The sequence below is a fragment of the Moschus berezovskii genome, chromosome 11 (genome assembly GCF_049115385.1).
Source record: "Moschus berezovskii isolate FMDL1 chromosome 11, NW_MosBer_1.0, whole genome shotgun sequence".
In the NCBI taxonomy this organism is placed as follows: Eukaryota; Metazoa; Chordata; class Mammalia; order Artiodactyla; family Moschidae; genus Moschus; species Moschus berezovskii.
Window position 1 is genome coordinate 57,552,682 of NC_142470.1, and position 144,179 is coordinate 57,696,860.

At 42.7% G+C, this 144,179-nt stretch overlaps 1 protein-coding gene, 1 non-coding gene and 1 pseudogene across 2 annotated transcripts; all 3 read left to right on the forward strand.

Annotated features, from left to right (window-relative positions):
• The first annotated feature begins 16,791 nt into the window (after positions 1–16,791).
• On the forward strand, positions 16,792–100,177 carry KCMF1 (potassium channel modulatory factor 1). Its single transcript, XM_088841326.1, has 7 exons — positions 16,792–16,942; positions 62,588–62,755; positions 69,388–69,527; positions 85,271–85,372; positions 90,814–90,988; positions 93,671–93,953; positions 98,086–100,177. Exons 1-7 carry the CDS (start codon positions 16,927–16,929, stop codon positions 98,345–98,347), a joined length of 1,146 nt encoding a protein of 381 aa, XP_088697452.1. The 5' UTR covers positions 16,792–16,926; the 3' UTR covers positions 98,348–100,177.
• On the forward strand, positions 66,835–67,364 carry LOC129539935 (ubiquitin-ribosomal protein eS31 fusion protein pseudogene; annotated as a pseudogene).
• TRNAE-CUC (transfer RNA glutamic acid (anticodon CUC)) lies at positions 91,160–91,232 on the forward strand. Its single transcript has one exon. It is a non-coding gene; the product is annotated as a tRNA-Glu (tRNA).
• Positions 100,178–144,179: the final 44,002 nt, after the last annotated feature.

Below are 144,179 nucleotides of genomic sequence, written 5' to 3' on the forward strand. Positions count from 1 at the left end.
CCCCATAGACTGTAGCCCCTCAGGCTCCTCTGTGCATGGGATTTCTCAGGCAAGAATACTCAAGTGGATTGCCATTTTCTTTTCCAGGAGATCTTCCCAAACACGGACTCAAACCTTCAAACCTGTGTCTCCTGCATTGGCAGGTGGATTATTACCACTGAGCTAGCGGGGAAGCCCGACTCTTTAGTTACAGTTCATCTATCCAGACTTTCCATTCTTTCTTCCTTAAATGAAATTCCCCTTTTACAATTTTTATCAACTACAACCTCTGCAAGAGCCTTTGTTTTAGGCAAAATGACAAGCATCTGTTAATAAGATCATTATACACGGGAGAAAAAAAGGTTAGGTTGTGTTTGTTTTTTGTTTTTTTTTCTCTTCTTGGGATGAAAAAATAATCATAGATATTTGTCAAGCACTTCAGGAGTACACTTGTTTGTTTGTATACTTGTTATTCTTTGTTCAATTTGGTTTTTGTAGGTTTCAGTCACTGAGACTTGGGGGTTTGTTACTGCAGTGTAACTGACCTTATCCTGATTGATCTAAGAGTACAGACAAAGGACATCAGGACAGGTTTCACAGAGGTGCTTGGTAAGATGAAGCCAAGGAGCAGCAGAAAACAGAGAAAGGGACATTTTGGAGGTGGGTGGGGCGTAGAGTCACAAGAGCTACACAAGCCACTGAGGTGTGATGTGGTTGTTGTACAGGACACAGAAAGGGAGTAGGGAGAGAGAGGCTGCAGGGAAACGTAGCGGCCAGATGGCAACAAATTTTAAAAATACACTAAGAAGTTGCAGAAAATGAGGCTCCAACAGAGGTTTCATTGAGTAAAACCTTAGTAGGATTGTTCAGTTCAGTTCAGTAGCTCAGTCGTGTCTGACTCTCCGCGACCCCATGAATCACAGCACGCCAGGCCTCCCTGTCCATCACCAACTCCCGGAGTTCACTCAAACTCATGTCCACAGAGTCGGTGATGCCATCCAGCCATCTCATTCTCGGTCGTCCCCTTCTCCTCCCGCCCCCAACCTTTCCCAGCATCAGAGTCTTTTCCAGTGAGTCAACTCGTCGCATGAGGTGGCCAAAGTATTGCAGTTTCAGCTTCAGCATCAGTCCTTCCAATGAACACCCAGGATTGTTCTCCTTTAGAATGGACTGGCTGGATCTCCTTGCAGTCCAAGGGACTCTCAAGAGTCTTCTCCAACACCACAGTTCAAAAGCATCGATTCTTCGGCGATCAGCTTTCTTCACAGTCCAACTCTCACATCCATACATGACCACGGGAAAAACCATAGCCTTGACTAGACAGACCTTTGTTGGCAAAGTAATGTCTCTGCTTTTTAATAGTAGGATTGTATATATTAGGAAAAGAACTAGCTGCAGAACAGAAAGAGAACAGAAGGGGAGGAAGAGCAAAGACCAGTTAGGAGGTGACTACCAGTTGAAAGTAAAGATCCACCCGCAATGCAGGAGACACAGGTTTGATCTGTGGGTCTGGAAGATCCCCTGGAGCAGGAAATGGCTGCCCACTCCAGTATTCTTGCCCGAGAAATTCCATGGACAGAAGACTGGAGGGCTATCCTCCATAGGATCGCAGAGAGTCAGACACGACTGAAGTGATTTAGCACAGCACAAGTTGAGAGTAAAGTGATGAAGGCCTAGATTAGAGACTGACAACATTTTAAGCTTTGTTCACCATGCAGTCCCTGTCAGCACTACTCAGCTCGTGGTAGCGCGAAAACTGCCAGAGACAATATGTAGCAAATACACATGGCCACGGGTTTCCTAGGTGGCGCTAGTGGTAAAGGATCCAGCTGCCAATGCAGGAAACAGAAGAGAAGCATGTTTGATCCCCAGGCTGGAATGGTCCCCTGGAGGAGGAAATGGCAAGCCACTCCAGTATTCTTGCCTGGAAAGTCCCATGGACAGAGGAGCTGGTGGGCTACAGTTCAATGGGGCCTCAGAGCACTGATGCTAAAGCTGAAACTCCAATACTTTGGCCACCTTACACGACAAGTTGACTCACTGGAAAAGAGTCTGATGCTGGGAGGGATTGGGGGCAGAAGGAAACCGGGGACCACAGAGAATGAGATGGCTGGATGGCATCATCGACTCGATGGACATGAGTTTGAGTAAACTCCGGGAGTTGGTGATGGACAGGGAGGCCTGGCGTGCTGTGATTCACGGGGTCGCAAAGAGTCGGACACGACTGAGCGACTGAACTGAACTGAACTGAAGCGTGCAGGCGCACGTGCGCGCACACACATACACACACACACACACACACACGGCCATGTTCCAATAAATCTTCATTTACAATAAATCTTTATTTACAAAAAAGGAAGTGAAGTGAAAGTCACTCAGTCATGTCCGACTCTTTGCGACAGTCCATGGAATTCTCCAGGCCAGAATACTGGAGTGGGTAGCCTTTCCCTTCTCCAGGGGATCTTCCCAACCCAGGGATTGAACCCAGGTCTCCCGCATTGCAGGCAGATTCTTTACCAGCTGAGCCACCACAGAAGCAAAAAAAAAAAGGAGTTGGGGCCATATTTGGCCCGTGGGCCACTGTTTGCCTAGGCTTGACCTAAAGTAGTAAGAGGACAGCTAGCATTGAGACCCACCAGGTAGCAGGCAGTTTTCAAACATTATTGCTGATTCTCCCAACCTTGCAGAGAGGGGTTATTGGCTCCATTATTAAATGGAGAAGGAATCTGAGGCTGAGAGATGCCCGAGGCTGGTATATGGCAAAATCAGGATTCAAGGTCAGGTTCAACTCTAGAGTCCAGGTTCTCATCCCATGCCACCTAGAGGCAGACAAGAAAGCAAGGGTAGGGGATAAACAGGACTTACCGTTTCTTTGTGCCTGAGAGACTTCATTCACTCCATCATCCATTCATCCCTTCAATAGGTATTTTGCTTTATGCTGTTTGTGAGAGTTCCCTGGACTGCAAAGAGATCAAACCAGTCAATCCTAAAAGAAATCAGCCCTGAATATTCACTGGAAAGACTGATGCTGAAGCTGAAATTCCAATACTTTGGCCACCTGATGCCAAGAGCCAATGCATTGGGAGAGACACTGATGCTGGGAAAGATTGAGGGCAGGAGGAGAAGGGGACAACATAGGATGAGATGGTTGGATAACGTCACCAATTCAATGGACGTGAATTTGAGCAAACTCTGGGAGATAGTGGAGGACAGAGAAGCTTGGTGGGCTGCAGTCCACGGGGTCACAAAGAGTTGGACACGGCTTAGTGACTGAAAAACAACAACAAAAAATTTGTGAAGTACTCGGGATTCCATGATGAATGGGAGGTGATTTCTGTCCTTGAGTATCCAAGAGCCTAGCATTTGAATCTATAACTAGATGTGAGTATGAAGAAAGGGAAGTGTGATTTATCAATAAGATCAAGGAGGTAAAATATTTAAGTCACTTTCATCCCGGGCTGCTTCTTTCCTCTAAGCATCCAGAGAGTACTCCAATTCTTAGGGATCAGAAACACCCAATATTTTTATATTCTAGCATGAACATGTAGGTGGTTTACCATGAAACTGTCGAACCTTATGCTTCAGGGTCCCTGGCTCCCTAAGACCCTGTGTCTAATTTTGTATTTTTTTCTTAAGAGTCACCCCTCAGAAACAGGTAGGCCTCAGGCTCTAAAATCTGGATCTGCCTTTGAGTGAATGTTTCTCAGAGCCAGGTCTATGAAACACTGTTTTTAGGAATTACCAGCAGCTAAGGATCCTGGTTTCAGCTCTCAGGGTTTCTCTCAAGGCAATTAAGAACCCGGGGGCTGCCCTCAATGTCACAGGTGTAGCCAGTTCAAAGTCATTCCTATTACTTTCATTCTTCACTTAACATCAGCTGGTTCGAGGCTTCCCTAGTGACTCAGTGGTAAAGAATCTGCCTGCCAGTGCAGGAGACACAGGTTCAGTCCCTGATCTAGGAAGATCGCCCTGGAGGAGGAAATGGCAGCCCACTCCAGTATTCTTGCCTGGAGAACCCCATGGACAGAGGAGCCTGGTGGGGTACAGTTCATGCAGTCACAAAGAGTCAGACATGACTTAGCAACTGAACAACAACAACAAAGCTGGTCCTTCTCCCTTTGCCTTTTAAATCAACCCGGGGGCGCTGGGAGGTGGGGTGGGCAGCAAGCAGTGGTTTCTGCTGGCTCATCGTTTTGGAATTCAAGACACCCAGGAATTAAAAAATCCTCCCATCAACCTCTCAGTGGGCCACTGGGGCGGGAAAGTACACAGGCAATCCTAACGGTGCTGGGGGTGGGGCTGAGGCTGTGCACGAACTGAGAGCTACTGAAGCCAGGCTGCTGGCCGTCACAGGGCTTGCCAGGCCAGGGATATTTGTCCAGCTCATCCACAGGTCCAGAGGAAATCAAACTCTGAAGAACCGGCTATTTTACACTCATCTGAGTCGTTGTTGTTGTTGTTCAGTTGCCCAGTCATGTCCGACTCTTTGTGACCCCTGGACTTGAGCATGCCAGGCCTCCCTGTCCCTCATCTGAGTCACAAGTGACTCAAAACTAGAATGTTATTAACGTGAGAACAGGAGGCCTAATTGCAAAATAATTGGCTCTGATCATTTGCTCAGAGTCCTCTCCCCTTACCAGGCCAGTCCACAAAGCCTTCCTAATTACAGGTGGGAACTGAGTGAGTGAAAATGATGCTGAGACTCTTCAAGGGCAGGTACGATGCTTGTGTTGCTGTTACCTCTCCAGCAGCTGGTACAGCCCCTGACCCATGGGAGGTGCTCCATAAAGACTCGTATCAAAGAAAGTGGATGAACTGTTATCAGAATATACACCCATTTCTCCTAAGATGAACTGGCTGTCCTTTGAACAATTCTCTCGAAATGAACAGCTCTGACCAATCAGAGCATCTTTGTCTTTGGACAGTGTGGGAGACACACTATAATTTCTAACCTTGTGGTCACCCCTCTTCTGGATTCCGCGCAAGCCTTTTGTTATGACTCATTGCCTGCTGAGCACTCACCTTTTTAACTGTTACATTCCAGAGCTCTTTTCCAGAGCTTGTTTTAACTCCTTGATGGGTGTGGGGGGAGACAGGTGACACTCCTGAGAGGCCCCGCCAGCGGCGGCAGGGGCTGACTCATCCATTTGGTGTGGTTTGCACTCACTTTGCTTTCAAATGGCCACATTTTCTGACTTTCCTTAGAGCTACTCATTCTCTTTAAGTCCCATTCTTTCCAAGATCTTCCTAGGTTGAGTTCGTGAGGTTTTTAGTTAGCATATGATTTTTTGGCAAAGTTGAAGCAGGAAAGGTTCTCATGAAGTGGTCTATGGGGATAAACCATGATGTGACAGGAGCAAGTGTGGACCTGGGGATCAGGACACCTGGGCTCGTTTTGGACATATCAGTCATTTCACAAATTAGCACCCAAAACTCTCCGTGGTGGCCAAGTGCAGGGCAGTGCTCACTCCCTCCAAGGGTGGCAAGCTGGTAAAAGGGAATAGTTTCATTGTAATCATGGAGAATTACAAAATGAATTGGGAGCATTTTGTGGGGCTAGTCTCCAACTGTGCATGATGGCTAGGATCCTCGTGGGTGTTCTTTCAAATGCAGATCCTTGGTCCCTGCTGCTGCTGCTGCTAAGTCATTTCAGTCGTGTCCAACTCTGTGTGACCCCATAGACGGAAGCCCATCAGGCTTCCCCGTCCCTGGGATTCTCCAGGCAAGAACAGTGGAGTGGGTTGCCATTTCCTTCTCCAATGTGTAAAAGTGAAAAGTGAAAGTGAAGTCGTTCAGTCGTGTCCGACCCTTAGCGACCCCACGGACTGCAGCCTACCAGGCTCCTCCATCCATGGGATTTTCTAGGCAAGAGTACTGGAATGGCTTGCCATTGCCTTCTCCGACCACTCAGAAATTCTGATCCTGAGCAAGTGTTCACCGCCCCCACTACACACACACACACACACACACGGTGATTTTACACACACACACACACACGAAGGTGATTTTACTGAAAGTGGCCCTAGCACGCCTGAAGGAAGGGGACAGGAAATGGCTCACAAGGGCAGGGTGCAGCTTGTGAGATCTGGGTTCCTCCACCAGGAATTGAACCGGTGGCCTCAGCAGTGAAATTGACGAATCCTAATCAGTAGGGCATCAGGAACTTCCTCTTTGGCTGATTTTTAAAGGAGGAAGAAGTAGAAACTTACTCGGCACAGAGGCACAAAATGGTGTGATGTTACCTTTACCTTTGATTTTGAGAAAATGAACGCCAAGAGACACAGCTCTACCTAAACTGATTTTAGTTCACCTGGGCTCCTCTCTCCCATTTAGGCACAGACAGGAACACACACACACACACACACATCCTACCCACTAAGCCTCTAAACACACTGGAGTCTCCCCATTCCCCAAACCATAAGAACTGCCCCTTTCACTCCAGAACCCGCCACTTACCACCTTCTAGTTCCCATTTCTTTCTTTTTAAAATTTTTATTTATCTGACTGTGCCAGGTCTTAATTGCAGCATGTAAATTCTTAGTTGTGGCTTGTGGGATCTCGTTTCCTGACCTGGGATCGAACCAAGGCCCCTTGCATTGGGAGTACAGAGTCTTAGCCACTGGACCACCAGGGAAGTCCCTCCCATTTATTTTAGTGAGAACCTTCCTTAAACATAAAAGAAAAAAAAAACAAAAGGGCAGGAGGCAAAAGGGCCCTTCTAATTCCAAAACCAGTACATGTTCACTTTAGAAAATTTCAAAACTCAGTGAAAAAGGCCCTTCTTAACCACATCATCGGAGAAGGCAATGGCAAGCCACTCCAGTACTCTTGCCTAGAAAATCCCATGGATGGAGGAGCCTGGTAGGCTGCAGTCTGTGGGGTCGCTGAGGGTCGGACACGACTGAGCGACTTCACTTTCACTTTTCACTTTCACATATTGGAGGAGGAAATGGCAACCCACTCCAGTGTTCTTGCCTGGAGAATCCCAGGGACGGGGGAGCCTGGTGGGCTTCCGTCTATGGGGTCACACAGAGTCGGACACGACTGAAGTGACTTAGCAGCAGCAGCAGCAACCACATCATAAGCTCTCAAGACACTCTGAACACTTACCACAATGGCGATTCAATTTTTTCACTAGAATGTAAAGGCCTTGAGAATAAGGACATGATTTTCTTTTTCATCCTTGTATCCTCAATAGACACAGAAGAATCCCAATAAAGATGTACAAACTGAACAAATAACATAAATCATTTATATTATCCATCCAGTCTTTATGTATTTGTTTTACTAGAAAACAAAAATGACATCGCGCTATACATACATCATTTAGAAGAGGATCAGTGTATGTTTGAAGTCTGATTTTCTTATTGAAAACATACCACAAATATATTTCTAGCTGCTTTGAGTTTGGATAAACCATAATTTATTTAGGTCGTCTTCAATCTTAAATATTAAAAAGAACATTGTGATAAACGTCCTTGTATCTAAAATCTTTGCATGTTATCAATCATGATTTAAAGAGACCAAGTGGGTCCAAGTGGGATTGCTGTGCCAAAGACTGGGCAAAACTCTCCAGCTCTTTGAAATCCTGTTTTGGAATGGTTGTAATAATTTATGTGAATTTCTATTAATAAAATGACTTAAAAAAAAACCTGTGGTGGGGGGAGGACCTTATATCAGATAAAGTGGTCAGGAAAGGATTCCCTAAGGAGATGACTTTAGGTTAATGCTGTTCTGAGAAGAAAGAGGTACAGACATTCCAGGGAGAGGAAAGAAAGGAAACTACTCTGCAGACAGATTGAGGACAACCTAAATAAATTATGGTTTATCCAAACTCAAAGCAGCTAGAAATATACTTGTGGTATGCTTTCAATCTGTCTAACAGGAATTATATAGTGGAGGCAGACCCTGTCAGGACTTATTCCTTGGTAGGAATTTGAGTGATTTTAAGAGATGAGAGCATTGAAGGTAAACCATTTGAAGGGCTCTAAGCTGTGGAATGAAATTAAAAGACGCTTCCTCCTTGGAAGATAAGTTATGATCAACTTCAGTTCAGTTCAGTCACTCAGTCATGTCCAACTCTTTGCAACCCCATGAATCACAGCACGCCAGGCCTCCCTGTCCATCACCAACTCCCGGAGTTCACTCAAAGACAGCATATTAAAAAGCAGAGACATTACTTTTTCAACAAAGGTCCATCTAGTCAAAGCTATGGTTTTTCCGATAGCCATGTATGGATGTAAGAGTTGGACTACAAAGAAAGCTGAGCACAGAAGAATTGATGCTTTTGAACTGTGATGTTGGAGAAGACTCTTGCGAATCCTTGGACTGCAAGGAGACACAATCAGTCAATCCTAAAGGAAATCAGTTCTGAATATTCATTGGAAGGACTGATACTGAAGCTGAAACTCCAATACTTTGGCCAACTGATGCGAAGAACTGACTCAATGGAAAAGACCCTGATGCTGGGAAAGATTGAGGGCAGAAGAAGAGCATGACAGAGGATGAGATGGCTGGATGGCATCACCGATTCAATGGACATGGGTTTGAGTGAACTCCAGGAGTTGGTGATGGACAGGGAAGTCTGGAGTGCTGCAGTCCATGGGGTTGCAAAGAGTCGGACACACCTGAGTGACTGAACTGAACTGAAGCTGTGGAATGGCTTCCCCAGTAGCTCAGCAGTAAAGAATCCGCCTGCCAATGCAGGAGACATGGGTTCAATCCCTGGGTTGGGAGGATTCCCTGGAGGAGGAAATGGCAACCTACTCCAATATTCTTGCCTGGGAAGTCCCATGGTCAAAGGAACCTGGTGGGCTACAGTCCATGGGGGTCTCAAAGAGTCAAACCCATGACTTAGTGACCACAGCAACAATAAGCAGTAATATATGATCCATCTGTGACTCTGAACTATAGCTCTAGTAAGAAAATACATCATAACAAAATTGGGACTTCCCTGGTGGTCCAAGGTTAAGACTCCATGTTTTCAATGCAGGGAGTGTGGACTCTATCCCTGGTCAGAAAACTAAGATTCTCATATGACGTGTGGCCAAAAATATATAACAATGTTTAGGCTTTCCAAGTCACTCAGTGTTAAAGAATCTGCCTGCCAATGGAGACCAGGGTTCGATCTCTGGGTGGGAAAGAGTCCCTGGAAGAAGAAATGACAACCCACTCCATTATTCTTGCCTGGGAAATCCCATGTACAGAGAAGCCCAGTCCATGGGGTTGCAAAAGAGTTGGACATGACTTAGCATCTAAACAACAATATAACAGTGTTTACCTCTGGCTGGTAAGTTTCTAAGTGATCTTTTTTTCTCTTTACACTTTTCTGTATCGGCCAGAATTTCTCCACTGTGTATGTATTACTTTTATAGTTTTAGAAATTTAGTCAAAAAAGGAAAGAATACTAACTAGAAGTGCAGATGGTAAAGAATCTGCTTATGGTGCAGGACACCCAGGTTCGATCCCTGGGTTGTGAAGATCCTCTTGGAGAAGGAAATGGCAACCCACTCCAGTATTCTTGCCAGAAGAATTCCATGGACACAGGAGCCCCTGGGCTACAGTCCATGGGGTCGCAAAGAGTTGGCTTGAGCGACTAACACACACACAAAGTGGTACAAAGGAGAGAATGGGGTATGAATTTGTGATCAGGAGACAAGGTTCACTCCGAGGCTCAAGGAGGGAGGGTAGCAGTCTGGAATGGTTTGGTTGCCATGGGAATGAAAAGGGATGAATATGACCAATGTTTAAGGGGTAGAATCCACTGGTGACTTATTGGTCATGGGAGATAATTCAAAGTCTAGATGATGGCTGGATTTCATCTTGGGTGACTGACTAGGTTGATGGTGACTCTGCTTAATCCAACAAGGGATCCAGGAAGAGCAGAGACATGGGAGGGAAGATGAGAATAGTGTCACGGGAAATGAGACTGGCCCGCAGCATCAAAAGCCAAGCAATCAGATGAATCAGGTTATAAAGCTGAGGAAGAGGAGTTGCAGTTATTTTAAGAAGCTTAACTATGAAGAGAAAGAAACAATTGGGTGGTAACCAGAGGGAGTGCTGAGTTGGTATGTTTCTCAGCCAAGGGAAGCAGACTAACCAAGGCTGAGTACTTTAAAGTATAAATGTCAAGGAAATAACTGAAGGAGCCTGATCTGAGATGGGGTGAAGTGGGATCCTAAGCAGAGGTGGGATTGAACTGGAAAAAGGACCTCTGTTCTTCTGGGATGGGAGTGAGAGCATGAGGCAATAGGATCGATATGTACAGATTCCTTTAGGGGTTCACAATGGGAAGGGGAAGAAGTTCTTATTTTGTGAACTGCACTCCCCCTGTGAATTGGGTGAGGTTACCTACTGGGGTTATGGATAGGTAAGTAGTTGACACCAGCTGGTGAAGGTCTAAAGAAATCTGAGAATGACAGAGGGTGCTGATCAAGTAAGAAGTGCTCAAAGGTACTGAGGTCAAACTGCAGCTGAATCCACTAGATTTTTCTAACAGATCCCCCCTCCATTGCACAACCCCTGGCTCCAACTCCATATCTTTCTAGCATATTTTACATTGTGTTCTGCATGCCAATCAAACATAGGTGGTGATGGTGTGTGGAATCGTTGTGCAATTGATTCAGGGTTGGGAGTTTACCGTCTAAAGAGTTGAAGGTCATGAATGAGAAGAGTTTTAGTTGACAACAGGGAACGCACTGGTCAAGAAGAGAATGGGGAGTTTCCCTGGTGTTCCAGTGGTTAAGAATCTGCCTTGCAATGCAAGGGACGGGTTCGATCCCTGGTCCAGGAAAATTCCACATACCGTGGCTTAACTAAGCCTGTGCAACACAACTGTTGAGCCAGCACTTCCAGTGCCTGTGCGCCACAACAAGAGAAGCCACCACAATAAACCCAGGGACCACAACTAGAGTAGCCCCGCTTACCTCAGCTAGAGAAAGCATATGCACAGCAACAAAGACTTACCACAGCCAAAAACTAAATAAACACATCTTTTGAAAAAAAAAAAAAAAGAGAATGGAGTTAAAAAAGTCAAGTGGAAATATCAAAAGATTGAGGGCCTGAAGAAGTAAAAGAATAGCTTTAATTCCAGGCTAAGAAAACCATGTGAGAAGGAAATGGCAACCCACTCCAGTACACTTGCCTGGAAAATTCCATGGACGGAGAAGCCTGGTGGGCTACAGTCCATGGGGTTGCAAAGAGTCGGACACAACTGAGCAACTTCACTTTCACACTTAAGAAAACAGAAAAGTAGGCAGTCACAATAAAACAGGAAGTTGTATACTAGAGTCTGGGTGTGGTCCGGAGAGAGGAATGGGTGGCTGAAGAGCAGGTGCATGTGGTTAGATTGTTAGAAACTCAGGCATTGCAATGCTGTGCTTGAAAATACTCAGGGTGGCAGAGTCTGAAATGAAAACTGGAAAGCTGGAGGCCTCTATGACTCTTGCCTAGTGACTGTGAGGTCAGTGGAGAGCACAAAGCAGGGACGTACCAGATAGCACCAGCCTTTCTGCTCCTTTCCAGGCCTCTGGGAAGGCAGCAGAAAACTGTTGGCAGCAGGATCTCTAAAACACATGGGGGTTCAAATCTTGACTAGGTATGTGGCCAAGTCAATTAACTTCTCTGTGCCTCACTGGTCTTAGAAGTAAAATGGAGATATAATAGCACTGACAAGTAAAGTGCTTATCATAATGCCTGCCACGTGTACCAGAGCACTACTTGAATGTCAACATCATTATCATTTCCTACTTGAACAACAAAGGGGTTGTAACAGTCTCCAAGGCACAGACTCTCAAACTTTTTGGTCTCAGAATCCCTTTATGCTCTTAAAAATTACTGAAGACTCCAAATAACTGAAAAAATGCCAAACATGTATTATATCTACTGTATTTTAATTAAAACTGAGTAAAAATTTGATCATAACCCATTTCCTAGTATTTTTAAGAAAAATAATTTTTGAAAGTGAAAAGTATTTTATATCTTTGCAAGCAATATCTTTAATGGCTGGCTTAATTGAAGACAGCTGGATTCTCTTAGCTGCTTCTGTCTTCTGTTGAGCTGTGCTGTTTCAAGTATTAATATATAAGAAAACCCAAGCAACTCATGGACCCTTTGAAAAGGTTTTGAAGACCCCAGACCACACTTTGAGAATGGTTACTTTAAGCTTTTATCCAACTTCATTTTAAAAATTTTGGCTGGGCTGGGTCTTTGTTTCAGATAGCGGGCTTAGCTGCCCCGGGGGCTTGTGTGATCTTTGGGATTCTTAACCACTGGACCACCAGATAAGTTCCTTTCTTCCTGCTTTAATATTCATTCATTCACCCATTCAACACTACTGGAGCCCAGCAACAGAAAGAAATCGTGTGACTGCCTGTCTTGGAGGAGATTAGCTAAGAAATAGATGAAAACTAAAAATTAGGCATAGCATAAGTGAGCATAGGGGAAGAACTTGCTGGAGTGGTGGGTCTGAGAGGCAAGGGAAGGCTTAAGAGAGTACAAACACTTTGAATTTAGGCTTGAATTTCTTGTGTTCGTTTAAGCAGAGGGAACAGCACATGCACAGGACCAGAGGCAGGAAGCAAAACAGTACAACAAAGCACAGGTTTAGTTAGGTACAATTTACACAGAAGTAGAATGCAATAATCTTTTATGTTTATAGACCTGTAAGTTGTGACAAAGGTATACAGAAAACACTAATAAAACCAAGACAATATGCCCATCACCTCAGTAAGTTCTATGTAGCCAATGCCCAACTCTCACCTTCTCAGCTGCAGGTAACTATTAATCTTATTTGTGTTTTTAGTTTGTTTTTTGGCCGTGTCACACAGCTTGTAGGATCTGTTTTCTGACCAGGGACTGGACCTGGGCCATGGCAGTGAAAGGCTGGAATCCTAGCCACTAGGCCACCAGGATATTCCCTAAATTTTTACTTTATAAAATTAATTATACACTCACAAGAAGTTGCACAGAGAGCCCATATACCCTTACCCCAGCTCCATCCAATGGTAACATCTTACAAAACTACAGAACATATCAAACCAGGAAACTGACGTTAGTGCAATTAACTACAGACCTTATTCTGGTTTCACCAGTTTACGTGCATTAGCTTGCTTTAAGGAACATAACTGGGCTTCCCTGGTGGCTCAGACAGTTAAGAATCTACCTGCAATGCAGAAGACCTAGGTTCAATCCCTGGGTCAGGAAGATCCCCTGAGAAGGGAATAGCTACTCACTCCAGTGTTCTTCCCTGGGAAATCCCATGGAGAAAGGAACCTGGAGGGCTTCGGCCCACAGGGTCGCAGAGTCAGACATGACTGAGCGACTAAACACCAGGACGTGATACAGGTGTGCTTATCTGCCACAGTGCCTGTAACTTAATTTCAATAAATAATTTCACCATTTTTCTTATTATAAAGGGAAATTTGGCTGACCACCCCGACTTGTAAGGTTACTATAATGTTTGAACATGCCTGTCATGTTTTGATGTATGCACACTGCTTCCCTGGTGGCTCAGATGGTAAAGAATCTACCTGCAATGCAAGAGACCTAGGTGGGATGGCTGGATCAGGAAGATCCCTTGAGAAGTGAATGGTTACTCACTCCAGTATTCTTGTCTAGAGAACTCTATGGACAGAGGAGCCTGGTGGGCTAGTCCATGGGGTCGCAAAGAGTCGGACACAACTGAGTGAGTAACACTTTCACTTTCAAGTAACATGTGAGGAAGGATATGCTAAGTCACTTCAGTCTTGTCTGACTCTCTGAGAGAGGTGAGAGGTGGTTTCTTTACCACTAGTTGGAGAAGGCAATGGCAAGCCACTCCAGTACTCTTGCCTAGACAATCCCATGGATGGAGGAGCCTGGTAGGCTGCAGTCCGTGGGGTCGCTAAGTTGCACGACTGAGCAACTTCACTTTCACTTTTCACACATTGGAGAAGGAAATGGCAACCCACTCCAGTGTTCTTGCCTGGAGAATCCCAGGGATGGGGGAGCCTGGTGGGCTTTCGTCTATGGGGTCACACAGAGTCGGACACGACTGAAGTGACTTAGCAGCAGCAGCAGCAGCAGTACCTCCTGGGAAGCCCCTAATACGGATTTAGACATGGAAGGAGAACTCAAGGACGTGCAGGGAAAGGACTGGAGGAGACATTTCTGAAGAACATCATTTGGTGAACAATTTGTTATGAATGTTTACATTAATCCTTTGGCAAATGGAGTCTCCTATACGGCAGGAGAGCAAGTAGGTTGTTTTAATTGAAGGGCTGAGTCTAGCTGAACTGAGGAAATGTTTCATCCAGTCATGAAAACCCTGAATAATCATAATATTCCTGCTTACTGTTAACAAAGATAAAAAATTATATTATTTTAATCAGATTCTTCATTTTCTTACTCTTTCCTGATTGAAAACAGTAACTATCAAACATCTGATATCGCTTTCAGGTTTAGACAGTCATCTGTATGCACTCCTTAATAGGATCAGCTAACAATTTCCTAAACCGAAACAAACTTTCACTCCTTCCTGGAGTTCAGTTGTATTTCTGTTAGCTCTCCTACCTGCTCCAGCATTTTACCTGACTATATTATTGATAATGCCTTAATCTCTACCACTTATCACAGGACTATGGGGTGTTGCTGTCTTTCATAGTCCAAGGGTACTAAGAGTTTGGTACCTTAGATCACACACACAATACCCTAAAATGCATAGGAAGTCACTGGCATGAGACAATCATCAGTTGATCTTAGTTATCCTTGATGGAAGCCCTATTTTTTTTTTCTTTTCCGCGCCACAGGGCATGTGGGAAATTAGTTCCCCAACCAGGGATCGAACCATAGTCCCCTGGCTTGGAAGCACGGAGTCTTAACCACTAGACTACCAGGAAAGTTCCTGGAAACCCTATTCTTTCTATCCTCCCAAACCCTGTTATGGCCTTGATGAACCTCTTCAAGCTGTGCGGGACTGGACTTAGGCAAAAGCTCCATATATGCGCTGGAAATATTTCTGGTGACAAAGTCCTCATTTAAAGCCCTGTTTGTTTAAACCTTAGTTTGGGCTGATCATTAATTACCACCAAACACACACAAGCCCTTAGGTAGAGCTGAGTGACCTAATATTTATTTCCTTGACTTTAAGACGAGGTTTTTATATCTTTGAAATCAAGATGCCTCTTAAATCAGATTTAAGAAATACTGTAACAAGCTGCTTTTACTGTGTCCCCTGCTAGTTTATATACACTTTAGCTCTTAATTCACCAAATACTTGCTGTTACTATTATTATTATCATCTATAATCACGCCCATTTTAAAGATGAGAAAGGCACAAGAAGACTCTCATTTTCTCCAGGTAACGCAGCTAGTAATGGTGGAAAGGAATAATAATAATCCCAAAGCAAGAAGTACTTTAGAATCCAATTTAGGTAGACTTAGCTAAAGGACACAGTTCTGGTTTTTGCACACACACACACAAAGGAATTTCAAATATAAAAGGGTAAATTAAAATAAGTCAAAAACCAAACAAAAGACAAGGAAACGGGAACTCAGCAAGGTCAATGAGCTTGTCCAAGGTTATACAGAGGATATCAGATCCAGAATCCATGGCAGATCTGTCCTGATTCCAAAGTGTCCTGATTCCACCAAACCACGCTGCCAACTGACACGTGGTAAGGGGATGCATAAACATTTGATGAATAACCTGAAAACAAAGTTGACAAGGATGATGGTAAAAAATATAAAAGATAGATTAAAAACGGAAAACTAGTTCAGGAACTGGAAAAGGGGGGGGAAAAAAAGAATCACACACACCCCAATAGTTTTCAGAGCGGAGCACTCAGGCTGAGCCAAGATGTTGGAACAAACTTTGCGCGGGGGCCGCCGAATAACCGGGCAGGCGGGCGCGGAGTCTTCCACCGGGATGGTTCCCAAGGAGCCAGCCGGCCGTGGGGCACAGCAGCCAAGTCCAGCCGCCTCCCGCGCCCACGCCCTCCCGACCGCGAGTCACCGGGCCGGGCAACGCGAGACAACGCCCGGAGGTCAGCCGCCTTTCCTGCCGGGCCGCTGGCTTAAAAAGAAACACAAACACGTGTCCCCGGCCGGTGCGCAGCCTCCCGTCGGGGTTGAGGGCAGCAGGGCGCTTCCCGCGGTCGGCCCGGCGGCCAAGCGCCCGAAGGCGGGAGCCTCCCGCGGTCCCAGCTCGCTGCCGGGAAGCACCTGCCGTCGCGGTCGGCCCGGCCCAACGGCGGAGCGCCTAGGGCCCGGTTCCGAGTAGGCCCCAGGCGGGGCTGGGGGCCGCGCGGGCCGGCCGTACCGGCGAGCGCCGGCGCCCGGGCGTTTCCTCTTCCTCCCTACGCGAGGCGCGGCGGCGGCCAGGCGAAGGCCGGGCTCGGGCGCCCGACCGCGGCCTGCCGCCGAGCGCGGCCAAACGCCGCGGCCCGAGTCGCCGCCACCGCCGCCTCCGCGGCGCCCCCGCCGCGCCCTCCGGCCGCGGGGCTCCGGGCAGCTGGGCCCGGCGCGGGCAGCGAGAGGCGGGGCCGGCGTGCGGGCGGCGGAAGGAGGCGGAGGAGGAAGAGGAGGAGGAGGCGGCGGCCGGGAGCCGGGGAAGAGGGGCGGGGGGTGGGCCGGGGGAGGGGAGGAGCGGGGTTTGCGGAGCGCGGCGCCGCAGCCGGGAGCCGGCGGGCCCGAGAGTGACCGAGTCACGGCGGGCGCCGGCGGAGCCGCGGCGTCGGACCCGCCTCCTGGAGGAGCTCAGCCCCGGCCAGGCCCGGCCCCATTCCCGCCCCGCGCCGCCTCCCCGCCGCCGCCGCCGCCGCGGGAGCGCTCCCCTGCCCACCCCGCCCCCGCGGCCGAGCCCGGGAGTCGAGTGGGAGTCGGCCGGCCGGCGCGGGCAGCGCCGGGACCCCACAGGGGACACTGCAGCCGGAGCCCGGGAGGGGCCGCGCCGCCACCGTCTGAACTAGGATGTCCCGACATGAAGGTGAGCGGAGCCCCCGCCCCCACCCCCACCGCCCGGGCCTCGGCCTACCCCGCCCGGGCCGGGCGCCGCGGAGGGCGGCCGGGAAGCGGCGGAGACTTCGGCCGGGCCCGAGAGCGAGCAAGCGAGGGCGGAGAGCCGCGGCACCGCCGCCGCCACGGCCGCGGCCCTGAGCTGGGCCTGGTGCCGGAGGCGGGGCGGCCGGGCCGGCCGGAGGGTTTGCACTGTCATGGGGCGGGGGAGGGGGAGGGGAGGCGGCGGGGCCCGTTACCGGCGGGAGCCCGGTCCTCGGGACTGATACCGGACGCTGCGGCCCGGCCGGCCGGCCCCGGAGCCGCGGGGCCCCGGCGCGGCCTAGAGCTCCCGCCCTCCCGGAAGGGCCCGGCGCGGCCGCCCGGCGGGGCCGCGGACGGCGGCAGGAGTCCGACCCGGGACTCGGCGGGTGAGTCCGGTCGCCGGGAGACGACGGGGAGTGCCCCTGCCTGCGGGCGACCGCGGGGCGGGCGGGAAGCCTCTGCGGCCGGGGAACGGGAAGCCCCCGTCGCCTGGAGCCCGCCCCGGCCTCGCGGCTAGGCCTCTGCGCGTCCCTGGGCTCGGGTAACCCAAGTTCCCGGGGCGGATCCGGCCCGGCCGGGCGAGCAAACTCACTGCTCGGTCACTGGGTCGGAAGGGGACTCGCTCCGGCGGGCGGCGGGCCGCTTGCCCGGCATGCACGGTCTCCTGAACCAGGTTTTAGTAAATGACCATGGTGAGGTCTGGTAGTGGTTAGTGGGTGTTTGGGACTTTGTTTTGTGATTTTTAAAACATGGGGGTACAGTTGCAAATCAGCAGACTGTTCTAGTCCGATCCCAGGGCACAAAGAGAAAAATGTTTAGGGCCGAGGTCTAGGCGTTGAGCTGATAAAAAAATAAGTTAACTTTAATTTGCTGCCATATGGTTTAGAAAGGGGGGAGGGGGTTGTGTTTTCTTTGTTTCACTACCACAGGTCTTTAAATAAAAAGTCTTAAGAGACTTGGCGGAAAGTTTATCCTGGTAAGGTTAATGCAAGATTGTAGAAGTGGCTTGAAGACATTTTGTTCTCTTGATGTTAAAATCCTATATAGGTGATGTAGGAGTGGAGAAAGTTTAGTGAGTCAGATTCGTGTGTGTGCACCACAACGTTGCAAAGGTATTCTTAGGGAAATATAGGCCTTAGAATTTCAAGATTGAAAGACTCAGATTGATCAAAAGTATATTTAGAGCAAGTTTCAGGATTTGCATTACTAATTACAATGTAATTTGAGATTGACTCCAAGAATATATTGTGTCCAAGGATTCTGTATTCTAAAATCACAAAGCCAATGGGAAATATACTGTATTTTCTTCACTTACTGTGTACTAGTGTTGGACAGTTTGAAATAAGGTACATAGTCTCATAGAAATATTTAGAAGCTATGCCTACTCACCCTCCCCCGGTTTTTTTTTTTTTACTTAATGGAAACATTCCTGTCTTGTAATTTAAAATGCGTTGTAATTAAAGTGATAATCAAATTTTAATTTGGGATATAAAGTTTATCTTAGACTGAAGTCGTGTGTACATTGACCACCTTCAGGACAAAATGAAAGTGAGCAATGGCTCTCTTACTCATAAAAACTGGGAGAGTTAAAGTTACAGAACCATAGCAATGAAAGAAGGGTGTTTGAGACCCATTCTCCTTGCTTCAAGAAAATATCTGGATAATTGCAGACTGAGTTTTGTAATTGAATGGTATCCTGGGAAAATTCCTTTACCCTCAGTAATCCTTTAGAAAAGTTAAAACCCCACAGTGTGAACATTCTTGAATATAACACAAATTCTGTACTTTAAGCCTGTTTTCCTCTGTTTGGTTCTGTGGAAAGACATGTGGTCATGAAACTTAATTTACCTTTTAGTTACTTGAATATTACTGAACCCTCAGCACAGGAATATCACACCTTTTCTGTAACTTAGAGCATGCCAGATGTTTCTGAAAAAAAGAGCATTCCTACCATACATCAGTTGAAGATTTATAGTACAATATTTGTCAAACAATTACTTTTTAAGGGTCTAGCTAATGGCCTAACGCAGGAATGACAGTCTCCTTAAGAATCACATTTAATTCATTAGATATATGGTGTGTGGAATTTTAGTTGGGGCTGCCAGTTATTTTCATTGGTTAGAATTTAACCTATCAACAAATGTAGAGATTGACACCTGGGTAGTGTAGTTCTTTTCATACCCTTTCTTCTTTGGGCCAACTAATCCATTTCTTTAGTGGTAGGATTTTTGAGCTCTTTTAATCATCTGTCCACCTCCAAATTCTCTGTAGTTCCCTTTTCCTTTCAGTAGTATGACCTGGAACTGGCTGTAGTAGTCTGGGAAGAAATCTGAACTGTGCTACCCACTTGTGTGCTTCCGTTTCAGTGCATTCTGTATGCCAGTGCTTTGTTTTGTCTTTGGGCCCACCCTAATGAGTTGCACTATATTGTATGTAACGGTGTAACTTTGGACAACAGAACCCCAAGGTGGACATCTGTCAAGCTTATGTCTATACCGTGCAAAGCAGTGGACTACTTCAGAGAAACGAGGTGCAACTGGAAGCACAGAGAAATGTTCTAGGCATGTTCTAGGGGTCAGCGCACTTTTTTTCTGTGAAGGGCTAGGGAGTAAATATCATAGGCTTGGCAAGCCTATGACCCCGCTGCCGTTTTAGTGTAAAAGCAGACAACATGTAATGAAAGAGCACAGCCGCGTTCCGATGAAAACTTTCTTTACGGGACTGACACTGAATTTCATACAATTTTTATGATTCTTCGTTTTTACCATTTAAAAATGTAAAAACCATTCTTAGCTTGAGGGCTGCACAAACACTGGAGGTGGCCGCATTTGGCCCATTTTGGCCTGCAGGCTATCATTTGCCTACTTTTGCTCTGGACTTTAGTTTTAGAGTTGATTGAACTGAAATTGTGGAGAGTCCAGAAAGGGCCCACTCTGCTTAGTATTCCATCAGTTCCTTTGGGGTATGGGGAGTGAGTCCATGGTCTGAGCTGGTTCTGTACCTGTTTCCAGCAGCACTTACAGATTGTGATCAAAGTTATTGTTCCTGTGGCAGGAGAAACAGACTCCCCACCCACCTTTCCAGACACTGGAGTTGTGGTACTCTACATTGTCTCCTGCTCGCCAATCTTGACTTTCACAACCAGAATTCCAGAGCCTTTTAAAATCCACTTTGTAATGCTCTTGTCACATCAACAAACATTTTACAATGTCAGTTCCTAGTCACTTTATGTTCAAGCTATCAGCACCATCTAGTTCCATGTTGTACACATGAAACCCATCATTTTCTATTTCATTGGTAAAAGTTTTTTTTTCCTAATGTTTCACTACATGCTTTCTTCTTAAATACATTTAGAGTATAAATATGTTATTCAGAGCTTAAAATCCATTTAATAGCTTTGCAAATGTTTTTAAAAATGTATCAAATTACTCGGTGTTTATTAGCTAAAATGAAATTGTAAATGTTTTTGCATGAGTTGGAGCCTAATTGATTACCTAGTTAGGGATATCTTTTATTACCTTAAATCATTCACCCTTTTTTTCATTTGCTACAATGTATAAGGCCCTGGGCTAGGTACCAAGAATGAGTGAAGCAGAGACAGCTCCTCACCTTAAGTCTGGTGGGGAAGACGGAAGACACATGTGTGCACAGCTTCTGCAGCACCGTGTGAGACATGCCATAAGGAAGGGATAAACAAATTGATGACAATATAATTACCAACTTTTTATTACTAATTTTGCCCAGTTTCAGAGGGAATCTGTTGTGATTTCTAACTCCTTTTTCTTGAGTGCCTCCTAGCTTTTTTGTGGGCTACTCTTCATTTTGGATAAAATCATTTGAGCTTTCAAGTAGAGTTCTTATTTGAACTAATCTCTGCTTGATTTATATTTCCCCTAAGTTTTTGAAGATTTCCATATGTAAGCAATGATGGTGAATAAATGGACTGGTGATCCTAACATATTATTTTCAAAAGCATCTGAGACTGTTTATTTTCAAAATGTTAAGTATAACAGTAGGTAGGTCATTACTCTGGTTCTTGAAAGGTGTACCAGTTTTTGAAGTTGTGTCACTTTTTTGTTACGTTTCTATCCTCTACGAGTGCTATCTAATGCTATAAATGAGCATGCAGACAGTCCCAGCGGGAATTGCAATAATTTTGTTTTCAGAATTTGGGGACTGGAAAGTCAGGATTGGCAATTAGCATGGGATTTTTGACGTGGTGACTTTTGCCTTCCTGTGGCAAAGTAAATTCACTCCCACTGAAAAGTTCTTTGCTATCATGTCGGACAACTTACCTCAGTAATTGATCTGTTAAAAAGATTATGACATTCTTACTTGACTTTAAATTTCAGTGAGTCATTTATTACATTTACTTAGACTTTCAATAAAGGATAGAACATAAATATTTTAATTTCTGGAGTCTTTGATTCCATGATTTTGTATAAAGTTGATTTTGAAGTCCATTTTCCTCATCTGTTGACATCCATGTGTAAGTTAAAATATAGCAAAATATAGCTTTCTTTTTTTATATTAGAAACTTAGTTTGAAAGGAATTTCTGTTAGTCCTAGAATTTTAAGAGTTTATTAACAGCAGTCTTGTTTAAAGATTGAAAACTTTTTCACAGTGAAAATTAGGAAGCTTCTGATGTGAAGTGACCAAATTCCTTCACATTAGGTTTGCAACATTTCAAAAAAGAAATCCATGTCTTTATGAGTCTTAACTTAATTTTCAAAACATCAGCTTTATAACATCTAACATATATATTTGCTGAGGTTTGGATTTTTTTAGAGTGAAGGTTCCCAAAATTGCTTTTAGTGAAGATTAAGGTATCATTTAGGATATATTATCCTAAAAATAGTATGTTTTTAATTTCATTATAAGTACTGCTGTGGGGCTTCTTTCATGAATACAGAAACATTGCCTACCCTTCATATTCATAAAATTTAAAAGTAGTGCCATTCGTAATTAAAATCTTTGTTGATGAAAGTTTAGTTTCACATTAATTTTAGCATTGTGCTAGGAGCCATGATGTGTTTCATTTCCTTAAAATGGTATGGTATACTTTTTAGCCACTGACAGATAGTTCGTGGGGTTGCAAAGAGTCGGACACGACTGAGCAACTAACACACACACACATACTTTTTAGCCACTAAAGTTATTCATTAAAACCGAGGAAAGAACCTGTAAGAGATCTATAGATCAGAGCATTTTTTAAACTGTGGTAATTTTTATATATTATCTGTGTCCTGATTGATGATGGAGATGTTGGATAAGGCAGACGGTTTCCAGAGGAACACATTACCTGTGTTCCATGGGAAGGAAGTGAGTGTTATGCGTGAAAAGAGGGTTTGGGCAAGGGCGAGGACAAGAGGCGAGGAGGGTGATGGCAGGGTGGCCATGAATCTTAGGAATGATCTGAAGCCACAGGAAGTCAGAAACAGAAAACTCTCACGCCTGATGAAATGTCTTAAGAACTGGGTACCAGGAGGTGAAAACAGGGTCCTGTGAAACTAGCAAGAGATGAATTGCTTGTTAGGCACCTTCCTAGGTGCCATCCTTGCTGCTTTTCTAACTGTCCTCCCACATGTTTGTGAATCCATGTTTTTAACTGTCTCTCTGAATAGTACCAAAGCAGAGTGTGGGTCTATCTTGTTCACGTACATGGTCTATTTATCTCTTCAGGGCCGTGGTACCAACCAGCAGTCCAGCAGACTTGGCCAGTAGCCACGAGAGAGGTATCAGGGAGAAAGTATGGATGGATTCTTGCAAATCCATCACTACTGTGAGAAAAATCCAACTGAAGTCAGTCACAGGAGTGGGTCAGTCGAGTCACCTTCAGCTTGGAGGGACAGACATTAAGTGGGTGAAGCCTCTTGACATCATGACTAATTAGGTTTGCACATTTTCTTCTGCTGGAATGTGTGTGTGTGTTTTCCTTCTCTTGCCAGTAGTCAGTGCCACTGTCAGAACTTCAGACTTCTCTGTAGTCAGAGGATCTTCATTCAGAGAGCCACTTTAGAGTGCTAACTTGATGAGTTGACTGTTAGAACAGTTGCAGGTATATTAGACTGTAATTTTTGTTTTGACTTCACCTTTGTTCCATAAGACTCTGTCACCCTCCCCGCCCCCCAGCAAAGTTCAGTCCTTCCAACAGCACTCGTGCATCATTCTACAGGCATTTTCTTTATGCTTAATTGTTCACTTGTCTGGCTGCCCCACATAGGTATAGTGTTATACTTACACCTTTGTATGCTATCACCTAGCATAGTGTCTGGCCTTTGGGAGGCCCAGTGAACATTTGCTAATGACTGTTAGAGATGTTTAATACTTGTCTTAAAAAATGGTAAGACTCAAAAGTGCATTCCTGCTTTTATATGGGGGAACTGGTTAGGAGGAAAGGAGATTGTAGGAAAGAGAACTTGGAACTTTCATAAAAAAGAGGGGATGAGTAAACTCTGTACATAGAATGAAAATAACTTAGAGTAGCTGACTCCTTGGGGAATGGCCTGGGACTGGACACCAAGATGCTGTTGTGTTCTCCCTCTGGCTCTGGTTTCAGATTAACTGGCTGTGAAGATCTGCATGTTAATTGCACTGCGTGTGAGTTTCCTGCTTCATTCAGTCTTTGACTCAGAGAATATTTATGGCTACCTACTCAAGTACCACTCCAAGTCATCTCCAGAGCTGGCCACAAGTTGTTGACCCTTGCTGCAGAATGATAATATTCAGTGTGTTAGAAACACATGTTGGGGAATTAAATTCTTTCCTGTTGCATAGGTTGGGGCTCTTTTCCAGTGTGCTCAAATTAGTCCTTGAAGTTTATATTTTATGATAGGGTAATTAAATCATGTAAGTGTTTTAATGTTTTGGCAATATTTGCACCCTCCTTTTATTTTAAACATTATTTTCATTCAAGCTTCACAATCACTTCTAATTCTGCCCAGCAGTACATTTCTTTCTCTAACAATATTATCCTTAAACTTAAGGTGTCAACACACATCTGCACACGTAAATATTTTTTGATACTTAGCAAAGAGAGCTCAAGGTATTAAACTTTTTGTATTCCATATAGTGTTTTTTGTTGGGTTTTTGTGTGTGTGTGTGTGGCATCCTTATGGTTATATAGCAACTGTTGGGGTGAGTAACTGGACCCTACTTCCTTCTGGTATTCTTCCTCAACCAGCATTCTCCTTTGGTGTCCTCTGTGATTGTAGAGTTTTGACAGTGAGTGCAAGGAAATGAGACACTTTCTAAATCAGGAGTTAAAGACACTGAAGTGAAATGGGCAGGGATTATATAAAGGAGTTGTTAGAAATGTGTCCCTTCTCTATGAGAATGAAATACATGCTGGGAGGTGGGAGGTGGTGGGAACCAGGTAGTTTTCATAGAGATCATGTTCATTCTTAGTAACACTGCTAGCAATTCTGATACAGTTAATTGCAATTTGAAATTAACTTCATGTGTTTGTATAGCTACAGATATGAATATACATAGTAGTCACTGAGGGCTTCCCTGGTGGCCCAGTGGTTAAGAATCCACCTGCCAGTGGAGGAGATATGGGTTCGATCCCTGGGTGGGGGAGATCCCCTGGACAGGGAAATGGCAACCCCCTCCAGTATTCTTGCTGGGAAATCCCACAGACAGAGGAACCTGGTGGGCTACAGTCCTTGGGGAGTCACAAAAGAGTCAGACACAACTTAGCGACTAAACACACATGGACACTAGTCAGTGAGGTGGAACCAATCTTCCTTCCCCTGGGAAAAATGGTGATTAGAACCTCAGGTTACAGTGGATGAGCACCTGGCCTGAGGTGATCCTGTATTAGGCCAGGATCAAAGAGCTTCACTCCATGTCAGACATACTGCATATCTGTATGCTTATTCGTTGCTCCCTATCATTTTCTGCAAGCTTTTTAGAAACTACCCAAGGGGAAAAAGAGATAGCAAATCTTGCAGAATTGGGCTGTATGATCACAGTGTCTAATAGAAATCTAGTTTCAAGTCACATATAATTTGAAATTCTCTGGGAGCTACAGTAACAAAACTGAGAAGGTGAAATTAATTTTAATAATTTAATGCTTTAACTCAATATATACAAAATAACAGTTCAGCATGTAACCAATATACAAATTGTTTATGAGATATTTTTATATTCTTTTATCATTCAGTTCAATTTGTGACCCCATGAATCACAGCACGCCAGGCCTCCCTGTCCATCACCAGCTCCCAGAGTTCACTTAAACTTATGTCCATCGAGTCAGTGATGCCATCCAGCCATCTCATTCTCTGTTGTCCCCTTCTCCTCCTACCCCCAATCCTTCCCAGCATCAGAGTCTTTTCCAGTGAGTCAACTCTTCGCATGAGGTGGCCAAAGTATTGGAGTTTCAGCTTTAGCATCAGTCCTTCCAATGAACACCCAGGATTGATCTCCTTCAGAATGGACTGGTTGGATCTCCTTGCAGTCCAAGGCACTCTCAAGAGTCTTCTCCAGCACCACAGTTCAAAAGTATCAATTCTTCGGCGCTCAGCTTTTTTCTTTATAACACTATAAAAATCTAGGATATATTCCACACTGAAACTTTTTAATTCAGATGCTAGATTTTCATAAAAAAAAGATTACATGGTCTTAGCTGAGAAACATTTCAGACTTCCAGACACATTGGAAGTCTGCTAATTCATATTTTGATTGCAATACTGTTTCTTTTTGTAAGTCCATGTTAATGCAGTATTGCCATCTACTTAATTGTCCATTCGTGAACATTCTTGATTTCTGTTTCCTGAATTTCTCTCCTAAGAAGTTAGATTTTACCCTATTTTTTGACCTTAAAATTCTTAACCAACTTTAGCTACATAAAACTATCAGAGTAGAAATCCACTTTATAAACAGCTACAAATGTATATAAATTCTAATTCCTTTGAGGGCTGTTCAGGTTGATGAAGTGTAAGTAATGGCTTTGGTGTGGTTTTAATGTGAGTTTGGGGGGTTATTTTGAAGTCCCTGGAGTTAACAAATGTAGAATTTGCAAAAATTGTTGCTAGTCTGTTTCAAGTTTTATTATGGTGAAGTCATCATTTGAAGAAAGTGACCCCTAGGCTTGGTCATTTATTGTACATGTATTTTGTTGGGCTTCCTGGTGGTTTAGATGGTAAAGAATCCACCTGCAATGCAGGAGACGCAGGTTTAATTCCTGGTTCAGGAAGATCTCCTGGAGAAGAGAATGGCTACCCACTTTGGTATTCTTGCCTGGGAAATCCCATGGACGGAGGAGGCTAGTGGGCTGTAGTCCATGGGGTGGCAAAAGAGTCAAACACAACTGAGTGACTAACACTTACACTATGTAGATTATATACCCAGTATCCATCTCCAACGAAGAAGGCAATGGCAAGCCACTCCAGTACTCTTGCCTGGAAAATCCCATGGACGGAGGAGCCTGGTAGGCTTCAGTCCATGGGGTCGCTACGAGTCAGACATGACTGAGCGACTTCACTTTCACTTTTCACTTTCACACATTGGAGAAGGAAATGGCAACCCACTCCAGTGTTCTTGCCTGGAGAATCCCAGGGACGGGGGAGCCTGGTGGGCTGCCGTCAGTGGGGTCACACAGAGTCGGACACGACTGAAGTGACTTAGCAGCAGCAGCAGCATCCATCTCCAAAAGGCTCCTGGCATCTAGCAGTAGAAAGACAGGTGGCTACGATTCTTCTTTACTTTTAAGGAAATCGATTATGGAGCCAATGGAGAAGATAATCCTTAGCCCACTATCAAGGTTAGCCACCCACTGGGGTCATCTCTCTTTTACCTATTTGGCTTATTGTTTTAGCCGGTTACAGCTAGATTTGTAAGTGAAAATAAGAGTGTTTGGAAGGCATTCTGTTAAAAATTAAAGACCTAATGTTTTTCTGTTTTGATTTTACTGGAGCAGCAGTTCTCCTGAGCTCTCAGTTTTATGTTTTAGTTTTTCCTTCAGTCCCCTTCCAGCCAGATCACTGAAACATCAGGAATCTGTGGCTCTTCCCGCCCCAGCAACAGTGTAAATGCTAGTACTATTGTTTTGGGGTCTTCCTTAATGGCTCAGCAGTAAAGAATCTGCCTGCATTATAGGAGATGCAGGAGACACAGGTTCAGTTCCTGGGTCAGGAAGATCCTCTGGAGGAGGAAATGAAAACCCACTCCAGTATTCTTGCCTGGAGAATTCCATGGACAGAGGAGCCTGGTGGGCTGCAGTCCATAGGGTCGCAAAGAGTCGGACAGGACTGAGCAGCTGAGCACTCACACCCTATTGTTTTTGGGGCACTGTCATCCAGTGCTTCTCAATGTGTGGTTCAGGAGCAGCCTATCAGCATTACCTGGGAACTTGCTTGAAATGCAGATTCTTAGACTCTACCGTAGACCTACTGATCACAACTTCTGGGGGTGGGGCCCAGTGGCCTGTGTTTTAACAGACTTCTACCTGGACCTGGTAATGTAATAAAAGGCATTGTTTGCATGAGGTGGTTATTGCTGGTAACAGGCACACAATGGTTGTGAGACCACTTTTCATGGTATGATACTAACCAAATGGAAATGGAGCTGATGACCTTGGCCTCATTCTCCTTGAATGTCATGCTGTTGTCACCTGAGAAGGTAGAAGAGGAGCATGACTCCCCACTCCAGACTAGTTCTTTTTATTTACTCAACACATATTTATATATTGAATGTGTACTTGGGGCCATGCATTATTCTGGCCACAAGGAAACCTTAGTGAACAAAATAGAGAAACTTCTTGTTCCTCTGACACTCACACTCCGTTATAAGGATTATGCCAAGGGTGTATGGCCTGTGACTTGGCCCACTGCCTGTCTTGGTAAATAAAGTTTTATTGCAGCACAGCCACATCTCCTCATTTCCATATTCTCAAAGTTGCTTTGTGTTACAGTGCACAGATGAGGCGTTATGACAGAGAAAGTTGAACATATTTACTCTCTGGCTCTTGACATTGTGAATCCCTGAAAAAGGCCATAAAAGAATAAATAGGTAATAGCGTGTTAGAAAGTGACAACTGTTACAAGAACCCATACTGCAGACTGGGACTAGAGAATGGGGGCCTACTTTAGATAATGATGGTCAGGGAGGGCTTTTCTGAAGATGGAACTTTGAAAGGAAGAACTTGAATTAAGTGAAGGATGTGAAAAGGAGGATACAGCAAGTCCAGAGCCCTGAGACTTGGAGTGTTCTGGCAACAGCAGTGAACGCCCTGTGGATGGAGGACCGTGGTTGAGGGGAAAGAGGTAGGAAATGAAATTGGTGTAACTAGTCCAGATCAGCACACTCTGTATTGTGGCCTGCAGTGAGGATGTTTGATTTTGTGTGCTGGGAGAAATACGCTATAGAAGCCCTCCTGTAGAGGTATCTTTTTGGCTACATGTGGCAGAGACTGGAAGCTAAATACCTGATGTGGCACATTCCAGCATCTCAAGAAACACTGCTTTATGAACTTTCCCCAGCACTCAGGGATGGCCACCAAGTAGGAGAATGGCAGGGAGTAGACTGCAGAGCTGAGAAAACAAGAGCATGTTAGAGAGAGGTCTATGGGACAGTACTGAGAAGACCAGGGTTTCTAGAACAGATGCCCATTTGTAAGTCCTGAGTTCTGAGTCAGTGAGAGAAATCTGTTTTCTATAAAAGAAGGATGCAACTGCTGCTTTGGCCTCTTTCCAGGGGTCTCTGTGGAGATGAAATACCAGGGCATGTAGGGATGTTTTCTAAGTTGGATGAAGCACTGCATAAATATAAGATGATGGTTTTTTTTAATGGGAGATTAGAAATGAAGATTGGAGCAAGGTAGATAGGGAAGGATTTGATTGCGACCCTAAGGTCAGTCTTTTCTTTTTTCCATAGAGATTACTGGATGGAAAAGGGGTCAAAGTTTGAAGCAAAGAAAGAGCGTGATGAGTAAGTTTCAAGAAGATTAGTATGGTAGTGTGTGTGGAGTAGGTTGGTGCTTGTGGCAGGAACAATTCAGAGACTGTTGGGTGGCATGAGCTTAAAGTTGAAAGGACATGAATTAGTCAATGATGGTAGGAACAAAAAGAAAAAAAAAAGCAACACAATTTGAGATAAAGTCTCATTGCAAGAGAACAAGGACTAAAGTATAATTTCAGGATGACCAGTCAACATGCTGGAAGAATAGCAGGTTCTTAATATTAGTTAGGGAAGATAGGAAGGGAGAGGTGGGGAAAAGAGTAATTTTTAGCTTTTGACATTTTGGATTTAAGGTGATGGTAGGCCATTAGGTAGGCTTCCCTGGTGGTTCATATGGTAAAGAATCTGCCTGCAATGCAGGAGACCCTGGTTCAATCCCTGGGTCAGGAAGATGCCCTGAGAAGCTAAGGCCATTAGGGAGAAATCAGGAGTTGAGAAACACAGCACTGGGGCTCAGAAGAGAGAAATCTTGGTTAGAAAAAAGAATCTTATAGCCCCCTACATTGAAGTCTGAAGAGAGGCTCAGACAAGGTTGTTATGACCCCCTCAACCTCCCCTTAAGGTTTAATTGCACTTGTCATGCAAGTATTGACTTACTCCTTTAGATCTAGGCTTTTTTGACTAGGGATGAGAGGTAGAGTAGAAGAGGAGGCGGGAAGCGGAGAAACAGCTATTAAGCAAACATCTGCTGTAGTAATAGTAATATTTATGGAGTGCTTACCATCTGCAAGGCTCTGTGCTCAGCGTTTCACAGGTACCAACTCATTTAATTCTCACAGCAGTTCTATAAGGTGTATATTATTATCATCCCGGTGTCATGAGTGAGGAAATTGAAGCACTGAGAAGCTCTTCATCATACAGTCTGTAAAGGAGCTGGAATTCAGTCCAGGCCTGGTTTCTCGGCATTGTTGTTGTGCAGTCGCTCAGTCATGTCCGACTCTTTGCAGCCTCATGGACTGCAACATGCCAGGTTTCCCTGCCCTTCACCATCCCCGAGTTTACTCAAACTCACGTCCGTTGAGTTAGAGACACCGTCTAACCATCTCATCCTCTTCTCCTGCTCTCAGTCTTTCCCAGCATCAAGGTCTTCTAAGCTGTACTCTGTACCAGGCATTTTATGGACTGGTTCCTACAGCAGGGATCTCAGTTATGAGGCTTAGTAAAATTTCGAAACGATCCAGCAAGATATGTTACCATATTCTGCAGATTTGGAATTTGAGTCCAAGTAATTCTAAAGGAGGGGCTTCCCTGGTGGCTCAGATGTTAAAGCGTCTGCCTCCAATGCGGGAGACCCGGGTTCGATCCCTGGGTCGGGAAGATCCCCTGGAGAAGGAAACGGTAACAGTATTCTTGCCTGGAGAATCCCATGGATGGAGAAGCCTGGTAGGCTACAGTCCACGGGGTCGCAAAGAGTCGGACACGACTGAGCGACCGAATGGAATGGAATGGAATTCTAAAGGAGATCAGTCCTGGGTGTTCATTGGAAGGACTGTTGCTAAAGCTGAAGCTCCAATACTTCGGCCACCTCATGCGAAGAGTTGACTCACTGGAAAAGACTCTGATGCTGGGAGGGATTGGAGGCAGGAGGAGAAGGGGATGACAGAGAATGAGATGGCTGGATGGCATCACCGACTCTGTGGACATGAGTTTGAGTGAACTCCGGGAGTTGGTGATGGACAGGGAGGCCTGGCGTGCTGTGATTCATGGGGTCGCAAAGAGTCGGACATGACTGAGCGACCGAACTGAACTGAACTGAAGAGAGGTTGACTGGAGAAGGCAATGGCAACCCACTCCAGTCCTCTTGCTTGGAAAACCCCATGGACAGAGGAGCCTGGTAGGCTGCAGTCCATGGGGTCGCTAAGAGTTGGACACGACTGAGCGACTTCACTTTCACTTTTCACTTTCATGCATTGGAGAAGGAAATGGCAACCCACCTCAGTGTTCTTGCCTGGAGAATCCCAGGGACAGGGGAGCCTGGTGGGCTGCTGTCTATGGGGTCACACAGAGTCGGAAACGACTGAAGTAACTTAGCAGCAGCAGCAAGAGAGATTGACACAACTGAAGCAACTTAGCATGCACACATGCAAGAAAGGTTAGGTTATTTGTCGTAGGTCAGACACATCTGAACAACTGAGTGCACACACATGCCAGACAGTAAGTGGTAAAGCCAGCACTTGAACTGAATTCTGTCATATCTAAACATCTGTGATCATTTTATTTCATTCAGGTCAGTACACTTTCTATACAGGACGAGATAGCAAGTATGACTTTGCAGGCCACATGCTCTCGACTGCAGCTACTCTGCCGTCCTGATTTGAAAGCAGCCTTAAGACTAAACGTAAACAGATAAGCTTGGCTATGATCCAATAAATCTTTATTTGTGGATATTGAGATTTGAATTTCATGTATTTTTCAGACATCACTGAATATCCCTTTTAAAATTTTCTTCTCTAAACATTTTTAAATGCAAAAACTGTTCTTAGTTCACAGATTAGACAAAAACAGGTGGTAAGTCTGGTTTAGCCCATGGGCCATGGTTTTCTGACTTCTACTTTCATCCATTCATTTAATAAATATGCACTGAATACCTTCTCTATGTGGAGATATTGTGTTGGGACTTGGGACAAAATACAAAGGGAATTCCAATTCCAGCCTTCTAAGATGAGACGTGTAATTTGAATACAAAATGTGAACTATAATCGTATAGTTCATCATAGTATGAACTATAATAAATTTATACTTGCAAGGTACAGTGAAGGAATCAATATGGGAGGCTGCTCAGTTTCATGGACGAATTCATGAACACATCCCAAAAGGAGTTATGTGTTTGAGTTGTCTCTGATGTTGGGGAGAGTGTCCCATGGACAGAGAGATGAGCAGAAAGGATTTTCCTTTGAGGGGAAACCATAAGAAATTTAACATTATTGGAGCAAAACTGGAGGGGCTGATGCCAGAAAATGAACCTTATCAATAGGGTAGATAAATGGGAGTGAGTTTTTAAGAAATTTCAAGCCAGTATGATTTTTGTGTTCTAGAAAGAGATGCTCTGAAGGATGGATTTGCAGAGGGCAGGGTGGGGAGATGAACAGGTAAGTTACCACTAGATAATTGTTATAGTGAGTGCAAATTGGGTCACAAAGAGTTAGACACGACTGAGCGACTGAGCACGCAGGTACACGCATGCTAGTAGGAGACCTCTATTTGGTGAACAGTGAGGCACGGGGATTTTGGAATAGTGAGATGTCTAGGAAAACTCGGGGTTTGGGCTTGATTAGTTGGGCAGTGCTGTTTATCAGAATGCATATCTAGGACAAAGAAGTGTGCTTTAAGGGTCAAGCTTGGAAGCAGGGAAAAGTGAAGTGACTTCCATTTTTAGCATGTTTTATTTGTGGTACCTGTGGGATATCCAGGTAGAGATACCCAAGGACAGTTGAGCATGTGGATCAGGAATTCAGGTGGAAGAAGTCTGGCTAAGATAAATCCACAGTAGTAGAGTTGATTGCTCAGGGATGGTTAGAACCTATAGGTTACAATGGGGAGACTGATCATTAAATTTAAGGAGCAGGAGAGTGGCTGAAGGGAGTACCTGGAGAGTAGAAGAGAATCACTGAAACTTAGGAAGGTGATTTTTCTGGAAGGAGGATGTGGTCAGTATTGCTGCAGAAAGGTCAAGAAGATAAGGAGTGAGTGTTCTTTGGCTGTGGCTATTGGAGTGAGGAGGGTTGTAGAATTTAATAAGCATAGGCTAGAACCCAGATCCAGAGACAGCAGTGGCACCCCACTCCAGTACTCTTGCCTGAAAAATCCCAGGGACGGAGGAGCCTGGTGGGCTGCAGTCCGTGGGGTTCCGAAGAGTCGGACACGACTGTGCAACTTCACTTTCACTTTTCACTTTCATGCATTGGAGAAGGAAATGGCAACCCACTCCAGTGTTCTTGCCTGGAGAATCCCAGGGACAGGGGAGCCTGGTGGGCTGCCATCTGTAGGGTCGCACAGTCGGACATGACTGAAGTGACTTAGCAGCAGCAGCAGCAGCAGAACCCAGATTGCAGTGTATTCAATTCCAAATGAACATGAGAAACTGGGAACACTGTTACAGATTTAGCTGTGAGGGAGAGGAGAGATGTGTGCCGCTCAAGGGCACATACTACAGACTGATGCTGGAGACTGGGGAAGTCCTTCCCTCAGTAAGCAATGTGCCAGGACTGGTGGTGAAACTGGAGACAAAGTCATGAAAGTAAGAGGAAGTTCTTATTGTAGACCTTACATTTTAATGGGGATGGGGTAGAGAAAAGAAACATAATTTAATTTTGGTTAATGATAATATTCTGAAGAAAATAAAGCTGACTGGAGGATTAAGGATTGACTGTGATGGGAGGTGAATGGATGATCTCTGTGTGTTTATTTTTAAAAGAGTGGTCAAGAAAGCCTTCCACAAGAGGTAACACCTCTTAAGCAGAGACTTCAGGTATAAAACCTCGGGGGTCAGAATAAAGCAGGTTATGTGAGGAACAGCGTGGCTGGAGCTAACTCAGCGAGGAGGAGGAGGGCAAATGAGGTACAGGTGGGGCTTTGTAGGAGATGGTGAGGCACTGGGGTTTAGTCCTCTGAACTTAAAGCTAACAAGATACATGCCAGCCACTGTGTGAGAGGAGGGCCATTTACTGAGATGCAGAGGGGAGGTGCAGTTTTGGAGGCAGAAGTCAAGAGTTCTTTTTCAGACATATTAGGTAAGAGATGTCTGTTAGATGTTCAAGTGGAGACGTGTGATGAATAAACTGGAGCTGGTTGAACGAGTGTGAACAGACACATGCTCAGCAGTATCATTCGGGATCTTAAAATCAAGACTTGATGTCATTCTGCTGCCCTTTCCAGTTTACTGTGGCTTGAGTCCCCAAACCTTTTATTATGTAAATGTCTGTGTGGGGGCCTGTGAACCTTATTTTCCTCCCCAAAGTGCCACGAGAGAGGGAGCACAGAGGTGGCAAGCCCAGCCAATCTCCTGCACCAGTGTTGCAGTGGTACCGGTCCAGGCCAGGAGAGCTCAGTGTGGGAATTAGGCCAGTTTGGCAGCTGGATAATGAATTAATTTATTTTAGTCTTTTTCTCTCCAATAAAATCAAGAGAAGATAGAATAATAGACCTTTTGGTCCAGAAGGAAATCAACCTCCTTTTTTTTTCTTTTCCAAATAAAATTGCAGTCTAGAAAGGCTGAGTCATACTACTTGAGATCACAGGGCTAAAATTCAGATCTCATGACTCTTATTCCAGACTCCTTTTGTACTGTCTACACTACCGAAATGAAATTACTCCAAACTGTAGGATCGGAGGGTTTATTAGTTTATAGATACTTTGAGGCTAGATTTCTTCATTCTGTTTACTCAAGTTTTTTCTGAGATGCTGAATAGTAAATTTATCAATGGGACTTTGGAGCCAGACTGCTGGTGTTCAAACCCCAGCCTGGTTTCTTACTTTACAAACTGTGGCCGTGGGAAAGTTGTTTACCTCTGTGTGTATCATTTCATGACGAAGGCATAATGCTGCTAAGGTGGTTGTATTTGATGGTTATTATATATAAGATGCTTACGATAGTGCCAGGCATATGGCAAGCATTCATTGAGCCATCTTGATCATTTTCATCTTGGACATACAGAACTTTTAAGTTCTATGCATATAATTTGAGTGTTAATGTTATACAGAATATATGAGAAGATACAGGAAGTAAGGTAAGATAAAGTATATAAGGTAAACAGTCTCCCTGCCCTCAAGAATTTGCATTATAATGGAGGAAGAAGTCTTACAATCCAGGAGGCAATATCTATTTAAAATGATTGGACAGTGAAAGCTATGAATGGTCTCTTATCTTCTAATATTCTGTGAATCTGAGTATTCAGAGGAAGGCAGAGGGACTAAGGAGAAGAGGTCTGAGCAAGTTTTGTGGGTAAGGGATTTGTCTGGATAGAGTAGAAGCAGACATTCTAGACCAATGGGATGGGCAGAAATGAGTATTTAATAAGGCCAAGGTAGGTAAACACAGGGAAGAATTTTTCAACAGTAAGCAGTTTTGCTAGAGAAAGGACATGAGAGATAATAGTGATTAGGATACATTGAGGATATATACCAAAACCAAGCATATCAAACTTACCACTTTTTTGCTTGGGCTTCTAAATTGGTATATCAAAATGTCACCATAGGCACTATCTTTCACTCAAGTGTGTAAGGACTGTCATTGTCAATGTGGACAGGATATTTGATCTACTAGATGATGATGTCAGAGGAGTGCTTCACTGATGGAGTAGCTCACAGTGTCAATCCATAGGTTAGTGGCAACCTAGAGTAGAGAGGGGCTTCCCTGGTGGCTCAGGTGGTTAAGAATCTGCCTGCAGTGCAGGAGATCCCCTGGAGAGGGGAATGGCTACCCACTCTAGTATCCTTGCCTGGAGAATTCCATAAACAGAGGATCCTGGTGGGCTACCATCCATGGGGTCACAAAGAGTCGGACACGACTGAGCAACTACCACTTTGAATTTTTCAGAGTAAAGAGAGGACTAGGAGGTGATTTCTGTTATCTCTTTTCTGTTTTGAGTTTTTGTGTTTGTTTTTTTTTTTAACTCATTGGTCATGTATTCCCCTGTTCTATTTCCCAGTTTCAACACATCAACATTTTGCCATTTTTATATCAGTTTCCTATTCACTTCCTTTAGGAGGGTTTGAACATTTTTAAAGCAAATCTGAGACCTGTGTTTTATTTTACCCACAGATATTTCCGTATTTATCCCTAGTTGCTAGAGGTGCACTGTACAGGCACACAGGTGCCACCACATCATTGTCACTCCTCAAAGAGTTAGTAATTCTTTTATATAATACCCGATCCTTCAGTTTTCCCAGTTGACTCAGAAATGAGTTAGTTTGTTAAAACAGTATCCAAAAAAGGTCTACATAGTTATATTTGGTTGTTATGTCCTTCAAAATCTCTTTATAACAGGCTTCCCCCCTTTAAAAAGGCTGTTTATTTGTTGAAGAAACTGAATCATTTCTTTATGGTATTTCCTACATTCTGGTTTGCATTTTTATGATGTCATGTTAGCATATTTTTTCATTCCCCATCTTTCTTTTAAGTGGTAATCAGTTGTAGAGGGTAGATTCAAATGTTTGCTTCATAGAATATTTTATAGTTGTTGATTATTTTATAATACTTTTTGCTCTATCCTATTAAAAGGACCATAATGACTGGTTATCTCGGTGGGTTCAAATGTCACATGTCCCTCCATTCGTAGTTACTGATGTAAGCTGGTTTACATAGTGGTTGCAGGGTGTTGATTTTTCCATTTTTATTTTTCCTATGATTATTCATTGTAATTTATAAAGAACTCTGATTCACATACTTTCAAGAAATCACTATAGGACTTCCTTGTTGGTCCAGTGGCTAAGACTCCACATTCCCAATACAGGGGGCCCAGATTCAATCTCTGGTTGGGAACCTAGAACCTCCATGTCACAACTAAGACCTGGTCCAGACAAATAAATTAAAATACACAATTTTTTAAAAAGTAAATAAAAGCCATCAGTGGTTAAAGTTGTTTAAAAATCACTGTAATGCCTCATAAAGGAGAAATAAAATGAAGTAATTTATAATGTTTTTCAAGATGTAAATTCTCAGAATTACAGGAGATAAAGAAGAGGTCAGATACTTGACTCATGACTCACTGAAATGTGCGTGCGTGTGTTAGTCATTCAGTTATGTCCAACTCTTTGCAATCCTATGGACTTTTAGCCCGCCGCCAGGCTCCTCTGTCCATGGAATTCTCCAGGCAGGAATACTGTAGTGGGTGGCCATTCCCTTCTGCAGCGAACTCACTGAATACCTAGCTTCAAATGCTGATCCATAGTAGACATGTTGTGTTAGAGATTCACGTTCAACAATGTTGCCGTCAGTGTTTCTTTTGAACAACTCTTGGTGTCAAGTTTTAAACAGTTTACCCTAACAGTTGTATTACTGGTGATTTCAATGTGTGTATTAAAAATCTTACAAAAGATACTGTGTAAAATTCAGTTAGCTTCTAAGTTTGGTCACACTCACTACACTGAGTGTCATTGGTTGAACCATCTGCCTCCTTGTTTCTGTTCATCAATAAACTTTTTATTTTGTAGTTATTTTAGATTTATAGAAAAGTTGCAAAGATAGACTACCCATGTATGCTTCACAGTTTCCCCAAGTGTTGGCATGTCACCTTGACACATTTTTGTCCTAAGAAACCCACATTGGTATATTGTTACTCTGGAAACTATAGACTTAGTCAAATTTTACCAGTTTTTCCACTTATATCCTTTTGTGAATCCAGTCCAGAATGCAACGTTTCTCTTTGTACATCTTGGTTTGAACTTGAGTCTCTGTGTGGGAAGCAGTGGGCTCCTTCTTTGCACTGGATCTGTGCAGAGCCAGCATATCCTCTCCACACAGCCTGCCCTCTGCTCTTCTGCCCACTAGTTTCTAGATCTTTCATCGTTCTGTCAATATACTGTATTTGTTTCTCCTTTTATTTTTAACGTATTGGGCTGCATGGGGTCTTCCTTGTGGCATGTGGAATCTTTTGTTGTGTGCAGACTCAATAGTTGCCCCAGGACACGTGCGATCTTAGTTCCCTGACCATAGGTTGAACCCTTGTCCCCTGCATCGGAAGGTGGATTCTTAACCCCAGGACACCAGGGAAGTCCTCTAATTTTAAAACAGGGCACCAAGAACTGAATGCAGTTCTTCACATGTGGTCTGACAGGAGCAAAATGTGGAAATGCTGCAGTTGTGTATCTCGCATAATTGTTAGTGTGGCCTAAGCCTGTTTTTTTCTTGCCTGTTTTTTTTTTTTTAAAGCAACTGCATCCCATATTGATCTAATACTGAAGTCAAAGTTCTGCCTAGTTAATTCACCCAGAGTTTGTTTTAATGTCATATGAATTGCTCTTTAATCCAACAGCAAGACTTTATGTGAATCCCTTTAAAAATTCATCTCATTGGTTTTGGCACACCGATTTGCCTCTGCATTTCTATTCTGTCCACCAATGTTTTAACAGTTTCTTTTATGCAAACCTTGTCAGTATGCCTTCCGTCATTTTCTAAAATGCTAATAAAAATACTGCATAGAACAGGGTCAAGTCCAGGACCTTACCATGGCACAAGATGGCAAGTGAAAAGAAGTTATAGCAAGCATTTGACTGTGTGAGGAAGCTAAAAAGTGCTGTTACCCTAGGCCTTGAGTCAGTCTTTCATGTCAACTGGGGTGGTTTCTAAGCTAGAGAACTCTTGCAGAATGAGAGCAAATGAATTTTTGGAAGGTCAGTTTTACCTTTGGAGAAGCCAGCTGTGATTCATAAGATTGTTAGCTAAGCTTTCATTTAACTGGACATGCCTGCTACTTCTACTTTAAGATTGCATGAGCCTTTCTTGAATTAGGCCTTTTTATGAATGGAATTGAAAACTTTGGAGGGCTTTAGAAGCACTTTTTTTAAATTACCAAGGATGTATTTGAATGATACTTCCTTTTCTGTAGAGCCCAAGTCTTATATAATTTCCCATTTTTCTTTTTTGTTTTTCACATTGGTCTTTTTCTTAATCTTTAAGAGCCCATTGTTTGTTGTATCTGTTGCAGATTATCTTGCTCCATCTGTTGTAATTGACTTTTTTCTGGCTCTTTTTCATTATTGAAGTTTTGTCCTTACCTATTATCAAATTTCCATTGTGCTTCCTTGCCCCATTTATGGTTTCAAGTGTTCCCTGTATTGCTTAGAAAGTTCTCACACATCAAGAGGTAAAATAAAAAGATTCTCGTATCGTTTCTTCTAAGAAGTTTATAGCTTTTTCAAAAAATTGAAACATATTTGCCATATTTAAGATATACGCCAACCAGTTAGTCCTTTTCTTTGAGAAAGGAATTTTTATGCATCTGTGAGAAATGCGTCATGCATTCAGAAGTATGCAGTATGTCTGTATTCACTAAAACGACAATAAATAGTATCCGTCTGTATTAAAACAGACCATCTCACAGAAATGTCCATAACCACTTACCTGTCCCTTCGTCTTGATCATCCTCTTGCCTTCCTCCTTAGCTTTACCCCCAGTAAATCTCTGCCTGTCTGAGCAGCGTAGTCTTTAGCTATGAAGCACAGAGCGTGCTGTGTGAGGAAAGGGCAGTTTGCACCACTGGACGCAAGCTTGTGGGAGAGCAGAAGCCGAGCTCCGTCTGCCTCCTGCCTCCCTGGGAGCTTCCCAGGGATCCTTTGCAGAAGTCAACTGGGCAAGATCACGAGTGAGCCTTGAAAGCTCGGGACCACCACACGGGGGATTTGACTGGGCCTTCATGTGGACCAGGATGGATCTCCAGCAGATACGTGGTCAGAGGACAGCTGCTCCCCTTGGTCAACCCCCAGCTCTCAGGAGCAGGTCAGAGCAGAAGTGTGGGGGTGAAGCGAGTGTCCTCAGCTGAACCTCCCTCCTGAAGGGGAGAGCAGGAACTTCATCAGCCAACTCCAGGGGAGCAGTGGAGCCTGGACCAGACTCCCCAGGCATCTTCTGTCCTCATGTCAAAAAGCAAAAGTATATGATTGTCTCTCTCTCTCTCTGTGTAGTTGATTCTTGTTATTCTTGGTAGTTGTAGTCTCTCAAGTTGCCATGAACACTGAGTTAGCAAATACTGAACCAGAGCTCCTAACGGCAATATAGGACTGGGTTCCTGCGAGTCTTTGGTCACACGTTCATCAACACATCAGTACAAAACCTTGTTTTCTGTGTGTTTCTGTTGAAAGACACCTTATTTAATATACAGTTGATTCTTAAACACAGAAGTCATAGCTAACAGCACTGTTAGTTCAGTTGCTCAGTCGTGTCCGACTCTTTGCGACCCCATGAATCACAACACGCCAGGCCTCCCTGTCCATCACCAACTCCCGGAGTTCACTCAAACCCATGTCCATCCAGTCGGTGATACCATCCAGCCATCTCATTCTCTGTCGTCCCCTTCTCCTCCTGCCCCCAATCCCTCCCAGCATCAGAGTCTTTTCCAGTGAGTCAACTCGTCGCATGAGGTGGCCAAAGTATTGCAGTTTCAGCTTTAGCATCAGTCCTTCCAATGAACACCCAGGATTGATCTCCTTTAGAATGGACTGGTTGGATCTCCTTGCAGTCCAAGGGACTCTCAAGAGTCTTCTCCAGCACCACAGTTCAAAAGCATCAATTCTTCGGCGATCAGCTTTCTTCACAGTCCAACTCTCACATCCATACATGACCACTGGAAAAACCATAGCCTTGACTAGACGGACTTTTGTTGGCAAAGTAATGTCTCTGCTTTTTAATATGCTATCTATGTTGGTCACAACCCTCCTTCCAAGGAGTAAGTGTCTTTTAATTTCCTGGCTGCAGTCAGCATCTGCAGTGATTTTGGAGCCCCCCAAAATAAAGTCTGACACTGGTTCCACTGTTTCCCCATCTATTTCCCATGAAGTGATGGGACCAGATGCCATGATCTTCGTTTTCTGAATGTTGAGCTTCAAACCAAACTTTTCACTCTCCTCTTTCACTTTCATCAAGAGGCCCTTGAGTTCCTCTTCACTTTCTGCCATAAGGGTGGTGTCATCTGCATATCTGAGGTTATTGATATATCTCCCAGCAATCTTGATTCCAGCTTGTGCTTCTTCCAGCCCAGCGTTCCTCATGATGTACTCTGCATATAAGTTAAATAAGCAGGGTGACAAGATACAACCTTGACGTACTCCTTTTCCTATTTGGAACCAGTCTGTTGTTCCATGTCCAGTTCTAACTGTTGCTTCCTGACCTGCATACAGGTTTCTCAAGAGGCAGGTCAGGTGGTCTGGTATTCCCATCTCTTTCAGAATGTTCCACAGTTTATTGTGATCCACACAGTCAAAGGCTTTGGCATAGTCAGCCAAACTAAACAGTTTATGTAACACATGTTGTCAGTTTTGTGGTGCTTTTAGAAACACTAGACAGCGCTTCAGTGCTTCATCTGGGGCCATTTTAGTCAGTTCTCAGGCCAGTGCAGTCGCCTATAAACAGCACAAAAAGTTGAAATGCATGACAGTACATAGACCATGAAAAGGATGTTTGTTTACAGGATGAACTGAAGCAGGAAGGCAGAGCAACCACTTGTCTGAGCTCAACTAGGAATGTACCAGTCGGTAGCTCAGATGTGCACACGTGACTGTGAAAGCACTGCAGGTATTGCTGTGTGCGTGTGCATGTTTATGTACACACACACAGCAGGGAAATACTCCAGGGTGCTGGCTGTCAGGGTGGTACCTTGGGGTGGTTGCTGGAGGGGGCACGAGGGAGACTTGCTCCGCTTCTTGATCTGGGTGTTGGTCACGCAGGTTATGTTCACTGTGAAAACCAAGCTGTGTGTTTATGATTTGTGTGCTTTTCTAAATGGTGTTTCACTTCAGTAAATAGCGTAAAACAAACAGTACTCTGGCCCCAGGATCTGGGTGATGACCACTCAGTGTGCACGGCTCTTGCGTGTTAGCACTCCGGTGTGGACAAGTTGTCCTCAGCTACAGCATGGCTGTCATTCTGGGGGTTCCCACTTTACCATCTTCCTGGTGATTTTAGGTGCTTCTCTCTTATTTCGGATCTCCTGTTTTCCTAGATTTGATGTCCCCCATTATTTCCTCCTCTTGTTTCTGAAGAAGGGTTCACTGGGAATAATTTTTTTAAAACTTAGCAAATCTGAAGATACTGTTAACATTATTGTTAACACCTCATACTTGAATGACAACTTTCCAAAGTATATAATTTTAATGTGGAAGTTCTTTCCTTGGGAAGTTTGATGACATTAGTGCATTACCTTTTACAGTCCAGTGTTCCTGTTGCACATATCTGATTCTTGATCGTGTGTGACCTCTAGTCTCTCCTTCCTCGTTACTGTTTTTGTTCTGCTAAATACTCAGGAGTGGAATTGCTGAATTGTATGTGATAGTTTTAATTTTAATTTTTTGAGGAATTTCTGTACTGTTTTCCATAGTGGCTGCACCGATTTACATTCTTACCAACAGTACATGAGGATTCACTTTTCTCCCCATCCTCACCAGCACTTATTATTTGCTGTGTTGTTTTTTTTTTAATAATAGCCATAGTGACAGGTTTGAGGTGATCTCATGGTTTTGATTTCCATCTCTCTGATGATTAGTGATTTGAGAGTTTTTCTTTCTTCATGTCCCTGTTGGCCATCGGTATATCTTCTTTGGGAAAACGTCCATCCAGGTTTCGATAAGGCTTTTTTTAAAAAAATTATGTTTTGGTGTTGAGCTGTATCAGTTTTGGGTATATTTTGGATATTAACCCTTTATTGGATATGTCATTTGCAAATATCTTTTCCCATTCCCTAGGCAGCTTTTTTGTTTTAGTGACATTGAAAGAAAGTGAAGTTGCCTAGTCGTGTCCGACTCTTTGTGACCCCATGGGCTGTAGCCTACCAGGCTTCTCCATCCATGGGATTTTCCAGGCAAGAATACTGGAGTAGGTTGCCATTTCCTTCTCCAGGAGATCTTCCTGACCCAGGGATTGAACCCGGGTCTCCTGTATTGTAGGCAGACGCTTTACCTTCTGAACCACCAGGGAAGTCCACTGATATTGATACTTTTCTTTGTTGTGCAGAAAAGCTTTTTAATTTAGCATAGTCCATTTGTTTACTTTTGCATTTGTTTCTCCTGCTTGATGAGACATATCCAAAGAAATAAGATTAAGACCAATGTCAAAGAGCTTACTGCCTGTGTTTTCTTGTAGAGGTTTTATGGCTTCAGGTCTTACATTTAAGTCTTTAATCCATTTTGAATTTATTTCTGTGTATAGTGTGAGAAAGTAATTTAATTCTTTTGCATGTAACTGTTCAGTTTTCCCGACACCATTTATTGAAGAAGCTGTCTTTTCTCCATTGTGTATCTTTGCCTTCTTTGTTGTAGATTAATTTCCTGTATTTGTTCGGGCTCATTTCTAAGCTCTCTATTCTGTTGCATTGATCTTTGTGTCTGTTTTTTTTGCTAGCACCATACTGTTTTGATTACTGTGACTTTGTAGTATAGTCTGAAGTCAGGGAGCATGATTCATCCGATTCTTTTCTTTTTCAGATTGTTTTGGTTTTTCATGGTAGTTTGTGTTTACATATAAATTTTAGTATTATTTTCTCTGGGTCTATAGAAAATGCCAACAGTATTTTGATAGGGAATGCATTGAATCTGTAGATTGCCTTAGGTAATGTGGTCATTTTAGCAATATTAACTTTTCCAGTCTATAAACACAGTATATCTTCCCATCTGTTTTTGGTGTCTTGAGTTTATTGCATCAGCATGTAACAGTTTTCTGAATGCATATCTTTTACCGCCTTAGTTAGAGTGATTCCTCGGTATTCTTTTAGATGTGGTTTTAAGTAGCATTGTATTCTTAATTTCTCTTTCTGATGATTCTTAGTGTATAGAAATGCGAAAGATTTTTTTTTTTCCCTGCTACTTTACAGATTCATTGATGAGTTGTAGTAGTTTTTCAGTGGTGTCTTTAGGATCTTCTGTGTATAGTATCATGTCATCTGCAAGGAGTGACAGTTTTACTTCTTTATTTCCAATTTGGAATCCTTTTTTAAAAATTATTTATTTATTTATGGTTGTGCCAGGTCTTTTTTGCTGTGTGTGGACTTTTCTCCAGTTGCAGTGCACAGGTTTCTCATTGAGGTGGCTTCCTATGTTACAGAGCACAGGCTCTAGGCATGGGGCTTTCAGTGGTTGCAGCATGCAGGCTCAGTAGTTGCAGCTCCCAAGCTCTAGAGCACAGGTTCAATAGTTGTGGTGCATGGGCTTCATTGCTTCTCAACATGTTGTTGAATCTTCTTGGACCAGGGATCAAACTCATGTCCCCTACATTGGTTCAGTTCAGTTGCTCAGTTGTGTCCGACTCTTTGTAACCCCATGGACTGCAGCACGCCAGACTTTGCTGTCCATCACCAACTCCCAGAGCTTGGTCAAACTCATGTCCATCAAGTCAGTGATGCCATCCAACCATCTCATCCTCTGTCATCGCCTTCTCCTCCTGCCTTCAATCTTTTCCAGCATCAGGGTCTTTTCCAGTGAATCAGGTCTTCACATCAGGTGGCCAAAGTATTGGAGTTTCAGCTTCAGCATCAGTCCTTCCAGTGAGTATTCAGGACTGATTTCCTTTAGGATTTACTGGTTGGATCTCCTTGCAGTCCAAAAGACTCTCAAGAGTCTTCTCCAAGACCACAGTTCAAAAGCATTCATTCTTCGGCACTCAGCTTTCTTTATGGTCCAACTCTCACATCCATACATGATTACTGGAAAAACCATAGCTTTGACTAGACTGACCTTTGTCAGCAAAGTAATGTCTCTGGTTTTTAATATGCTGTCTACGTTGGTCATAGATTTTCTTCCAAGGAGAAGTGTCTTTTAATTTCAGGGCCACAGTCAACATATGCAGTGATTTGGGGGCCCCCCCAACATAAAGTTTCTCATTGTTTCCCCATCTGTTTGCCATGAAGTGATGGGACCGGATGCCGTGATCTTAGTTTTCTGAACACTGAGTTTTAAGCCAGCCTTTTCACTCTCCTCTTTCACTTTCTTCAAGAGGCTCTTTAGTTCTCTTCTTCACTTTCTGCCATAACGGTGGTGTCATCTGCATATCTGATCTGAGGTTATTGATATTTCTCCCAGCAATCTTGATTCCAGGTTGTGCTTCATCCAGCCCTGCATTTCATATGATGTACTCTGCATATAAGTTAAATAGGCAGGGTGACAATACAGCTTTAACATCCTCCTTTTCCAATTTGGAATCAGTCTATTGTTCCATGTCCAGTTCTAACTGCATTGGAGATGGATTCTTATTCACTGTACCACCAGAGAAGTCCTGGAATCCTTAGACTTCCAATGCTATTCTGAATAAAAGTGATGAGAGTGCATGAGAGTGGGCATCCTTGTCTTGTTCCTAATTTTAGAGGAAATGCTTGCCACTTTTCACCATTGAGTATGTTGCTTATGTGGCCTTTATCATATTGATGTTTGTTCCCTATATACCCACTTCGTGATGTTTTATTTTTTAAGTATAAATGGATGTTGAGTTTTGTCAAAAGCTTTTTCAGTATCTATTGAGATGGTCATGCCATTTTTTTTTTCCAATTTGTTGATGTATGACACATTGATTAATTTGTGGATATTGAACCATCCTTGTACTGCTGGGATAAATCCTGTTTGATCATGGTATATGATCCTTTTAATGCAGGAGTCCCCATACCCTGGGCTGCAGACCAGTGGTCCACAGCCTAATAGGAACTGGGCCACACAGCAGGAGGTGAGTGGCAGGTGAGCCAAGCACAGCTTCATCTGCCACTCCCCTTCACTCACATTACCACCTGCACCATCCCACTTTCCCTCCCCCCAGTCCATGGAAAAATTGTCTTCCACGGAACCAGTCCCTGGTGCCAAAAAGATTGTAGACTGCTGTTTTAATGTATTTTTGGATTAGACTGCTAATGTTTTGTTGAGGATTTTTGTTCATCAATAATATTGGTCTGTAATTTCCTTATTTTGTGTGATATTTTTGTAGGGTTTGGTGTCAGGGTGATGCTAAGCTTGTAGAATGAGTTCAAAAGAGTTTCTTCCAATGATTTTTTTTTTTTTTTTTTGAGTAGGTTGAGAAAGATAGTTGTTAATGTTTGGTAGAAATCACCTATGAAGCTCTCTGGTCCTGGACTTTGATTTGTTGAGAATTACTGAATCAATTTCTTTACTGATGATTGGTCTGTTCATATTTTCTACTTTTTCCTGATTAAGTCTTTGCAGATTGTACATTTCTAGGAATTTGTCCATTTATTCTAAGTTTTCTATTTTATTAGTGTATAATTATAGTAATCTCTTATCCTTTGTATTTCTGTGGTGTTAGTTGTAACTTCTTTTTCATTTGTGATTTTACTGATTTAGGCTTTTTTTTTCCTTGATGAGTCTGGCTAAAAGTTTAACAATTTTATCTTTTCAAAAAAAGTAGCTCTTAGTTTCATTGACCTTTTTTGGTTTTTTTCAGTCTCTTTCATTTATTTCTGCTTTCATCTTTATGATACCGTTTCTTCTACTAACTTGTCTTTTGTTTGTTGTTTTTCTGCTTCCTTTAAGTGTAAGGTTGCTTTCAGGCTATTGACACTTGAGTTCCAGTTTTCTTCTCTTTAATGTTCTATTCTCTTCACCTTCTCCTTCTGAGAATAATTTAGTTACAATTTAAGAAAGCTGTGGTACATATATACAATGGAATATTACTCAGCTATTGAAAAAGAACACATTTGAGTCGGTTCTAATGAGGTGGATGAAACTGGAGCCTATTTTACAGAGCAAAGTAAGTCAGAAAGTAAAACACCAATGCAGTATATTAACGCATGTATATGGAATTTAGAAAGATTGTAACGATGACACCATGTGCACTATAGCAAAAGAGACACAGATGTAAAGAACAGACTTTTGGACTCTGTGTGAGAAGGCAAGGGTGGGATGAATTTGAGAAACTATCATTGAAACATGTGTATTACCATATGTGAAATAGTTTGATGAATGAAACAGGGCACTGAAAGCTGGGCGTGGAATGGGGAGGGAGGTGCAGGGGGGAGGTTTGGGATGGGGGGAGGGGGACACATGTACACCTGTGGCTGATTCAATGCATGGCAAAAACCACCATAATATTGTAATTAGCCTCCAATTAAATTAATAAAAAATTCCAATACTAAATTTGATTTTTAGACAAGAACAAAATTAGGTCTTACCTTATCTGTTCTAGACCTTATTGTCGCAAAATTATGGCTCAGTCTCAAATACATTGTCCAGTGCACTGTGTGAGACCTTGAAATAAGGCTGTGGAATTCAGTGTGGAACTGAATTTTTTTTACTATTATTATTTGTTTTGGCCATGCTGGGCAGCTTGCAAGATCTTTGTTCCCCAATGAGGGATCAAGCCTGCACCCCCTGCAGTGGAAGTGTGGATCCCTAAGCACTGGACTACCAGGGAATTGTCTTTATTTGATTTTAACAAATTACATTTAAATGATCACATGCGGCTAGTGGCTAGCATATACTGGATGGACAGTTCAGGTCCAGAGCTGATGATCTTGGAGTCGGAATGTAAGTTCTACTCAGTGTATCTACTACATGGAAATTTTTTCCTTCTCCTTGACTTATTCATTTATATCCGTATGAACACATGGCTTTCTGTACTTGTCAGTGGGCATTATTTTTCTTTATTATTGATTTTGATGCTCAAATTGTCCCAGATTTGAAACATGGAAACCTTATTCAGGTTTCTTCTGTGTCCTTTGACGTGTCTCCATCGTTCTTCCTGGATCATTCATTCTAGAACTAGACATTATAGCCTCCTCATGAGCTTGCCCTGCTGTAATTCCTCTGGAGTCATTCATTTCTCCAAGGAGCTCTAGTTCCTCCATCCATCCAGTGGAGAATGCTGTTTGGAAACCAGATCTGGTTGCCTGGTAGGCTTGTTGCTGCTGGACCAGTACTGCTTCTATGCTCTGTAAGCTGACAAGGGATTTTTACAGATTTTACAGAGGCTGGTGGCTGTTATATTGGACAGTACAGATAAACAGATATTTCTGTCATTGCAAAAAAGAAAAAGATGGGGGTACTGGAATTTTAAGAGTTCAGAGACCCCTACTTCCCTGGGCCTACCTCAGCACAGTTGGTACTTGGCATCTGGGATATAGCTGGTTGGTGATGAGAATGCCAGAGCAGTTGATGCTAGAACCCCTCTGCTGGTGGAGGGATGCTCTGTCTCCCTCTCTAACCTCCCATTGGCAGATGTAAACCAGGAGCCAGCTGCCAAGGGGATATGAATAATTGACATTGCAGACCCTAGACCATCGTTCCTCAGCCTCAGCACCATTACATCTTGGGCCAGGTGGCTGTCTTGTGCTTCATAGGATGTTTAGTAACATCCCTGGCCTTTACCCACTTGATTCCGGTACCCACCCCACACCCAAATGTTTCCATACATGGCCAGATATCCCCTGGGGAGGCAAAATGACCCCATTGAGGACAATCTCCTGGGCCAGCATTGTAGGAAACAATATAGAAGGGGAGACTTGGAGCTGAGAAACAGTAGTACTGACCAGCACCCTATTTTACTTCACACAACTCTGGAATGTGACGGAGGGGAAGAGAAGTGAACGCTCACGTGCTTGTTACAGTCCTGCAGTACAGAGATTAGTATGTGCTTTTTTTCCTCTGGTTGATGAGGAAAGCAAAGACCAGTTAAGTAGTTTCAGGCAGGATTCACATCCTTGGTGGTAAAGTTATTTATTTATATCCTCTTGAAGTTTGCGTTTGAGTTTTTAGCTTGTAAGGCTATGCCTTATTGCCATCCTTTTTAAGTGGGGGAACTGTTCTTTTGAGTGTTACATTTTCAAGTCATTATGGATATATTGTCAACCTCGGTACATCTTCTGGATGTTGCCCTACCAGAGTCATGCTCAGAAGCATGGCTAAAAATGTTCACAAGTGGAGGGAAGGAGGAACATGAATATTTATTTGTGAGGGAATTTTCTAGCGGTCCAGTGATAATGCCCTCTCACTGCCAAGGGCCTGGGTTCTATCCCTGGTCAGGGAACTAAAATGCCATGAGCAGCACGGCGCAGCCAAAAAGAATTTATGTTAAAGCCAGTGTTTGGATTTTTAGTTTTGGATACTTTGAGTACTATTTAACTTGGTTTCCTGGAGATTTGCTTCAAACTGTACCTGCACTGCTTATTTTTCTCATTTGCTTTGATGCTTAGTCCTTTACTTTCTTCTGTTCCATACGGTTGTGCGTCACCCTCCATAACAGAAAGACATGTCCTCTCTCAAAGGAAATCTCCCAAAGATCAGCCTGACAGTTTACAGTATCTTTCCTGTCTCATCATCGCCTCACATCCAAAGTTAGGCTAGTGTGTGTTCTAATCCAGGCATAAACTGCTTCTCTTGCATTGCCGGAGCATTCTCTGTAGTTTGTATTATTCCTAGTCCTCTCCAGAGTTTCCTATCTGTTATGGGTCCCTTGGGATCAAAATGAACCCAAGTGAAGGAAATAGAGTGGACATAAACATAACCTAACAGTTGAAGGCAGGATTTTTGAAGACCTGTTAGGTTTGAAATTGGTCCACCAAGAAAAGAGGAGGCAGTGGCTTGATTCTTGTCTTAAGCTATGCATGGGTTTCTGAGAATGGATTTAGAGTAACTGCTCTATATGGATGGAAGAAACGTGGAACAAAGCGACCTGAAGTTGTTCTTCAGTGTTTTGAGGAAAAGGTGCTCAGGGCCTGCTTGGTGTGAGCATTGTGTCAGGGTGGTGCTGTGGGGCTCTGTTGTACTCTCTGACCAGAACAGGTCATCTTGTGTTGCTGTTATCTGTTGATGTGTTCCCATAGTTCTCTGCCACTCACTCTTCATACTGTATTTTAATTGCCCGTTTACTTGTCTTCCCTTTTAAACTTCAGGCTCTAAATGGGTACTGTAGGTGCTCAGAAACTTGTGTTCATTGAGATAATGTTGTTATGGTAATTTAATGCGAAATTATCTCCTAATATCCATGCAGGACAAATCCTTTACACGCTAGTAGAGCTGTCACATACAGACTGGGAATTTATCACAATTAAGTGTGCAGACATTTCTAGCTCAAATAACCATTAAGTAGTATGTTTTCTGCTCCCTCCCTGTTCATCTAGTGGTTTTCTTCCGCTTACCCTAAAACAGTTGCAGAAAATCAGATTTAAAGGGTTTAAACTGTTTTACCCAAGGCGAGGGTGCACAAATCCCATTAAGCATGTTTCACCCTTTAGTTGTGACATTCTTCTCTCTAACAAATATGTGTAGTCTGTCTTTCCAGGAAAGGCAGAAAGTCCCATACTGCTCCTTGTACTGTGTTGGCCCTGTGTGTGACGGGAAGGCTTTCTGAACGGCAGCTTGGCCTTGTTGTCACTGCCCTCTAGTAGGCTTTCTATGTTGTCTGTGTGGGGTCCAACATACCCAGTTGATGCACTGTGCAAGGGAGAAGTCATTCCGTGAACACTTAGCTTGAAACTCAGTGATGAGTTTATACTTCAGCAAAAATTAACACGTATGGGATACAGAATCCATCTCTGGGGCCAAAAAGACACTAGTTGTATTCTGTAATTGCACTGGGTCAACTGTTTTACCCTTTTATACCTCAGTGTAAAACCAGCCATCCCGACACCTTCCATGCTCCTGTACAAGTTGAGATGGGATGGCGGAGTTTTGTCTGTATTAGGTTTTGGTGGTTTTTTTTCTTAATGAAACATTGAAAACGTATCGAAAGTGCTGATGCAGACAGCTTCCACTTTGTACCCTTTCTTGATTCCATTCTGTTTCTTTCCTTTTTCTCCCTACCTCCCAGATGTCATTGTTTCTTGGGAGTTGGTGTGTATCCTTTCCATCCGTATTTCAGCATACTTTCCACATACCTATGTGTCCATACACTGTAACTATAGAGCTTTATGTTGTGTAGTTTAAAACTTACATAAGTGCTTCCATGTGGTATGTATCCTTTTACGACCTGGTTTCGTGGGGACTTACACATGATAATGGCAATTTGTTGGAGCACAGTGTTCTAGAATTTTGTTATGCAATTATGTCATGTGTGATAGGCTCTTGATTCCCTTGGCTGAAGATGTGTGCATGTGTATTTCCTTCTACATTTGACAAAAACGAAATTAAAAATAAATTATATATTTGAGAATCATATTGATATTATGCTGTGATTTGAAAGAGTGAGGCCTGACATGTTTCTTGCTTACTGAAATTTTAAACAAAGGAGATAGTAATGTTTTCAAATATTCACCAGTATACGACATGGATTTTCAAAAAGTTAAGAGACTAGTACTCTAGAATAAGAACTTATAAATTAGTGACTTCAGGTAGAGCTGTGTTTGATTATCAACCTCTGGAAATAAATAAGCAAGTATCTATTAACATCTGCCTTGAAAGTAATTCCTCAGAGTTTCATTTTAGAGAAGTTGTATGATTGGTATAATTAAGCTCTCTTAGAAAATAAAGAATTAAGAAAACAGTGAACGTGATATTAAATGTGTATCTCTGTGCCACAGTACATTAAAAGTTCTGAAGACATCTACTTCTGAAACAGACACACAAATAACAGATTTACTGTTACCAGAGGCTCTGTGTGTCGCTTCATGACTGTTTGCCTTTGGAGCAGCTCACTTAGTGCTTGTGGACCTCGGTTTATTCACATGTAAAAGAACAACAGTTCAGTGACAAGCCCTTCACAGGTGCCTGGGGCATCAAGTTCAGTTAAACACTAATTGGTTAGTGAAAGATCAAAGCTGTGTGGAGATGATCTGAAGGAGAGTCTCCAATGGCATTTTATACCTGTTTTAAGGGTTTAATTTTTCGGTCACTCAGTTCAGTCACTCAGTCGTGTCCGACTCTTTGCGACCCCATGAATCACAGCACGCCAGGCCTCCCTGTCCATCACCAACTCCCGGAGTTCACTCATACTCATGTCCATCGAGTCAGTGATGCCATCCAGCCATCTCATTCTCTGTCATCCCCGTCTCCTCCCGCCCCCAGTCCTTCCCAGCATCAGAGTCTTTTCCAGTGAGTCAACTTGTCGCATGAGGTGGCCACAGTATTGGAGTTTCAGCTTTAGCATCAGTCCTTCCAGTGAGCACCCAGGATTGATCTCCTTTAAAATGGACTGGTTGGATCTCCTTGCAGTCCAAGGGACTCTCAAGGGTCTTCTCAAAAGCATCAATTCTTCGGCAATCAGCTTTCTTCACAGTCCAACTCTCACATCCATACATGACCACGGGAAAAACCATAGCCTTGACTAGACGGACCTTGGTTGGCAAAGTAATGTCTCTGCTTTTAAATATGCTATCTAGGTTGGTCATAACTTTCTTTCCAAGGAGTAATTTTTTAGACCGGCCCCAATTGGTTTGAAACAAAATATATTTTTTTACAGGTGGTGCTAGTGGTAAAGAACCCACCTGCTAATAAAGAAGACGTAAGAGACTCAGGTTTGATCTCTGGGTCAGGAAGATCCCCTGGAGGAGGGCATGGCAACCCACTCTGTATTCTTGCCTGGGGAATCCCATGGATAGAGGACCTTGGTGGGCTACAGTCCATAGGGTTGCAAAGACTTGGATACGACTAAAGCGATGTGCACAATGCTTGTGTGATCACTAGATATTTTCATAAAAATCACCACCCTCTCCAAGAGCACTTGTCTTTTGGGAGGGCTGGAGTTCTCTGCCTTACCACATAGGCCTTCCTGGAGGGTTTTTGATGGGGAGGGAGGTGGGAAGGGGGTTCAGGGTGGGGAACACATGTAAACCCATGGCTGATTCATGTCAGTGTATGGCAAAAACCACTATAATATTATAAAGTAATTAGCCTCCAATTCGGAGAAGGCAATGGCAAGCCACTCCAGTACTCTTGCCTAGAAAATCCCATGGACGGAGGAGCCTGGTAGGCTTCAGTCCATGGGGTCGCTACGAGTCAGACATGACTGAGCGACTTCACTTTCCCTTTTCACTTTCACACATTGGAGAAGGAAATGGCAACCCACTCCAGTGTTCTTGCCTGGAGAGTCCCAGGGACGGGGGAGCCTGGTGGGCTGCCGTCTATGGTGTCACACAGAGTTGGACACGACTGAAGTGACTTAGCAGTAGCATCAGTAGCAGCCTCCAATTAAAATAAATAAAAACAGGGCAGTGATTCTGATTAATGTTTCAAGCAACTTAAATGGAGATGCACACATATTTCAAACTACTGGAGGTTTTATTTTCAGCTTTTACATGTGAAATTATCAACACAAAATTGTGGCTGACAAAAAACGTGCTTCTCAAGAACAACCACGTTGTTTATATGGCTGGCAGCCAAGTCTTCTGGGCTGATGCTGCCGAATGGGGGCTCATGCCTAGAAGTATTTGGCACAGCATTTTTACTGGCTTAATTTTCTTTTCTCCTACGGGAAACAAGTACCTGTTGTTGTTCAGTCCCTTCTTTTTCCCCCCTACTTTCATCATTGAGTCATTCTTATATTAAGAAGTCTATTAAGGACACACATTAATCCCTGTTTCCCTTCTCTCTTTTGAGCTCTTATCTAATTACTCTGGGAGAATGTCCCTTTTTCTTTTCATCCACTTCATTCATTCAGCAGATACCCACTGAATTCCTGTGTTGTCCCAGGCATGCCTTACACACCTCTTCTTCCTTCATTTTGTGTGTGAGTCAGAAAATAGCTCTAATCATGGCTGAGTATAATAGTAGATTGAAGCTTCTCTATTTCCAGATAAGGAGTTCTGAAAGACTATTCTTACTAAGCTTGCTCATGAGCAAGTTCATTATTACTAAGATGGGTTTGTGATCCCAGGCCAGTATTGCATTTCTATGAAATAAGAGCATGGAACAGGTCTTTAAAACTAAGCAAAACATCCAGTTGTTCCAAAATGGTGCAAATTCTGCTACACTAAAATGGAAGGAATGCCTTAAATACAGTGTCTAGCCCCTGTCTTTCTGTCAAGTTTGTTGGGCAGATATGAACTAGCTTTGAATCATCCATAACCATGAAAGAAGTTTTATGATAATTTCCAGCTACCTCATGACTTTGATGTGAAAATTAATGCAGTAATGAAGAAAATTCTCTGGACTACAATAAGTAATGATGGAAATTGCTGCCAGTACCACTGGGGTACTAGCTTTGTGTAGCACAGGCCTTTACTCACTACTGTATCTTATGCATAATGGAAGGATCGATGGCTGCTCCTTGTCGTGACATGTCACCACACATGGAATTCCACTTGAAAACAATAAAAGAAAGCTAAATCCCAGTACAGAAAAGGTTGCTTTAAATGCCCAGCCAGGTAAATGTATCACAGGTTAAAGCAAGGCTGCCAAGTGTGAAGAACACACTGCACAATCTATTTACCAAATTGTTCCATGTTTTCCCCTTTTCTAAAGTTCCCCTCCGGCACCCAGGCCTCTTTCTTTTGAATCGTACCCTCCCCAGCTGTGTACTGTTTTCCTCATTTCTCTTTCTCTGCCCCTGGAATCCCTTTAACTATAGGTCTTTTCTTGAATGGTATATTTGTATGGGTCTCTCTACCCAATTGTCTCTCCTTTCGAGTTTCCCTTTGTCATATGGCTTAGGTGTTGTTGTTTTTTTTAATAAACATGTATAGAGTTAAGTGTATATTTAATTGGCAGGGGAAGATTCTGTTCCTAAGTCTAAAAATAAGTAGGGTTTTTTTTTAGTATTTTTTTTCTTCAAAAAGAAATGAACTCCTAGAGTTATTTACCTTTGCAATGCATGATTGAGTGTATTTCCCCCTGTACTTCTTTAATAGAAGGGGGAAAGCTTTCTACTCCTGAACTAGGCTCCCAGCTTGGGAAGAATTATAAAATTTGTCTTAGGTTCCAGTGGTTTTATTCTAGTAATATCCCTTGATCATTGTCTTTAATTCTGGCTGCTACTGCTTTTCACTGAGTTACCATAGTTGATTTCTTTATTTGCTTCTGTGTTCACCTGAGAACCTCTTCAAAAGATTGCATGATTTTTTAACCATCTAAATGCAGAGAACCTCTTTGGGAATATAACATATCACACACACACACTCGTTTTTTAAAAGTCACACTTATTTAAACATCCATAGACCCTGAAGAGATAATTGACTGGAGTAAAAGGAGGACCTTCACTCCAGATTGCATGGCGTGCGGCAGTCAGGATAGCTTGTCGGTGGCAAATGCTGAATTATCCCAGGGCTTCAGATTAGGGGTAGAATCTCTTCCTCTAGTGTTCTTTCACTGTTTTATCTTGACAGGTAGCTTTCCCTTTATCGACCTTCTCTTCACACCGCCTCTCTAGGAAAAGCTATATCAACCTCTGGGTATTTCTTTTAAAAGATAAATAAATGTATGTGTAATGTACATGTAATATTATATATATATAAGTAAATAAGCCTTATTTTAGAACATTAAAAAAGAGAAGACTTTATATATTTCAGTGGCTTTTTAAACATCTGTTCCCACTAGAGGGCATTCTTTCCTTTAATTTTAGTTCATAGGTTTTATGTATTTATTTTACAGAACTGCTAAATGTAAAAGTGTTGAGGATATGAATGTTTAGGTACACCTTTTATAGATAGGGGTTATCAAATATACACCATTCTTTTTATTTAAGTTTCACATATGGCAGTGTCAAAATTGAGGTTAAGCTATATATATATTATATATGTGTATTTATAGATAGGGGTCATCAAATATACACCATTGTTTTTATGTAAGTTTCACACATGGCAGTGTTGAAATTGAGGTTAAGCTATATTTCCCAGCATTTTTTTTTTGGCTGTGCAATGCAGCATGTAGGATCTTAGTTCCCCAACCAGTGATCGAACTTGTGTACTCTGCATTGGGAGCATGGAATCTTAACCACTGGACCAATAGGGAAGTCCCCTATATTTCCCAGCATTTTTGTTTGTCCTGTTGGGTGAACTTGATCAGATGGGGAATCACAAATATCCTACCATAACTTTAAGATGTGGCTTGTGCAGGTGTAGACATGGTGTGCACGCACGTCTTTGTACATAGTGGAATATTACTCAGCCATGCAAAAGAATGAAGTAATGTCATTTGTAGCAATATGGATAGACCTAGAGATTATCATACTGAGTAGAATACGTCAGAGAAGGACAATATGATATCGTTTATATGTGGAATCTAAAATATGACACAGATGAACTTAACTATGAAACAGAAACAGATTCACAGATACAGAGAACAGATTTGTAGCTGCCATTGGGGAGGGGGCTGGGGAAAGGAATGATTGGGAGTTTGGAATTAGCAGATGTAAACCATTATATATAGGATGAGTAAACAGCAAGGTCCTCCTGTACGTCACAGGGAACTATATTCAATATCCTGTAATAAACCATAATGAAAAAAAATAGGAAAGACTATGCACATGTATAACTTAATCACTTTTCTGTATAGCAGAAAGTAATACAACATTGTAAATCAACTATACTTAAAGTAAAAAAAATTTTTTAAAAGATGTAGCTTGTGCTTATTTCCATTTTACCAAGTAATAATTGTCCAAATTTGTTTATGACGGTATGGCCAAAGCCAGATTATTCAAGGATGACTTACATATTTTATTATTTGGTTAACTCAGTTTTTGCAGGGTGTATATTGTATAGAGTTCCTGGAGAAGGAAATGGCAACCCACTCCAGTCTCTTGCCTAGAGAATGGCAGTACCACTGTCCACAGTTGCCTTAAGTTTTTTAACATTAAATAACTGTTAGCCCTTCAAGGAACTGGGGTTCAGGCTTCCCTGGTAGCTCAGTGATAAAGAATCGACCTGCCAACACAGGAGACACGGGTTCAGTCCTTGATCCAGGAGGATCCCACATACTGTGGAGCAGCTAAGCCCGTGTGCCACAACTATTGTGCTTGTGCTCTAGAGCCTGGCAGCCAAAACTCCTGAGCCCTTGTGCTGCGCCTACAAAGCCTGTGCACCTAGAACCTGTACTCCGCAGCAAGAGAAGCCACTGCAGTGAGAACCCCGTGCACGGCAACTAGAGAAAAAGCCTGCTCAGCAATGAAGCCCGAGTACAGCCCCCAAAACACAAACAAACAAAATCCACAGTTAAAGAAATGGAATTCTTTTTTAAAAAATTACTATTTTTGAGTCATTTTGAAAATGTATGTTTTCTGGGAATTCCCTGGCCATTCTAAGGGAGATCAATCCTGGGTGTTCATTGGAAGGACTGATGCTAAAGCTGAAACTCCAATACTTTGGCCACCTCATGTGACAAGTTGACTCACTGGAAAAGACTCTGATGCTGGGAAAGGTTGGGGGCGGGAGGAGACGGGAACGACAGAGAATGAGATGGCTGGATGGCATCACCGACTCTGTGGACATGAGTTTGAGTGAACTCTAGGAGTTGGTGATGGACAGGGAGGCCTGGCGTGCTGTGATTCATGGGGTCGCGGAGAGTCGGACACGACTGAGCGACTGAACTGAACTGAACTAGGGTTAGAACCTGGTGGTTTCATTGCCATGGGCCTGAGTTCTATCACTGGTTGGGAAACTAAGATCCTCCAAGCCTCCTGCCCCATCCCACCCCCACCCCAAAAGTATATTTTTTAACTTCTTAAACACTGAAAGACATTTAACAACTTTTGTGATTCAAGATTACTATTTTAAACAAAAATACATATTTCAGTCAGACCATTAAACATTATGTTAGGTAAATTCTCAGCAGGGTTTCTCACAATACAAGTAAAAGTAACTATAATTATCCATGGTGGCAAGTATACTATATGGGATGTGTTTTGGTGATGAGTGTACTAAGAATAAGAAGTCAAGGAAGTAAAAATATTTTCTCACATATAGTTTTCCATATATCCTTCTACTCCTTCTCATTGTAATAGCTCTGCAATTTAACACTTCTAATTTGTCATCATAAGCTTCAGACAGTGTCTGACGTGAGAGAAGATTCTATACCACCTCTCTCGATGGTATTTCAGTTGCTCAGTCACATCTGACTCTTTGCAACCCCACAGACTGCTGATAGAAGCTCAGAGTCTCTGAAAAGCATGGAAGGAAGCATGCATCAGCTTGCTACGGTTTCTCAGTAGCAATCCTGTCTCCCTCTGCCCCCACCTGAAATGACTAAATCTCATTTAGCTTAGAAAAGGACCCCAGATTTCTCACTCAGAACAGAATCTCTTTTAAGTATATCTGTCAGAATTCACTTTATAACACAGACTAACAAAATTTGCTCCCTTCCTGTCTACCCCAGGTGCTTTCCTAACAGGGAAAACAAGCCAGATCTTCAGTGCGCAGTTCCTTGGTTACTAACAGTGTTCTACTTGGTACCAAGAGGCTCAGGAGATCTGAAACAGAACATACGTGTGGCATATATAGAATGATCATTTCCTTGATAGGAAGAATGAAATTGCTACTGGTGATATTGATAAGAAATATTTACAATGCTGAAAACCAAAATTCCTATAGAAAAAGTATAATGTTATAATAGAAACAAGAGTTCAAATGTTGTCAAATAAAACATCACCTTAAGAGCCAAGGCTGTAGGACACTAGATGATAGCACTGAGGCCTCCTGGATTTAAAAAATGTTATGTTTCATTTGCTCTATGCAATATGCATGCATACTGACTCCCTTTCGTCATGTCTAACTCTTTGGGACACTGTGGACCATAGCCTACCAAGTTCCTCTGTCCATGGGATTCCCAGGCAAGAATACTAGAGTGCGTTGCCATGCCCTCCTCCAGGGTATCTTCCCAACCCAGGAATCAAAGTCATGTCTCTTATGCTCCCTGCACAGACAGAGGGTTCTTTACCATTAACGCCACCTGGGAAGCCGTTGTGTCAGGTGGGACACTCCAAAAAGTTAGTGTTCAAACCTGAGCTTACCTTTCTGGCATCCTAAAGTGGTGTATCTTAGTTCGCACTACATTTTATTTGGTAAAGTTACTATACCCTGTTAAATTAAACTTTCATTTGTGAATCTAAATAGATACTTAACCCCTTTTCAGTATCTTCAGTGTTGTACGTTGTCATGCTTGGAGGCCGCTTTGAATAGGCAAAGTTTGAAGTAGTCCATCTTTTTGCTCATCATCCTTTCAATAGCTTTCTTTGTCCACACTGTTTATCCTTTTTTACTTCTTTTTCTCCATGGCATGTATCTTCTAAGTTGTTTTATAACTTAGTTTGATGTCATGCCTGTCTTCACCCACTCTTTTAGGCTGTCATTCATTATTCTTTTTTTTTTTTTTTAATATTTATTTATTTTGGCTGCACTGGGTCTCCTTTACAGCTCACAGAATCTCCCTTGTGGCAAGCAGGCACCTTAGTTGGGACATGCCAGATCTAGTTCCCTGACCAGGAATGAACCAGATCCCCTGCATTGGGAGGTTAGAGCCTTACCCCCTGGACCACCAGGGAAGTCCCCATTATCTTTTAATTCATCCCATAATAGACTGTCTAATGGGCCTTTGGGTTGTTCAGTTCAGTTCAGTCACTCAGTCGTGTCCGACTCTTTGCAACCCCATGAATCACAGCACGCCAGGCCTCCCTGTCCATCACCAACTCCCGGAGTTCACTCAAATCATGTCCATTGAGTCGGTGATGCCATCTAACCATCTCGTCCTCTGTCATCCCCTTCTCCTCCTGCCTTTAACCTTTCCCAGCATCATGATCTCTTCCAGTTAGTCAGCTTTCGCATCAGGTGGCCAAAGTATTGGAGTTTCAGCTTCAGCATCAGTCCTTCCAATGAATATTCAGGACTGATTAGGATTGACTGGTTCATAGAAAGCATCACTACAAACAAAGCTAGTGGAGGTGATAGAATTCCAGTTGAGCCATTTTAAATCCTAAAAGACGATGCTGTGAAAGTGCTGCACTCAATATGCCAGCAAATTTGGAAAACTCAGCAGTGGCCACAGGACTGGGAAAGGTCAGTGGAATTCATTCCAATCCCAAAGAAAGGCAATGCCAAAGAATGGTCAAACTACCGCACAATTGAAATCATCTCGCATGCTAGCAAAGTAATGCTCAAAATTCTTCAAGCCAGGCTTCAGCAATACGTGAACTGTGAACTTCCAGATGTTCAAGCTGGATTTAGAAAAGGCAGAGGAACCAGAGATCAAATTGCCAACATCCACTGGATCATTGAAATAGCAAGAGAGTTCCAGAAAAGCATCTACTTCTGCTTTATTGACTACACCAAAGCCTTTGACTGTGTAGATCCACCAAAGCCTTTGACTGTGTGGAAAATTCTTCAAGAGGTGGGAATACCAGACCACCTGACCTGCCTCCTGAGAAACCTGTATGTAGGTCAAGAAGCAACAGTTAGAACTGGACATGGAACAACAGACTGGTTCCAAATGGGGAAAGGAGGACGTCAAGGCTGTATATTGTCACCCTGCTTATTTAACTTAAATGCAGAGTACATCATGTGAAATTCCCGGCTGGATGAAGCACAAGCTGGAATCAAATTGCCGAAAGAAATATCAATAACCTCAGATATGCAGATGACACCACCCTTATGGCAGAAAGTGAAGAAAAACTAAAGAGCCTATTGATGAAGGTGAAAGAGGAGAGTGAAAAAGTTGGCTTAAAACTCAACATTCAGAAAACTAAGATCATGGTATCCGGTTCCATCATTTCATGGCAAATAGATGGGGAAACAGTGGAAACAGTGACAGGCTTTATTTTCTTGGGCTCCAAAATCACTGCAGATGGTGACCGCAGCCATGAAATTAAAAGACACTTGCTCCGTGGAAGAAAAACTTACCAATCTAGACAGCATGTTAAAAAGCAGAGACGTTACTTTGCCAACAAAGGTCCATCTAGTCAAAGCTATGGTTTTTCCAGTAGTCATGTATGGATGTGAGAGTTGGACCATGAAGAAAGCTGAGCACCGAAGAGTTGATGCTTTTGAGCTGTGGTATTGGAGAAGACTCTTGAGAGTCTCTTGGACTGCAAGAAAATCCAACCAGTCAATCCTAAAGAATACTGGAGTGGGTTGCCATTCCCATCTCCAGGGAATCTTCCCTACCCCGGGATCAAATCTGGGTCTCCTGCATTGCGGGCAGATTCTTTACCATCTGAGCACCAGTTTAGGCACTCTCTGTTCTGTTGCTTTGGTCAGTTTGTCTGTCTCTAAGCCAGTATCCTACTATCTAAATTACTGTAGCTTTATAATAGCTCTTGCTATGTTAAGCAAATCCCTCCATCTTGTTACCCTTCAGGAATGTCTTGGCTATTTTTGACCCTTTGCAAATTGTGTAAAGATTTGAGTCAGCTTATTATGTTCCACAAAAAATTCTTTTGTGATTGTTTTTTTATTAGAATTGTAATAAATCCACTGATCAGTTTGGGGAGAATTGGTATTTTATTATTATGTTGAACCTTCTAGTCAGTGAACCTGGTGTTTTTATTTTTTTTAAGTATTTAATGTCTTTGGACACATTTTTACTAATTTCATAAAGGGCTACATATCTTTGGTTAGGTTTATTCATAGGCACTTTTCAGGAATACTGTACAGATGATGTAATTTTTTTATTGTGGTAAAATATGCACAACATAAAATTTGTCGTTTTAACCCATTAGCATACAGTTAAGTGAGTGGAATTAGTACATTCACATTGTTGTGCAACTATCACCACTATCCATCTCCAGAATTTTTCATGATCCCAAACTGAAGCCCATTAAACAGTACTCCCTCTCTCCGCTCCCACCCAGTCTCTGCTAACCACTGTTCTGATCTGGGTTTGGGAGGGGCTTGTTTCCTTCTTTGTGAATTTGACTAATCTGGGTACCTCACATGGGAGGACGACAGGGCAACCCACTCCAGTACTCTTGCCTGGAGAAATCCGTGAACAGAGAAGCCTGGCATGCTACAGTCCATGGGGTCACAAAGAGTCGGACACGACTGAAACGACTTAGCACACAGCACATGAGTACCTCATATAAGTAGACTCAAATGGCATTTTTAAAATATTCTTGTCTTTTTTGGAATGAAAAATGAATCAGTATTTTATCAAATTGGTGTTTACGTCTGGCTACCTTGCTTAAAATACTTAATTCTAATAATTTAGCAGGAGTTTTCTACATAAACAGGCATATCACATGTAAATAAAAGGCTTTCTTGCTATTATACCTGCCCATTAAGTTTCAAATTTTGCATATCGAGATACTTGGTTCATTTTCAAATATGTTGGTTGTGGTTGCCTTTTCTTTTTAAGCTCCTCTTTTATTGTTTTAAACTGTTAGTATTTGATATTCAGTTCTGCTATCAGCTCTCTGCCATTCTGATTCTGGTGCTTGTTCTTACAAACTTCTTTCTGGTGGTATCTAAGCTTTTGTTGGTATTCTGTGCATGAACTGTCATTCCTTGAAATTTTATTTCTGTCCCATGCTTGGTGCCGGTGCTTATTTAGGACTACTCTAATTTCTTGACCTGAGAACCATTTGGAAGTCTGAATTTGGATTTTTCACTTATGTGAAATCTGGAGTGGTTTGTACTGATAGTTGTAACTTTTTAGGGTGGTGGTGGTGGTGTTTTGTGCAGAGGGGATTTCAGGGGACAAGTTTTATAGCCCCCTAAGGATCACTAGCTCACATGTATAGTGAGGGTGTATCAAGGTCTCACCTTTGTGAGAAATTGCCTATTCAGACCCCACCATGGCAGACCTGGCAGGTCTTTGCTGCCTGTGCTTTGTTCTGCAGTGCTGTGAACGTGTAAGCTCAGGCTTTCCCAAGCAGTTGCCCACCTCCCTGAGTGCGGCCAGGTACTCACACCTCTTTCACTTGACTGTTGTCCTCTTGCTAGTTCATCAAAACATTTTAAAAGTTTTCTTACATTTTATTAAACATTTTAAGTTACTTCCATGAGAAGAGCAAATCGAGGGAACAGAAATTCCTATATGATTTTACATTGTTTTCAGTCATTTTGGAAAAGAAATCTGGGGTTATATGTGTGAAGAGTGGCCTTTTACAGCTGCTAATTAATGATATTTCTTTTTTTATAGGTGTCAGCTGTGATGCATGTTTAAAAGGAAATTTTCGAGGTCGCAGATACAAGTGTTTAATTTGCTACGATTACGATCTTTGTGCATCTTGTTATGAAAGTGGTGCAACAACAACAAGGCATACAACTGACCACCCAATGCAGTGCATATTAACAAGGGTAGATTTTGGTACGTATTTAAAATTTTAGTGAATTATCATTTAGAACTTTGTGTACGTGTATGAAGAAGTAAAGGCAAAACGTTCTAAAACTATCCCCATTGCATAATGAGGCTCCAAATGCGTTAAAAATAACACAAATCTTACTTTTTATTCTAAGTACTTTTTTCTCTTATAGTTTGCTTATGAAAGCCATTCAGAAATAAATACAGCTGACAAAGTGTGAAATGAAAGAGTGCCTCGGTAAAGGAGTGAAGTTTAAATTGACTATTCTTGCTAACAGTACAGAAATCTTCGTGCTGTAGTTATCAAGAAGCAGATTATTTGTACAGTTGATTAGAAGGCACTGTCAGTGCATAAGAAAACCTTTAAATGTTTCATGCTATAATTTCTTACCTAGTCAACACTTGTTATTATCTGTCTGACTGTAGACATCTTAGTGGATGTGAAGTGGTGGTGTCTCGTGGTTTTGATTTGCATTTCTCTGATAGCCAGTGATGCTGCTGACCATCTTTTCTAGTGCCGATTAGCCACCCGCATATCTGCTTTGGAGAAATGTCTGTTCAAATCCTTTGCCCATTTTTTAATTGGATAATACGTCTTTTATTATTGAGTTTTCATAGTTCTTTGTGTATTCTGTATATAAGTTCTTTACAGGTGAATGATTTGCAGAAATTTTCTCCCATTCTGTGGATTGTCTTTTCACTTTCTTAATGGTATGTTTTAAAGCACATAAGTTTAGATTTTGATAATGTCAAGTTTATCTGTCTATTTCCTTTGTTGTGCTTCCAATGTCATATATAGGAAACCATCACCTAATCCAAGATCATGAAGATGTAAAAATATGTTGTAAAAATATGTTTTCCTCTAAGGTTTTATAATTTTAGTACCGACATTTAGATCTTTGATCCATTTTGATTTAGTTTTTGTGCGTGGAATGAGGTAGAAGTCCAGCTTCATTCTCACGCATATGACTATTGTCCCAGTGTCATTTATTGAGAAGATCCTCTCCCCAGTGAATTGTCTTGGCATTCCTGTTGCCGATCAGCCGACTAGAGGGAAGGGGATAATGGGGTGAAGTTAGTCAAAGAGTACAGAGTTTTGTTATGCAAGATGAGTAAGTTCTAGAGATACAGTGTATAGTGATCATCAGTTCAATTCAATCCAGTTGCTCAGTCGTGTCCAACTCTGTGACGACTGCAGCACTCCAGGCTTCCCTGTCCGTCACCAACTCCTGAAGTTTACTCAAACTCACATCCATTGAGTCAGTGATGCATCCAACCATCTCATCCTCTTTCGTCACCTTCTCCTCTTGGCTTTAATCTTTCCCAGCATCAGGGTCTTCTCCAGTGAGTCACTTCTTCACATCAGGTGGCCAAAGTATTGGAGTTTCAGCTTCAGCATCAGTCTTTCCAATGAATATTCAGGACTCATTTCCTTTAGGATTGACTGGTTTGATCTTTCAGTCCAAGAGACTCTCAGGAGTTTTCTCCAATACCACAGTTCAGAAGCATCAATTCTTCGGTGCTCAGCTTTCCTTATAGTCCAAATCTCACATCCATACATGACTACTGGAAAAACCATAGCTTTGACTAGATGGACCTTTGTTGGCAAAGTAAAGTCTCTGCTTTTTAATATGCTGTCTAGGTTGGTCATAACTTTCCTTCCAAGGAACAAGCGTCTTAAGAGACGGGGACGACAGAGAATGAGGTGGCTGGATGGCATCACCGACTTGATGGACATGAGTTTGAGTGAACTCCGGGAGTTGGTGATGGACAGGGAGGCCTGGCGTGCTGAGGTTCATGGGGTCGCTAACAGTCGGACACGACTGAGCGACTAAACTGAACTGAACTGAATTTCATGGCTGAAGTCACCATCTGCAGTGATTTTGGAGCCCAAGAAAATAAAGTCTGTCACTGTTTCCACTGTTTCCCTATTTGCCATGAAATGATGGGACCAGATGCCGTGATCTTAGTTTTCTGAATGTTGAGTTTTAAGCCAACTTTTTCACTCTCTTCTTTCACCTTCATCAATAGGCTCTTTAGTTCTTCTTCACTTTCTGCCATAAGGGTGGTGTCATCTGCATATCTGAGGTTATTGATATTTCTCTCGGCAATTTGATTCCAGCTTGTGCTTCATCCAGCTGGGCATTTCGCATGATGTACTCTGCATTTAAGTTAAATAAGCAGGGTGACAATATACAGCCTTGACGTCCTCCTTTCCCCATTTGGAACCAGTCTGTTGTTCCATGTCCAGTTCTAACTGTTGCTTCTTGACCTACATACAGGTTTCTCAGGAGGCAGGTCAGGTGGTCTGGTACTCCCACCTCTTGAAGAATTTTCCACAGTTTGTTTGGATCCACACAGTCAAAGGCTTTGGTGTAGTCAATAAAGCAGAAGTAGATGCTTTTCTGGAACTCTCTTGCTGTTTCAATGATCCAGTGGATGTTGGCAATTTGATCTCTAGTTCCTCTGCCTTTTCTAAATCCAGCTTGAACATCTGGAAGTTCACAGTTCACGTATTGCTGAAGCCTGGCTTGAAGAATTTTGAGCATTACTTTGCTAGCATGCAAGATGATTTCAATTGTGTGGTAGTTTGACCATTCTTTGGCATTGCCTTTCTTTGGGATTGAAATGAAAACTGACCTTTCCCAGTCCTGTGGCCACTGCTGAGTTTTCCAAATTTGCTGGCATATTGAGTGCAGCAGTTTCACAGCATCATCTTTTAGGATTTAAAATGGCTCAACTGGAATTCTATCACCTCCACTAGCTTTGTTTCTAGGGATGCTTCCTAAGGCCCACTTGACTTCGCATTCCAGGATGTCTGGCTCTAGGTGAATGATCACACCGTCATGGTCATCTGGATCATGAAGATCTTTTTTGTATAGTTCTTCTTTGTATTCTTACTATCTCTTCTTAATATCTTCTGCTTCTGTTAGGTCCATACCATTTCTGTCCTTAATTGTGCCTGGTGGCTCAGATGGTAAAGCATCTGCCTATGATGCAGGAGACCTGGATTTAATCCCTGGGTCGGGGAGATCTCCTGGAGAAGGAAATGGCAACCCACTCCAGTATTCTTGCCTATAAAATCCCACGGACAGAAGAGCCTGGTGGGCTACAGTCCATGGGGTCGCAGAAAGTCGGACACGACTGAACAACTTTACTTTCACTTGCATGAAGTGTTCCCTTGGTAGCTCCAATTTTCTTGAAGAGAGCTCTAGTCTTTCCCATTCTATTATTTCTTCTATTTCTTTGCACTGATCACTGAGGAAGGCTTTCTTATCTCTCCTTGCTATTCTTTGGAACTCTGCATTCAAATGGGTATATCTTTCCTTTTCCCCTTTGCCTTTAGCTTCTCTTCTTTTCTCAGCTATTTGTAAGGCCTCCTCAGACAGCCATTTTGCCTTCTTGCATTTCTTTTTCTTGGGGATGGTCTTGATTACTGCCTCTTGTACAATGTCATGAACTTCTGTCCACAATTCTTCAGGCACTCTATCAGATCTAATCCCTTGAATCTTTTTGTCACTTCCACCATATAATCATCAGGGATTTGATTTAGGTCATACCTGAATGATCTAGTGGTTTTCCCTACTATCTTCAGTTTAAGTCTGAGTTTGACAATAAGGAGTTCATGATCTGAGCCACAGTTAGCTCCCAGTCTTGTCTTTGCTGACTGTATAGAGCTTCTCCATCTTTGGCTGCAAAGAATATAATCAATTTGATTGCGGTATTGACTACCTGGTGATATGCATGTGTAGAGTCTTCTCTTGTGTTGCTGGAAGAGGGATCATAGTTGTATGGTGTATGGTGTTGTATGATGGATGATCGTAGTTAACAATATTGTGCACTGGAAATTTTTGAAGAGGATAGATCTCAAATCTTCTCAGCACATATACATACACACACAATGGTAACTGTGCAGAGGTGGTGGAAATGTTCATTAGCTTGATTGTGGTGATCTTTTCACAGTATACACATATGTCAAAACATCGCTATATACTATAAATATATACAATTTTTATTTGTCAAAGTATATCAGTAAAGCTGTTAGAAAAGAAAGTCAATTGGCTTTCAGATCTGCCATCTGCGGTGGAACCGCCACCAAAATGCAGATTTTCGTGAAGACCCTGACGGGGAAGACCATCACTCTCTAAGTCGAGCCCTCGGATACAATAGAAAATGTAAAGGCCAAGATCCAGGATAAGGAAGGAATTCCTCCTGACCAGCAAAGACTGATCTTTGCTGGCAAGCAACTGGAAGATGGACGTACTTTGTCTGACTACAACATTCAAAAGGAGTCCACTCTTCATCTAGTGTTGAGACTTCGTGGTGGTGCTAAGAAAAGGAAGAAGAAGTCTTACACCACTCCCAAGAAGAACAAGCATAAGAGAAAGAAGGTTAAATTGGCTGTTCTGAAATACTATAAGGTGGATGAGAATGGCAAAATCAGTCGCCTTCGCCGGGAGTGTCCCTCAGATGAATGTGGTGCTGGAGTTTTTATGGCCAGTCACTTCGACAGACATTATTGTGGCAAATGTTGTCTGGCCTATTGTTTCAACAAACCAGAAGACAAGTAATTGTATATTGGTTAATAAAGATATGAGCTAAAAAAAAAAAGAAAGTGAGTTGACCATAAATGTCACTTTTAATTTCTGGACTCTCAGTCTGTTCATTGACTTGTATGTCTACATGCCAACACAGAAGTGTCTCGGTTACATAGTGAGCTTTGGAATCATAAAGTATGAGTCTTCCAGCTTTGTTCACTTAAACGCTTACTGTGGGTGTTGTCAATTCCTTGAATTTTGTGTGAATTTTAGAATCAGCTTGTCAAATTTATGCAAAGAAACGAACTGGGATTTTGATAGGAATTGTTTTGTATCTGTAGATCAGTTTGGAAAGCAATGATAGTAAATCTGCCACCCTGTTAATGCAGGATGTCTTTCTGTTTATTTAGGTCATCTTTCGTTTCTTGCAACAAAAGTTTATAGTTATCAAAGGATAAGTTTTACACTTCTGTTGTTAAATGTACTTTTAAATGTTTTATTCTTTTTGCAATTGTAAATGAAATTTTAAAAAACATTTTGTTTTGGATTGCCCACTCCAAGTTACAGAGAAACAATTTGTTTCTGTCATAGATCTTTTATTAAAAACAAAAAAAAGCTAACAGAAGTTTGGTAACATTTCTACCTTCTATATACATGGGTGTATACTAGAAAACAGTAACTCCCTGAAATGGCCCAAGCCTTCATCTTAAATACCATCTCTAGCTAAAGACAAAGGAAGATTTGGGGGAGCTGGGTGGGAAGGAGTCCAGTTATGGGAGGTAAACAAGGGTAACTTTGTTTTGCAGAGTTAAATTGTTATGTAAATTCAGGTCTTTGCCTCTCCTTTGATAGAGGTTTCTAGAGGTTTAGTCTGAACCTCTTCTCTTCCTGGTACAGATGGAGGTTTATCTCATAATGTAAATATCTCTTACAAAAGGTCACGTCTCAGTTTTTAGAGCTTCTCCTGTGTCTGCTGTTTCTGTTTGTTTTGTTTTTATTTTTATTGAAGAGTTGATTTACAGTGTTGTGTTAGTTTCAGGTGTATGTAGATATGAATCAGTTATGCATATACATATGTCCACTCTTTTAGATCCTTTTCCTATATAGGTCATTACAGAGTATTGAGTAGAGTTCCCTGTGCTATACAATAGGTCCTTATTAGTTATCTATTTTATACACAGTAGTGTGTATATTAATCCTAGTCTTCCAGTCCCCCCACCCAGGTATAGATCTTGTATCCTGTAATGTCACTGAGCCCATTTATGAGTTCTGCTAGTTTTTTAGTGGATTCATTAGGATTTTCTATGTACAGGATCCTGTCATCTGCTAATAGAGTTTTACTTCTTTCTTTCCATCTGGATGCCTTTCATTTCATCTTCTTGCCTCCACTAAAATATCGAATAGAAATGGCTAGAGTGGCAATTCTTGTCTTGTTCCTGGTCTTAGGGGAAAGCATCCACCCTTTCACCAGTAAGTATGATGTCAGCTTGGGGATTTTGTAGGTGCCCCTTATCAGGTAAGGAAGTTCTGTTCTTTTCTTTCTTTCTTTCTTTAAGTGCGTTTATCTTCACCTACCCCAAATTCACCTGGCAAGTCTTACGTACATATAATAAATGGTCAATATATACGTAATGGGTTTAAGTATTTTTAAGGTAGTCAAAATCTCCCAAAGAACGAAGAAATCTGTCATGTAATAACCTTTCTTTCATTTTTCCTTCTCACAGAAATGATCCTATCCTCCTAAATTAGGTATTTGTTTCATACTAAATAATGAGATGTTTGTAATGAAGTGATATACTAAAAAAATAGGTGTATGTGGTCGTCTTGTCTGACTGTTTGAGACCCCATGGACTGTAGCCTGTCAGGCTTCTCTGTCCATGGGATTTTTCAGGCAAGAATACTGGAGTGGGTTGCTATCTCCGTTTCCAGGGGATCTTCCTGACTCAGGGATTGAACCCAGGGAGAATCCCATGGGCAGAGGAGCCTGGTGGGCTGCAGTCAGTGGGGTTGCAAAAGTGTCAGATATGACTGAGCTACATTTTTCTGTATTTTAAAAAAATTGGTAATTATTTCTCAATGCAGTTCCACTCTGTTTTTCAGATTTGTACTATGGTGGGGAAGCTTTCTCCGTAGAGCAGCCACAGTCTTTTACTTGTCCCTATTGTGGAAAAATGGGCTATACGGAGACATCTCTTCAAGAACATGTTACTTCTGAACATGCAGAAACATCAACAGAAGTGGTAAGTGAGGCAGCCTTGTGTCTAAATCCTCCGGTAAAGTACATTGTTTCTAACACAAGATAGAGCCCTGTCACTGTGTTCTGCCTCCTGCTAAGTGTACTGATACTGTTTGCATGATAATTGTTAAAGTTATCTCTTAACAGCAACTTTTACACATCCTGGGCAGCTGCATGTGTATAAGATAGTACCCCCTTCTTGTCCCCTCTAGCCTTTCTTTCCCTGTTACTGCTAAAAGCACAGTGTGGCTTCTTAACTAAATTCAGGAGCCTTTAATAAATGATTGGTGAAAAGGCTTAAAAAACCCCGACTTGAAACACACATCTCACTCTCTTTTTTAAAAAGATTTATTTATTTATTTATGACTGTGCTGTGTCTTTGTGGCTGCACGGGCCTTTCTGTAGTTCCAGCGAGCTGGGGCTACTCTCTAGTTGGGGTACTTGGACTTCTCAGTGCAGTGGCTTCTCTTGTTGTGAAGCACGGGCTCGAGGGCTCGCAGGCTTCAATAGTTGTGATGCATGAGCCTAACAGTTGGCGGCTTCTGGGCTCTAGAGCACAGGTCCAGTAGTTGTAGAGCATGGGCTTAGCTGTTCCATGGCATGTGGGATTTCCCAGTCCAGGGAGCAAACCCGTGTCTCCTGCAGTGGCAGGAGGATTCTTTACCACTGAGTCACCAGGGAAGCCCAGCACATTGCTTTTTATAGTATTCTTGCTACCTGGTTGATTTCTCTTCTGTAAGGAAACATTCATAAGGAAATTTTAAAATCTTCAGTCACATATTAAGTAGTAATCCACTGTCACATCTCACTGTAACATATCATTGACCTTACTTGGTTTTCATCAGACCATATCTCTTGCTTCATAGGTCAAAGCTTTGAGCCCCTAGAAGTTCCTCCTACTTTGATCTTTGCCAGTGGCCAGGGACTCAGAATAACACACAGAGTCTGGCCTTGAAAACATTGTAGATATTTTACCTAACATCTGAGTCAGCATATTTCCAACTTCAAGAAATGATGCGTCACCCGCAAAGAGTCCACTTCCCTCATTTCCCATTGGTACCAGTAGATAGAGTGAGCCAGAAGAGCTGGGCATATGGGATGGGACTTGGAGAGCTTGGACATAAACAGCCATACACTGCTTCAGTGCAGAAGCCCCTGAACGTACTCAGAACAAATTAAGTGAAACTTAAAGGCGGAAACAGATGTTTGAGCTCAGCCAGAGCCCCTCTGGGTTGTAGAATCCCTACTTAGCCACTGTCGTATTCCATCTGTGCTACAGCCCTGCTGTTATACCTGTGAGGTTCACTCTTATTGCCACGTACACTGTTAATTTGATGTTAAAGTTGTTATAAGGTTTATAGTCCAAACAGTTGGTAAATTTCCATTATGTAGTTCTCAAATCAAATTTTCCTAACAGCTCATAAGTGCTCTCATCTACACCTTGTGGAACCTCAGAACACTATTGTCACATTTGACTTAATTTGTTCTTTTTATTCTGCAAAGGTGATTTTGCTTCCTTCTGGAACAGTCCTAGATAACAGTGGGAAGAATGATGATTTGACTGCGTTTCTACCCTGGTTGTGTGGAAAAGTTGGAATAATTTCTCTTTGGTTTAAATTCTGTTATATTTTAATATTTATTTATCATAATAAGGCAGGGTTTCCCTGTTGTAAACCGGCATTCTTAAAATCATTATATTAGCCAATAGACCCTAGTATAGTACTGTACTTTTCATCACCCCACTAGGACAGGACAGTGTGTCCATTTTCCATATCTAAAATTGGAGAGTCCAGTAAAAATTAAAGTCCTCTCCATGAGTGAAAAACTAATTGTTCATTTTTAAAAATGAGAATTAACCACCAGCAGCTTTGCCTTTATTTTTCCAGAAAGTAAATACAGTTTATTTATAGTTCTTTGTACCTACCTGATACATATAGTTTGAAAATTATATACCATCTGCACAGTGGTTTTGTGGTCTATCTCTCATAAGTTGTATTCAATTATATGCCTTGCTTTAGTTCCCCAACTTTGGGAACATAGCTCAAGGCAGTAGCCATACTATTTTTTTCATATTCGTATTTGTGGAATACTTTAAGGAATTCTCCCTCCTCATTAGCTCTTAGTCTGCATGAACTCTGCATCTACCTCTGTTCCCATTCATAGAATACCAGACATTTCAAAGTGAAAAGTAACAAGCAGACAAGAATCTTTGGTACAAGCGTGCTTGAGTCTTTGAACCAAATAGGTCATGTTCCAGATCCAGGGCTTCATTCAGCAGGTGTACCACATGTGGCATACTGCCCGGGTTTGTGCTTAGGGATCACTGCTGATAACATGCCAGTTAAGTATTTTGAATGCCTCTAGGTATATATGTGAAGCATGTTATGCGCTCTGATGTGTTACAGTTATATGTAAATATCCACCTGATTTTACTCTGTGTCCCCTCTCAACACCCTCCCTCCCTCTGTTTTGCCAAGTCATGGTAAATCAGACATTTTTGAATTCTGGAGTTCTGTAGTGACTCATGTCATTCTGGTAGGTAAGGAATTAAGAGTCACGTAATAACTGTATCTCCTTTTCTATTCCTGCTGATATTTTTCTTTGTAAATGCTCAGTGTGCTATCCTTCTTTGCCCCTGCATTTACTGCACCTATCCTCTGCACCAGCAGCTTGTACCATCCTCTGGGACCTCACTCCTCTAACCATCATCCCTTTGGAACATTTCGGGGCAGGAGGATATATCACTGCGAATGTTTCATCATTAGTGAGAGTTCACTGATGCCTGGTGTAGCTAATACGAAAGTATGTGGAAGTTTAATAGCTTTGTAGTCCCTGTCTGTATTTTTGCCTCATTTTTTCAACTTGGGACTCTAAGGTCTCACCCAAGATTGGCCTCCCTTCTTCAGGTTAATTTCCGATTCCTTGAGCTTTTGATGTGAGGATATGGTGGATTCTTCAAAAGTAGATATCATGAAAAACACCACCTGACATAGAATGCATAGTGAAGCTGATTAAAATTTTACAAGCAGATTGGGTATAATCTCGAGTCTTCTTATAAACACCAAATCTGATAAACAGTGTGATTTTTGAAGTTAAGTGAAAGTTCTTAAAAACCGTCATAGTTATGAAATCAGGTAGATTGGGACAACTAACTAGTTTTTGGTTGTGGGAAGAAGTAAGAACAAGTAGTATGTAATTATCAAAATCTAGCAACTGGTAGTAGAAGTGAGCACTAGAGGTCAAATGGGATTGCAAACGTGAAGGATCTGCTGAGGAGGTGGCCAGGGAGTGTGGAAGAAACATGGTAGGAAAGGCTTGAACATAAAAACGTTAAGTGTGATTCCTGATTATTTTCTTAAGTCTCACTTTTGCTGACTAGCACTGCAGCTTATTAGAAAGCCTTCAGGGATTTTTATTGTTTTTTATTTTTATTTATTTTTTATTGTTTTTTAAGTGAAATGTACCTTTACCTCTAATTAATGTTATATAATTAATCTTTCAGTTCTTTGTTTAATAAATTCTTGCCATTTTATATTAAGAATGTTACATTTTAAAAGGTAAAAGCACTTTTGGGTTCACCAAAGTTTTCTTCTCACTTCTAGAAAGCTGTGTTGCAGTATATTACGCTGTTCATAGTCGCATCAGTTCTCTAGTATTCCCTGCTGCAAGCTTTTCACGTTCTGATTTTCATTTGGTTTACCCTTTGTTTTCTTCATCTCCAGAAAGGAGCATAGGGCAGTCTCTTGCTTTGAGGTGCTCTTCATCCATGGAAGTGATACAGCCCCTCCCATTTTAATGAAGACCTAGATGTTTTTGTAATAATAGCATGGTTGTATTGTGTTCCATTTATACCAACTTGATAAAAAAGTAAAAATAAAGGAAAAAGAATGATTTTAGAAATTTTCCATAATCAGACTTTAGACAGTTTTATTCTTTTGCAGAAACACGGTGACATAAAAGGTCTTTTAAATCTTTTTTTAGTGAGTCAGAATAAGCTGTTCAGCTGATAATTTATTTAATATTTAGACAGTTGTCAATTAAAAGGAACCATAGAGCACAGAATAGAAATTACCTGCATCACTGTGGCATTTTGTGTATAAACAGTTAGATGCGTTTGATTCCTAAATTAAACAGGCAGGAAAATACTAGATGAAACAAACTGCAAACCGAAATAATGTAACAGATATGGTTTATACATCAGGGCTATAAGAAGTTACATATTTTTTAGTTGTATATGGGACTTTTAAATTTTGCCCATCAATGTAGTATCTATATTTCATTGAAAGACTATTTTAATATGTAGACATACAGAGCTGATAACTTCCCAGCACAGGTATTTCCTTATTAGAAGCAGTAATAGTGATGTAAGCCATAATTTTTACAAATCTGTTGATACAATCTTGTACGTTTCCTTAAATATTATCATTGACTATTTGCTCTTATAAGCAGGTAATCAAGAAAAATAAGCATTTAAAGGCCAAATACACTTTGTTTTAAAAATAGGCTTTGACTGTTACTGCTTGCGTAGTCTGCTTTTCTGTGAACTAACAATGGTATTTTATTGAATTAACATAGGACTTGAAAAATACCTCTGCTGCAGGCAGCTATCTTGCTGCTGCTCAACTGCGCTTAGATTACAGAAGACTGGTGTTTGGTACTTTTACCATCTGTGCTTTTCATTACCTTTGATGCAGAACACTTTCTATTTTATAAATCACTTTTTTCTATCTCTAGTCTTTGGCTAACTTTGCACATTTTTAATAATAGTTATTTTGAGCACATTTACTTGTTTAAAATCAGACAGTAGTAATATTCTCACTTTATTAAGGGTGATATCTTTCTGCCTTTTCATACTGTTCATGGACTTCTCAAGGCAAAAAATTTGGAAAACTGCTCAGCAGTGGCCACAGGATTGGGAAAGGTTAGTTTTCATTCTAATCCCAAGGACGGGCAATGCCAAAGACTGTTCAAACTACCACACAGTTGCACTCATCTCACATGCTAGCAAAGTAATGCTTAAAATTCTGCAAGCTAGGCTTCAGCAGTATGTGAACCACAAACTCCTAGATGTTCAAACTGGATTTAGAAAAGGCTAAGGAACCAGAAATCAAATTGCCAGCATCTGTTGGATCGTTGAAAAAGCAAGAGAATTCCAGAAAAACATACACTTCTGCTTCATTGACTACACTAAAGCCTTTGACTGTGTAGATCACAATAGACTATGGACAGTTCTTCAGGAGACAGGAATACCAGACCATCTTACCTGCCTCCTGAGAAACCTGTATGCAGGTCAAGAAGCAACATTTAGTACCAGACATGGAACAATGGACTGGTTCCAAAAGGAGTACATCAAGGCTGTATATTGTCACCCTACTTATTTATTTAACTCATATGCAGAGTACATCATGTGAAATGCTGGGCTGGATGAGGCACAGGCTGGAATCAAGATTGCCAGGAGAAATACCAATAACATCATATATGCAGATGACAGCAACCTTATGGTGGAAAGCAAAGAGGAACTGAAGAGCCTTGATGAAAGTGAAAGAAGAGAGTGAAAAGGCTGCCTTAAAACTTGACATTCAAAAACGAAGATCATGGCATCTGGTCCCATCACTTCATGGCAAATAGATGGGCAAATAGTGGAAACAGTGTCAGACTATTTTCTTGGGCTCCAAAATCACTGCAGATGGTGACTGTAGCAATGAAATTAAAAGACGCTTGCTCCTTGGAAGAAAAACTATGGTCAGCCTAGACAGCATATTAAAAAGCAGAGACATTACTGTGCCAACAAAGGTCGATCTAGTCAAGGCTATGGTTTTTCCAGTAGTGATGGATGTGAGAGTTGGACCATAAAGAAGACTGAACGTCAAAGAATTGATGCTTTTGGACTATAGAGGGGACTCTTGAGAATACCTTGGACTGCATGGAGATCAAACCAGTCAATCCTAAAGGAAATCAACCCTGAATATTCATTGGAAGGACTGATACTGAAGCTGAAAATCCAATACTTCGGCCAACTGATGTGAAGAGTTGGTCTTTCTCATTAGAAAAGACCCTGATGCTAGGAGAGATTGAAGGCTGGAGGAGAAGGGGACGACAGAGGACCAGATGGTTGGATTGAATCACGGACTTAGTGGACATGAGTTTGAGCAAGCTCCAGGAGATGGTGAAGGACTGGAAGCCTGGTGTGCCGCCGTCCGTGGGGTCGCAGAGTCAGACAACTGAACGACTGAACAACAACAGAGGGTGATGTAACCATTGGTTCCCAGTAGATTTTTGAGTTGATACTGATAGCAGGGAGGAAATGATAGGAGGCGTGTTGGGGATTCTAGGTTGTTCTAGGATAATTCAATCTATATGGGTGTCACGATATTTTAAAGGATGTTTCTATGAGAAATTAGTTCCTTTAGGTGATGTGAAAACCAGAAGGGGAGTCTTTTAAAATATTATGAGAATCAGATGATGATAGCTTTTCCAAGAAAGTGTCATGCCTAGTATTTTGGAGTATGTTGTTACCATGGGTAGGTTTTTTTTTTTTTTTTTTTGCTCTGTACCTTCCCTGTGTTGAAATAAACTCCCATAGGGGAGGTGAGTAGGCTGTTTTCAGAATGGGAAAAGCACCCGGTATGAAGGGGAGTGCTGGGAAGAGAGCAGCGCATGTAGAGACATTAGTTTTGGGTTCTTTTTTTCTTTGGCCACTGGTTTGATTTCTTCTTTGTCCTGTGAAACACTGGTTTGTCCAAACAGCTAATTTCAAGGTAGTGCATAGTAATGGAGTTTCTTTTCGGAAGGCATGCAGAAAAATGTGTGGAAAGTGTGGTATAAATTAAAGATGGGAGCCCCTGACAGCTGTTGGCAAATTGTAAGGTAGCTTGGAAGTTTTTTCTTAAGCACTTTTCCACCTTGTCTCTTCTTCTCCTGGTACCCCTTCTTTTCCCAATGTGCTCCTCAGGTTAAAAAAAAAAAAGAACTGGTTAAGGAAATTATTTTAAGATGCCAATCTTGGTATTCACAGCTGAGATGTTGTTTTTCTAGGAAATACTACCAGACTCAGTCTCACTTGACATCATTAAGCTCTGGAGAAGAGGAGCCTACAGAGCTTCTGTCATTGTCAGACTCTAATTTAAACTCATTATAAGCAATATAAACCCTAACTAACTTAGGTAGACTCATTTGTGAGTTTTCACTAAAATTGTCTCTGGCTTTGGGTTCAGCCTCCCTGTACCTGTCCCCCTGTGGCTCGAAGGTGCTTACCAACACCACTGAACAACACGAGATGCCTCTTTCCTTTTCTTTCTGTAAGCCTGCAGGTGAAATATGTAGCTTACCCCAGGATGGATGGAAACAGTAAAGCTTTGTTGTTTAGTCGCTAAGTCATGTCCGACTCTGCAGCCCCATGGACTGTAACCCACCAGGTTCCTCTCTCCAGGAATTTTCGAGGCAAGAATACCAGAGTGTTTTGCCATTTCCTTCTCCAGGGATCTTCCCATCCCAGAGATCAAACTCAAGTCTCCTGCATGGGCAGGTGAATTCTTTATCACTGAGCCACTGAAGAAGCAACAATGAAGTTTACATTGGGGTTTTTCTTCTAAGTGTTCATGGACATAATTGCTCACATTCAGAGTGACCTGTGAACTGGATAAAGAAATGGGACTGCTCTGACTAGTTAATTATTTTTCATTATTGCTAAATTGATGTTTTTTCAAGTTTTATGAGTTCCCAACGCATCAATATACATGTAGAATTTAAATTTATGTCAGGAAACATGTTTGAAACCAAAACTTTAATTATTTAGTACTTTTAAACCATAGATTAAAATGTAAGGGAAAACGGAAATTTTTATGTTTAATAAAAACTCCCTAACATTCTAAATGCTCTTTGGAAGCAGGCGATAATCCCAGTCCAAGCATTAAAATGGGAAAGTAGAACTGAGGAGAAAAATAAATTCAGTATGAAGTAGCTCATACTTAATTATAAATTAATTTGAGTGTCCAGTGCAACAAAGAAAGCGAGATTATGATTGAGTTAAACAGTGTGCTCCCTCAGCTCTTGAAAGAACCTGTGTCTGTGTGGGGCAGATGGCTAAGGTACACGTAGCTACAAGCTAGACGCTTCTAGAGAAGGGCCCAGAGGTTTGTTGCCCATGTAGCACAGATTTTCCACTTTTTGTATCTTCTTAAAGCAAAACTTCACCCTTCAGTCTTATTTTCATTATATCTGCAGTTTTGATAAGATAAACTACTTTTAAGTTGGCAAGAAAGCCAAAACCCTGGAGTTATCAGTTAGCCTTAGCAATTGTTAGCTCAGTAGAATATCAATTCTGTTTTTTGTATGAGGATTAAAATGTAATATATGTAAGGGGTTTTGTGTGTCATGGTTTTAAATTCTAATAGCTTCTCCAGGATCATCACTTTTCAGTAAAAGAAACATTGTTAAAAACACCCCCACTGGGGACTTCCCTGGTGGTCCAGTGGTTAAGACCCTGTGCTCCCAATGAGGGAACCAGAGTTCAATTCCTGGTTGGGAAACTAAATCCCACATGCATCAGTAAAGATCCTGCACAACCAAATAAATAAAAACAAAACCAGAAACACCCCCATTGTACTGCAGATGACCAGAAAATCTACCTTACAGAATAAGCCTAGGTTATTTCCAGAGGTGAATTTAAGAGCCCCTTAAAAAGGAAGACGCGAATTGTGTCCCAGACATGCTGCTCAAATGCTTAGTCGTGTCCGACTCTGTGATCCCATGGACTGTAGCCCACCAGGCTCCTCTGTCCATGGGGATTCTCCAGGCAAAAAACTGGAGTGGATTGTCATGCTGTTCTCCAGGGGATCTTCCCAGCCCAGAGATCAAACCTCTGTCTCTTATATCTCCTGCATTGGCAGACGGATTCTTTACCACTATCACCACCTGGGAAGCCCCAGATATAAATTGAAAATAAGACTGAAGGGTGAAGTTTTGCTTTAAGAAGATAAAAAACATGGAAAATCTGTGCTTCATGGGCAAAGAAACCTCTGGGCCCTTCTCTCGAAGTACATAAATTGTACATAAATTGTAAGTAAATACTTAACTGGTTAATCCATGTAGCAAAACTATACAGTATAACAAATATAACCAGTCAGAACTTCAACTTTACCTGCTTATCTGGACTTCACAGCAGAAGTCCTTTAACTTAATGGAAATGAGCTGGACTGTGAAGAAAGCTGATCGCCGAAGAATTGATACTTTTGAACTGTGGTGCTGGAGAAGACTCTTGAGCATCCCTTGGACTGCAAGGAGATCCAACCAGTCCATTCTAAAGGAGATCAGTCCTGGGTGTTCATTGGAAGGACTGATGCTAAAGCTGAAACTCCACTACTTTGGCCACCTCATGCAACGAGTTGACTCACTGGAAAAGACTCTGATGCTGGGAAGGATTGGGGGCGGGAGGAGAAGGGGACGACAGAGAATGAGATGGCTGGATGGCATCACCGACTCGATGGACATGAGTTTGAGTAAACTCCGGGAGTTGGTGATGGACAGGGAGGCCTGGTGTGCTGTGATTCATGGGGTCACGGAGAGTCGGACACGACTGAGCAACTGAACTGAACTGAAAAGAGCAGCACAGAAAGAAGTGTGCTTATTGCGCTTCAGGAGTTGCCCCTATCTTAAATGACACACACAAGGCTTTACTTAAATATTTTATTTGAATTTACTACATAATCTGTCTCTATATATTTTTAAAAAAGGAAGACCCACACCAACTGTTAAAAGAGGCTATTTTTTTAAATGTCCTTTAGACCCCTGGTTTGGAACTCAGCACATGATAAACATATAAGTTGGCAGAACACGTCAAGTGGTGAACTTTTCTTTTTGTTTTTTTCATGAAGTGAACTTTGATTTCACAGTTAGTTTGGGAAGGCCTAAGTAACGTTATGCTAGAAAGTTAGTGTAGTATTAACACAGGAGAATTATGTGTTCTTTCTTGTCTTATTACTGGAAGGAAAGCACATTTACACAAAGAAGAAATAAGCAGAGCTTTTCTGAAGACAGTAGAGTTATGGCAGCAGACAACTTCTTCACTGCACTTTGATTTTGCTTTAGAACTTGTCACTCCTCAGGGACAAGGGTATTACTTGTGATCTTTTCAACCATGATTAACTTCGTAAGTTGACTCACAGCTGTAATAAAGGAATGAAGAATGGAAAAGGAGTTTTCAAGAAATGACAGGGAAACATGGGGCAGGGGCTGCAGAAGGCCTTGTGTATGAGAAACAGTAGGGGTGCCTGAGTAAAAATTAACTGAGCTGTTAGCCCTAATTGAGGAAACCGATAAAACACAGTATTTACTTTACTCCACTTCTGTGCCCCCAGACGGATGATGTCAGAAGAAAGGCTGTTCTAGGTCATGGCTGGGTCGGTTACTAAGGACAGCGTGGACAGGGAAGCATCTGCTGGTCTTACTAAAGACACTGTATGTCCTTGTATGTTCTTGTGTCTCTCCAAGGATTACCCAGGAGCATTGCTTCTAACACGTCATGTGAAGTAGTGCATTCTGAAGGCGTCAGATTCTGGGAGTATAAAGCCCGATGGCTGTCAGCATGAAAGTGAAAGTGAAGTTGCTCAGTCGTGTCCGACTCTTTGCAACCCCATGGATTGCAGCCTAAGCGGCTCCTCTGTCCAGGGGATTTTCCAGGCGGGAATACTGGAGTGGTTGCCATTTCCTTCTCCAGGAGATCTTCCCGACCCGGGGATCAGGCCCGGGTCTCCTGCATTGTGGGCAGACACTTTACTGTGTGAGCCACCAGGGAAGTCTGTCGGCATAGTAAACTTAAAACACGGCCTCTACCCACATGCACCTTATGGCATGTCTAAAAAGCAGACTGGCTTTTCTGACACAACAGGGGAAAAATGCCAGAAGGAGCCAGGATTTTGTGAATTTAGGTAGCCCTTGAGAATGGGTGTTATTTCAAAAAGTGGACAGAATGGGAAGGAATGGCATTACTTGGAGGGAAGAGACATGAACCAGGATTCAGTGATAGGAAGAACATGGTAGGTGGAGAGGATAGAAAGTCATTGATTGTTGCGGACTGGGGTGCGCCAAATGGGGCCAGATAGTAGAGAACCTTTAAAACCAGAGTATTTGTCCACTTGGCCTGGTGGACAGTGAGTAGAAGTGTTTGCCCCAGTACCAAGGAGTGACCTTTCTCTACCCTCATGCCATTTCAGCTCTCAATTGGGAAGGCAAGGATAGTAGGTTTTGATCCTGTAGTTCTTTTGAAACATGATGAACTTAAGCATAATGATTATGTGGATGAATATGAATCCAGAAAGGGTAGAATTTACCCTGAAGTGTTTGCTCCCTGTTATAGGAGCATAATCATCAGAAAAATGATGCCTCAGACATCCAGTGTCTTCAGAAAGTAATAGTAGAAGATGATGTAGGGAAATCACAGCCTTTAAACCCATATTCTCAAGAGGAAAATGTTTCTCATGGATCTAAAATTAGAACAGAAAAAGAAATCAAGCTTGTGATCCAGAAACCTAGTCAAGAAGTGCTGATTGCCAAGGAGGTTATTTCACTTAAGGCATTTGCTGTTGAGAAGAAGGATGGTGTCCCAGGATCTGAGATGAAGGGCAGAGTCGAGGGGTCTGGGAAGATGGTGCATCAAAGTGGATCGTCCTGCTGGTGAAGAAGCAGCCTGGCTCCTCAGCAGGTGCTGAGTGATTTGGTGAAAGACCAGTTTCTCTAATGCTGCAGTCTAGGTTCCAGGTTATATGCTGTATCATAAACAGGTTTTTTTAGTGCATTTTTCTGTAGCAGTAAACAAAACGGGCCAAAAAAACATATTGTGAAGTCTATCCAAAAAAGGGGAGGGAGAGAGGAAGAGAACTCACCACATTATAGGAACTTAACTCTTCCTCTCTTGTTTTAAAGCACTGAACAGAGCCAGACAGAGAACACCATCTGGAGGGGGTGTTCCAGTTCAAGAAAGAGACTGGGGGAAATCCAGACTTGCTTTAGACTGGTTGCTAATTGTAGTGGGGGCTGGCTTAAAAGCAAGCTGAATTTATATTTTTTTTATGCACATAAACTCCGGGAGTTGGTGATGGACAGGGAGGCCTGGTATGCTGTGATTCATGGGGTCGCGGAGAGTCGGACACGACTGAACTGAACTGAACTGAACCTGTCATAGGGGGAAAGGTTTTGTAAGTTCTGCTGCTGCTGCTGCTAAGTCGCTTCAATCGTGTCCGACTCCATGCGACCCCATAGATGGCAGCGCACCAGGCACCACCGTCCCTGGGATTCTCCAGGCAAGAACACTGGAGTGGGTTGCCGTTTGTAAGTTCAGTAGTGACTTATAGCATTTTACCTAATGACTTCAGGAGGTGTGTTCTAGACACTGGTCACACAGGTGACCATCCATGTTGGGGATCTGTACTGACTGGTTGCTCGCTGGCCATCATGCACTGGGACCATATGGAAAAATGGAAACTCTGTTATGTTTTTGGCATGGAGTCTTACCTCAGCACGTTGGTAAAGGCTCCCACAGGTGCTGCAGATAAAAAGCAGGACTGATGGTGACTCTCAGTGGCAGGATGAAGCGGAAGGGGAAGACTCAAGGGAAAGCAAAGACTGAGAATATCAAGGACGTTTGTGAATAAGGAGGTGGGGGAGGGTAGCAGGGGACAACATTTGGTGTTTCACACAACAGGGTAAGTATCATTTTGCAATACCATTGTATATTTAAGCAGTGTTTACCAATCTTTCTAATTATAAACTAACTGGGATCCTTGTCAAAATACAGATTCTCAAACCTAGAATCACTTTCTAGGCAGGGGTCTAGGAAGCTCTTATTTTTAACAAATGCTCCAGATGAATGATATCCTTAGCCGAGTTTAGGAAACACTCAGGCCAATTCAGTCAGCCTTAATGTCAGCAAATTGTTGTGATTTTTTTAAAAATTGTATTTTATTAAAGTATAGTTGATTTACAGTGTTAATGGTCATAATTTTGAGTTAATGTAAATTAATGGACTTTTCTTGTCCTAGTGATAGTTACTTCTGTAACACGTGGCAGTAGAATTATGATAAATATCAGTGTTGACAGACTCATGATTTTAGGGTCAGTAGCTTATCCTCTGTGTGGAATTTGCCTGTCTTGTAAATAATACTCGGTGCTGTCTTGGGGACGTCAAGATGCACTCAGAGATATGCTGCATTTGCGCCCCTGCCTCTTGCCATTCTCACCACAGCTCTGTTCCTCCTGCCCCACCTCACTCTTGTTTTTCCCTCTTCCTCTTGTTCCCTGCATTGTCTCAGAAAGTACAACCTTGAGTTACCAAAGTTTTTATCCTGAAACATGAATTCGCTTGCTCAGTATAAAATGTAAAAACTTGCAAGGTGACCGGGCCTCTGGTCCCATCAACACTTCATTTTCCCTTCCAGGTCCTCATTTGAGTTAACTTCATGTGACCCAAGGGTGGCAGCATCTTCCACTTGGTTCTCATCTAGTCTCCTGATTCTCCTGTGCCGGCTGCCGAGCTAGGTGGCCCTTCCACCCCAGTGATCCTTTACCCCCGATTACTAGGAAGTGTTTGTTTCTGTTTTATTTGTCTCTGGATGGAGCGATCTGTATACCTTCATCCTGCCTTATCCCTATAGTAAAATCTAAAAGATTCTAAGTCACAGAACTGAAATTCACAGACAGTAGTAAATGGAAGGATCTTGATTTTTCTTTCTGTTTTACATCTCTAACTCAAGGGTACCTTTCTGGTTTGCAGATTATCAGTCTTACTAGGACATTCCTAGGATGTTTGGTATCTGTGCTTCCCCATTCTGTCTTCCTTCCAGGAAGGCATGTTCTCAAGGAGACTTTTCTCAGCTCAGTCCATTTACTTGCATCATCAGAGGACTGCAACTTCTGTAGCCGTCTTCTTTGTGCAGTTCAGGTTATGCATAGAGTTTATCCAAAGGCCAATCTAAAGGGAAGTACCTTAGAAGGAAGATGCCTTCCTTTATTTTCTCTTTGGATAAAAATCTTATACGTGCAACTGGAGATTGTTTTTGCTTGTCTAAACCATGTCGATCTTTTTGTTTTTAACAAATCTGGTCACAGTTCCCACAAAGAAAGAAATCACACTGTCCTGCATTTCTAAAAGAGTTTACAGTCTATAGACAAGGCAGAAAAGTGTGAAAAGTAAAATAAGTATATCAGACTCTACCCCACAGTGTCACACAGCACAGGAAGCTACACAGTAAAAGCCAACTTTCTGGTAAGGAGAGAGTTGATTATCTGTAAACATAAACAGATCTAGTTGCTTTTCTCTCTGACACAGAAAAAATGACCACCTTTCTGGCATCTTCTGGAAAAAGCATAAGCATGTCTGTCTGCTTCTTTCTCACCTTTGCCTCAGAGGTACATTCCATCATGACCTCTCTCCTTCTTTTGCACACTGTCGTGCTTCAGTGTTTTTTTCCTGAGCCTCTTTAGGTCTTCTTGAGGCTGTTTCTCAGAGTCCTGAGGCAGATCATCAGAACAGCTGACTGTTTGCACATTAGGAGGAACTGTATCACAACAGTCTCCGGGACTCCCGATTTCAAGTTATGAGAGACAGGGATTTGTGTTTGCTCAGACTCTGGGAATCAGACTAGTTTGGCTTCTCCCATATCCCAGTACTGTCTTCAGGTCTCACCTTTCTCCTGCCACCTCCTCTCCAGCATCTCTCCTTTGCCACTCTACAGTGAGCCTGCAGTCAGGTGCCTGGTTTCACTCCCAGTTAAAGAACATATGACATATAAGATGGCATATGACATATGCAATGTCAAAGTTGAATCTCATATCCTACCCTCAGCTCCCCTGTCCCTGGAGGGGCACAGGCCAAAACCTTCCACCGTCCAGGTCCTGGGGCTCCCTTTGGTTGTGCTCCTTAGCTCAGACCTTCCATCTTGGCTCTGTTCTTTGAGGTTGAAGTTGATACTTCAGGGCTTGGCTCCCACTTTTAGGCCATCATCTGTCCAGTTGGATTTCTGAAAAAGTAAGGGCTTCAACCCTGAAAATTCCACATTCTTTCTGTCCTTCCCTTCTGCATCCTATTTTACCACCTCTGTTGAAACTGCTGTTTCAGAAACCACACTCCCAACCTCTCAAGCCTCCTCTGCTCTGATCACAAGCGTTTGTCCTGCCTCCCATCCCTCTGGGAAATAAAGTTCTAAAAAGTATCTCTACCTCCTTTCCCCTCTTAGAAGTCCATTCATGAATGAATAGAGCATATTTGTCATTGTCTGTCTTACTATACCACGTTCAGAGTGTTTAAATTTGTACAGTTGCATTTTTAATAATAGCTGTGCTGTCTTGTTTGGTGATTGGCCCTTGAGTCTAGGTTACTTTAGGGAAGATTATGTCTCAGCATTTACCAGTCACTCAGGACTTAGAAATGAACGTGCACTAAATGGCACACTGAAAAACTTTTTATGTAAAATATTTTGCTAGATCAGCAGACGAATTTGCCAGAGCTCCGATTTGACCTGTGTGTTTAGAATTGTCTGTCTGACCCTGACAAATGGTCTGCTTCAGTGGAAAGTCACCACATTCAGGCCTGTGGCTCTTGTTCAGCCTCCACGCTGTACACTAGTTCGGGATCTGCTGTATTTTTGCCTGGTTAAAACCTGGTCAAGGTAAAAATTACAATAAAATATTCATCCAGAAAGATACCTGATCAATGTTCATTGATAAGTAAATCTGCTTTCTCTACTTTCATTTCAGATTTGTCCAATATGTGCAGCGTTACCTGGAGGCGATCCTAATCATGTCACGGATGACTTTGCAGCTCATCTTACACTTGAACACAGAGCCCCTAGAGATTTAATATCCTTTTGAGATGCAACAAGGGAAAAAGTTGTTTGCAACTTTTGTCATTGTGATGACTTTTAAGGGCAGTATTCCCAAGGAAAAAACTAACCTCTGAATTATCTTAGTTGATTTGCCATTTTCCTAAAAATGATACGGCGTTGAGGTGCAATTTCTTATTTCTCTTTTTCCACGCTGTGACCATTACATGAAAAATGCTCAGTAAGTGAAATTCACTTGCTCATTATCTTCGGTTCTTTGCCATCAGGTTTATTATTTTTTTAAGACAATTTGATAGATAGAGTGCCTGATGAACTATGGACGGAGGTTCGTGACATTGTACAGGAGACAGGGACCAAGACCATCCCCATGGAAAAGAAATGCAAAAAAGCAAAATGGCTGTCTGAGGAGGCCTTACAAATAGCTGTGAAAAGAAGAGAAGCTAAAAGCAAAGGAGAAAAGGAAAGATATAAGCATCTGAATGCAGAGTTCCAAAGAATAGCAAGGAGAGATAAGAAAGCCTTCCTCAGTGATCAATGCAAAGAAATAGAGGAAAACAACAGAATAGGAAAAACAAGAGATATCTTCAAGAAAATTAGAGATATCAAAGGAACATTTCATGCAAAGATGGGCTCGATAAAGGACAGAAATGGTATGGACCTAACAGAAGCAGAAGATATTAAGAAGAGGTGGCAGGAATACACAGAAGAACTGTACAAAAAAGATCTTCACAAAGAAGATAATCACGATGGCGTGATCACTCACCTGGAACCAGACATCTTGGAATGTGAAGTCAAGTGGGCCTTAGAGAGCATCACTACGAACAAAGCTAGTGGAGGCGATGGAATTCCACTTGAGCTATTTCAAATCCTGAAAGATGATGCTGTGAAAGTGCTGTACTCAATATGCCAGCAAATTTGGAAAACTCAGCAGTGGCCACAGGACTGGAAAAGGTCAGTCTTCATCCCAATCCCAAAGAAAAGGAATGCCAAAGAATGCTCAAACTACCACACAATTGCACTCATCTCACACGCTAGTAAAGTCATGCTCAAAATTCTCCAAGCCAGGCTTCAGCAATATGTGAACTGTGAACTTCCAGATGTTCAAGCAGGTTTTAGAAAAGGCAGAGGCACCAGGGATCAAATTGCCAACATCTGCTGGATCATGGAGAAAGCAAGAGAGTTCCAGAAAAACATCTATTTCTGCTTCATTGACTATGCCAAAGCCTTGGACTGTGTGGATCACAATAAACTGTGGAACATTCTGAAAGAGATGGGAATACCAGACCACCTGACCTGCTTCTTGAGAAACCTGTGTGCAAGTCAGGAAGCAACAGTTAGAACTGGACATGGAACAACAGACTGGTTCCAAATAGGAAAAGGAGTACATCAAGGTTGTATATTGTCACCCTGCTTATTTAACTTATATGCAGAGTACATCATGAGGAACGCTGATCTGGAAGAAGCACAAGCTGGAATCAGGATTGCTGGGAGAAATATCAATAACCTCAGATATGCAGGTAACACCACCCTTATGGCAGAAAGTGAAGAGGGACTCAAAGGCCTCTTAATGAAAGTGAAAGAGGAGAGTGAAAAGTTTGGCTTGAAGCTCAGCCTTCAGAAAACTAAGATCATGGCATCTGGTCCCATCACTTCATGGGAAATAGATGGGGAAACAGTGGAAGCAGTGTCAGACTTTATTTTTTTGGGCTCCATAATCACTTCGGATGCTGATTGCAGCCATGAAATTAAAAGACGCTTACTCCTTGAAAGGAAAGTTATGACTAACCTAGATAGCATATTAAAAAGCAGAGACATTACTTTGCCAACCAAGGTCCATCTAGTCAAGGCTATGGTTTTTCCCGTAGTCATGTATGGATGTGAGAGTTGGACTGTGAAGAAAGCTGAGTGCTGAGGAATTGATGCTTTTGAACTGTGGTGCTGGAGAAGACTCTTGAGAGTCCCTTGGACTGCAAGGAGATCCAACCAGTCCATTCTAAAGGAGATCAATCCTGGGTGTTCATTGGAAGGACTGATGCTAAAGCTGAAACTCCAATACATTGGCCACTTCATGTGAAGAGTTGACTCACTGGAAAAGACTCTGATGCTGGGAGGGATTGGGGGTGGGAGGAGACGGGGACGACAGAGAATGAGATGGCTGGATGGCATCACCGACTCGATGGACATGAGTTTGAGTGAACTCCGGGAGTTGGTGATGGACAGGGAGGCCTGGCGTGTTGTGATTCATGGGGTCGCAAAGAGTCAGACACGACTGAGTGACTGAACTGAACTGAAGATAATTTGACCAGGTTACAAGTGTTCACGAGGGTGCTTTCATACAAAATGGAAAATGCTAATCCAAATTAAAATCTAGTTAGTTCATTGACTGTATGGATGATGTACTTCCTCGCCATCCATGTTCTCTGTTGCCATAGTCTCTTATAGGCTGGGTGTTGGGCAGGTGTGCCCCATGGGATTTCCTTCCCATCTGAGTAGGACAGCATAAGGTCAGATCCAGTTCTGAATTTCTTTCCCACTTTGATTTCTGCTTTTCCTCCCAAACCAGTCTCATGACGGTTCCTGACAGTATTCTCTATACTCTGCAAGAGATTACTGGCCCTCCAGAGTACGTTTATTTGTAGACTTGGTGCTTCTGGTTTCAAGTTATGAATTATTTTTCTAAAACTATCACCTATTAACTTAGGGTGGTGTGCTCTTGGGAAGGTTTTAGTGTTCATTGCAGTCTGAAGCAATCAAGAGCTAATCACAACCTTTATCCCTGCCAGACTCCATTCTGATACCTTTGCTTGCCTCCTGGCAATCATAGGACCACCTTAGACTTGGTGCCTGTCCTTCAGCTCTCAGCCCTTGATCACAGAACGTAATTTTCTTATTAGAAACTTGACCCTTTAGAGTTCGGGGGAAGATAAGTGGAAACTAATGGAAAGCTTCCCTGGTGGCTCAGATGGTAAAGAATCCGCCTGCAATGCAGGAGACCAGGGTTCAATCCCTGGATCAGGAAGATCCCTTGGAGAAGGGAAATGGCAGCCCACTCCAGTATTCTTGCCTGGAGAATCACACAGAGGAGCCTGACAGGCTGCAGTCCATGAGGTAGCAGAGAGTTGGACATGACTGATCAACTAACACTCTCACTTTCTAGTGGAAACTAATGGAAAGATAAAGCTATGGAACCTTCCTGAGAAGTGAGAATATCTGCCTGGTCTGAGCCAGTCTGGGGCAAGTACTGAATGAACAGAGGAGCCCACTCTTCCCCCTAAGTGCAGGGGACACTAAAAGCATAGTGAAGAAAGCGGTGCTTACTTATTTTTTTTGTTTCTCCCAAGAGAACATGAAAATCCAAATGGGCAAGAGTAGTTTTAGCCTGTTGGTTACTTCCCATTTTGTATAAAAGAATTCTACCCAGAAGAGTTATTCTTCATGGAGTAGCTAGGCAAAAAATTTTAAAAAACCATGCCACAAGGACCTCTAATGAAATCAGCTTCCATTCAGTAGAATGTCCCATGTCACCCACATCCATTTTTTGTAGATGTGTATGAGTCTGTCATTACCAAGAAAAAATAAATTATGTAAAATATGAGAATAAGAGAAGTCATGTGCTGCATTGTAGATTACTAGCAACTATTATCTTTAAATTCTAGAAAGTAAAGTGTTGGCATAGCATTTTTCCTGGAAATATAACTAATTTGTCAAGTTCTTCAAGTGCCGCTATGTGATAATTTTGTTTGACATGAGAGAGTGACTTGTTTCTAAGCCTCTTTGTAACCAGGCTTTTTTTTTTTTTTTTGATACTTTGATAGACCTCTTCCTAAAGTATACTTTTTATTATTATTTTTTTTAATTTCGTGTTTATTTGGCAGGGCTTCCCTGATAGCTCAGCCGGAAAAGAATCCGCCTGCAATGCAGGAGACCCCGGTTGTGTCGGGCTCAGTAGTTGCAGTGTGGGCTTAGTTGTTCTGAGGCATGTGGGATCTTAGTTCCCCAACCAGGTATCGAATCTGTGTCCCCTGCACTCCAAGGCAGATCCTTAACCACTGGACCACCAGGGAAATCCCTAAAGTGTACTTTTTTTACTTTTACAAATAAAGTGTGATGATCATAACATCACTTTCTGTAGAGCCCAGGCCTATGTCATGAATACCGTGAAAGAGTATGCATTATGGCTGCCCACCCTGTCCCCACATGACTCCTGAACTGGGAATCCAGCACAGAAGTTAGCTTGCATTGTGTAGCTGTTCTGTTGGCTGCTTTTTTTGTTTGTGTTTTGTTTGGGGAATTTTTTTTTTAATTGGTGTATAGTTGATTTACAATGTTGTGTTAGTTTCTGCTGAATAACAAAGTAAATCAGTTATACATATATCCTCTCTTTTTTAGAATTCTCTTCCTATATATTGGCAGCTTCAAAAGAAACTATTCTGCTGTAACATGTGGCTGCCCCAGTCCCCCTCCCCTCCCTCCTCCATGTAATCTCACACTTGCCTGTGTAGAGACACAGTGTTGTCTTCATGAGTTTTGGCCACTGTTTGCTCCTCAGTACTTTCTTCAGTTTAACTCACACACATGTGGGTAAGATGGTTTGACTTCTTGATAAATGTGTTGTTAACTCTGTGTGTCCACTTAACACAAGAAATTCAAATCTGGTTTTCTGCTTAACAGCAGTATTGGGAAAAAAAAAAACACATTGACAGCTTAAAACTGATAGCCGAAAGGAATCTTTGACTCCTGAATTTAAATCATTTGTACTATTCCTTTCTCGTTACAGATGGTCACTGAGATTTGATTAGCCTGTATATTAGCACATCAGATATAAAAACTGATGGTTATTATTTGTGGTTACTGTGATATGAACATATATGGGTAAGGGAATATTTCCCTCTGGGTATCTGACCAGGATAACTCTGGCCCTTGGAGCTGGAACCTAGGAAGAAACTTCTTCCTGTCTGGAGAAACTTCTTCCTGTCTGGAGAAACTTATTTTTCTCTTTGAAAACACACACACACACATAAAATATACACACACAGTATACACATACATTGCTTTATATTCCAGTGTCCATTTTTAGAGTTAGTAGCCTGCAGTCCGTGGGGTCGCTGGGGGTCGGACACGACTGAGCGACTTCACTTTCACTTTTCACTTTCACACATTGGAGAAGGAAATGGCAACCCACTCCAGTGTTCTTGCCTGGAGAATCCCAGGGACGGGGGAGCCTGGTGGGCTTCCGTCTATGGGGTCGCACAGAGTCGGACACGACTGAAGTGACTCAGCAGCAGCAGCCTTCATTGACATAGTTGTGCCATTTGTATTTTAAATGTGCTGTTTTAAAATGCTTACGATTTGAGAAATCTGCATGCTTATCTTGCAAGGGCTCAAGTGACTTCTTTTATATATGTATTTTATTCTTATTATGAAATACCCGAGTCCTTTTCTTAACCTTGGAGTTATGATGAGTCGAGCGGTGTCCGACATGTACGTAGAATGTTTCACCCTGGCCGGGGGTTAGGAGGTCCTCGTGCGCGCAGATCAAACATGCACTTTACTAGCAGTTCTACTGGTGGACTTTCTTCTTCTCAGAGTTCATATTCTCCAAGCAATAGGGAAGCCATGGATCCCATAGCTGGTAAGTCAGATTCATATCCTTAAAGGAAGTGGCTGGGGATGGGGGGCTTCTTTTAAATTTGGAGAGTAGGATTTATGTTCTCAGTCTCTCATCACCCTCCTGTGTTCCTTGACAATATTCCCTGAAATTCTTCAAGTGTAAAATATGTTTAAAGTAGACCATGTGGGGAATTCCCCGGTGGTCCAGTGGTTAGGACTCGGTACTCTCACTTCTGAGGGCCCAGGTTCGATCCCTGGTCGGGAAACTAAGATCCTGCAAGCTACATAGCAAAAAAATAAAAATATTTTTAAAGTTGAGTAGAACATGTAACAGAGAAGGCAATGGCAAGCCACTCCAGTACTCTTGCCTAGAAAATCCCATGGATGGAGGAGCCTGGTAGGCTGTAGTCCGTGGGGTCGCTAAGGGTCGGACACGACTGAGCGACTTCACTTTCACTTTTCACTTTCACACATTGGAGAAGGAAATGGCAACCCACTCCAGTGTTCTTGCCTGGAGAATCCCAGGGACGGGGGAGCCTGGTGGGCTTCTGTCTATGGGGTCACACAGAGTCGGACACGACTGAAGTGACTTAGCAGCAGCAGCAGACCACATAAAGTAGTTCATATTATTCTGGCATTTCTTTAAGTACTTAGAGGTGTAAAATGATAAGGAACATCTGTGTTCTATTTGTGACCGCCAATGAAACCCAAGAAAATCATAGAAGATTTCAGAGTTGAAAGACCTCCAGAATTCTGTGGTTCAACCTCCTTCATAAGCACACAGATAAGAAAACTAATTGACAGGACTAAAGAAATAAGCTCTTCTCATGGAATGAAGTCAAGTAGGAATTTTTTGTACTTGTCTTAATTTAAGAATTATACTGTTATGAAACTTTCATGTTCTAATAGCTTGGGAAAGTCTTAACTTAAATCATTTGAACATGTAATTTGTACCTGGATCTAATGCATGGTCACTGTGGACAACCAGCAGCAGAGCACAAGGATTGACAGTCAAAATCTCAGAAGTTGTTGTAGCCTGAGACCCTAAAAGACACAGCCTGCACGGGCAGGCGTTTAAGAGTCCAGGAGCCTATGCAAGACCAAAATGTGTGCACACAGTGGGATTCGCACCTGAAACATGACTAGTGTAAATCTGTCACCAAAAGTAGGAACAGTGTTACTCATAGAATCTTCTCTAAATTATGAGATATTCAGTGTAAAATCTAATTCCAAATGTGCTTTGGGCATTTGGATGTACAAGAAGCCCCAGAAAAACTTGAGTTTTGGGGATTTTAAAAAACACTGCTTCATCCAAAAGGAGTATATTTACCTGCTGTCTTTGGTAGCAGGCTCTAAACGTTAAGTGATATCTGGAGTCAGAATTCAAAATTGAGACATTTTCTCTATTCAGTTTTTTTTTTTTTTGTCAGTGAAAATGATGTTAGTGATGGACTATATGAAAAAACGGTGTTAAGAACCTCAGGGATTAAACAACAGTGAGCAGTAAGGCAGAAACGTGCCCTGGAAATGAGTTTTAATGATGAAAAGCTTTGCCAGCCTGGGAATGTCCAAAAGTCAGCCATCAACTCCACACAGGCCATTGGGAGAAGGCAGGTGCTGCACCTCCCTTAGCTGAGAGGCTCTCAGTGAGCACTGCTGCTGCTAGGTCACTTCAGTCGTGTCCGACTCTGTGTGACCCCATAGACGGCAGCCCACCAGGCTCCCCCGTCCCTGGGATTCTCCAGGCAAGAACACTGGAGTGGGTTGCCATTTCCTTCTCCAATGTGTGAAAGTGAAAAGTGAAAGTGAAGTCACTCAGTCATGTCCGACCCTTAGCGACCCCACAGACTGCAGCCTACCAGGCTCCTCCATCCATGGGATTTTCTAGGCAAGAGTACTGGAGTGGCTTGCCATTGCCTTCTCCACTCAGCACAGCCTTGTGCAAACAGGAGTCTAAATAAAACAGGCTATGCGGTTGCAAGCCAGTCAGCCTCAGCGTTCGTCACTGCAGCAGTGCCCTGCAACTCTGAGAGAGCAGTCCCCGAAGGTTTGAGAGAAAGAAGGCAGAGCGACCACAGTGAGAAATGATGCCGGTCTCTCGGATTTAATCCTGAGCGTCATTCAGTCATTACATCAATGTTGGAGTGCCTGCTATGTGTCAGGCACTGTTCTAAGAACCAGGAAAGTCATGAGCAGTAGACTTGATCCCTACTTTCATGGAGGTCATATTGAGAAGGTTTATATTATGCTTGGATCAGTGGATGAAACACCTTAAATACTAAATACCGAGAGAAAGTATAACTAAATCAACCCATTATGCAAACAACTGAAAAACCAATTTGCTGTATTTCACTTCTAAGTATATGTGAGGTAATATATACATATGTTTACATTGGAGAAGGAAATGGCAACCCACTCCAGTGTTCTTGCCTGGAGAATCCCAGGGACGGGAGAGCCTGGTGGGCTGCCGTCTGTGGGGTCGCACAGAGTCGGACATGACTGAAGCGACTTAGCAGCAGCAGCAGGCAACTCCCACCTCCAGAAGGCATCCTAAAAGGTAGTAAGCTCCAAGCTGAGACTGTATAGTTGCCCCAGGTTACCTTCCCGTTGACCGCTTTGAATGTTCATCTGGTAAAAGGATGATGGTAGCATTTTGTTTTCCTCCTACTGTTGTGGACATTAATGTCTTCATTTCCTCTGACAGAGCTTTTATCTCAGTTATCGGGAGTGAGACGTTCTGCAGGAGGACAGCTGAACTCCTCTGGCCCTTCTGCTTCTCAGTTACAACAATTGCAGATGCAGCTGCAGCTCGAACGGCAGCATGCCCAGGCGGCACGGCAACAACTGGAGACCGCACGCAATGCAACCCGGCGCACTAACACAAGCAGTGTCACCACTACAATCACGCAATCCACAGCAACAACCAACACAGCTAACACAGAAAGCAGTCAGCAAACGATCCAGAACTCCCAGTTTCTTTTAACAAGGTAGTTCATTCATTAATGTGACTTGGAGAAGTATTTTGTTAGCACTGCAGTCTGAGATGACCTTTGCTCTTTTGTCCTTTTGTGTGTTCTTAAAGCCTCGACCTTTGCTCAAACCTTTAAAAGTCACAGAAATCTAATCAGTCTGTATTCAGTATTGCCTCAAAAATAAGAAAAATAATTGTTTACTTTAGATAAACTGGCTTCCCAGGTAACTAATGGTGATAGCCAGCTAAAGAATCCTGCAATGCAGGAGACCCTGGTTTGATTCCTGGGTCGGGAAGATCCCCTGGAGAAGGAAATGGCAACCCACTGCCATATTCTTGCCTGGAGAATTCCATGGACGGAGGAGCCCAGCAGGCTTTGTGGTCGCAAAGAGTCAGACACAAATGGGCAGCTTTCACTTAGATCAACTATGAATGCTGATAACCTTGTTCTAACAGTATCTCATCGTCTGATAGGAATTTCCTTTCCCACATTGCCCATAAAATGTAAACACAGTATCATTACATATATGGGACATATTAGGTATAGTTACTGTCATAATTAACATTGCTTTCTTTTTATAGCCAGTTTCAGTCCACTCTGAAATTTCCCAAAGTACAAGAGAAGATTTTATAGTGTGGTGGTTTTCTTCTGAGAATTTCTAAAGAAGTGGAATTAAAATGTTTGTGGTTAGCGTACACAAAAGTAACTTTTGAAAAATGGTTTAGCGCAGTGTAAAAAATACTTAGAACACACAGTAAATGGCTCTGCTGGATGGAATAGAGTTCATATTTGTTCTGAAAACTACCATTAGCAACTGAATATGTTCCTCTGCCGAGACCTCATGGGCATTTTATGTGACTTTTAAAAACAAAAGAATTTTAGAAAGAGCAGTGATGAGTAGACACAAGGTCAGCAGATAATAAGCCTGGTTCTAATTTGGACTTTTAATGGAATAGATAGGAATATAAAGTAAAAACTGTAAAAGGAAGAAAATTAGTGGAATATAGCAGTTAGCTCCAAAAAGTAATGTGACAGATGTTAGAAGAAAGCATTGCTTCCATGTGTATTTCTTTTATCTCATGCTTTTAAACATCTCTTGTTAGTACAGTGGCACATTTGTATAGTTGTAAATAACATATTGTGGATGCAGAATAAAAAATACTTGCCAGTTCCTGCAAATAGGACCCTTGTCAAGAGCCCCAGCTTTTACCAGTTTAGACCTTAGGCAAGTCACTTTACTTCTCAGACTATAATTAAGTTCTATCTCAATATCCCTTGAGTTTTGCCTCATTTGAGTGAGAATTGTTTCGAGGATGAAATGGGAGCACTGGTATGTGTATACTCTAGTTCAATGTCTGGCATATAACAAAGGCCCAGTTAACAGTACTTATTATCAATTGTTACGGATCTAAGGAGGAAATTTCAAGTGAGAAGTTTACCTTTGGATTATTTCTGCAAAGTGAGTAACTATGCCTGATTATTACCAGAAAATGTTGCTTCAGCATAGAGCAATCACAGAGCCACAGGTGGATCCGTCCTTCTGCCACATAACTTACCAGTAGGGACTGACAGAATACAGGCTTCCAGCTTTCCAGGTTGTGTACCAGCCTCAGAAAGGAACCCTACCTGTGTGTTGTCAGATGCGGGTTCACTGGCCTGTGGGTGGAATGAATGTCCTGTCCCACTGCCCTTTGGAAGAGACATCTTCCACCTCTGTTCCACTCTGGTTTTATTTTGTTTTTGGCGCTCCAGCCTCAGTGAGCTCGATCTGGGACTTTTCTCTGTGCAATTGTTCTACACCATCCCCACGCCAGCAACCAGGGAACAGTACAGTGGCCTCTGAGTGCTCTCCTTAGATCCTGGTGGTAGCTTCTGGAGGCCCCCTTCTGTCATCTGATAGTGTGCATTGCGCAGTACCTACCAGTTGATAGACCACATTCCACATCTTCCATTGTGTCATTAAATTCTGACTCATAAGGTTTATCTAAGGCAACATTTCCTCCAAAATATTCCCTGGAACTTTGTATAGTCTAAGAAATATAAATAGTTGTTTATGTTCAAGTTTTTTTCCTGGCAAATAAGCTTGGGCAAAAATAAGTAACGAAAATAGGTTATCTACTGTTGAGCGTCTTCCAACTGCAAATACATAAATGTGCACACTGAGAATCTTCAAGGCCAGGAGAATGGCTGTGACATTTCCAAGTGGAAATCCTTGTCACTGGCCCACAGCTGTAATGTGATACGTGTGGGGCTCAAGCCTTGTCTTTGGTCTGTTTGACTGGGGGCAGTTCCTGTTCCCATTGTCTTGGAATTGATGGTGCAACAGTTTTTTGGGATCCAACAATGGTGGACCTTTCAGAAACCAACTGTATAAGTGCCTGTGTCAGATTCCAGTCTCTTGGCAATGGAGCCAGCTAGTTTTGCTCACCCCCAACCTGAAGCTTCTTACAAGCTTTGCAGTTACTTCCAGATCCCAGATGAAGATTGGCCCACCAGGAAATCTAGCCCTAGTGCTGTTTTTATCTCCCCCGCCCCTTCAGGAGTGAAATATATTCTCAGTTATTTCTTAAAAATCAAAACAGTATTATTAGAATTACATGATTTCCAAAGGTTTTGGGGGCCTCAGCCTGCATGTTTCTAGTTTGCTTGTTTGCTATGTAAATAGTTTTCTCTGCATCTTTTCTCTTTATAATGGGTTTCACTTCAGTTTATTTTTCTTTTTAAGGCTTTTTCCAAAACTGAGAATGTGGAATGTACTTCATTTCTTAGCAGTTTCAAAGTTTTGATTGAGAATATGTAGCCTATTGCTCGGTCTCCTCTTTCAGTATATACTCTCTTGTATCCTTAATTTGGTTTTGATTATGAATGTCATCAGTCATTTCCTGTCAATGTGGATATAATGTCATTACCTTCCAGAGCCTTTTGTGTTCTTGCAATTCTGACATTTAGGTCTTTTGTTTTCTGAGCCGTTAATCTAATGGCTGAGTGGTTTGAACTTGATAGCTGAGAGATTTTTGAGCGTCACTTAACCTCTTCAGTTTCTTCTTCCCATAAATTGATAATAATGAAACCTAATTTGTGGGATTAGAAGAGATTACCCATACAAAAAACACTTAGAGCCCACAGTGAGTGTCCAGCACATCTCCTCCACTGCTACTTTGAGGTGCTCCCATGCCTTCCAGCCTAGGCGGGACTGCAGAGAACAGGTGCCGGCTGCAGGTGAGCATGGGCTTCAGGTGCACCTGGCTGCCCCTGGGGGTCACGTGCGCCTGCTGGACCTCCCTTTGCTGCTGCCATCTTCCTGTTTGATACTTTTCCTACCCCAGTGCTTCAATCAGTTCCCCTTTCTTTCTTGGACACTAAAAAATGTAGATAAATAAAATTAGCAATGAAACTACCCAGGATATTGCATAAGTCATTTAACAGGTTAGTAATACGAACATGCTGATATCTGTCCTGTCTCCGTGTTGACGAACCAGGTTTCCCAGCATGACACAGGTCTCAGAAGTGTACGTGTCAGTTGAGCGTAGTGGGCCATTGTAAGTCTCAGGTCAGCCTTGTTACAAGGTCCTTGGTAGGAGAGCGTAGGTGCACGCATACATGCTCCTGCATGTGTCTGTCTGTACGTGTGTGTTTGCCCTCTCATGCTCCTGGATGTATCTTTATTTCAGAAGAATTAGGTAGAAATAATAGAGAAAGGCCAAGAGAACTAGGATTTATTTTCAGTTGACTAGTCGCTATAGATTTTGTTTTGGGGACCAGTGTTGCTACTTTTCCTCTTTTTACTACCAACTGGTGAAATTCTGGTTAAGGAAATTACTACTTCCCCAAGCATCTAATCTGTTAGAAATTTTGTTTTCCTAGGAGATTTTTCACCCTGGTTTTCTCTATAGGGAGTATGAGAAATCCAAATATGTTTTTTCTCATTGAATCTAATTAAAGCATAGATTTGCACCTCAGGGTAACAGTATTGTTACAAGTGTGGGGAATTCACAGCCACATAATTAAGGAGGTAAATTAGAGCAAGGTGTTCGAATAATATGTCTTAGACTCTGGAGCTCGCATAACGCAGGACATTGTAGGAACTGACCATGTCGTTGTTCCTTGACTTTTTACCAATGAGATCTTTTCTTTTTAATTTACGCAGGTTGAATGATCCTAAAATGTCTGAAACAGAGCGCCAGTCCATGGAAAGTGAGCGCGCAGACCGCAGCCTCTTTGTCCAAGAGCTCCTTCTGTCCACTTTAGTGCGCGAAGAGAGCTCGTCCTCAGACGAGGATGAACGGGGGGAAATGGCAGATTTTGGTGCTATGGGCTGTGTAGATATTATGCCTTTAGATGTTGCTTTAGAAAACCTAAATTTAAAAGAGAGTAATAAAGGAAATGAGCCTCCACCACCTCCTCTTTGATGACATCCCAATTCGCAGACAATGTCCTCTGTGCTGTATTTGCCAATGAAAGTGGACAACAACTATCTTGGGTTTGTTTGGTGATTGTAATTTCAGGTCTGTCACTCTTGTTACATTGTGTACATTCAAAAAGGAAGAGAGAAAAATATATATGATAATCATTTCCACTTAACTAATTTTTACTTCTAGCAGGTAAATGTAGGTAGCAGTGCAGGGGTGATCTCTGCTTCCTGCACCCTGACATGCAGAAGGCTCTCGTAATACTCCACATTCAAACTGAAGAGGAAAATGGAAATCTCTAATGAAGCTGCTGTGTGTATTTATGAATATTAATGAATAAAAACTGCTTGGATGGTTTACCTTAACTACTGCATGAGGTTTTTTGCAGCGTGCATGAGTTTTAGTGACCTTGTTATTTAAGAAATTTAAATACAAGGAGTAAAACTTAAACATTAAAGCCCAAAGCTTTCCCAAACATTATTCAATGGTTACGAGGCAAAAGAGTTCCTTGATGAAGTAGCTTTTGAATAATGTCTGCCTGAATCACCTTTCTTTGTGTGCCTCCTACGCACAAGCCAGCTCTGCAGTGGAACCTGGGGTCGTAGCCGGTGTCGCTCCGCCCTGTGTGACTGTCCCGTCGCCCTGTCAGTCATCTTCCGTGTGGAGCTCAGCCTGTCTAACTCATCCATAGAAGATACACCAGTACAGCTGCTGTGGGAATCTGCTGCAGGCGTCTGTGTGTCCTGAAAACAAGTCTTGTTCTCTTTGTTTAAAAAGTTCTTTTTGTGGTTGTTGAAAATTTTTTTCAATTGTTAAATATGTTCTATTCAGGTGTAGATGAATTTCATTTATTCACTGTTCAAAGTTAACCTGGATTATGTTGTCTTTGTTTTTGAAAATCTCACCTTCTCAATCATATGTTGCGTTATTTATGTATTTGCTTCATAGTTTTGCTGAGACAGATCAGTATCAGGGGAGCTTTGAGGATTTGCCTTCCCAGACTTTGTCAATATATTACAACCAAATTCTTAATGCTAACTTTAGCACCTTTTTATTTATTGGGTTTTTTTTTTCGAGCATAAAAAGTAAAGCCTTTTAATTGAATCATGCCACCTATATGCCTATATTATTAATCCTATGTGTAAAAAAAAATGTACAGCTTTTCTGGGTTTGTTTTGGGGTTTGAAGGGGCCGGAATATTTTTTATTTTCTGTTCCAGTTTTTGTGCATAGACTTTCACAATAGCTCCAAGGCAGGGACAGTGGGTTTGGGGGTCGGGAGGGGGCAGTTTTTGGAATGTAAATTTAGGACTTTTAAAAAAGGTGCGCACAGCTTCTGATAAATTTATAACTAGACTTAACCTAATCATGTCTTGTTCCAGTGCTCTCTCTCCTCCGAGCCCTTCCCTCTGTCTGCCCTCTCCTCCCATCTGTGTTTCTCTGTTTCTTCAACAAGCATACAGACTCGAGCACCCTCCGGTGTTCTCCTAAGAACTGTGAAGTCCATGCTCATTCAGATGTAACCAAAAAAGATGTCACCCCACATTTCTTTTTAAAAAAACAAAAACTGTGTGGCTTCTCCTCCTCTGAAACTTCAGCCTCCAACAATTTCCATATACCCTAGCTTTGTTTTCTTTAGTCTCTGTGATGGAAAATGTTTTAAAGGAAAATTTTACACAGGCTTCTGGTTACACTAGAAGTCCAGTCCAGTAGGATTTTTTTTTTCTTCAATGGGTTGTTAAGACGTTTCCAAAACCAGTTTTCAAGCTGTGGTCTTTTCACACACGTCTTCTGCACATACGTCACACATTTCAATAAAGCATTTTCAAGACTGTTGGCCACTTGGATTTCTTTGGTATTGGTGAACTAGCCTAACCATTATTCAGAGATTATATATCTCTAACCTAGTTTTTTGTTTTTGTTTTTTTGTTCTTTTCATGCTTGACTTTGGAGGTCATGATTTTGTATGAATGCATTACTTTGGATGTGAGAAATAGAAATTGTCAATTATATGCTTTCCCTTTTCTGCACAAATTCTGGGAAAATGTAAGATCCTTCCTTTTTTTAAACATGGTTTGAGGGAACAGCTGTAAGTCCAGTCAGGGCAGTTTAACTTAGATGATCAATTTGACACTTCAGAAGACCTAAAGGTTCATAAAATACCATCTCATACAGAATACTGTATATTATTTTTTACCAGATATTTTACAAATACCTCACCTCATCCTGTATGTAATCAATAATAATGTATTAGGGTAGAAAGACACAGATTATCAATATAAAGAATATATTTAAGTCCTTCAAATTCTTGTGTCCTTTTCTTTAGTTTCTTAATTAACATCGTATTACTGGAATTACTGAATAAAAATAATTGCGAAGACTGTAGAGGAGAGAAAATCAATATACCATTGTTTATCTTTGCTACGGCTTCAGGTTTCTAAGAACTAGATCCTGAGTTTTGAGAGGGTTTGGTTGAGTTTCGAGTGAGTTGTCTAGCGTGTAAGTTTGTAAGTGTTCTGCAGTGCTCTTTATTTCTTGTATGGAAATAATTTAAATCTTTCTGCTCAAGATATTCTGGAAGAAATTTAACGTCATGACTCATAGAACACCTTTTCTCTCCCAGCCCCCCCAAAAAAACTAGTGAAGAGGAAGACCTGCAGGGGATGTTGAAACTATATTTGTTTCTATTTCTGTGTAATATATGGACTAGAATATACTGTGTTTTAAGAACCCAGAAGTAATTCCTGTTAAATTGTAACTGTGGGTAGGGGTTCGTGGGCTTCCCACTCCTAAATATTTAATCACAGAGAACGTCAGAATTTTGGAATTTGACTGAAATAGTAGAATCTACCTCGTGACGTCCTCAGGTGGACGTCATTTAGTTTTCTAAAATACTAAAGCTCTCTTGAACAAATAGAAATGCCTCTGCTTTTATGACCATGGTCGTAAGATATGATTCCATGATTGGTTACAGTGAAATATTTGGATTTGTATTTAGATTGTATCGGTCTTTTGTTTATTTTCTTTTTAAACCACAAAGTTGAAGCCTAGGTTATGGAGTAGATTCTTATTTCATTTATAATTAGACGCAGGCAATATAAGAGAAGGCCCCTTTCCCTATGAACGACCCACAAAGAAATGTAGTTTAGGAAAGCAGATTCCATTACTAGACTAACAGAAGCAATACAAAAATCCATCCGTTCCATTATCCTCCCCCCAGTTTTTTCCCTCTCGATTCTTGAATTTTCAATGACGTACAAAGAGATTTTATAATAAGCCTCTTTCTGGTCTCTGGGCCATAGTAAGTAAGGAGTTCACAGAGTTCTCTTGATGGCCCCTCACAGCAAGTGATCCACTTCACTTGTGTATTTTACTCCATGGCTCTTGAGCCTCACAGACTTCAAAAATCTCATAGCTCTTTTTAAGGCTATTATAAGGAAAGGTGGTCAAGAGGAAAGATAGTGGGAGGAGGTGGTTGACCAAAGAGGGTCTTCTGAATGAAGTCCAAGCCACTGAAAGTGTCCGATAAAACAGGTAAGTGTACTGTAACTGGAGTCTCATGGTTAGCACAGTAATGGGTAAAAAACTATCCAAGTGTAACAGAAGTGGGTGCTAGAAGCTGTGTAACAAGTGTATCTGTTTTGTAGCATAAAGCCCCACATCAGGGTTTAATATATGAGGGAGCTGCCATGTCTCCCTTATTTGCAGACAGTTTTGGAGGTACATGCAACATTGATTTTGTATGCAATAAGTAAAATGCCAGGTATGAAACTTTCCCATAATTACATGCTGAAGTTGGTGTTAATTCTGGCACAAGGGTCAGGCTTTTCCATGCTCTTATTTATTTTCGGGGGACAGGGGGTCAGGGAGCTTTTGTCATGTGGCTTGCAGGGTCTTAGTTCCCCAACCAGGAATTGAACATGGGCCCTGGCAGTGAAAGCAATGAGACCTAACCACTGAGCTGCCAGGGAACTCCCTCCCTGCTCTTTGAAGTTCCACTAGGCACTTAAAAACCCAAAATAGCTCTCTTCCTGAAACATGGTTAACTGAAGCCCCGGGTCCAGGCTGAGGTGGAGAGAGGTTTAAGTTGGAATATAAGATGGAGCAGCAGTTTGCAGGCTTGCTGGTCATTTGTAACAATGTTATGAGATTATTTGGCTTTTAAACACAGCCTTAAATTCATCACAGTATCCCAAAGCAAGTTTAGATGACTTTGTTTCTCAGAGTATAAAAATTAATTTCTTGTGCCCATTGACCTCAACCATGCCTAAGCAATGCTTTGTCTTTGTTTCTGATTAGTACTCTAATTTTCAACACATCTCTGTCAAGTAATTGTTCTATAAATACGTGAGTTTGGGAAGTTCCTTCTTTAAGGAACCCTACAGCAAGCCTTGATAACTTGGTTAGCAGATTGAAATATATTCATCTCAGAGAGGCTGGTCCAGAACATGACATCTTAGTTACTATCAAGTGGGTAGTGCCTTGGCCAGCCTTCTCAAATTACAAAGAACAATGCTCCCTTCAAGGTTTCAGGTCTCATAAAGTCAGTAGACCTTTACATCCGTAGTAAAAGAGATGATTCAAAAAAAGAAACCCTTGAGTATGATTTTGTATCCCTGGTTAGCTGTTCTTGGTATACAGATTATGCACAAAAGTTGAATGTGTGTCTGACCTGAAGCCCTGTGTGCCAGGTGTTCACACACCCTCCTAGAGTTGCTTTCCTCAGGCCTAGACTGGTGAGTTCTAGTCTGAAGAATTCACTGATCCCTTATGAACCACCAGGAACCTAGTACTTTTGCTTTGCAGACAGTGGGTGTGGCCTGCTCTGTGCATAAACCACCATCACCCCTGTCTTCTCATTCATACATACTTCCTGAGCTCTCAGTGGGTCCAGAGCTTTGGTCTAAGCCTAAGCATAAATTACAACTTGTAGATTTTACAGACATTCCCCCTGTAAAAGGATTCTTCAGAAATGATCCTAGAAGAGTCTTCCTCTATTGGGAGTGTTTTCAAAGGTCACCAAGCCTGTTGCTTTTGATAGAAAAGGTGACCAGTCTGATCTGGTGAATGAGCTACTCCAGGAAATCTTGTCAGACTGGAGTGAGTGTGTTTAGAATCCTGCTTTAGACATGAAATATTAGTCTGCATTTGAAAGCAAAAGTGTTAGTCACTTCAACCCTGTCTGACTCTTAGACACCCCATGAACTGTAGCTTACTAGACTCCTCTGTCCTTAGAATTCTCCAGGCAAGAATACTGGAGTGGGTTGTCATTTCCTTCTCCAGGGGATCTTCCCAACCCAGGGATCAAACCTGGGTCTCCTGCATTGCAGGCAGATTCTTTACTGTCTGAGTCACCAGGGAAGCCCTTTGATAGCAAAGCTGCACAAAAACAGTTGGGACATCCTATTCTGTAAGTTTGGATGAAGTCCCAGCTACCTCCTTTTAGATCTTCTGACTGCAGATAAGAGATTTAAACACTTGAGGTAGAAGCAGCAATATTCTTAAGATTTTGCAGTACTCCTAAATCAGCAAGTGTGCCAGACCAACGAGGAAGCAAGCCTCAGCCACACTTTCTTCGAGTTGAAGATTCATAGATTTTTTTACACCCTACTCACATAAGCTGCTCTAGCCAAGCACAACCCTTTTGTGACCATACCGATTGTAGTTCTTTACCACTAATGCCACCTGGAAAGCCCCAACTGGACACTAGTTTCACCAATAAAAATAAAACATTTTGGGATATACAGCATGCTAATGAAAGTTTGCTGCTTCACAAAAAAGAGCTTGAGTGGATCCAAATGAATGGCAGCGACCGTGTTCACTGACAACTCTTTAAGTTTTTAAGTAAATAACATTGTAACAGGCTCCCAAACTAATTTACACTGAATCCTTATATGGATTATCCTTTATAACATCATCACTTGGTCACCCAGCTTCTCTGTGTTCTGATTTGAATACATTTTGGGGTACGTATATATAAACAAACTTCGTGTTACACAGATGCTTCCATCTTCGAGTAATGCCCAACAACAGACATCGTGGTACCAGTGTCTTAACTCCTGTAGGGAAATTTTGTAGGTTAAAGTGCCCCAGTGGATCTCTTATCCTTGGCCCTCTCTGCTTCCTCTCCTATCTCCTCTGTCTTCCTTCTGTGTGTGTGTTTTGTTAGTGTTTCCAGTGACACCTGAGCTTTTAGCTCCATTTGCCTGCGGAATTTTCAAGGACCCACCCAAGTTACCCTGAGACCCATTGCTGATGGCACTCGGGATGACCGTGAAGACCACTGAGCCAGAGAGGGGAAGGTGGGGCCTCTGCTCAGTCCAGACAAGGACCTTGGAATAGTTACCTTACTCACAGCCTCACAGGACAGGTGAGACTACAGGGACGGAACTGGGGAGGAGACCCCAGAACTTTATCTGCACAGCACGAGTCCCACCGCCAGAGAGAAGGTTCAAAGCTTGCTCCCCATCAGTTTTTTCCCCCTTCAAACTTGGCTGTGCTGGATTTTCGTTGCTGAGCAAGGGCTTTCTCTAGTTGCAGTGAGTGGGGGCTACTCTTCCTTGCAGTGTACAGACTTGTCATTGCGGTGGCTTCTCGTTGCAGAGCACAGACTCTAGATGCATGGGCTTCAGTAGTTGCAGCATGCAGGCTTAGTGGTCATGGTACACAGACTTAGTTGCTTTGCAGCATTTAGGCTCTTCCCAGACCAAGGGTCGAACCCATGTCCCCTGCATTGGCAGATGGATTCTTAACCACTGGACCAACAGGGAGGTCCCCTGTTGGCCTTTTGGTTGCTGTTGGTTTTTCCCTTTTTGAACAGCCACATGATAGTCAGCCTCCAATGAATAAAAGTGAATTGAAAGTGATTGGTGAAAATCATAAAATTTTGGCATCTCCCTGAACAAGAGCCTTTCACTTTAGCGTAGCTCTAGGGGTTGAGACTATTGGCAGGGGTAGGAGGGTCTCTGGGAGGGAAGATGGCGTGTATCTTTTAAGAACACCTTCAGTATATTTCAATGAGTCTTTTGATTCTTTGTAGTGTTTTTTCCAAGTGCTCACCATTCTATGGTTTGTTATTCAGTCACTCAATTGTGTCTTTTTAACCCCACGGACTACAGCACACCAGGTTCTAGAGCACCAAACAGGCCCATGTGATTAAACCAGAGCCCACTGCATAGATTTCTAGGTGTTTGTCCAGTGGCCATGGTGCCAGACATTCTTTTCACCCTGCCCAATCTCAAATTGCCTTCCAGGCACCCGAGGATTGGCTAAGATTTGTTAAAAGTTGCAACAAAGATTACTTTTCACAATTTACTATGCTGTTATAAGGTAGACATTGTTATAGAACACTTCACCTAGAATTTAGGGCAGTTTTGATGAAGTATTTGGAAAACGCTCAGCTTTTAGAGGGCTTCCCTTGTGGCTCAGTTGGTAAAGAATCCTCCTGCAATGCAGGAGACCTGGGTTTGATCCCTCAGTTAGGAAGATCTGCTGGAGAAGGGAAAGGCTACCCACTCCGGTATTCTGGCCTGGAGAATTCCATGGACCCATGTAGTCCATGGGGTCACAAAGAGTTGGACACTTTTCACTTTCAGCCTTTAGATGTTTATAAATTGTTTAACTGCCATAACAGATGGTAGTTAAGAAAAAGAATGGAATAAGATTGGTGGAAAGGAGAAGTGTTGAAAAGATTGTAATGAACGATAAGAATGTATATGAATGTTCAGGGGATTAGGGTTCAAGACTCTGCTGGTGATAGAGTGCATAAGAATCCGTCTGCCAGTGCAGGGGACATGGGTTTGATCCCTGGTCCGGGAAGATTCCACATGCCTCGGAGCAACCAAAACCCACAAGCCACAACTACTAAGGCCACATGCTGAAGCCTGTGCAACTCAACAAGAGAAGCCATGCAATGAGAAGCCTGTGCATTGCAATGAAGAGTAGCCTCTACTCACCACAACTAGAGAAAGCCCATGCACAGCAACAAAGACCCAGCACAGCCAAAAATAAATACATTTTTAAAAGAGAAGAAATTAGGGTTCAGTTCATCACCTGAAGTTTCCCTCTCCCACCTCAAAAGTCCCCAAGTCAGGGAATTCCCTGGTGGTCCAGTGGTTAGGACACAGCACTTTCATTGTGGGGGTCCAGGTTCCATCCCTGGTCAGGGAACTAAGATCCCACAATTTGCATGGTACAGCCAAAGGGAAAAATGTACCCAAATCATGACTGGACTAGAAGACAAGTCCTGGGCAATCATTGGTCAAGAGTCTGAAATTTGGGGGGATTCCTTGGATCAATGATATCGCTCAGGTGTGGGGAGATGATGGTGTTCCTTAATCAAAGGCTAGAACTTGAAATTCACCACGTGAATTAAAAGATGCATGCTTTCAAATCAAGAGCAGTGGACGGGGCTTGAAAGGGAGTTGAGTTAAAAGTGAAGTTTAAACCTGGAGAATGGTCCTGTGGGATTAAAGTTCAGAGTTGGAAAGGTCTGATTGCCCTCTGAATGCAGGAGTTCCCATGGAAACACACTTTAAAAATGACAGGGAGAAGATAAAGTGCAGTGGGTATAAGCACAGGTGTGGGTTTCAGTTCTAGATCCACCACTTACTAGCTGTGTGATCTTGGTTGAGATAATTAACCTCAATTAAACTGCCAGTTTCCTCCCTATTAAATGAAACTAATAATAATATTAAATAATGTGCTCAGCCAGTGCCTGGCACAAAATAATCATTCAATAAATGTAGGTGATCAGTCAGGTGACAGAGAACAATGTGAAGATTCCCCTGGGCACATACCCCAGAGAGAGGAAAACATGAGCTTCTGCAAAGGCAGAACATTGATTAACGTTTGTAAGAGATTCTAGCAACCATCTCCACTGAAGCTCAGTGACCTAGTAAAACCCACAAAAACTCAAGAGTCTTTAACTAAAGAGTTTGCAATCAGAGGACGGAGGTATCCCTCTCGGTTAGGTGACCGCAGATCTAAAGAATAAGATTAACCAAGACCCTCCTAAGCACCCTGCCACCTGTCCACTGACTCAGTGTGTTGAGCCCTCCTAAGTGCTGAGCACTGTTCAGGCACTTGAGTTTACAGAGGACAAAGCAGAGTTGTCCCCAGCATAACAAATAGCACAATCTTCTTACTTTTTTTGATCACACACGGTGTATGTGAGATCTTATTTCCCGGGCCAGGGGTCGAACCCATGCCCCCTGCACTAGAAGCTCAGAATCTTAACCACTGGTCCACCAGGGAGGTCCCCAGTCTGCTTTCTTTTCAGTTGCTTAGGGCAAAACTGGCTGGAATTATTTTCTTCTCTTTGTTTCCTTGTATTTCACATCCATTTGTTTATTTTTTCAAGTGCCTACCATGGCAGTTGAGGTGCCATGAGACTCCCATAATGAAATATCACAAACTGAGTAGCTTAAAGTAACAGAAACGTATAGTCTCACACTTCTTCCTGAAACCAGGGATCACAAAACCAGTGTCAGCCACCACACTCCCTCTGGAGGTACTCTGGCCCCTTCCTTGCCTCTTCCAGCTTCTGGTGGCTCCAGGCATTCCTTGGCTTGTGGCCGCATTGCTCCAGTCTCTGCCTCCGTCTTCACATTGCCTTCACCCTGTGTGTCTCCACAGCCATTTCATCTGTAAATCCTGCTGACTCTAATTCCACAGCTTGCCCAGGAACTGACCCTTCCTCACCATCTCCACAGCTGTTGGGCCCAGGCCACCACCATCTCCCGCGAGGCCATTGCCATGGTCTCCCCACCAGCATCCCCATCTCCTCAGGATCAGTCCTCAACGTGCAGCTGGGCCACCTTGTTAGAACCAGGGAAGATGCGGTCCCTTTGCCCCTCAAATCCCCCCCAAGATACCCTTCTCTCTCAGAATGAAGGCAGAGTTCTTGCCATGGCCCCAGGGCCCTGCAGGATGTGGTTAGCATCAGTCTTCCGGCTCATCCCCTGCTGCTCTCTTTACTCCCTGACCTCAGACTTGCTGGCCACCTCGAAGTCCTCAGGGGACTTTTGCGTTTGTAGTTCCTTATCTTGGAAGGTCCGCATTCTCTCACTTCCTCCTCTTTGTCTGTGAGACCTTTCCTGATCCTTCAGTTAAAAATAGTGATTCCCACACCCCAGACTCCCCCAGTCCCTGCCCTGCTTCATTGTTTCCCCAACACTCCTGTTGCCCCCAATACACACACACATACACATACACATGTGCACACACGCACACACCTGCTGCTGCTGCTAAGTCGCTTCAGTCGTGTCCGACTCTATGCGACCCCATAGACGGCAGCCCACCAGGCTCCCCTGTCACCTAAACACACATATATTAGATTAGTACAAAAGTGATCACAGTTTGGGACCATGAGTTTTAAAATCATTATAACTAGGTTCAAATACATCTTTATTGATCAAAATAGGAACCATTAAAATGAACACATTTTTGCCAATGAGAAATAAGTTTGCTTATTCCTATAGTGCTCTTTGGCCACCTCATGCAATGAGTTGACTCACTGGAGAAGACTGATGCTGGGAGGGATTGGGGGTGGGAGAAGGGGACGACAGAGAATGAGATGGCTGGATTGCATCACCGACTCGATGGACGTGAGTTTGAGTGAACTCTGGGAGTTGGTGATGGACAGGGAGGCCTGGAGTGCTGTGATTCATGGGGTCGCAAAGAGTCGGACATGACTGAGCGACTGAACTGAACTGATAGTGTAAAAATCTATGCTTTGGAATTCAATGAACTCTTGGAAAGCATTTTCTGTCTCCTACTAGTTATGGAAAAATTTTCCCTGCAAGTTTTCCAGATGCTTGAAGAAGTGGTAGTCGGTTGGCGAGAGGTCAGGTGAATACAGCAGATGAGGCAAAACTTTGTAGCCCAATTCATTCATCTTTTGAAGCCTTGGTTGTGTCACTTGCAGTCGAGCATTGTCATAGAGAAGAATTGGGCCCAGTCTGTTGACCAATACTGACTGCAGGTGTTGCAGTTTTCGGTGCATCTCATCAATTTCCTGAGACTACTTCTCAGATGTAATGGTTTCGCTGGGATTCAGAGAGCTGTAGTGGATCGGACAGGGAGCAGACCACCAAAGAGTGACCATGACATTTTTTTGGTGAAAATATGGCTTTGGGAAGTGCTTTGAATCTTCTTCTCGCACCATGCACTAAGCTGGTCATCACCAATTGTAAAAATCCACTTTTCATCGCAGGTCACAATCCAATCAAGAAATGATACGTTGTTGTTGGGTAGAATAAGAGAAGACAACACTTCAAAACAACAATTTTTAAAATTTGCTGTCAGCTTATGAGGCACCCACTTATCAAGATTTTTCACCTTTCCAAATTTGCTTCAAATGCCAAACAACCACAGAATGGTCAACACTGAGTTCTTTGGCAATTTCTCCTGTAGTTGTAGGAGGATCAGCTTCAACAACAGCTCTCAATTGGTCATTGTCAACTTCCGATGGGTGACCACTGCACTCCTCATCTTCAAGGTTCTCCTTTGCAAAACTTCCTGAACCACTACCGCACTGTACGTTTGTTAGTGGTACCTGGGCCAAATGCATTGTTGATGTTGTGAGTTGTCTCCACTGCTTTACGGCCCATTTTGAACTCAAATAATAAAATCGTTTGAATTAGGTTTATTTATTTATTTATTTATTTTACAATATTATATTGGTTGGTTTTGCCATACATTGACATGAATTCGCTCCAGGTGTACATGAGTTCCCCCTCCTGAACCCCCCTCTCACCTCCCTCCTCCCTTTATCCTCCCTCTGGGTCATCCCCGCACACCAGCCCCGAGTATCCTGTAACATGCATTGACCCTGAACTGCTGATTCGTTTCACATATGACAACATACATGTTTCAATGTCATTCTCTCAAATCATCCCACCCTCTCCCTCTCCCACAAAGTCCCAAAGACTGTTCGATACAACTGTGTCTCTTTTGCTGTCTCGTATACAGGGTTATATTTCCATCTTTCTAAATTCCATATATATGTGTTAGTATTTTGTCTAACATCATTTCCCTGATCTAAAATAAATATTAAAAAACAGCAAGTAATAAGTCATTAGCAAAAAAAAATAAAGCAAGAAATTCACCTTAAAATGATGTATAACATAACCACATTTATTTAAGAATATATTCCAGTATCGAACAGAAAAATTCAACAATGCAAGGCCGCAATTACTTTTGCTCCAACCTAATATATACATACACATACATATATACATGTACATATACACACAGATACATTCATACACCCATACACACATATACAGACACACACACATACATAAACATACACACATATATACACATACACACATACCCCTGTGCACCTACATAAACATACATACATGCACACACGAGTCCCAGCTTTCTGTCAGTATTGTCACTAAATCCCTGCATGTACAATGATGTTTGGCACATAGTAGTTGCTCCATAAATATTCATGGGATGAAAGGATGACTATTGAGGGCCACATGCTATTAAGAGTGATTTTTATTATTTTAAAGGTTCACACCAATATAAAATGCTCAGTTATTGTGGATAAGAGTTTGGTAGTTTCTCAAAAGATTAAACATAGTTACCATTGTTGTTGTTTAGTCACTCAGTTGTGTATAATGCTTTTGCAACCCCATGGACTGTAGCCCACTGAGCTACTCTGTCCATGAATTTCCCAGGCAAGAATACTGGTGTGGGTTGCCATTTCCTTCTCCATCAGTTCAGTTCAGTCACTCAGTCGTGTGAGCCTCTTTGCGACCCCATGAATCACAGCACGCCAGGCCTCCCATCGCCAACTCCCGGAGTTCACTCAAACTCATGTCCATCGAGTCGGTGATGCCATCCAGCCATCTCATTCTCTGTCGTCCCCTTCATCTCCTGTCCCCAATCCCTCCCAGCATCAGGGTCTTTTCCAGTGAGTCAACTCTTCGCATGAGGTGACCAAAGTATTGGAGTTTCAGCTTTAGCATCAGTGCTTCCAATGAACACCCAGGACCGATCTCCTTCTGATTGGACTGGTTGGGTCTCCTTGCAGTCCAAGGGACTCTCAAGAGTCTTCTCCAGCACCACAGTTCAAAAGCATCAATTCTTCAGCGATCAGCTTTCTTCACAGTCCAACTCTCACATCCATACATGACCACGGGAAAAACCATAGCCTTGACTAGATGGACCTTGGTTGGCAAAGTAATGTCTCTGCTTTTTAATATGCTATCTAGGTTGGTCATAACTTTCCTTCCAAGGAGTAAGTGCCTTTTAATTTCAAGGCTGCAATCAGCATTGCAGTGATTTTGGAGCCCCCCAAAATAAAGTCTGACACTGTTTCCACTGTTTCTCCATCTATTTCCCATGAAGTGATGGGACCAGATGTCATGATCTTAGTTTTCTGAATGTTAAGCTTCAAGCCAACTTTTTCACTCTTCTCTTTCACTTGACCCATCAATTCCACTCTTAGGTATATACTCAAGAAAATTAAAAACATTTGTTCACACAAAAACGTATACATGAGTGTTCAGAGCAGCATTACTCATAATAGCAAGAAAGTAGAAACAACCCTAATGTCCTTTAAGTGATGAATGGATAAATAAAACAGGATATATCCGTGCGGTGGAGTATCATTTGACCATAAAGAAGAGTGACGTTCTGACACATGCTACAGCTTGGGTGGGCCTTGAGAACTTTAAGGTAAATGAAAGAAGCTAGACACAAAAGGCCATATGCTGTACAATTCCATTTAAATGAAATGACCAGAATAGACAAATCCACAGAGACAGAAAGTGGATTAGTGGTTACCAGAGGCCAGGGAGACAGGAGAATGGAGAGTGAGCGCTAGTGAGTGCAGAGCTTCTTTGTGTTTTGTTATGCATCTCTGTTTATTTGGCTGCATCGGGTCTTAGCTGCTGCATGGGGGCTGTTTGATCTTTGTGGCGGCATGTGAAGGCTTAGTTGTAGCATGTGGGCTCTAGTTTCCTGACCAGGGATCAAACCCGGGCCCTCCGCATTGGGAGCACAGAGTCCTAGTCGCTGGACCACCAGGGAAGTCCTCAGAGTTTTTCAAGTGAAGAGAATGTTCAGAATTAGGTAGTGGTAACAGTTGCACAATTCTGTGACTATACTAAAATACTTAATTGTATACTTTAAGATGGTAAATTGGATGTGAACTTTCTCTAAATATATACATATGTATATACCTGTGTTAGATATTCTTTTATCCCTATCTTACAGATGATGAAACTAAGTGCCCAGCAGAAGGTCTGCCCTAGTGCCCCTCAACTATACTCCAAGCTGTGTCTTACAGGACCATCCTGCAGTAACTTAGGTCAACAGGAGGTGAGTTGCCTAGACAGTTGCTGTACTAAAAGGCCCTTTCTAACCTGTTATTGTTATTTAGTCCCTAAGTTGTGTCCAACTCTTTGCGACCCCATGGACTGTGGCCCACCAGGCTTCTCTGTGCATGGGATCTTCCAGGCAGAGTACTGGAGTGGGTTACCATTTCCTTCTCCAGGGGATCTTCCTGACCCAGCGATCAAACCCTGCATCTACCCCTGGCAGGCCAGGTTTTTACCCCTGAGCTACCTGGGCCTCCCTACTATTCAGGAGCCTGCTGTGAGGCCATTTCTCATCCACGCCCTGGTTCCCACCAGTCTCCTTGGCTTTCAGAAGGATGTGTCTGCAGCCCCTGAGTCAGTCCATAAAACTGCTTGGCTCAAGTTGAGACTGGGCTTCTGCACAGCAGAGCAGCTCCCTGCCCCTGCCATCTGTCACTCAAACCACCAGCTCAGGGTTGTCCTATAGGGACACCACACTGATTTTGCTTTTGCTGTCCGTGTGTGTAATGTTTGATCTAAATCCACATGGGCTCAGTACATCCTTGCAGCCCAACCCGTGGAAGTGTGGCCGGCCAGCCTGGCAGCTGGAGCGGTGATCCTCATTGCCCTGTCAGCTACTATACTGCTGCCTGGGGAATGCTTGACACTGAAAAGCAGGGATGAAACAAATTTCCCCAGGCTCCACTGCTGCTGGAGCTGAGAAACTGACCAGGTGGTCTGAATTAGACAAAGGAAAATTCATCTGGCATGATAGCTAATGAGACATGCATGCATGCTAAGTCACTTGAGTCATATCCAACTCTTTGAGACCCTATGGATTGTAGCCTGCCAGGCTTCTCTGTCCATGGGATTCCCCAGGCAAGAGTACTGGAGTGGGTTGCCATGCCCTCCTCCACAGGATCTTCCCGACCCAGGGATCGAACCTGGGTCTCCCACATTGCAGGCAGATTCTTTACCGTCTGAGGCACCAGGGCTATTGCCTCTCAAATTGCCCCTGATGTTTCCAGAGGCTGGAGGTCATCACCATGAGGAACACTAAGGTCTTGACACATCACCTAGGCCTTCTTCATTTGCCAGCCTGACCTTTCAGCTGCCTCTTCCGTCCTCAAGATGGACAAGCCTGCTTCATTCCTGTGAAGTTGAGGCAGCAGATCTTGCAAAGATTTTGCTTGTCCGTGGTGGAAGGGATCAAGTCCGCAGCCATGGGAGGGATGGAGGTGGTAGCAGGGCTGCACGGCCATTGTGAATGGACTCCATGCTGACGAGGAGGCAAGGAGGGCTAGGAAGCCTGGGGAATGAATTCCAGTGCTGGGTGAGGCTGGGATTTCACAACATCTTTTCTCTGAGCCTGACTCTCCTGCTTTGTGAGATCCAGGGACGAATAGCTTCCTCACAGAGACCAGGTGTGTCAATGGGCAGGCGTCAAGTCTGTGAGGTCACCTGGCAGTTTCACAGCAAGAAGCCCCAACAATGGGTCCAGTGAGGAGAGGCCTGGGGCAAATGCAGCTCCCATGACCCCACCTATGGAGAAGTCTGTCCTTCCAGCTCTAAGAGCAGACAGGCACTGTCTGGTAAGAGATTTTTAAATATATATATATATATTTATATTTGGCTGCAGTAGATCTTTGTTCCTTGTGTGGGTCTTCTCGAGTTCTGGCGAGCAGGGACTACTCCCTGGTTGTGGTGCACAGGCTTCTCATCGCAGTGACTTCTCTTATTGCCGAGCACGGTCCCTAGGGCTCAACAGTTGCAGTGCATGGGCTTAGTTACCCATAACATGTGGGATCTTCTCCGGCCCATGTCCCCTGCACTGGCAGACAGATTCTTAACCACTGGACCACCAGGGAAGCCCTGGTGAGAGAGTTCTAAACAGTCTCAAAATCAGCTCTGAGCCAAGTTTTGCATCATTTTATCCTTTTACTCAACTCTGTGGTCCAGTCAAGCCAGCAAGAACCAAGCAGAGTGACTTCCCTGATGGTTCAGTGGTAAAGAATCTGTCTGCCAATATAGGGTACGGGTTTGATCCCTGCTCCAGGAAGATCCCACATGCCAAGGTGCAACGAAGCCCCTGAGCCACAACAACTGAAGTCACACTCCTCAAGCCCCATGCTCCGCAACCAGAGAAGCCACCGCAATGAGAAGCCTGTGCACCAAACAGAGTAGCCCCCACTCGCCACAACTGGAGAACGCCTGCACACAGCAGCAAAGACCCACACAACCAAAAATAAGTATAAATAAATAAATGTTTAAAAGAACCAAGCAGAACATTTTTCAAGGAGCCTTGAAAAGGGGGTGGCCTCATAGTGAATATGGATTCTGCAGAGGTGTCTCCCTATTTAGAGAGAAAAGAACTAAGCTTGCCAGCACCATGCATGCGTGCTAAGTTGCTTCAGTCATGTCTGACTTTTTGCAGCCCTGTGAACTGTAGCCCACCAGGCTCCTCCGTCCATGGGATTCTCCAGGTAAAATACTGGCATGAGTTGCCCTGCCTTCTTTCAGGGGATCTTCCCCATCCAGGGATCGGACCTGCGTTTCTTATATCTCCTGCACTGGTAGGTGAATTCTTTACCACTAGTGCCAGCTAATGTTTATTGCGTCCTTAGTTTGTGCTCAGTTGCTTCAGTCGTGTTCAACTCTTTGAAACCCCATGGACTGTAGCTTACCAGGCTCCTCTGTTCATGGAATTATCCAGGCAAGAATACTGGAGTGGGTTGTCATTTCCTTCTCCTTTAAACCAGGAATTTAGATGTATAATTTCATCTCATCTAATTCACTATCATTACCCCATTTTACAGAGAACCTAACCCTGAGACCCAGAAGGGTAACATAACCTGCCCCAGATCACACTGGCCAGTGGGATGGGGTATGTTCCAGCAGGGTGAGGTTGGAGGTTCTTCAGGCAGAGACAGAATCTGGAGAGCCAACCTTTTCAAGAAATAAGGATGAAGTTCAGGATGTGGCCACCTGGGGGCAGTGCATAAACACCAAATGGAAAAGCCACCCACTGCCCAACCCTCTTGGAGGCCTCCAAGGGGTCCCTTTGTACATTTATTTTACAAATTTCTGGAGCAATAGTGGGAATCTTTCCTCCTATGCAAGGGTTCTCTCAACAATGGACCAGGAAGGACTGCAAAGCAATAGAAAATGAGTGGCAGCACTTACCACCTGAACCCCGAGGGTTACAATAATCCCTGCAAGCACCAAGGCTGATGTGGCAGCCAGCAATGATTCAGAGCAGAAGGGAGCTATGGAGATGGTGATAGAAACATCTGGGCATAGCCACGGGCAAAACAGTTGGTTAGCCAGCAAGAGCAGTACTCAAACTGAAAAATCCCAGGATGACGACGATGAAGTCACATGCATGCTCAGTCGTTGCAAATCCTTGTGACGGTATGGACTGTAGCCCACCAGGCTCCTCTGTCCAGGGGATTTCCCAGGCAAGAATACTGGAGTGGGTTGCCATTTCCTCCTCCAGGGGGTGTTACTGACCCAAGAATCAAACCTTCATCTCCTGTGTCTCCTGCACTGCCTGGATTCTTTACCCCTGAGCCACCAGAGAATCCCTGACAGAGGCACACCCCCTTGCCTATTTCTACACAGAGCCAGTTTTGAACCCAGTATCCATTGACTAAAGAAGAGGCTGGAGGGAACCCTGGTAGTCCAGCGGTTAGAACTTGGCATTTTCATTGCCGTGGCCTGGGTTCAGTCCCTAGTCAGGGAACTAAGATCTTGCAAGCACTGCAGCATGGCCAAAAAATAAAAATTAAAATACAAAAGGAGAGACTGGAACTCCAGGCAGATGGCCCTGGTGCTGAATGGCAATTGAATATGGTAATGATTCCTTTTGGCCCTCTCCCAAATGGAACCTATGGCTATTAACCTGGGTAATTAAGTATTGGGAAATACCTAAAATTTGGAGAAAATGTGCCCACAGATTCCCAGTTGACTTTGATAACCCGAGATCCGTGGCCCCTAAAGGACAGGAGCCTGTAGGGCAAGGGAGTAAATGGGAGTCAATGGGGTTCTAGCCAATGTTCACTTTGGAGAAGGTCCACTGAGGTTGGTAGAATCCCACAGGTATTTCGCTTGTCTCTGCTCTGCTGTGTGTTGGAAATACACTTGGTAGTTGGCTTAATCCCAAGAGTTCTTTTAATTATAGTGATTTGAATGGGGATATAATGGCCTCTCAATGTGGTTTTAACTACTTTTCCAAGTTGACTAATGACATTCAACATCTTTCACATGCTTATTAAACACCCATATATCTTCTCTGGTGAAATGTTTATTTTGCCTATCCATATCTTGATTGGTTTGTTTGTCTTCTTACTGGGTTCGGTTTCTGATATATTCTGAAAACAAGTCCTTGCCACATATAATCTGTGTAAATAATTTCTTCCAGTCTGTGGTTTATCTGTTCATTCTCTAAATACTTTCTTTCACAGAGTGAAGGTTTTTATTTTTATGACATTCCATTTTTATTGATTTTAAATTCACATAATATAAAATTAACCATTTTCATTATTTTCCACAGCAGCTGCACCATTTTACAATTGTAGCAACAATGCACAGTGTTCTAATTTCTCCACATACTCACCAACACTTGTTATTTTCCATTTAAAAAAATTTTTCCATTCTAATTAACATGAAGTGGTATCTCATACTGGGTTTGGTTTACATTTCCCTTATGACTAGTAATACTGAGCATCTTTTCACGTGCTTACTGGCTAACTGTATATCTTATTGGAGAGATATCAAGGTAAGCCTTTTGCCCATTTTTAAACTTGTTATATAATTTATATGAAATATTTTCTCTTATTCTGTGGGTTGTCTTTTCATCCTCTTGATAGTGTCCTTTGATGTACAAAAGTTTTTAATGTTGTCTCTGTAATCCATTTGACTTAACTTTAAAATATAAGGCATGAAGTTCATTTCTTTTTTGCATTTGGATATAGAATTATTCCAGTATCATTTGTTGGAAATATTATCCTTCCTCCACTAAACCAATGTCAAAAATCAAATCTCCATTTTTCTATCTTATTTCATTGATCTGTGTATCTAAATGTTCACCAATAGCACATTGTCTGGGTTATTTAGGGCTTCCCTTGTGGCTCAGATGGTAAAGAATCCGCCTGCAGTGCAGAAGACCTGGCTTCAATCCCTGGGTTGGGAAGATTCTCTGGAGAAGGGAAAGGCTACCCATTCCAGTATTCTGGCCTAGAGAATTCCATGGACTGTATAGTCCATGGGGTTGCAAAGAGTCAGACGCAACTGAGCAACTTTCACTTTTCATTTTCACTGGGTTATTTTAGCTTTTTTCTTTTTGTCTTCACCACAGACAATGTGGGATCTTACTTCTCTGACCAGGGATCAAATGCATGCACGTCCCCTGCATTGGAATTGCAGAGTCTTAACCAGTGAAGCACCACTATTTTAAGCTTTAAAATGGGTACTGTAATTCTGTCCATTTCATTGTTGTTTTTCAACATTGTGCTAGCTATTTTTTGCCCCTATTTATTAACTTTAGAATATCATGTCTATGTCTATAAAAATTCTTCTGGGATTTTTTGTTGAATTGAGTTTTAATGAATTTGTTGTTGTTCAGTCACCCAGTTGTGTTCAACTTTTTGCGACCCCCTGGACTGCAGCATACTGTTCATGGGGTTCTCAAGGCAAGAATACTGAAGGGGTTTGCCATTCCCTTCTCCAATGGACCACATTCTGTCAGACCTCTCCACCATGACCCTCCCGTCTTGGGTGGCCCCACACGCAATGGCTTAGTTTCACTGAGTTAGACAGGGCTGTGATCCGTGTGATCAGATTGGCTAGTTTTCTGTGATTATGGTTTCAGTGTGTCTGCCCTCTGATGCCCTCTCTCAACATCTAACGTCTTACTTGGGTTTCTCTTACCTTGGACGTGGGGTATCTCTTCACGGCTGCTCCAACAAAGTGCAGCCGCCCCTCCTGACCTTGAACGTGGAGTAGCTCCTCTTGGCCCTCCTGCGCCTGCGCAGCCGCCACTCCTTGGACGTGGGGTTGCTCTTCTCAGCCGCCACCCCTGACCTCAGGCGTGGGGTAGCTCCCCTCAGAAAGTTAAGCCTCAGGCAAAATCTAGGGCTTGGTCCAATACCCCACTCCTGAGCTCCACATCATTCATTAGTCATTGTGTGTGTGAAGTCGCTCAGTCGTGTCCAACTCTTTGCGACCCCGTGGACTGTAGCCCATCAGGCTTCTCCGTCCACGGGATTCTCCAGGCAAGAATACTGGAGTGGGTTGCTATTTCCTTCTCCAGGGGATCTTCCTGACCCAGAGATCAAACCCAGGTCTCCCGCATTGCGGGCAGACGCTTTAACCTCTGAGCCACCAGGGAAGTTAGGGAATGCAAATCAAAACCACAATATCACTTCACACCCACCAGAATGGCTATATGCTGAGTAAACCCTGATGGTGGGTTTTTTTGTCTTTCTCTGATCTAAGTACCTGGCTTAAGTTTTGATGAACAGTATGAAAAGGCAAAATGATAGGATACTGAAAGAGGAACTCCCCGGGTCGGTAAGTGCCCAATAGGCTGCTGAAGATCAGTGGAGAAATAACTCCAGAAAGAATGAAGGGATGGAGCCAAAGCAAAAACAGTACCCAGTTGTGGATGTGACTGGTAATAGAAGCAAGGTCTGATGCTATAAAGAGCAATATTGCATAAGAACCTGGAATGTCCATAAATCAAGGCAAATTGGAAGTGGTCAAACAGGAGATGGCAAGAGTGAACGTCGACATTCTAGGAATCAGTGAACTAAAATGGACTGGAATGGGTGAATTTAACTCAGATGACCATTATATCTACTACTGTGGGCAGGAATCCCTTAGAAGAAATGAAGTAGCCATCACGGTCAACAAAAGAGTCTGAAATACAGTACTTAGATGCAATCTCAAAAATGACAGAATGATCTCTGTTCGTTTCCAAGGCAAGCCATTCAATATCACAGTAATCCAAGCCTATGCCCCAACCAGTAACACTGAAGAAGCTGAAGTTGAACGGTTCTGTGAAGACTTACAAGACCTTTTAGAACTAACACCCAAAAAAGATGTCCTTTTCATTATAGGGGACTGGAATGCAAAAGTAGCAAGTCAAGAAACACCTGGAGTAACAGGCAAATTCGGCCTTGGAGCACGGAATGAAGCAGGGCGAAAACTAATAGAGTTCTGCCAAGAGAACGCACTGGTCATAGCAAACACCCTCTTCCAACAATACAAGAGAAGACTCTACACACAGACCTCACCAGATGGTCAACACCAAAATCAGATTCATTATATTCTTTGCAGCCAAAGATGGAGAAGCTCTATACAATCAGCAAAAACAAGACCAGGAGCTGACTGTGGCTCAGATCATGAATTCCTTATTGCCAAAATCAGACCTAAATTGAAGAAAGTAGGGAAAACCACTAGACCATTCAGGTATGACCTAAATCAAATCCGTTATGATTATACAGTGGAAGTGAGAAATAGATTTAAGGGACTAGATCTGATAGACAGTGCCTGATGAACTATGGATGGAGGCTCATGACATTGTACAGGAGACAGGAATCAAGACCATCCCCATGGAAAACAAATGCAAACAAGCAAAATGGCTGTCTGAGGAGGCCTTACAAATAGCTGTGAAAAGAAAAGAAGCAAAAAGCAAAGGAGAAAAGGAAAGATATAAGCATCTGAATGCAGAGTTCCAAAGAATAGCAAGGAGAGATAAGAAAGCCTTCCTCAGTGATCAATGCAAAGAAATAGAGGAAAACAGAATGGGAAAGACTAGAGATCTCTTCAAGAAAATCAGAGATACCAAGTGAACATTTCATGCAAAGATGGGCTCGATACAGGACAGAAATGGTATGGACCTAACAGAAGCAGAAGATATTAAGAAGAGGTGGCAAGATACATAGAAGAACTGTACAAAAAAGATCTTCACGACCCAGATAATCATGATGGTGTGATCACTCACCTAGAGCCAGACATCCTGAGATGTGAAGTCAAGTGGGCCTTAGAAAGCATCACTACGAACAAAACTAGTGGAGGCGATGGAATTCCAGCTGAGCTATTTCAAATCCTGAAAGATGATGCTATGAAAGTGTTGCACTCAATATGCCAGCAAATTTGGAAAACTCAGCAATGGCCACAGGACTGGAAAAGGTCAGTATTCATTCCAATCCCAAAGAAGGGCAATGCAAAGAATGCTCAAACTACCGCACAATTGCACTCATCTCACATGCTAGTAAAGCCATGCTCAAAATTCTCCAAGCCAGGCTTCAGCAATACATGAACTCTGAACTTCCAGATGTTCAAGCTGGTTTTAGAAAAGGCAGAGGAACCAGAGATCAAATTGCCAGCATCCGCTGGATCATGGAAAAAGCTAGAGAGTTCCAGGAAAACATCTATTTCTGCTTCATTGACTATGCCAAAGCCTTGGACTGTATGGATCACAATAAACTATGGAAAATTCTGAAAGAGATGGGAATACCAGACCACCTGACCTGCCTCTTGAGAAACCTGTATGCAGGTCAGGAAGCAACAGTTAGAACTGGACCTGGAACCACAGACTGGTTCCAAATAGGAAAAGGAGTACGTCAAAGTTGCGTACTGTCACCCTGCTTATTTAACTTATATGCAGAGTTCATCATGAGGAATGCTGGGTTGGAAGAAGCACAAGTTGGAATCAAGATTGCTGGGAGAAATAGCAATAACCTCAGATATGCAGATGATATCACCCTTATGGCAGAAAGTGAAGAGGAACTCAAAAGCCTCTTGATGAAAGTGAAAGAGGAGAGTGAAAAAGTTGGCTTAAAACTCAACATTCAGAAAACTAAGATCATGGCATCTGATCCCATCCTTTCATGGGAAATAGTTTGGGAAACAGTGTCAGATTTTATTTTTGGGTGCTCCAAAATCACTGCAGATGGTGATTGCAGCCATGAAATTAAAAGATGCTTACTCCTTGGAAGGAAAGTTATGACCAACCTAGATAACATATTTTAAAACAGAGACATTACTTTGCCAAAAAAGGTCCGTCTATTCAAGGCTATGGTTTTTCCTGGGGTCATGTATGGATGTGAGAGTTGGACTGTGAAGAAAGCTGAGTGCTGAAGAATTGATGCTTTTCAACTGTGGTGTTGGAGAAGACTCTTGAGACTCCCTTGGACTGCAAGGAGACACAACCAGTCCATTCTAAAGGAGATCAGTCCTGGGTGTTCATTGGAAGGACTGATGCTGAAGCTGAAACTCTAATACTTTGGCCACCGCTTTCGAAGAGTTGACTCACTGGAAAAGACCCTGATGCTGGGAAGGACTGGGGGCAGGAGGAGAAGGGGACGACAGAGGATGAGATGGTTGGATGGCATCACCCACTCGATGGACATGAGTTTGGGTAAACTCCGGGAATTGGTGATGGACAGGGAGGCCTGGTGTGCTGTGATTCCTAGGGTCACAAAGAGTCGGACATGACTGAGCGACTGAACTGAATTGAACTGGACTGCAGCATGCCAGGTCCTTCTCTCCCTTCCCAAAGTTTGCCCAAGTTCATGTCCATTTTATCAGTGATGCCATCCAGCCGTGTTATCCTCTGACACCCTCTTCTTCTGCCTTCAATCTTTCCCAGCATCAGGGACTTTTCCAATGAGTCATTGTTTGCATCAGGTGACCAAAATATTGAAGTTTCAGCTTCAGCATCAGTCCTTACAACAAGTGTTCAGGGTTGATTTCAAGACTGACTGGTTTGATCTCCTTGCTGTCCAAGGGACTCTGAGGAGTCTTCTCCAGCATCATAGTTAGAAGGCATCAATTCTTAGGCACTCTGCCATTTTTATGGTCCATACATGACAATACGTGACCACTGGGAAGACCGTAGCCTTGACTATATGGACCTTTCTCAGCAGAGTAATGAATGTCTCTGCTTTTCAACACACTGTCTGGGTTTGTCATAGCTTTTCTGCCAAGAAGCAATCATCTTCTGATTTCAGGCTGCAGCCACCATCTGCAGTGATTTTAGAGACCAAGAAGAGGAAATCAGTCACTAGTTCCACCTTTCCCCCTTCTGTGTGCCATGAAGTATGGGACCGGATACCACGATATTAGTTTTTATAATGTTTAGTTTTAAGCTGGCTCTTTCACTCTCCTCCTTCACCCTCATCAAGAGGTTGTTTTGTTCCCCTTCACTTTCTGCCATTAGAGTGGTATCACCTGCATATCTGAGGTTATATCTCACCTATCTTAATTCCAGCTTGCAACTCATCCAGCCTGGCATTTCTCATGATGTACTCAGTGTATAGATTAAACAAACAGCAGACAACCCAGTCCTACTCCTTTCTCAATCTTGAACCAATCGATTGTTCCATACAGGGTTCTAACTCCTGTTTCTTGACCCACACACAAGTTTCTCAAGAGACAGGTAGACAGTCTGGTATTCCCACCTCTTTAAAAGCTTTCCACAGTTTGTTATGATCCACACAGTCAAAGGCTTAAAGGATTTAGGGGGAATTATTATCTGCCAACTCATGAACATGGTATGCCTTTCTATTTAGGTCTTCTTTGATGACTTTCATTAGAGTGTTACAGTTTTCAGCATACCAATCCTGTACATATATTAGATTATGTCTAAGTATTTTATATTTTTAATACTAAAAATGGTATTGATTTTTAAAAATATTTATTTATTTGCGTTTGGTTTTAGCTGTGGCATGCAGAATTTTTTTACATCATGCAGGACATGAGGGATCTTAGTTCCCTGACCAAGGACTTGCATCTCCTGCACTGAAAGTCAAATTCTTAACCACTGGACCACCAGGAAAGTCCCAGTATTGACTTTTTTTTAAATTTGAGTTTCCACTTGCACATTGGTAACAAATAAAAATATAGATTTGTGTGTGTGTGTTGTCCTTATATCCTGTGACTTTGATAAATTCACTTATTAGTTCAAGGAGTTTCTTCTGTGAGAACCCTTAGAGTTTCTATGTAGACAATCACAGCATCTGACCATAGAAACCTTTATTTCTTTTTTTCCAGTCGATACCTTTTATGTCTTTTTAAAGCTGTTTCCATTCATAACATCTCTAACACCAAATCTGTGCTTTTTTCCATATCAACAACCAGCTCTGACACCAACTGGGTGTCCTACAATTCAATTCAGTTTGACACTATCTACTTTAAGTTAGCACAGACCCCACAGGTTAAGGGCTCAGTCCCACAAGACTGTCCTCCTTGCCCTACCCCAGCCACAGATGTCAGTCACGAGTCCCAGCATTGTTACCTGTACTTCTGACAAACCAGCTATAAATCATGGATTTCCACGGCCCCTTTATCAGGTTCACGTTTTGCTAGAATGGCTTACAGAACTCATGAAAATACTGCACTTATTATTATGAATTTATTATAAAGGATACAACCCAGGAACAGCCAAGTGGAAGAGATGCACAGGGCGAGAGATGGTGGAAGGTCTCAGAGCTTCCCTACCTTCCCCAAGTGCACCACCTTCCCAGCACCTCCATATTTTCATCAGCCTGGAAAGCCATGATTTTGTTATTTTACGGAGTTTTCTCTTTTTTTTTTTTCGCACTGTGCTGGCTCTTCCCTGTAGTGAACAGGCTGTTCATTGCACTGCATGGGCTTTCTCTAATTGTGGCACACATGAATGTCTCTTGTTGCAGAGCATGGGCTCGAGAGCACAAAAGCTCAGTAGTTGTGGTGCACAGGCTGTCTAGTTGTTGTGTGTAGGTTTAGTTGTGCCACAATGGTGCAGAAGGCTCTTGCGAGTCCCTTGGACAGCAAGGAGATCACAAGGAAATCAACCCTGAATTTTCACTGGAAGGATTGATGCTGAACCTCCAATACTTGGGCCACTTGATATGAAGAGCTAACTCACTGGAAAAGACCCTGATGCTGGGAAAGATTGAGGGCAAGAGGAGAAGGGGGCAACAGAGCATGAGGTGGTTGGATGGCATCACCGACTCGATGGATATGAGTTTGAGCAAACTCCAGGAGATAGTGAAGGACAGGGAAGCCTGGTGTGCTTCAGTTCATGGGGTTGCAAAGAGTCAGACATGACTTAGCAACTGAACAATGAATGTGTGGGATCTTAGCTTCCCAACCAGGAAATGAACCTGTGTCCCCTAGAACATGCATTGAAAGGTGGATTCTTAATCACTGGACCACCAGTGAAGTCCAGCTGAGGTTTCGTTATGTAGGCATGATTAACTGATTCATTGGCTATCATGATTAGCTCAGTCTCCAGCCTCTTCTTCTTCCCCAGAGACTGGGAGGATAGGACTGAAATTCCCAATCCTCTAATCGTGCCTCTGTCTTCCTGTGACCAACAGCCACCCTGAAGTCCATCTAGGGGCTCCCAAGAGTTGTCTTGAAAGAACAAAAGGTTGCTGTCTCTCCTACCAGGAAATTCCCTGGAATCTGGGAACTCTGTGTCAGGAACCAAAGATCAAATATGTATTTCTTATTGGTTACACAGCAACTCTGACTTCCAACTTGCAGGCACCCCTGGCTCTCTCACTTGCTTGTTCTAAGGAAAGCTAGATGCCATATTGTGAGCTGCCCTGTGGAGAGGTCTCCATGGCAAAGAATCACAGTAGACCTCTAGCCAACAGCCAACGGAGACCTGAGACCTGCAGGACAACAGCCTGGAAACAACAGCTTGAGAGAGTTTGAAGCAGATGGTTCAACCGTAGCCAAGTAGCGAATGAATCCTTGAGTTCATCTCCATCTCAACAACAGCAGGGCGGGGCTGAGAGAGGATAGTGACAGAGTCGGGCCCTCGAGAGGGAACCATGGGATTCGCTGTAAGGAGGAGTGGTCTCCTCACCAAGCAAGGCCGGGGGACTGGGACTTGCTTGGGACTTGGTCCTCAACCACGCTCCATAGTGAGGGGTCAGCACGCTGGTTGGACTAAAGACCTGGCGTGATGCTGTTGGAGGACCGGGAGGTTGCAGTCAAGCTTTGGGGTCAGGACAGTCCCACAGTGGCCCCAGAGGGACAGGGAGGGGAATTCAGTGATGCTGGGAAGTCAGATGGAAGAAGATAGCCTGTCCACAGGCCCTGACGGTCTGCAGTACAGTGCTCATGGGCAAAGGATCAAGGTGGCGAAAGCTGCACAGGACTTGCAGGGCCTGAGTCCTGAGCCAATAGTTTGGAGTCATAAACAAAACTAGCACCAGTTCTGACACCCGGGGATGGGGAGATGGGGCCCCAAGTGGGTTGGGAGAGACAGAAGTAGGGGCTGAGATAGGAGCCATTAGACCCCATGACTCACCTGCTTTCACTGACAGCTGAGCTGAATTTCAAATTTTTATTTAATAAATAATTATTTAGAATATACTGTGGGGATTTCCCTGGTGGGCCAGTGGCTAAGACTCCTCGTTCCCAATTCAGGGGGCCCCGGTTCAACCCCTGGTCAGGGAACTGGATCCCACATGCCACAACTAAGAGTTCACATGCTTCAACTAAAGATCCCCCACCCCACATCAAGACAGAAGATCCTATGTGCCACGACTAAGACCCTACACAGCCAAATAAAAATATTGTTTAAAATATCCTTTTATAAGATGTAGTGTATATCAGTCAGAACTTTATACCCATTAACTCATTTAATCTTTACCACAATCCTTTGCTGAAGGAATGGTTATTGGTTCTGCTTCACAGGTGCAAATTCTAAAGCACAGAAAGATGAAGCATTTTGCCCAAATTCACCCAGGTGAGGAATTCAAATACTACAGCCTCCAGAGTCCTTGCTGTTGATCACCTGGAGAGAAAATAATGACCTTCCAAACTGGAAGTATCTCTTGTTCTGCCAGAGGTTGCAAGTAACAAAAGAGACATAAAAATATTAGAACAATGCAGAGGATAAACAAAAAAGGAAAATTAGCCCAGGTTTGGACATAGTTATGTGGGCATGAAGTCTACAGCTAGTTTTAAACACTCTGTATCATAAGCAGGTCTTTGGAAATGAAATTAGCCAATCAGAAACATGATAGCCCAGCTCAGGATGTCATGAGACTGGGAAGTCAGGGAAGGAAAGCACTTGGATGGGGAGGAAGAAGGGTTGGGAGTGGTCCAGAGTAGCTCATGGAGTCCCTAGAATGGAAAGCAGTGAGGGGCATGTGCCAGGGGGTCTGAGGAGACCTCTGGTCCCAGGGATGGGAAGCTTTGGTACTTAGGAACATTCCAGGCCAGCTGCTGGGCAAGAGTAAAGCCGCCCTTGGCAGTGGATTTGAGCTGGCAGGATGAAGACAACATCTAGCCCAGGAGAACTCTTCTCCATGCTCCCAGACTGCTGATGGGTCTGGGGTTGTCAAGAGAGGGCAAACTCTATTGGATTCCCTCATCCAATTCTCTTAATGAGCCCTATAGGAGCTCCAGCTGTCAATCATACTGGCTCCCAGCCCAACTTTTATCTTATGGAAGAGGCTGATGAGCAGAGATGCTGGGCATAGCTGCAGCAGGTCTGGCCAGGAGGGGTTGACTAAAGATCTCACCGAGAGGATTGAAGATCCTAGGACAGTTAGGGCCCCCAAACAATCAGACTATTTTCTTTCCTTCGAATTTTCAAGAAGGCCTTGGAACTTCCCTGGTGGCCCAGTGGTTAAAACTCTGCACTTCCATTAGGTTTGATCCTTGGTTGGGGAACTAAGATCCCATGCCCCATATATTGAGGCCAAAAAATTAAAAGAAAAAAAAATTTTTCTTATGTCCAAGAAAGCATAGACTGCTTTCCTCTTCAGTATTCCTGCTGAGTGTCAGGTTTCTGGGGGAGAAAGTAAAGCTTGAGGGCCTGATTCAGATCAGGTGCTGCTCTTACAGAATGAGCAAGGAGAATCCGGGAAGAAGAGTGAAGCCATCAGCAGAGAGGCTGGAGGAGACACGGAGCATAGTTTTGTTGAATCAGGAAACTAAACCCACAGAAACCTAAGCAGGCCTTAGCTGAGTTCTGTGGAACAGAGTCCATCACAGACTCCAGTCAGAGTGTGAGTCAGGTTACGGTTTCATCTGAAGGTTCGTCTATGGAAAGAGTCTGTTCCAAGCTTACTCACGTGGCTATTGATAGGATTCAGTTCCTCAGGGTTGGTTGGACTGAGTTCATCTCTGGCTGTTGACTGACAGTCACCCCCAGTTCCATGTCAAGTGTGTCTTTCCTTAGATCAATTCAAGCAAGATGGAAGTCACATTCTTTTTTAGCCTAAGTTGGGAAGAGAAATCCCATTGCATTTGCCCACTTCTTTGTTAGAATCAGGGGCTTTCCTGGTGGCTCAGAGAGTAAAGAATCTTCCTGCAATGCAAGAGCCTTGGGTTCAATCCCTGTGTTGGGAAGATCCCCTGGAGAAGAGAATGGCAACCCACTCTGGTATTCTTGCCTGTACAATTCCATTGACAGAGGACCCCAGAGGGCTACAGTCTATGGGGTCGCAAAGAGTCGGACATTACTGACTGACTAACATTTATTAGAATCAAGGGACTGTGTCTATCCCATGTTCCATGGGAAGTTATTACCCAAAGATATAAATGCAGGAGGGGGATCATTGGGAGCCATTTTGGAAGCTGCCTACCAAGCAAGCAGTCTTAAAATTCTCTTCTGAGGATTTGTAAACACCACACTTGCCAACTCCTTCCCCTTGTAGCCTTCAGAGATGTTGGTGGACCTCAGCTGTCTTCTGTTCTCACACGACACCTTCTTCCTGACTGAACTCAACAATCTCATTACCACTGCAGACACTGGGGTTCACTTCATCAGAAGTACTCAGAGGTACCAAGGTGGCTCAATGACAACACAAGACTTGTAAAAAAAAAAAATACAAAGAATAATAGAGTGAATAGTCATGTATACATCACCTAGTTTAAGAAATGAAACAATATTAATCCAGGGCTTCCCTGATGACTTAGTGGTAAAGAATCCACTGCCAATGTAGGGTTCGATTTCTGGTCCAGTAGGATCCCACATGCCATGGATCAACTAAGCCCGTGTATGTGTGCTAGTTGCTCAGTTGGGTCTGACTCTTTGTGACCCCACGGACCATAGCCCACCAGGCTCCTCTGTCCATGGAATTCTCAAAGCGAGAACACTGGAGTGGGTTGCCATTCCCTTTTCCGGGGGATCTTCCCATGCAGGGATCGGACCTGGGTTTCCTACATTGCAGGCAGATTCTTTACCGACTGAGCCACCAGGAAAGCCCAACTAATCCCATTTGCCACAAATATTGAACCAGTGCTCCAGAGCCCAGGAACTGCAACTGCTGAAGCCTGCTAGCCCTAGAGCTTGTGCTTTCCAACAAGAGAAACCACCGCAGTAAGAAGCCTGCGTACTGCAGTCAAGAGTAGCCTCCCGTCCCCACTTCGCCCACTCTCCACAACTAGAGAAAAGCCCACACAGTAACCAAGACCCAGCACAGCCAAAATTAAGTAAATAAATAAAATTATTATTTTAAATGTTAATTCACTTGAAGCTCCTGGGTCCCCCTCCCCCATGTATATCCCTATCCTTCTTTCTATTGTATTTATTTATTTGCTGCGCCAAGTCTTAGCTGAGGCATGCAAGATCTTCAATTTTCATTGTAGCATGCAGGATCTTTTCTTTTAGTTGTGGCATGTGGGATATAGTTTCCTGACCAGGGATCAAACCCAAGCCCCCTGTATTGGGAGGTCCAAGTCTTAGCCCCTGGATGACCAGGGAAGTCCCTTCAACCTACCTCTTAGAAGCAGCTGCTGTTCTGAGTTTGGTGTTGTATTACATATTATGTGTTTCTTCATACTCTTACTTATTTATGCATTCCTAATTGGAAGGACTGATGCTAAAGCTGAAACTCCAAAACTTTGGCCACCTCATGCGACGAGCTGACTCACTGGAAAAGACTCTGATGCTGGGAAGGATTGGGGGCGGGAGGAGAAGGGGACGACAGAGAATGAGATGGCTGGATGGCATCACCGACTCTGTGGACATGAGTTTGAGTGAACTCTGGGAGTTGGTGATGGACAGGGAGGCCTGGCGTGCTGTGATTCATGGGGTCGCAAAGAGTTAGACACGACTGAGCAACTGAACTGAACTGAACTGAAGTCATACTTGCTGTTGTTCTGCTTGCTTTACTCTTAATGCAAATGTAATTGTATCATGTGAATTTTTCCGCAAGTTACTTTTTTTGTTCACATTATATTCGTGAGATTTATCCATATTAATACATGCAGCTCTAGTTTGTTCATTTCCATCGCTTCCTAGTATTCCATTGTATTAATATACCATAATGTATGCTTTTAAATGAACATTGTTTCCAATGAGTTCTCTTATAAACAAAGCATGGTGGATGTTCTTATACTTGTCTATTAGGACATGTGTGGAAGAGTTTCTCTAGAGTATGTATACCAAGAGTAGAATGTGAGATATGTGCAACTGAATTTTTCTAGATAATAACTAGCCCTCTGAAGTGGCTCTCCCAATTTATGCTCCAACCACTAATGTGTAAGGGTTTAACTTGCTCATGTCCTCAACACATGAAATATCAGGTATTGAAGTATTTGCCACTCTGATAGGTGTGAAATTGGAATCTAATTCTGCTGCCAGCACTGTAGTGGACTAGAAATTCTTAGATGACCTCAAACAGATACAAAAATAATTGTTTGTACTGTTTTTCTGGGTTTGCAAGAAGCAGAGAGAAATCTTCAAGGGGAAAATTCCTGAAAAGCAGAGTTGCCTGGACAGTAAATGCTGACAGCCCTGCAGTCGAGAGATCAGACAATCAACAAAAGGGCTGGGTGGGGAGCTGGGCCTGAAACTCTGATGGGAGAGTACAAAGGGGGCCGAAGGGGACCCAGGAAACTAGTTGTCTGACCCCCAAGCACAAAGAAATGCAATTCTACTTGGAGGAAATCTTCCCTAGTGTAAACCTTTGGGATTTCCCTCAGATCAAGATAAGTCAAATATGAGCTCACAATCTCTTATCACTACAGAAACACAAAAATGAGACAGCAACAGGAGACTGTCAATTACATGGAAGTTTTTAAAGCAAATTAAGTAGAGTGTTTGGAAATTTAAAATATAATTGGGGAAGGGATAAATTAGGAGTTTGGGATTAACACATATACACTGCTATATATAAAATGGATAACCAACAAGGATCTGCTATAGAGCACAGGGAACTCAATACTCTGTGATAACCTATATGGGAAAACAATCTGAAAAGAATAGATATATGTATATGTGTAACTAAATCACTTTGCTATACACCTGAAACTAACAACACTGTAAACCAACTATACTCCAATATAAAATTAAAAAATTTTGAAGTATAATGGTTGAAATAAAAACTCAATAGGTAGACCAATATCCCCCATGAATGCAAATGTAAAATCCTTAACAAATATTAGCAAATAGAATTCAGCAATATATAAAAAGAATGATATCCCATGACCAAGTGGAGTTCCGGGAATGCAAGGCTGGTTCAATATTCAAAAATCAATCAATGTGATCAATCAATGTTACCATGTTAACAGACTAAAGAAGAAATATCACATGATCAAATCAATTGAAGCAGAAAAACATGTAAAAATTCAACACCCATTCATGATTTAAAAAAAAAAAAACCCTCAGAAAAATAAAGGGATGAATCTCCAGAGAATTATGCTGAGTAGAAAAAGTTGATTCACAAAGAATATACACTGTATGATTCCATTTATATAACATATCCATTTATATAATTTCTTCTTTAAGAAGAAATTAAAGAAAGAGGATTCAGTCCCTTGGTCTGGAAGATCCCCTGAAGGAGGGCATGGCAACCCACTCCAGTATTCATGCCTGGAGAAACCCCATGGACAGAGGAGCCTGGCAGACTGTAGTCTATAGAGTCACAAAGAGTTGGACACTACTGAAGCAACTGAGCATGCACGCAGGCATGTATGTTATTATGTACCTTCAGTTAACCACCATGCAGGCACTTGAAATGATCCTCAAACTTTGCGTCCATCACAATCCCTCAAGAGTTTCTAAAAACTGCATTCACTCCCTCCCACACCCAGGTGTGCTGATACAGTGAGTCTGGGGCAGGGCTCAGAAATGCAGACTCTCAAGGCATTCACACCTGAGTGACTCCCCTTGGAAGGGGTCCTGCCACTGGGTGTCTTGAAAATGAAGTCAGATTACAATTCTGGCTCCATCCCAGACCCGCAATTCACTTCACCCTTGTGGGCCTCAGTTTCCTGGTCTTCAGAGCAGAGATAACAATGTCTGCCTGGCTTCCTCATCCTATGTTATGCAGACCAATAGAGATGACAGCTCAGAAAATCTTGGTAAACAACCAGGCACCCTCAAGATATAAGGAAGGACAGTTATGAGTCAAGTTGCATAACCAGTGGCAGTGTGTGTTCAAGTCCTATCACAGGCCGTGTGATACCGCATGGCAGAGCATCTCAGATAATAAAATGTAGGGTTTGGACTGAGTGGTTCTCAACCTTGTCTGACCAACAGACTCACCTGCCGATGACAGGGGCCACCTCCAGAGTTCTGATCTAATAGGTCTGGAGTGAGGCCAGAGCATCTGTGTGTTTTAAGACACTTGCTGCCTAATTCTCATGCTAAGCCTAGGCTGGACCACAGCCTAGGTGATCTGAACGGCCTCTGTCAACTCTAAAAATGATCCAGGGCCGTCTGGGGCTTGCCAAGCCAGAGAAGCAGATGGTGGTACTGGATGGGCTGAGGCTCCACTGCAGTCCTCAGCTTCCCCATCCCTGCTCAACTCCAGTATGACCCTCTTCCCCACCAGCTAGCCCCTCAATTTGCCATGGATAGAGCAACTTAAGGTGTAAGGGGTCACAGTTGTGCACTGGGCAGCTGGCCCCAAGACACAATCCCATGCAGTTTCTTGGGAGAGAGGCAGGCAGCTGTGGGGGCACGGGGTGAGTGTGTCAGGTGTCTGGGTGGGGGTGGCCAGCTTGTGATGCTGAATCATTTGCCAATCTTGGGGAATAAGGGCTTCCAGCTGGAGACTGCTTCATTTTTACAAACTGTTTTAGAGTCTTTTCCTTCATTAAAGTAACGCTTGATCATTATCTTAAAAAAAAAAAAACTTCAAAAATATATAACAAGGTAGGAAAAAAAGGAAAACTCAAAATCACATGTAATGCTATCACCTGGCGATAAACTCTGTTAACATTTTGGAATATTTCCAAACATCCATTCATGTCATGACCCTGACAGTGATGTGTTTGCATTACAGTAGGAGAAAGCTGGGCCTCGTGTAGATTATCTCACGAGATCGGAATAGGACACAGGGGTCAGAGAAATGGCTAAGACACCTGCCTAGGAGCACCAACACTTTACTGCTCACTCCTCCCAATCACTAAAGCAGATGCAGTGCACAATAAAGATATCCTTCAAAAGAGAAAGCTCTGTGTCCTTCTTTCCCTTAATATCTCCTTATATTTCCCCCCAAATCATTGAAATGCTTCTTTTGTTTACCAATAACCAAAGAAAAGCAGGGGAGGGTGGGATGAACTGGGGGATTGGGATAGACATATATGCATTACCATGTGTAAAATGGCTTTCCTGGTGGCTCAGACAGTAAAGAATCTGCCTGCAATGCAGGAGACCTGGGTTCAATCCCTGGGTCAGGAAGATCCCCTGGAGGAGAGCAACCCACTCCAGTATTCTTGCCTGGAGAATTCCATGGACAGAGGAGCCTGACGGGGCTACAGTCCATGGGGTCACAAAGAGCTGGACACAACTGAGCAACCATTAAATAGATAGCTAGTGGGAAGATGCTGTAAAGCACAGGGAGTTCAGCTCAGTGCTCTGAGATGAACAAAAGGGATGGGAGGGAGGGCCGAGAGAGGGGATATGTGTATACATATAGTGATTCACTCTGTTGTGTGGCAGAAACTAGCACAGCGTTATAAACCAATTATATTAAAGAAAAAAGATTAGACGTACAAGCAAAAAAAAAAAGCAAATCAAAGGAAAATACCGTTTTCACATAGAACACTGACAACTTTTTGATATATCACACACATGCATATGTTCAAATGCCTTGATTCAGTAATCTCATTTCTAGGAACCTATCCTAGGGAAATGGAGATGCAGTGGAAGGTTTTGTTACTTTCCATGAAGCATTATTTAGAGCTGTGAAAAAGGCTGCAGGGACTTCCCTGGTGATCCAGTGGTTAAGAATCTGCCCTGCAATGCAGGAGACTTGGTTCAATCCCTGGTCAGGGAACTAAGCTCCCACATGCTGCAGAGCGACTAAGCCCAAGTGCCACAATGAAAGATCCCATGTGCCCACAACTAAAACCCGACGCAGCCAAATAAATAAAAATTTTTCAAAAAGGCTATGGAAAATTATTTGAATGAATACCGCACAGACTTTTCTTTCAGAAAATTATGCTACCACTAAAAATCATGTTAGAAAGTGTATTCACTGGCACGTGAAATTATTTCCAAGATATATAAAGCAAAAAAAAAAGGATATGATCCCAATTTGTTAAGTTTGCAAAATGCATGTGTTGCTGCTGCTGCTAAGTCGCTTCAGTTGTGTCTGACTCTATGTGACCCCATAGACGGCAGCCCACCAGTCTCTCCCGCCCCTGGGATTCTCCAGGCAAGAACACTGGAGTGGTTAGTTGTTAATTCGTGTCTGACTCTTTGAGACCCCCTGGACTGTAGCCTGCCAGACTCCTTTGTCCACGGGCTTCCCCAGGCAAAAATACAAGAGTGGGTTGCCATTTTCTCCTCCAGGGGATCTTCCCAGTCCAGGGATGCAACCCAAGTCTCCTGCATCTCCTGCATTGGTTGGCAGATTCTTTTAACACTGAAGCTCTAAGTTTGCAAAATGAATCCATATGAATTAAGCAAAAGTTCAGTCTTCTTGTTACCCCACTCCCCCCAAATTAAAAGGGTAGAGGGGGGTGCAGAGTCTCTCCAAATGTGTAGGATATGTTTAAGATGAACTGAATTCAGATATAAGATCATGGCATACTCACAATTCCCTTTGTGGGTGTGAGAAACTGACAGTCTGAGCAGAGATAGACCAGTAGACAAGTTGGAGGGGAGCCCTGTATGAGAGCCAGAAGGGACCTGCCCAGGTAAAATCCTGAGTCAGGGCAAAAAAATGGTTTCAGACATGTGCCCTAAAGCCACAGTGCCAAGGACAGAGCCTCCATGGTGTAGATGCCAATTTGCAAGCAAGTTGCTTCTCCCATAAATAACCATGAGGTTCGGCTCCCCAGAGAGTAGCAGAAGGCTGTGTTTATGTAATGATGGCCAATGACTCCTGAGGAATGCCAGACGGGCCAGGGTTTGCAAACATGAATAGGAACAACCCAGAAGAACTGTTCACTGTTATTAACTGTATCTCTGAGTGGTGGGATTAACCAATACTTTTATATTTTGGCTATTTCTGTATTTTCTACATTTTTTATCCTGAATAAGTATTACTTTAAAAATTCTTAAGGAAAACTTCAAATATACCAAAAGCAAAGAAACTACTAACATGAATTTTCGTGTGTCTATCACTCAGCTTCTACTATGTTCAACATTCTGCCAAACATTTCATCTATTCACACCCCAACTTTGTTTTTTCTAGAGGAATTTATTTTATTTTATTTTTTGGCCATGCTGCACTGCTTGATTGACCTTCGTTTCCCAACCAGGGATTGAACTGGGGCCACAGCAACGAAAGTGCTGTGTCTTAACCACTGGACAACCAGGGAATTTTCTTTCTGGAGTATTTTAAAGCAAATGCTGTTGTTCTATCTTAGGCCAATGGAAGCCCCAAAAGATTGTCTCCTCTGCCCTTTTAAAATGGCTCCATTTTTCTGTGCTTTCTGACAGAAGATGTCCCCACTTATGGTAGACTTAAAAATGGTCATAAATACATTTCATTTCTATATGAATGCCCTTTTGCTTATTTATTTATTTTTGGCTGCCCTGAGTCTTCACTGCTGCATGTGGGCTTTCTCAATACAGTAGGGGACAATAGACATAAAAAAAAAGTACATTTTTGTGACGAGAAACATTTGTGAATGAGTTTTACATGGACTGGTAATTTGAGGTGCTCTGTTCCTTTGTGCACTGTCTGCGCTGAACTGTCAGCAATGGCTCTTAGCCCATTTGCGCTACTATAATCAACTATCATGGCATCTGGGCCCATCACTTCATGGGATATAGATGGGGAAACAGTGGAAACAGTGTCAGACTTTATTTTTTGGGGCTCCAAAATCACTGCGGATGCTGATTGCAGCCATGAAATTAAAAGACGCTTACTCCTTGGAAGGAAAGTTATCACCAACCTAGATAGTATATTAGAAAGCAGAGACATTACTTTGCCAACAAACGTCCGTCTAGTCAAGGCTATGGTTTTTCCAGTGGTCATGTATGGATATGAGAGTTGGACTGTGAAGAAAGCTGATCGCCGAAGAATTGATGCTTTTGAACTGTGGTGTTGGAGAAGACTCTTGAGAGTCCCTTGGCCTGCAAGGAGATCCAACCAGTCCATTCTAAAAGAGATCAATCCTGGGTGTTCATTGGAAGGACTGATGCTAAAGCTGAAACTCCAATACTTTGGCCACCTCATGCGACGAGCTGACTCACTGGAAAAGAGTCTGATGCTGGGAGGGATTGAGGGCAGGAGGAGAAGGGGATGACAGAGAATGAGATGGCTGGATGGCATCTCCGACTCGATGGACATGAGTTTGAGTGAACTCCAGGAATTGGTGATGGAAAGGGAGGCCTGGCGTGCTGTGATTCATGGGGTCGCAAAGAGTCGGACGCAACTGAGCGACTGAACTGAACTGAATCAACTATCAGGGGCTTCCCTGGTGGCTCAGTGGTAAAGAACCTATCTGCCAATGCAGGAGATGTGGGTTCGATCCCTGGGTCAGGAAGATCCCCTGGAGAAGGAAATGGCAACCCATTCCAGTCTTCTTGCCTGGAGAATCCCATGGACAGAGGAGTCTGTCAAGCTACAGTCCATGGGGTCGCAAAGTTGGACACAACTTAGTGACTAAACAATAACAACGATTGACTATCATAGATCAAGTGGCTTACAAATAGCAGAAATTTACTTCTTACAGTTCTGAAGGCTGGGAATTTCGAGATCAAGGCACTAGCAGATTCAGTGAGACCTGCTTCCTCGTTCATAGAGCAGTCTTTTCACTGTGTGGAACTGAAGGGGCAGGGGAAGGATCTCTTTAATAAAAGCAGTAATCATTCATGATGGCCCGCCTTTGTGACCTAATCACCTCCCAAAGGCCCCACAGTCAAATGCCATCACATTGCCCTTTAGGATTTAATGCATGAATTGTTAGGGAACACATTTAGACTAGCTGACTCCAAAATTTAAAGACACTTACGTGGTCACGTATGGATGTGAGAGTTGGACTGTGAAGAAAGCTGATCGCCGAAGAATTGGTGCTTTTAAACTGTGGTGCTGGAGAAGACTTGAGAGTCCCTTGGACTGCAAGGAGATCCAACCAGTCCATTCTAAAGGAGATCAATCCTGGGTGTTCATTGGAAGGACTGATGCTAAAGCTGAAACTCCAATACTTTGGCCACCTCATGCGACGAGCTGACTCACTGGAAAAGAGTCTGATGCTGGGAGGGAATGAGGGCAGGAGGAGAAGGGGACGACAGAGAATGAGATGGCTAGATGGCATCACCGACTCGATAGACATGAGTTTCAGTAAACTCTGGGAGTTGGTGATGGACAGGGAGGCCTGGCGTGCTGCAGTTCATGGTGTTGCAAAGAGTAAGACACGACTAAGCATCTGAACTGACTTACTGACCTACAAACAGCAGCTATTTGACAAGTAAAGGTGCTGATTACTGTACATGGCTACTAGAACCTTCAAATAGGTCTTCCCCGGTGGTTCCGTGGTAAAGAATCCACCTGCCAATGCAGGAGACACGAGTTTGATCCCTGATCCAAGAAGATCCCATATGCAAAAGAGCAACTAAGCCCATGTGCCACAGCTATTGAACCTGTGCTCTAGAGCCTGGGAGTTGCAAATACTGAATCCCTCACGCCCTGGAGCCTGTGCTTTGCAACTAAAGTCATCCTAATGAGAAGCCTGTCCAGTGCAATGAAGAGTAGCCCCCACTCTCTACAACCAGAGAGAAGTCCACACAGCAATGAAGACCCAGCATAGCCAAAAATAAAAAAATTAATAAAATTTTTTTTAAGGAAGAGATTAGTAGTTACCTTGGGTTGGGGTGTATGGCGGGGAGGGGGTGGTTATAGCTAAAGAGTATTGGATTTCTTCCTGAGATGATGAAAACTTTCTAAAATTGACTGTGATGATAGTTGCGTACACTTGTCAATATATTGACAATCACTGAAGTATACACTTGCAAAGGGTGTAGTGCATGGTATGTGAATCATATCTCAATAAAACTTTAAAATTTTGTGCAAAGGAAAAAAACCAGTTAGTTTCAAAAAAGGTTAGCTAAGCTTACCTTTTCTTTTTTTTCAAGAATGTTTGGGGCCTTCCCTGGTGGTCCAGTGGATAAGATTCCAAGATCCCAATGCCTGGGTTTGATCCCTGGTCAGAGAACTAGATCCCACATGCCACAACGAACAGCCTGCATGCTACAACTAAGAGATTCCACAGGCCTCAGTGAAGATCCCGAATGCTGCAACTAAAACCCAGCGCAGCCAAAGAAACAGATACATAAATAAATAAATACTTTTTAAAAAAGAATGTTTGGCTATAATTTTTACTTTTCAGAGGGGAAAAAACCACACACACACATATTACACCTTATTAACATCTAGTATAGTAGAAGTTTGCAGTAAAACTTCAGATCTTTTTGTGTTGTGTGCTAAGTTACTACAGTCATGTCTAACTCTTTGTGACCCAATGAATGGTAGCCCGCCAGGCTCCTCTGTTCATGAGATTCTCCAGGCAAGAATACTGAAGGGGGTTTCTATTCCCTCCCCAGGGGATCTTCCCAATGCAGGATCGAACTCGAGTCTCTTATATCTCTTGCATTGGCAGGCGGGTTCTCTACCACTAGTGCCATCTGGGAAGATCTTCCCTGGTGGTTCAGATGGTAAAGCGTCTGCCCGCAATACAGGAGACCTGGGTTCGATCCCTGGGTCGGGAAGATCCCCTGGAGAAGGAAATGGCAACCCACTCTAGTATTCTTGCCTGGAGAATCCCATGGATGGAGGAGCCTGGTGGGCTACAGTCCACAGGGTCACAAAGAGTCAGACACGACTGAGTGACTTCACTTTCACTTTTCACTTTAAATATTCATGTAGGAAACTTTTTTTTCAGTGACAGCTAAAACTTCCCTTACCTACACTAGTGATTTGCACTGGAGTTAATATTCTTTGTGACTGGAGAAACCACAAAAAAAAGATTGTGCTAATAAGTTAAGCAAAATGCACACTCTCAGGGCGGGGGAAAATAGCATTCTCTACTCAAAAGAACACTGTCAATTATTATTGGGCAATTATATGTACATTTTACAAGCAAGCTAATGTACCATGAGCTGTGGGTATAATTTTTATGCAAGGTCCTCTGGGATCTAAAAATAATTGTAAGAATTCCTTTGAAATAAAAAGATTGGAAAGGATTGCTCTGTAGTAAAAATTTATGCTTTCATTTTTTCTTTACAAAAATATCACCAAAGACATTCACATATTCATATTTCCATATTTTTCTTACCCAAAGGACAGCATTCTGTGCACCAATCTGTGCCTTGCTTTTTTTCTCATTGAGCAATATATCACTACAGAGCGGTAGATAAGTATCTTAAGCAGCTTGGACTGCCACAACAAAGGCACTTCCCTGGCTGTCCAGCGGCTAAGACTCTAGGCTCCCACTGCAGGGGGCCTGAGTTTGATCCTTGGTCAGGGAACTAGATCCCACATGCCACAACTAAGAGTTCACTTGCGGCAACTAAAGATTCTGCATGCTGCAAAGAATATCGAAGATCCTGTGTGCTGCAGCTAAGACCCAGAGCAGCCAAATAAATAAATATTTTTAAAATACTATAGACTAGGTGGCTTATACAACAGAAATTATTTTTCTCACAGTTCTAAAGGCTGGGAGTTCAAGGTCCAGACACTAGCATGATGAGTTTCTGGTAAGAGCTTTCTTCCTGGCTAACAGAAGGCTGCCTGATCACTGTGTCCTCACATGGCAGGGAGCTAAGCCCTTTAGTACCTCTTCTCATAAGGGCACTAATCCCATAATGAGGACCACACCCTCATGACCTCATTTAAACCTAATTACCAAAAGGCTCCATCTAAAAATATTAATATTATCATAGTGGGGGTAGGGCTTCAACACAGGAATTTTGAGGGAAGGAACACAATTTAGATCATAGCAATGGAGATTGTTCTCACTGCTTTTTACAACTGTATAGTACTCCATTTTCATAGAGGCAATATTCAACCAGTCGTTACTGATAGATTTGCATTGTTTACAGATAGTGCTGCAATAAACTCCATGTTTGTATGTCATTTCATAGTTTTACCTGGGACTCTCCAGGTGTCACTAGTGGTAAACAACCCACCTGCCAATGCAGGAGACATAAAAGACACAGGTTCGATCCCTGTATCAGAAAGATCCCCCGGACGAGGGCATAGCAACTGATGCCAGTATTCTTGCCTGAGAATCCCATGGACAGAGAAGCCTGTCTAGCTATAGTCCATAGGATCGCAAAGAGCTGGATACAACTGAAGCGACTTAGCAAGCATGCACTCTGTGACAGACTCCTAGGACTGCTAAATCTAAGAGTAAATGCATATTTAATTTTGCTAGATATTGCCAAGTTGCCACCCATTAAGATTATATCACTTTGCATTTCATGAGTAATGGGCGCGCCTCACTTTCTATATCTCACCATCAAAGTATTCTTCAACTTCTGGATTTTGCCAATCTGATCGGGGAAAAATATTATCTCAGGGTAATTTTAACAAGCACTTCCCTTATTAACAAGCATTTCCTTCAATCTTATGAAATAGGCTGAGCATCTTCGCTATTTGCATTTCTTTTTCTACTATGTTTGTAAATTTTTCTTATTTTAAAAATCAGGAACACTTCATATATTAGAAGTATTAGCCTTCTGTGATGCAAGCTGTAATACCTTTTCCCCATTTGTCAATTTGTCTTTTGAAAATTTATGGTTCTCTCTCTCTGTGTCTCTTTGTCTCTCTAATTTATCTCCCACAAAGCATGTTTATGTCTTTTCAGTGAAAGTTATCAATTTTTTTCTTCTACTTCTGATTTGTGAAATTATGAATGTTTACCCCACTCCCAGGCTATAAAGAAATGCTCTCAGATTTTCTTGTAGTATTTATGTGTTTTCATTTTTCATACTTAGATTTCTTATTCATTTACCATTTATTCCAGCTTATCAAAAGAATGAATCTCATGTTACTTTTTCCATATGGTCTCAATACCATTTGTTAAAAGTTTTTTCCCCACTGATTTGAAATACAACCTTTTCTTGTATGCCAAATTTCCTTTTGCACCTAGGTCTATTTCTGGATTTCTATTCAATTCTAGTGGTCTATCTGTTCATGTGTCACTTCTATGCTGTTTTAATTATAACATTTAGTTATAAAATTTTAATGTCTTTGAGGGCTAGGCTCTCCTTTTCACTGAAGGAATTTTGCTAGCAATTCTTGCTTGTTTATTCTTTCCTTTTGGAAGAATAAACTTTGTATAATAAATTTGTTCAACCCTACAAAATAAACAATCAAAACCCAATGATAATTTCCACTGAGATCGTGACTAGTAAGTACATCACTTACTTGACCGAGAACTGACAACTTTACAAACCGAATCTTCCAATCCAAAAGGGAGCTGGATCTATTGTTCCAGTCCACTTTTGTGTCTTTCATGTGTGTTTCATCGATTTTACTCACAGAGGTTTTGCACATGTCTTTTAGACCCATAGTAGATATTTTATTTTACTTTTGCTATTTTAAATGTATCTTCTCTTTCATTATATCTTCTGATAGCTTAGTATATACATGAAGGCTACTGATTTCTACATATTAATTTTATATCATGATACTTTACTAAATTTTTTTATTGTTTGTGATAGTTTTTCCTTCAATCCTTTTGGGTGTCCTAACTAATCACTGCAGATGCTGATTGCAGCCATGAAATTAAAAGACGCTTACTCCTCGGAAGGAAAGTTATGACCAAACTTGATAATATATTAAAAAGCAGAGACATTACTTTGCCAACAAAGGTCCGTCTAGTCAAGGCTATGGTTTTTCCCGTGGTCATGTATGGATGTGAGAGTTGGACTGTGAAGAAAGCTGATCGCCAAAGAATTGATGCTTTTGAACTGTGGTGTTGGAGAAGACTCTTGAGAGTCCCTTGTACCGCAAGGAGATCCAACCAGTCCATTCTAAGGGAGATCGATCCTGGGTGTTCATTGGAAGCACTGATGCTAAAGCTGAGACTGCAATACTTTGGCCACCTCATGTGACGAGTTGACTCACTGGAAAAGACTCTGATGCTGGGAAGGGTTGGGGGCGGGAGGAGAAGGGGACGACCGAGAATGAGATGGCTGGATGGCATCACCGACTCTGTGGACTTGAGTCTGAGTGAACTCCAGGAGTTGGTGATGGACAGGGAGGCCTGGCGTGCTGTGATTCATGGGGTCGCGGAGAGTCGGACACGACTGAGCGACTGAACTGAACTGAACTGAACTAAACAATTGTCTACAAAGAGAGATAGGGCTTTTGTTTGTTTGTTGCTGCAAAGCATTAATGTTTCCATTTGGTCTAAGGCTTAAGAGAAGATTCCAGGGTGGTTAAAGAGCTGCCTAGTGGCTATAGATACAGAATCAGGCTGAAGCTCTGACATCAGCTGGGGAGTAGAGAGACTCCTCAAAGGCTGCTGGGCTCCAGTGACTCCTGGTCCTTTTGGAAGGTAAGACTTTTCAAGAGATACTCTTGCAGCCCAGACTAGGGCTGGACAGCCTGCAGAAATTAGTCAAGTGGTGGTCCAACTTCTTGATGATGAGTTTCACTTGTTCATCCAGGAAGTGGTTCTCTAGGAGGTCACAGAGATGGGGTGGGATATGTGTGGATCAAGCCCAAGGCATGCAAATCCCCACAAGCCTAGTTTTCAAGTTCTTCTCCAGGGCCATAGAGTCTTCCATGGTGTCCAGGGTTTTACACTTTTCATCTTGAGAAAGCTTTTGCAGGTCCTGAAGAGGGTGTGGTCATTGTGGCTGGAGAGTAGGTTGAAGGGTGGTCATAGTATGGGGCCCTAGGTCTATTCCCTCCAAACACTGTTGAAACAAAGGACAGATCGACGGGACCACTGGGCATGCTGCTAAATAGAGTTCATTTTACCTCTTTCTTTTCAATATTGTATTTTTTTATCTAATATGCTTACCCTTGTATAATATGTGTTGGCTAATGCAGCCAAAATTATGTTAAACCATAATGGAGATAGTAACACTCTTTCTAATTTCAATATTTCTACATTAATAAGATAAGACGCTAAATACTGGGTAGTTGTATATAAAATCAAGTTTGAATTGTGTCAAGTGCCTTTTTTACATTATCTTGTGGGTTCCCCTGAAAACAGGCAAAGGAGTCTGTGCAAACAGCTTTTGGGGAGGGCAATCCCAGGGGAAGAGAGTGAGGAATAAAAGCAAGTGAAACAGGTGGACTTCCTTGGTAGTCCAGTGGTTAGGAATCTGCCTGCCAGTTCAGGGGACATAGGTTTGATCCCTGGCCCGAGAAGATGCCATTGCCCCCAGACACCTAAGCCTGTGAGTCATGACTACTGAAGCCCCCACTCTCTAGAACACAAGCTCTGCAAGAAGAGAAGCCACCACAATGAGAAGCTACTCTGCAACACAGGGTAGCCCCTGCTCACTGTAACCAGAGAAAGCCCTTATGCAGCAACAAAGAGCCAGCACAGCCAAAAATAAATAAATACTTTTAAGTTTAAATATTCACCTGTGGTTTATTTTGGTTTTCTAAATAGACAATCTCATCCATAAACAATAGGATTTTTAAAAAAATTTTTTAATTTTAATTGAAGGCTAATTACTTTACAATACTGTGGTGGTTTTTGCCATACATTCACATGAATCAGCCACGGATGTACATGTGTTCCCCATCCTGACCCTCCCTCCCACTTCCGTCCCCATCCCATCCCTCAGGGTCATCCCAGTGCACCAGCCCTGAGCACCCTGTCTCATGCATTGAACCTGGACTGGCGATCTATTTCACATATGATAATATCCATGTTTCAATGCTATTCTCTAAAATCACCCCACCCTTGCCTTCTCCCACAGAGTCCAAAAGTCACATTTGTGTCTCTTTTGCTGTCTCGCATATAGGGTCATCATTACCATCTTTCTAAATTCCATATATATGCGTTAATATACTGTAACAAGAAGATTTTTGTTTCAATCCCAACCCCCAATTCCTCACAACTTTTTGTTCTCACATGCTGGCCAGAACTGCATTGCTGTTGTTGTTTAGTTGCTAA

Excerpts from the sequence above, each read along its gene's own strand:
- KCMF1 (XM_088841326.1), top strand. Across the intron at positions 62,756-69,387 it reads ATTAACAAGGGTAGATTTTG|ATTTGTACTATGGTGGGGAA; the intron begins GTACGTATTTAA and ends TCTGTTTTTCAG. Across the intron at positions 93,954-98,085 it reads TCCCAGTTTCTTTTAACAAG|GTTGAATGATCCTAAAATGT; the intron begins GTAGTTCATTCA and ends TAATTTACGCAG.